General features: G+C 39.6%; 2 protein-coding genes and 1 long non-coding RNA gene across 5 annotated transcripts; 2 read left to right on the top strand and 1 right to left on the bottom strand.

Annotated features, from left to right (window-relative positions):
• Nucleotides 1-716: 716 nt before the first annotated feature.
• Nucleotides 717-39,040, top strand: LOC137186855 (cilia- and flagella-associated protein 337-like). Its single transcript, XM_067595889.1, has 19 exons — nt 717-1,023; nt 1,263-1,571; nt 3,215-3,388; nt 3,935-4,018; nt 4,128-4,220; nt 4,383-4,554; nt 7,146-7,406; nt 7,858-8,006; nt 8,701-8,934; nt 11,879-12,043; nt 15,120-15,235; nt 17,713-17,843; nt 22,813-22,914; nt 23,275-23,388; nt 25,418-25,608; nt 28,551-28,748; nt 29,713-29,936; nt 31,102-31,184; nt 38,937-39,040. Exons 1-19 carry the CDS (start codon nt 943-945, stop codon nt 38,957-38,959), a joined length of 2,904 nt encoding a protein of 967 aa, XP_067451990.1. The 5' UTR covers nt 717-942; the 3' UTR covers nt 38,960-39,040.
• An 11,934-nt stretch (nt 39,041-50,974) lies between these two features.
• zbbx (zinc finger, B-box domain containing) lies at nt 50,975-108,327 on the top strand. 3 transcript variants are annotated; one of them, XM_067594423.1, is made up of 21 exons: nt 51,139-51,381; nt 53,133-53,256; nt 53,744-53,857; nt 63,258-63,360; nt 64,003-64,054; nt 64,529-64,638; nt 67,493-67,588; nt 75,156-75,389; nt 77,294-77,519; nt 78,450-78,609; nt 82,288-82,391; nt 88,179-88,300; nt 88,488-88,546; nt 90,151-90,359; nt 91,697-92,590; nt 94,340-94,569; nt 96,709-96,868; nt 101,583-101,747; nt 103,760-104,056; nt 104,219-104,297; nt 107,960-108,327. In XM_067594423.1, the coding sequence occupies exons 2-21, from the start codon at nt 53,192-53,194 to the stop codon at nt 108,036-108,038; spliced, it is 3,558 nt and encodes a 1,185-aa protein (XP_067450524.1). In that variant the 5' UTR covers nt 51,139-51,381; nt 53,133-53,191; the 3' UTR covers nt 108,039-108,327. The 3 variants fall into 3 exon arrangements, with proteins under 3 accessions (XP_067450525.1, XP_067450526.1, XP_067450524.1); XM_067594424.1 differs by lacking the exons at nt 103,760-104,056; nt 104,219-104,297; nt 107,960-108,327 and adding an exon at nt 102,540-102,728 and having other exon boundaries at nt 50,975-51,381; XM_067594425.1 differs by lacking the exons at nt 104,219-104,297; nt 107,960-108,327 and having other exon boundaries at nt 50,976-51,381; nt 103,888-104,048.
• Nucleotides 108,328-129,425: 21,098 nt separating this feature from the next.
• Nucleotides 129,426-139,624, bottom strand: LOC137185905 (uncharacterized). The gene is made up of 3 exons (XR_010928929.1): nt 138,142-139,624; nt 137,554-137,653; nt 129,426-129,958 (listed from the first exon to the last, which is right to left on the bottom strand). It is a non-coding gene; the product is annotated as an uncharacterized lncRNA (long non-coding RNA).
• Nucleotides 139,625-144,179: the final 4,555 nt, after the last annotated feature.

Consider the following 144,179-nt stretch of genomic DNA (forward strand, 5'->3'; position numbering starts at 1 on the left):
ATTGTCCCCAAGGTTTCATCATTCTTTCCATTAATTAGTGTAGCATAAACATATCTGTTGCAATCTACTACTTGTTGCCAGTGGTGTAATTAAAAAAAGTGGATCAACTACCATTTCAAGATCATGCTGCAGTTTATCAGCACTGTAAAAGAAAAAAGACAACAGCTTCAGCAAAGCATTGATTTTTTTGGCTTTCATTACAGACCCTGTCATCTAAATCTCAGCTCAGTTTGATGCCACTTCCACTGAATTTGTCTCATGAACATTTATGTCAGGCTAAAAATGAAACAGAGACTGTTATTCTTTCCTCTGCTGCCCTTTGTACTGTTGTGGAGAAGACATTTTCATCATCTCACATGTCACACTTAGACCTCAAAAGTGCTTTTAATCATTACAAAGGCTAATTTAACAAATACTACCTCTTATTCTCACTATTATTCATGCTGCTCATCTGCCTTACTTCAGTATTTTATTTCACATTGCCTGACATTTCAGTGACTTGACATGCTTTGGAAACCTGCCGCTGCCTCAAACCATTTCTGAGACATGATTTGGGGACCCATTCACCCACCTTTGAAAACCCCTGAGCTGCGGGAAATTTCTACTGAAAATGAAAGACCTTTACACACTGTTCAACACAGACATGTTTGGCTAGAGTGAAAAGAGCCAACAAAAGAACTCCGCCGCTGCCTTGACTCCACCGTATGATTATGGTGACATGACAACCTGCTGTGAAACAGATATGGAAGGTTACTAAGGGATTACTCAAGCCGGGAACATCTCGTTTTTTTCTGTTTTTTTTTTTTGTCACGTAACACCTAGAAATGCGGGGGAATCTATTATTTGACTGTGAGTCTTTAGCAGAGACCCACATACACACTCTTTACCTTCCTGACCTTGTCTGGTATGATGGTGATTGATTGACAGGTCTGAGCTGTAACCATGGGAACGAGGATGGAGGTGGCACAGCTTGAGAGCAGGATGAACACTGAAGACTATAGAAAGCTACAGAGCCTTTTCCTGGTGAGTCTTTGTCTGTTTTTTCAACAGCTTATTAATAGTCTCACATTGCAACCCTTTTAATTCACGTGGGCAACAATTAAAGAAGTGTGTTATAATTCACACTGTACCTTCTCTCTTTACCAGTATCTCATAATAACACACCTCCAAGTCTCATGAGAAACGCTCCAGAAACCCAAGAACAGTCTGCAGTACATTGTGTTCATCAGTGTGTAGACATATTGTGTTGGATCTTGATACAGGACACCTCAGGCGAATCACGGTCCTTGTCTAGAACTGAATTCATTGATCTGGCTTGTACATCAGTTGGTCGTGGCTCCAAGGAGGAATATGGCCTCCTGTTTGACAGTGTGGTAGTCACTCAAGAGCACCGTGGCCTCCTTTTGGACAGCGATGCCGTGAAGGAAGAAGGACGTGTCGACTGGGGAGGGCTGTGCTCTTTCCTTTTACTGGAGCTTTCTGATAAAGTGAAGAACACCAGAACTAGTAGCGTGCCTTGCTGGAAGCCACCACGCACTTTGACCTGTCCACATCGAGACCCGATACAAAAGGTAAATGGTCACTGACCTCTGAGAGAGTTAAGAATCAGAGATCAGTTTAGTATGAGCGTTAAAACATGTTGTCCATTTTAAACATATGATCTGTTGCAGCGTGTTATCTGAAAAACATTTTGACATTGACTGTCTGGAGAATCCAAAACTCTGCTGACCGGATGAAATTCCACATTATTAAACATTGTGTTAGGAAACGTTGGAAAGTATTAGGCTCTTGCTCATCAAAATGACACACCTCTTTCGAGATAAATGCCTCTGGACTCCTTTAAGTTTAACATCTATCAATTAATATGTAAATGAAGCGGCCGGTATAAAGTGCCTACTGCTGTGGATAAAGTGATGGCTCACCATTTTAATCTTTCAATCCTGAGAATGTCAAAATGTCAGAGTGTTGTGTCAGTTGTTTTCCAAACGGCAGGTTGGTTCTGACCCCTACAGATCGGCCTTAAAGAGACAGTCACACTGCTGTCACTTTGACCAGTAGAGTCTAACCTCTGTCCGTAACACTTATTAAAGTGACAATTGACAATGCATCAAATGAATATGTATAACACAAAAGGCGTCATTCATAGTGACAAACCCACATACAATTACCACCCAACTGTGCAGTTCCTCTCAGCTCTATGGAGCTTTTTAGTGTCTTTCAGCTCATTGAGTTGGTTTCACTGTCTGCAACTTTACTGCTTTGGTTCAGTCTCTCTGCTCTCAATGTTTTTAGCTGCAGCCGTTTCAGTGAAAAGCTCTGACGCACCCACTGATGCTACCTGCCCAGCGTCAGACAACAGACAGGCATAATAGCAACCAGTTCGTGAACATATGAAACATTAAGAAGCTAAGCCAGATATTTTTCTCCGGAGTTGGTGGAGACTAAACCAGAGCTAAAAGGAGAGAGCCTATTGATTTATATTCACCAGCTCACCAGGAACATAACTCAAAATTAATGCTAACACTGCTTCATGTCTGCTGGATGTGTAAATAGGCTATCACATTCACCACAACTTGTGGTTATAACTTTTTCTGCAAGTGGCCGAAAAATTAATGCTGCTTTAAGTAATTAATTCAGAATGAAGTCCTAAAGTCCTGCCAGACCTCCAGTTAAGCTTAACTAGTTCCACTAGTGTTTGGTACACCATGTATTTTTCCAGAAAGAGTTTTTTTTTTAACATCAGTCTCACTGAAAAGTTGAAACATGATTCTGGGATTTCCATATTGAAATACAGGATATCTGAAATATTTTAAATTTATCTTAAAGGCTGTGACCTCAATTTTACTCATGAAGGTTACATTAAAATGTTACACATTGCCTATGAAAAGCACTGAAGCTGTCCTGAAGGTCAATTTTGCAATAGTGTGAGATCAGTAGAGGGGTTTCTGTTATTTTGCCAAGTCTCTATGCTTGTCTAGGTCAAAGTATGTTGCTGTTGGTGCCCTGGTAGCCTGCTGGTTAAGATGCATACCACGCAATCGCAACATCCACAGTTCAGTTCCAGCTGTGGACCTGCGTTGTGTGTCACACCCTTCTCTCTACTCACGTTTCTTGTCTTTCTACAATTTCGACTTTAAAATAAAGGAGAAAAATATCCCCCAAAATAATCTTAGATGGGATGTTGTTGTTTTGTAATGTCCTCTGATCTCCCCAGGTGTTGTACCTTCAGAGTTCAGGTCAGTACCTGACGGTGAGTAAAGGAGGAACTGTGGGGCTGTGGGCTGGAGAGGACGTGTCTCTTCTGCACACACATCGACTGCAAAACAGCACAGTCAGACCCAAAGACCTCTGGGTCACAGATGTGGTGCTGCTGCCCAACGTGCACAAGGTGATCACTTTTAGAAAGTCACATAATAATAGATCAGTCAGTCAAATAATTGATCGGTATCCTGGTTATGTGGACACATTCATAATGCACATCCTGTAGCATAGTTTACACACTTGAGAAAATATTATTCATGGAAATAAATATAGAACTAAATAATTGATAGGAAGTCTGAATTATTGGTACAGATATTGTACTGCACAGAGCACACAAGGTAAACAAGCACTCAATCAATTAATTATTGATCTGTAGTTTTGGTTAATGGCATTGCAGATACATGAAGCAGTTGCATAATGTTTAGAAAATAAACATTCATTTTTCAGTAATGATACCATCAATTATTGATCAATACTGTTAATTAGCATTCTTTAATCTTCAGATTAGTGGGTGACAGATGTGATACTGTTGTTGTATAACACACATGGAGATATTCCAGTCTTGCACCAATTGTCAGTCAAAAATATTGTTAAATCATTAATATATCATAATAGTGAGATTTCTGTCTGTACAGTATGTCTCTCTGTTTCATTCCTTTTTCCTTGTTCTCAGGTAGCTGTGTCATTCACAAGTAAGGAGGTGTGTTTTTATGACATACTGTCTAAACCAGACTTCAGCTGCAAGTATAAACTTCAGGTGAGAGCAAACAAATCATCTCCCGAAAAAGAATAACACTGTATCTAGTAATAATAGAAAAAGTAAATATTCTCTTAATGGAAGTGGAGTATATTTCTCTCCTCTCTAGGGTTTGAAGTTTACTCCGTGGTGTCTCGACTACTGGGTGGATCTCTCTCACCCAGACCAGGCTGTCCTCACTATAGGAGACACTGGAGGACAGGTGATACACAGATAGAAAAACAAAAGCAATAACATACAATATATAGAGTGGGGAGGAAGAGAATCAGGGGGGAGGCAGAACACAGTCAAGAGTGTGTTTATCCATGCCATTGCTCCATGACTGTGTGCTTGTGCATGTGTGTGTGTGTGTGCGTTTTCCCAGGTCAGTGCTTTATATTTCACCTCAGCCCAGATCTCTCTGTTTGAGAGACTCAGTCTGCGGACGAACTCGGAGTCAGCAGACATCATCCTATGGGATGATCTGGTTAAAGGAAAACATCGCTCCTGTTACACAGTGACACACCGGGCACATGAGCCAGCCTGGGTTAGAAAAGGTAGGAAATACAAGCACACACATGGACACATAAGATTTCCATGGTTCCAGTGTCTTGTCTCAGTCAGCATCCATCTACTGTTTCATATTGTATGTAAATGAAGGGGCCAGTAGAAAGACATCACAATAGTAACAACATGTCAAAATATGTTAAAGCTGGTATTACCCAGCTGTTAAATTAAATCATTGGACCAAAATCCTGCTGTTTTTCTGTCATGCTAAAAGTTAAATGCATTTACCCGGAGCCTCGTGTCTAAAATAGCAACAGCAACTTAAAAGCCAGGAAGCATGAAAATCTCCCGCTCACATGACAGAGAGAGAAAAAAATGAGAGAAAACACTCTGCGTGTCACACTTTCACCTTGACACCTGTGATGAGAGCACCTGTCTGTGCTTGCTTGCTCACTTTTTCAGTATCACTACAATGACGGCCTATGCAACACCGTGGAAAGGCTTGGGTGTGTCTCTGTCACTGATGCACACACACACACACGCACTGAGTCCTGAGTCATCCACTTTATAGTCTTACATAGCCAGGCCTTTGACTATTGGCGTAAAGTTTGAGCTTGAGGTCTGGCCTCCTGAGACTCCACTCTTCAGCTCAGCCTGTGTGACAAAGAGGTCGCTTAGTTGTATCTCGATTACATCATTCGGCTGGAGTCCCTCTGAAGAGTCATTGGGCTGTTTGATAATGATTCAGCAGAGGCAGCACTCTGAGACTAGCCTCGCTGAAAGGGGAGATCCTGATAAAGGGGCAAAAACAAGAATAAAGCACATATAAATAAGCACAACAAACGGGAAAACAAAGGGAAAACAAGAAAAGGGGAAACAGGGGAGACAATGCCAAAACATTAAAAAGCATCGGGTAATTGAAATTTTTCAGACAGTGTGTGTGTGTGTGCATGTGAAACACTAAGAGAAAATGTCTGTTAAGGCTTGCTGTGTGTGTGTGTATGTGTGTGCCTCTGTGGTGTTTTGAGAGTGTGAGAAAAGAAGGGAGGGAGCGAGCGCGAGTGTGTATGTGTGATTGCATACCTCTGGGGTGCTTGTGCTGTTCTTTTGAAGTTGCCCACCCTGCAGTGTGAGGGGGCTGTGTACCATTAGACATGGCTGGTTATCCAGACCTCCAAAACCTTCGAGCTCGTGAGCCACCACAAAGAGGGGAGGGAGGGTGTGAGGGGAACAGAAAGGAAAATTGAGAGGGAATTAGGAGGAAATTGGGATGGACACAGACCCGTAAGGACAAGAAAGGAGACTTGTAGGAAGTGTATGTTTTGTGAGTGAGAAGTGCATTAACATATCCTCACAATGCTGTGATCAAAGAAATGAAAAACAACATTAAGGATAAATGTGAAGGTAACGTAAAACATCCCCATATGTGCAACAATTTGTTGCAGAATGAAAAGGTTTGCTTTGATACAGATATACAGTGACTCCTGCTGTTCCTTTTTAAATTCTAAACTCCTCTGAGCAATAAAAGTAACATTACTGGCTACAACAGGCTAAGGCATTGATGTTACGTGTCTGGGTCTGCATCACAAATAGTTTGATTTATCATTTGTATGTGTCAGTGAAAGAGAGAAGGACTCATTAATCAATGATGAGTCATGCAACGCTGTCTGAAAATCCACTGATCTTTTCATTCGTGAAGCGGAGAAACGATTTGATGTATGAAACGTAATCAGATGTAATTATTTGCCCTAGCTATGCGGCTGATCTTTGACCTGAGACTGTCACATGCCATCTCCCAACCCGCACTTATTTGTGCAGTCTTTGAAAAGCTAAGCTGCCTCTAATAGAGACGTGTGGCATCCAATTTAGATGTTCTCAATCAAAGTTTTAATTGAGATAGATGGTGATGCAAGATCCATCCACTTTCTGTAATACCAGTGAGCAAATCAAACTGGCCTAATTCTATGCTGCGCTGAGCACCTGCGGATTGGTTGGTTTTAATATACAGCAGGGTTGCGGTCAATGCACATTTAGCACAGCACATTTCAGAAAGTGGATGTCCTTTAGAGTTCTGGTGGTGAAAACATTTTAGTATAAGCAGCAATGAGTATCTAATATGAAGAAATGAAATAAAATAAGAAGTGTTTCATCATCAAAATATGTTGCAATGTAGTTTTACACTGAATTTGTTGAAGTTAAACTGAATTCAGCCCATCTTCCAGTAACTTCTGCTGCACTATTAGCTGCTAGTGGGGCTGAAAATGGAATAGAAACTGCGCAGATAACATTTAACGGATGAAGCTTATTTGTTTTCTGTCATATCGAGATGTTTTCTCTACATCGTCACACATTCCCCCATGGTACGTGGAGACATACAGTTGTTTCTGGTGTGTCTCAAACCACAGGCACCACCATAAATTCACTGTAACAGGTGATATGTTTTTTTCAAAAATAGGTTTCAGTTCTACATTTGAAACCAGCTGTCTCACCAGTACCTGATGTAGTGTTCATATATTACAAGCAATAGATTTATGATTATGATATCTACCAGACAGTAGGAACTACATAAAAGAGAAAAAAAAAAAAAAAAAACAGAACCAGAGGTGTTAATTTAATTGCCTAATTGTCTATGTGTATCCTGTATTCTTCCAGTTTCAAATTGAACTGAGTACATTTACAGTCTCTGTCACACCTAATTTACTCTCGCTTTCTGATCCTCTCCTGCCTCCTGCAGTACGTCACCTGGGCTCACTGGAGGCCTTTGTGTCATGCAGCACCAGAGCGCAGAGCAGCATGGTAATTGGCTGGATGGAAAAGGAGAGCAGGAGTCTACGAGTCACTACTTTCTTTACAAAGAGGGGAGTGTGGGACATGGACTACCACCGTGTACTTAATCTGATAGGTGAGGACAATCGTGTGCTATGGGCCAAAGATTTATTTATGATGTAAAAATGAATAGCAAGTGTGTTTCATCCTTAACTTGTCATGTCCAGGACTTTACAATCTGTATAAAATATAACACCCTTTATCCTTCAACCCTCAATTTGAATATGAGAAGGGGATGTATTGTGTGTGTTATGTGCCTTTGTTGGTTGCTATGGTTAAAAAGACGCTTAAAAATATCAATACAGATGCAGAAGTTCTGTTCAACCAAACAAAATACCTAACAACACTATTCCATGCGCACACAATCAATGACAATTCATGCAACGCTGACTCGTCATTGATTGATTAGATGCATCAAAACCATCAAATGCCTCATTGAACACTCAATTGGTTGTAGAGGACTGAAAACAGTATGGTTTCCTTTAATTAATTGCAGTTCTAATTCGAGCCAATCTGATTGTTTGTAGCCACAGCAGGTGTGGACCATCAGGTCCTGCTGTGGAACCCTTATGTGACCTCAGAGCCAGTGTGCGTGCTCAGTGGGCATGCAAACCCCATCACCGCTGTTCGCTTTATGCAGACCAAGCAACAACTGCTCAGCTACTCCAAAGATAAGGTAGGAGTGTGTGTCTGTGTGTGTGCAGTGCTCTGCTAGAGAAGATAATGTAATGATAAAGAACCCTATCATTGTAGTATTAATTGTGATACCTTGCTATAATTACTGCCGAGGTAGGGGGCCCAATCAGATAATTGGTAGCCTGTTTCCCACTGTTGCCTTTATAAGAGCTGGTGTTTTTTTTTTTTTTTAAATCAGCATCATTCTTTCAACCCTGCTTTTCTCTGTTGCAAAGAGGATGTTGGTGCTTGTGCTGCCTTTCCTCTCCCTGTTGTAGCACGGTGCATGTTTGCCTTCTCTTTGGTTTTTCTGAAGAGAATGAATATTTTAGAAGTGATTTGTGTTCCATCTGCCTTCTGCTCAAACACCATCTGCCATCACAAGAAGCTCTGAAAGCTTTACCTCAGTTTCCTCTGGAAGAGCTCCTGCACCAGCGACAGTCATCTTGTTTTGTGCTGTAAAGCAATATGGAAAAGTTGTTGTGAATTCTGATTAAGAGGCACTCAGTGCAGAGGCTGCTAGAGCAGACAGTCTTCGTAGAAAAGGTCCTGTTTGTATAGTATTTATGATAATGTCCCAGAACCTGATGTAATAATGATTGCTCTTTATAGTAATAGTTTGTTTTTTGCGCATGTGATCATTCATGCACTCCTCTGCCTTTACAAACATACAAATTCCTCTGTTGTCGTTCCAGGTCCTGTGTCTATGGGATGTGTCCAGTCAGCTGTGCGTTCACCGTCTGGAGGGTGTCTTCCCAAAGACACAGGAGGACACACACACCCTCCTGTTCCTCCACGAGGAGCATCAACTGCTCCTGCTCTCCTTCAACAGCCTACTTCTCTTGCTGGAGACCATGAAGGAGGAGAAGAGGACCAACAGCCACGAGCACCCTGTTACTTGTGTGCTCTATAACAGTCGGTTCAGACAGGTGTGCTGTGACTTCATTTTCCAGAGACGGAGTGGGGGAGATGGACCTAATGACATATTACAGCAAAATACAGTATGATAGATGTGTAGTGCTATATGGGCTATGCTATTGTGGTGGTATTAAAAGGGACATATGCTTTTTGTAATTTTCTGTTATTTTTATACTTTTATGATGTCAGATGTCAATGTTAAACATGGTCAAAGTTCGAAAACTTGAGGTGAACAATGTATGTATGTAAAAATGCTCCCTGGAAGTCAAAAGCCAGGGCCTTGGCCTGCTCTGAACACTTTATTTCAATCAATCAATCAATCAATTTTTATTTATATAGTGCCAAATCACAACAAAAGTCATCTCAGGGCACTTCACACAGAGCAGGTCAAGACCGTACTCTTTAATTTACAGAGACCCAACAATTCCCCCATGAGCAAGCACTTGGCGACAGCGGTAAGGAAAAACTCCCCTTTACGAGTAGAAACCTCAAGCAGTACCTGGCTCTTGGTGGGCGGCTATCTGCTTTGACCAGTTGGGTTCAGAGAGAGAAAGAAAGAGGGAAAGGTGGATGGTGGGGCGGGGGGCAGAATAACAACAATCATAACAACAACGACAACAGCAGCAACCAGGGAAGGATGCCAACAGGACTGTGAAGGACCGCGAAGGCTCGGCCTGGAACCCAGGGTTTCCTGGGAGATGAGAAAGCACAAAAAAAACTCCGGGGAAGAAGCAAAGTTAGTGGCATGCATTGATGTTACATGAATGCATACAGATGGAGAGGAGGAGGAGGAGAGAGGAGCTCAGTGCATCATGAGAAGTCCCCCAGCAGTCTAGGCCTATAGCAGTATAACTAGGGGCTGATCCAAGGTGAGCCTGGTCGGCCCTAACCATACGCTTTATCAAAAAGGAAAGTTTTAAGCCTACTCTTAAACATAGAGAGGGTGTCTATTTGCAATGTTACCTCTACTTTCTCCTTGTGATGACTTCAGATTGTTTCCGTATGCCCACAAATGGCTGTCTGTTCCGTAGCCTTTGTTGCTAAAGTTTTTGCTAGGGTTGTCCACGTTAAACAACGTTAAACAATCAGAACAGAGTGGGCTCATCAGTAGGGGGGCCTTACAGAGACAGGAGCTAAAAGCCTGTTTCAAACAAAGGCTGAACTGAAGGTCTGCATAAAGAAGGAGTTTTATGAACTATAAATCACACAAAGATATATCACTAGAGCCTCAGAACATAAATATAGACCTGCAAATGTGCATGATATGTCCCCTTTAATACTGGTGATGCATGTAGTAACTGAACAGAAAACTCTGATGAACTCTGTACAGGTTTAATACAATGATTCAAAGATACATCTTAGGATGCGCTGGACACATCATCAGTGATGATTCCTGAGGTCATTGGGTGTTTTGGGTCTTTCAACATCATACACCCTCGCTCAGGTGACCCAGCCAGGGTTGATCAGACACTGGCTTGTGTCCTAGCAGCATTGGCCCATGGATCACACCTCCTGATCCAAAGCCATCTGGAGGCCCTCTCTGCAGCCTCTGTGGTGGAATTGGTGACTTTCCTTTTTTGCAGCCCCAGTGATGCCAACTGGAGTGTAGACCTTGCACAGTGAATTGCTAGAAAAGCCTCTACACCCCACTTTGATGGGATCACAGTGAGCCCTCCAGCCTCTTCTCTGGCACTGATCCACCAGCTCTTGGTAGTTGGACCACTTCCGCTCATTTGCCTCTTCAATACAGTCCTCTCAGGGAACTGTCAGCTCTATAGGGAGCACCTGCTTTGAAAAGGCTGATGATAGCACCACGTCTGGCCTCATTGAAGTTGTTGTAACATCGTCCGCGAACTTGAGCTTCCTCCTCAAGACAATCTGCAGCTCCCAGTCTGACACAGAGATAAGCAGACCGGTTGCTAATCTGGGCTGTGACTGAGGCTGCTTTCTAGCCCTGACAAAGGGGATGTTCCTCTGGCCATGGACATGTTTGTTGTTGGCCACAGCTTTGGAGATGGCCTCTACAACTGTCTTCAGCACCTGGTTGTGTCACCAGTGGTAGCAGCCCTCCCCCAGGGGCTGTTGGGAAGCTGCTTAGGATGTGCTCGAGTGAACCTTTTCCGGGGCACAGAGGACAATCACTCTTGCCCCAGATGTGGAGATTTGCTGGGCTAGATAGGAAATCATACATAGCTTGGACCATGAATCTGCTGGGGTTCTGCCTGCCAGATATCAGTCGAAGATATCTTCCTCTCCAGTGCACCCTCCAACCTCCCTGCTGCCACATGCCAACCTTCCTGCTGGTCCTCCTCAACACCTGCCTGCACCTCCTCCAGAACTAGATGGTGTCTGTCCTTGCCATGGCCTTATCATAGCTGGGTTGTGGGATGACTCCCAACCCTGCCTGTCCTGTTGCCACCATGCCCACCAAAGCCCTGTGTCCCCTCTGAGACAACGGAATTTAAAGAACTAAGTTTGACTAGAGGGGGAAAGTATCATGATTTGATACAGTTTGATATAACTGTGACAATACATGGTGAAATTCAGAACAGATTTTATAATGATTTACTCTTTTTGTGTCTACTTCTATGTCATTATTATGTTTTCTTCCCTTTACCCCACTGCTAACAAAGCTGACATTAGTTTCCCACACAGTGTAGGAAAACCGCACAAAACAAATAATAGCTAATGCATTCACCCATTGTTGAATACCTTATTTTGAGAAAAAAAATAAAAAATACAGTCCCTCTCTTTTATTCCCCTTTGACAGCAGCATCAGTTGTACATTTCTTCAGTGGTGGCTTGGCACTAAAATAAAGTGAAACAAAGCATGGAAAATGGTTCAGCTTTGTCATTAAAGAATACATCAGTGGAACCTGCATTTTCTCGCCACATAAAATAGATCAAACTCCTTTTGATGATTGATATCCTCTCTCTCGCTCTCTCTTTGCGCAGGTAGTCAGCAGTGACTCTGCCTCCACTGTGATCTGCTGGCTGGCTGACACGGGCCAAAAGGTCAAGCAAATCCGCGGTTGCCACGGCAACGCTGAGATCTCTGCCATGGCCCTAGATGGCACGCAGACCCGGCTGTTTACTGCAGGCACTGACGGAGAGGTCAAAGTATGTGGACAGGCACGCACACACACACACACACACACACACACACACACACACACACACAAACTTCAGCTGTGAAGCATACAGCCACAGGTCAATCCTCATATAGATGCAAAAATATGAAATGCACTGACTGAAATGCAAAGGCTGGGACTACACCTAAAAAAATTAATGCTTCATTACCTTTAGTCATAATTTATGAAAAGGACAAAAGACCCACTGTGTTTCAGCACACAGTGTGCACACAGTTCTTGCCCAATATAAAAGTTTTAGTGGGCAAAAAGAGCAGAGACTAGGGCTTTTCACACTGCATATTCTTAGCCCTGGGCTATGAGTTGACCCTGGGATGACTTAGCCCCTTTTCACACACACATTGTTAACCCCGGGTTAACCTAAGCCCAGGGCTATATGATTCACACTGCACTTCTACTAGTTCTGGGTTAACACACACGACAAATGTTTACATTCTAGGATGATGTGTGACTACTCCACTGTTTACTTTAGCCCCGTTTCACACTGGCACCTTTTAGCTCCGTGTTTAGTCCATTTTCAGGGGATAACCCCTCAAACTCAGGGCTAACCTTGCTCCGGGAGCAGGGCCAGAAAGCTCTGGGCTAAAGTCGTGGTTAGCCCACTTTGGGATGTGCCAGTGTGAAAGCTTTCTTAGCCTGTAGCTAAAAAGGCTCTAAGATTGATTTTAGCCCTGAGCTAAGTGCAGTGTGAAAAGCTGGTCAGAGAGACAGCATGCTCTATTTGAAAATACATGAAACTTGTTTTATTTAATTTTCAGTGGTTGCACTCTCTGTCTTGCCTTTTGTTTTTAGAGATATACTTATGCATCAGTGGGATAGTGTGTGTTTGTTTTTGTATGTAGAAAGTTAATTTTCTACCTTTCTCTGTCTGTATACCCTCTTTCTGGGGATCCAATACAATATAAGAAATGTAGGTGCAACAGGGTTATTCAGATCAATTTTGGGCTATCAGAAATAATCAATAATTACATTGAGTAATAGAATTTAATTTACATTAAATTCACCTTGGGGCACCACCCAGAGAAGGGAAAACAATATCCAGTTAAGTCATTCAGTCTCATAAATGGTTCATCATAAATTTTGGTATCTTAATTAATAATTAAAATGATCAAAATAAAGGGGGAATCCTGGTTAAATGATTAGGGCCTAAATCCAGTTATAACCTTCTTACAACAACGTTTATAACAATGAAATAACAATACACTGCAGAAAATTGGGAGTACTTTGTATGGCAGAGGATGGCTTTAACAAATATCCAGGCAAAAACCATCAATGACAACTTCTTGTTATAATAAAACAGGGTTTATTACACTTAAACAGCAATAACTATGCAGCCAATACTATTTAAATATAACAAATACAAGCCACAAATTGTAAATCTTGGCTAGTGGTGTAACTATACAAGTATGTGTGTGTGTGCATGTGCACGGGTGTGTGTGATAAGGGGAGACAAAAGGAAAATGGCGGGCTTAGATTTGGACCCAAAATGGCAGGAGTGAGATCACGTGTGTGTGTGTGGAAGGAAATAAACAAAAGGGAAGATAACAGATTTGGACCCAAAATGGTAGCTTGGACCCAAAATGGCGGGATTGAGACCACATGTGTGGAAGTGTGGAGAAAAAAGGAAATGGCGACTAGGCAGGAGAATTTGAAATCGGCCTGAGTCTAGAATGAAACCTTTTGAGCTACTCACTCACTCTTAATGCTAGTGTTGGAATACCAAGGTGGGGAAGTGTGTGTATGTTAGTAAAGAAAGAGAGACAGGGAAACGTACAAGGGCTAATCTGAGTGAAAACCGCTACAGTGACTAGAAAGTGTTGATGCCGATTCCAATTATATATTGATATCTGTGTCAATACTCACATTATTAAACAGGTCAGGTATCAGAGGTGACAGATCCATATTAAATACAGTTTTCTATCACTGTTATTGTAATTCAATGTTTCCACCAGCAGTGAGATTCATAAAGTCACTGCAGGGCTGCAGAACAGTTTTTTGTAACACTGCATGGCCTCATGTTACCTTTAAATAAAAATGATTCCACTGAGCTCCATGCAGTGAAGTATAGAGATTTTAAATTTGGGAAAAATAGAGCACAGATCAATATCAGCAGATAGCCTGAGTCAAGGTAAAAAGCTTTCCTTCCACAGAGATGTGTGTCTTTTGTGCACAGGGTCATTTCTTGCACAGGATTTCATTTTTTCACAATCTAATTATATTTCAAACGTGCTGTTGGCACTCTGTGGCTGTAGTGTCACTCCAGAATCAAGCACTGCATAATGACTCCAAGCTTTAGTGCAATTGTTCTCAACAGATAAATGAGATAATTATGCATATCGTAATCAATATAATCAACCACATCAGCTCTCTAACCCCCATGAACCCTTGTGAGAATGAAGCCATGTGTATCCTGCACATGTGCAAGTGCAGACCCATTAAGTATACACTCACAGTGCACGAGTCATCCTCAGCAGAAGAAGGAGGCACCCCATGGGCCAATTAGTAACAAGATGCATCATCTCTCCAATTTTCATCAACATTGAACCCATGGTGTAGCAGTTAGGGCCATTCAGAATTTGAAATTTTGACCTTTTAATTACAGAGTTCCCCATTGGGCCAATCAGTGGTCCTTTGTTAAATGCCAGAACACAGGTCCAAACTGTGTCAGTGTGTAAAGTTGGACAGACAGTGTGAGATGTTACCTGAGCTACCATGTTTGATGGATGTACAGTAGGATAGTAGCTCAACTGCTTGAGGGGGACCAAAACTTTTTTTTCAGTTTTGTCGTCACTTCTCGAAGATGCGGTAAGCTACACTTTTTTCAAAAGTAACAACAATAAAGATGATGCTATCTCTATTTATTTTTCGTAACACCAAACTGTAATAGAGTGATGGCAAGACCAAAGACAGTAACACAAGTGTTTTTTTGCAACAAATCTTACTGCTAAATATCCAAAGAAACATGACATTCTCTGTTGGCATTGAAATCAGGCACATTTAGTGTTGTGATTTCGTTTTGAGTGTCATTTGTGTTCTGTCTTTTGCAGGTTTGGAACCTCAACGGCCGCTGCCTCCACAGAATGAATGCCGGCCTGGGTCATGCTGTGGAGATCTCACAGGTCTTGCTGCTGAAGAGGAGCATACTGGTGATGGGCTGGGAAAGGTACATGTGTAGATTTAATGATGATCATTTTTTGTTTAAGTACCCTACATGCATTTGTGATAGCTTATTGTGAGGGAAAACATCATATTGCAAGTTTGCATCTCATGTTCATTTCATTCAACTGCTGAATATAAAACAAAATGTTGTTAGCCAAAAAATGACAATGTGTCATTCTTTTTTTGCAAGGAGTAAAAGTTTCCAAGATACAGATTCTTAGGTGTTTTAATGCAATAACACCTTCATAGACAGTGTAAGTTTGCATGTTGTGTGTGAAAGAGACTGCACCTGTCAAATATTCAGGATGAGTATGTGTGTATGTGAGAAATACTGTGTGTGTGTGTGTGTTTCTATCTGTCCTCTGCTGCTCCCTCTGCCTGCCAACGACTCAGAGCAAACCAGACATCTGGACTCTAACGAGTCAGAACGCTCCAGGGTGCTCCCATTCACTTTAGTATCACTACCTCATTTGTGTGTGTGTGTGTGTGTGTATGTGTGTATGTGTGTGTCCTTGTATACCCACATCACATCTGCTCTTCATCTTCATCATCATCATTTTCACACCCAGTGAGCTGAACTCAGCAGTGTGCTATCATCAAGTTATACAACTCCCTGTCTTTCTCTTCCTTCTACACACCACACACACACACACACTCTCTCTCTCTTTCTCTCCCTCTCTCTCTTGCTCTCTCTCTCTCTCTCTCTCTCTGGGTGTCACAGTGGTAAAGAGAACATAGACGACAGATCAGCAGCAGTAAAAGAAAATACTGCCGTTATGACTTTCATCATTCATATCCTGTCCTGTTTCTTCACGTCCACCTAGACCACAGTCTAATCCATACAATGCTGTGCTGCCTTCTGCTGCACACTGGATCTCATGCAGATTGAAATATACACATCATTGATAGACATACATATTCTTCAGGTTGAAACCACAGTGCATCATTTTTTCCATTTCATGTGCAGTACCTTGTCTTCACTTCAAAGACCTTTTAACCGAGCTAAACAACATGATTAAAGATGCGAGGGCTTCTTATTTTTCCAATCTCATCTCCACCAGTAAACGCAACCCCAAAGTCCTGTTTGACACTATTAACAACATCGTAACTCTGGCATCTCTGGACGTGCCTATTTGGTCAAATAAGGACTGCAGCAATTTTCTCTCCTTCTTTGTCGGTAAGATTATAGATGTCAGAGCTAGCATTATCCCCTCATTTATTCCCCTCTCCACTTATGCTTTTGGGCCGTCAATTTTGGACTGTTTTTCTCCAATTTCCATTAAAGACCTCACTGTTCTGGTGGGTAGTATGAGATCCTCCCCCTCTCCTTATGACATTTTACCCACTTCCGTGCTTAAAAATGCACCTGAGTGTATTGGTCCATGCCTGGTTTCTATTATACACAGCTCCCTGCAATCTGGTTGTGTCCTAGCTTACTTTAAACATGCAGTTGTTCAGCCCTTCCTGAAAAAAACAAACCTTGATCCATACAGTTCCAATAACTACAGGCCTATATCCAAGCTGCCTTTTAGTTCTAAAATTTTAGACAAAATAAGTTGTTGCAAAATAGCTCACTGCTGTCTTGACTGCACACAACATTTTTGATAAATTTCAATCAGGTTTCCATCAGAAGCATTCCACCAAAACTGCTCTTCTCAGAGTTTCCAATGACATAATGATGTCTTCTGATGTGGGTGAGTGCTCCATTTTAGTGCTGCTGGATCTTAGTGCAGCTTTTGACATTGTGGATCACAGAATAAAGATTGAAAGGCGTAGGCAGTGTGTGGGTGTCTCAAGGAGTGCCTTGGTCTGGTTCTCCTCTTACCTTTCAGATAAGAGTTTTTCTGTGTCTCTTGGTCCTCACATGTCCGAAACAGCTGCTCTTTCCTGTGGTGTGTCTCAAGGTTCCGTTTTGGGTCCTATTCTGTTTGCTTTATTTATGCTCCCCCTAGGTCAGGTTATCAGCAAATTTAGTGATATTTACTAGCATTGTTATGCTGACGATATTCAACTCTATGTCTCTCAAAGTGTTTGTGTTGCACAACTGTCTGACTGCCATTAAGGACTGAATGTCAAACAACTTCTTACAGCTTAATACTGACATGACAGAGCTTCTTATCGTGGCTTCTGACAGTATTGCTCCCAAGATTGAAGAATATTGGGTCCCTTTCCCCAGCTGTTCGGTCTAACTTTTTTAGACTTTTCCATCTACAAAACATCACAAACTCAAGTCTGTCATATCACTACTACTGTATTATTACTGCTACCATTACTGCTACTGATATTACTGCCAAGTTACTACTACTACTAATAATGCATAACATGAACACATATTGCCCATTACTGATAAAGAAAATCTACTGTGATTGGAAAGAGTGAGTGTTGATGGACCAGGTTGTACTTGAAATTTGAATATGTGGCACATTCTTACACTCCTAACTCACTTCTCACTTCCTTCTCTCTCTCTCTGTCTCTCTGTAGGATGTTAACAGTATTCCGTCTGCATTCCTTCTCGCAGTCTTTTGTTGAACCATCAGAGTGGAAGGGGGGTGTTCAGCATCGTGGTGATGTGCTCTGTGCTGCATTCCAGCCTCCGCAGACTCTGGTCACAGGTATGTGTGTGTGTACACATGTCAAGTGTTTTTGATATTGATTACTTAGAAAGTTACAAGAATGTTGCAGGAAAATAACAAGAAAACTAAAATCATGCAAATTTGATGACATCAATCCCTGCCCACAAATACAATTTAATAACTAACTCACGTATTGTGTGTACAAAGTCAACTTTCATATGAACAGAAGTGTGCTCAATGTTGCAAAAGTGCATATGCCCTCCTGTAATTTTGCGTGTTCTATTTCCTTTTTAAATTACACTTTCATGATGTAAGTTAAGAACGAGGGCTCATGCAGAGGAGAAAGAGTTCAAAAGAGGTGAAAAAGGGCTTGGAAATGAAAATGATTCTGTGAAAAAATAACTTAAGTGAAATGAAAAATAACTGGGAGCAGTTATCTGCTAATTAAAGTAAGTGGTGTTGTTATCAAGGATCTCATGCTCCACACACATTTCTTTCTGCTGGAAATAGCAGCATTTTTATGTGGTTATGTGCATTTGTGTGGGCAGACACATCATTTTTTCAGATTTCACAATTAAAAGTACTATGTACTATGCGTGTGTGTGCGCTTGTGCAGCCTTGTACACCTACGAATGCATACTACAACTCAAAAGTTTCTGAACACCCTACACTTTTAAATTGCGGTGAAGGTAAGTTAATTGAAAAATGTTCAAATTAGAAACTGTGTTGTTTAAACATAATGTAGATTTGCTTTAAAGTCAGAGTTCCTCCCTCTTGCCCTTTGTGATTGTAAGCCACACTGCTGAAAGAAACTCATAATTCAGTTCTTTATTCCTCAGAGGAACAACAGCTTCTATTTTCTCTATTGTGAGCTGACATTTGCCATTTCCACCACAGACTGAAACCTCCACATATAGCCTATTAATTGGCAAGTCCTGTCTTCATTAAACTCTTAATTAGGCCTTTATTAAAGGCAAGTGAACTGGAAATGTCATGAAATATATACTTACATATATATATTTAAATACACATATAGCCCAGTACTCAGTGAGTCATCTAGTTAGTGTGATCAAGATCTATTTCCAATAATGTACAAAGTTGAAAACATTTCTCACTTTGCTTACTTCTATTTTCTAATATTATCTATATATTTACAATAACCCATTCTGCATTGAGACTGAGTAATAATCTTTCTCTCCCAGTTTGTGTGTGTGTGTGTTTGCATGCGTGTGTGTGTGTGTGTGGTAATATAACCATAACTACGCACTGCCCACAGAAAGCTTGGAGGGATAATTACTCCAACAGATTTCCTCTTTTGCTTTTGTTTTGTTCTTTTTTCTGAAGGTTTGTCTGCACAAACAGGTAGTGGGTCGGACTACGGCTTGAGTGGCAATTCTTGTATCTGTATTTATCATTTCCTTTTTTATTCCTTTTGTTGTAGTATTGTTCCACAAAACATTTGAAAAAGCAGATATACATTACAGAGATATATCCAGAATTACAATCAGAATGATCAGGCAGCTTATCAGTGCATGGATTCAGTGGCAGGAAGTGGAAATGACACACTCACATAAACATATGAAGTCAGGGTACAGTCCTAAAATCACACCAGGACTTATTAAAATTCAGACACACTGGCCGCCTCTGGCTAATGGAAGAGCAGACGAAGAAGTTTCCTCTTTTCTTTTCAATCACTCCATTTTTTATTACACTTCTGCGAGTTCTTGCAGACTTTGGAACTCTTCTCCAAAGTTTATGCTCATGATTTTAAAGTATTTTTGTTTTTTATGATTTTGTGTTCCCTGGAAGCGGAACTTAATCCCATTACGAAGCTGTCACATCAAACAATTCAAGACTGACAACTACCATTAAACAAAATAACAAAGAATGTGTCCACATTCAAAATGTCTAACAAGTTAAAATGCTAACCAAAGAAAACTAGAATTACCTGGTCTCTTGAGGTCTTTAATATGTGAAACATACAACACACTTTGAATTACCAGCAACAACTCAGCACTCATCACTTTCTTAGATTTTTTTCTGCCTGGGGGATTGAACTGGCAATCCTCCAGTCACTAGTCCACTTCTGTAACCATCAAACTACAAACACTCTGCTCACAATTCGCCCCAGTATGCTCCTCAGTTTTCAGTTTTATCACTTTGGCTCACGTAGTGAAAGTTCAGTTTCAGTTTACCAGTCTGTGCGAGCAGAGCGCAGGCATAAACTGTAGACCCGTTCTGTCCTTCAGAGACACATCTACCCCAGAGATAGAATATAGAGCGAGAAAAAGTGAGGGATGGAGGTAGAAAGGTAGATAAGAGTGGGTGCTCTTGAAGCTGGGGGGAGAGATGGTTTGGAAGGAATTGAAAAGTTGATGCTAGAACAAAAGCACAATTCAGGAGCGACTTAACTCTACTTGGAATTTGGAAGCTTCTTCAAAGTTCGCTCCCCAATTTCTTTGTCGGCGTGTTCAGCTCCTCTCTCTGCTTGCTTCCTCTCTTCTTCCCAGTCTCTAACTTGACATCCCCTGTTCACTTCTGTTTATTTTTTACCTCATCTCCCTAGTTAGCCTGCTGCATTTCTTCCCCCGCCCACGTACACACACACACACACACACACACACAGCCCCACACTGCTCCCTCCACCTCCAATTTAATCCAAATGCCCAATTTAAATTATGTTTATTAGAGCTCTCTCAGTGGGCGTGAGGGGAAATGAGACAGAGTACTTTCTGTCTTTCAAGCGTGTGTGAGCGGGTAAGGTGGGGGTGGTATATGCTAGAAAGTGAGGAGGAAATTATATAATGTGGTTGTGTTTGAAGGTGTGTTTCTTTTTATATTAAAATATGACCATGTGGTTTGCAAAAAAAAAAAAAAAAATAACAAAAGTGAATGAATATTTTGCTTTTGCTTTGTGTACAAGAAATCCCCCTTTATCTGTGATTTCTCTTTGTTCATAACCTGCTGTCACTCAGCCAATAGTGTCACAATATCGATGCCTCTCAAGGCCTTGGAAACCTGTCAGATGAATGCAAATGATCTACCTCATAAGTAGTATTTTCTACAGTCTAAAATACATTTCAGCTCTCTACCTGATAATATCTTTGGCATGAAGCTGAAGGTTTCCACCGGATTGAAAACTGAACTTGTGTTTTGTTCACTTTTGTTTGGCTCAAACCTGTGACCTGGAATAGTTTTCTGTCGTCAGAAGCGCTGGTCTATCTAGATCAACCAATGTCTTGCCCAGAAAAATCATAAAATTATGTAATTCATTCACATAATCCAACTTTGCTTTAACATCATGTGCATTGCTCTCTCTTTCCCCCGGCCTTTAGGCAAGTATGAAAAAGCATAAATCACATTCATATCTTAATCTCCTACATTTCCATACTTCTTTCCATACTAAAGCAAAAAGTGGATGTGAACTATCTCTGTTATTTTCTAAATGAACTATTTTTGCAAATTATTTCTTTTCCAAATCCGCCAAGCACAAAGACGTCTAAAAGCGATGACGCATTAGTTTCAGTTGGCAGCATATTTCTTCAGGGTTGCAGTGAGTAATCACACACTTTCACATCAAAGCGTGTTGCTGCCAAATTATGTGTTAGAGCCGCCAAGTGAAAGCAGTGGTGGCATCATGGCCACCAGTGACAAAAGTCAATTTAAAGTTCTGTTGGACTGTGAGTGTGTGTGTGTATGTACTTTTATGTGAGTGTATACGAGCATCTGTTTGTTTGTGTCTAAAGTTGAATCAAGTTGCAGCAGGAACATTTGGCTGATGTGGGACTGAAGCCTCCTCATCCATATTCAAAGTCTAGGCGAGGTTCTGCTTGGCTTCTCACACACAGACACTGTCAAACACACATGCACAGACACACACACACACTTACACACACACACAGCAGGGTGCATGTAGACAGGGGTCCTGTGTACCTCTTTCCGTCACAACCCCCCTATTCATTCTTCCGTCTCTCTTCAGATCCCTTAATCCTCCATGGCTGAACACCTTCCAAGTGACCCAGCACTGACTCATTAAAGATGGCCGACCAAAATGTGTTATAAACGGAAATGCAAGCTTAGGAATCAGAAAAATGATTGACAGTAATGACATCTTTTCCAAGCAGAGGATGCTCTGAATATTTTAAAATGTCTTTGTTGGAGTTAGTCAATCAGTGAATAAGCAGGTATGTTTGTTTGTTAGTTCCAAGTATTTCTCTTCCACTGAATTAACATATATCCCTGTTTAAGCCGTGTATGTGTGTGTGTGTGTGTGTGTGTGTGTTGTCAGAAATGACCAGGATTTGGTGCATTAGAGTGCTTTTGAAAGTTAATGAAGGCAAAAGTGAATCCAGCTGCATCTTAAAGCTCAATATTGTGTAGATGCCTCAGATATCTGCACTCTTTCAACACCTCTGTCCCTTTCTGTCTCTCTCATACACACACACACACACATGCACGCACACACACACACATGCACACACACACACACACACACACACACACACACACACACACACACACACACACAGAAGTTGGCCCTAGGCTGCATAAATAATGCCACACTCTCATAAACTTTATATCTCCTATTTCTCACACAAACACACCTTCCATAGTTAATACACTCTTCACACATCTCATCAAATCCTGCTGTTCGACTATTGAACCACCTGATGAGATTCCTGCCTTATATGATAAACACAAAGAGAAACACACACACACACACAGCTGGGGACAGATGTTGAGCTTTAAGATTTTAAAGTGGTTTTTAGTGGCTGGCTTGCATGATTCAGCAGCACAAACAAACCAAAAGTGCGTGAGTTCACAGAAAGTTCTTGAGTTGATATTTCTTTTGAAATGCATGACTTTTTCTTTCTGTTGGCTCAGTTGAAAGCCTGTCAGCTTTTGAAGTGTCTTTGTCAATATAAAAAATATCAAAAAGAAAAGTGTGATTTTTAAGTTTCCACTAAGTTCTTGCATTTTGTTTTCATCCCACGTCTGATGTGTACAGGAAGCTATGATGGAGAGATTATAGTGTGGAACAACAGCACGGAAAAAGCTTTGAGGAAACTGCGGCCACATGCTGAACGTGAAGGAGACAATAAACAGCTAGGTTCTCACCTACACACACACACAAATGCAAAGAAATTTAATAAACACCTTTATTGCAATTGTACAGTTTGGGAGCCAATCATTTACTCAATTATACATTTTCAAATGAAGATAAAAAACAGTGTTAAAAACAGTGTTAGTGTACTTTGTGTTTAGTGCTAGATTGAAAATGTTACCATGATAACATGCCAAACTAAGATGGTCAACATTATGCATACTAAGCATCAACATGCTTATAGGACCACGAAGCCTTGCTGTGCCTGGAGCCTCACACGGCTGCCAGCATGACTGTTGGTTGTTAGTCTCATTCTACTGCTTGTGATCTTCCTTTCTTTCCTTATTTTTTTCTTTAATTTTTTAGGTCATTTCCCTGATTCTCATCTTGGTGTCAGTGGCAAAGAGAACTCGGAGAACTGCATTGCTGTCACCAGGTTGTTCTTTTTACCAGGACGCACGTCTGTGGCTGCAGCAACAGGTGAAACATGGATAACTAAATAGCAACTTTATAATTCTTATCAGCCTTAGTGTGGCTTATTTGTTGCAGTAGTTTTTGAAAGATATGGGACACTGCATAATGTTTTAGTAACAATGTTGGGCAGCAAATAACAGCAGTGAATACAAAGTGAGTTCATTTTACCCAAATAAATTGTGTATTCTGTATTTTGACCTAAATCACACTGTTGCCAAAATTATCATGTCATCATGCATAAAAATGTTGTCAGTTTTATCAGTCATTAAACTCTCTCAGCTCAGTGACTAGATTTGGGATTTTCCTTCTGTTTTAAGGACAAAGCCTATTTAAACAAATGCAGTATTTTGCCTTTACACATACTTTAGACATCACATGGGAGTCTGCAAACACAGTGATGTTACTTGAAGGTTGAGAGAGCTCTACAGTCAAAAGCCCTTTTTCTCACCAAATATACTGCATATATGGCCTTGCTGTTTTTAATACTGAAATAGACAGTTGCACGCATGCACATTATTCTATGTATTATGTTCACACAAAGGCTCTGAGTATCTCTTATCTGCTAATGTAAAGTAGCTACACATCAATGATTGTTTGATGTGGTGAGCTTGCCTCAAGTTTTCCAGCTTTTCACTTCTTCGCATTCACAGCATCTCAAGCTCCAAAGTTTCTGTTGTTTATTTATTTATTTGAACAATATTTAAGTTTGATTTTGTTATTCCTAGTTGCTACTTCATTTACTACCTGTTCAGCCTTGGTAAAAAAAAACAAAAACATTATCAGCCTCTGGGCCCTGGACTAGATACCTACTGTTCATAACAGACTTCGACAGCAATGTGTACGTCTGTTGTTGAGGTTGAGCCCTTGTCTAAATGTACAGAGCTGTAGTCAGCTCTGCATGTAAGACTACCAGACGCTAGTCGTCTTCTAGCATACCTTTTTCATGGTCAGTTTCAGTGATGAGAGAACCAAAGCAGCATCAGCTAGTCTATGCAAATGGGCGTTCTCTGTTATTGTCAAAAACTTTTGGTGCAAGATAGTATGACATAATTTTGGCTAAAGCACCCACTTTTCATTACTATTTAAAATATACCTCTGGCTGGAAGATTGGCGGTTTGATGGTGTGTGGGCAGTCCCTGTTTCTTCTGTTGATACCTTATCTACTCCTTGCTCCAATTTTTGTAGTTCATTTATCATGGAATCTCCTGTGATATTTGGTTTTACTGGATTTTCTCTGATTCAACAGAAAAGACGTGCAAAGGTGCTGCTGCTTTGCCTAGCATGTTCTTGGGTAGTATGTTGTTAGCTTAGGTGTTTGCTTTGTTGCTTGCTAAGGAGGTCTGCTCCAAGCTGCAGGTCTTTTAAATCAAGGCTGAAGACTTTTTGGTTTGCGACTGACTTTTATAAAATTAAATTTGGGACTATTTATTCTTATCTCACACTGCACTGTAGCTGCTGTCATTTTAACCCCTTGTTTTATCTGTCTTATATCATATTTTTATTTTTTTATTTTACTCTTTTAAATCCTATATATGTGTCTTTTTTATGATGTGTTTGTGTCACATCTTGTCTTAATGACTTTTATATTTTATGCAAAGGACTTTGAACGCCCTTGTAGTTGCTATACACTAATGATTATAGACAGAAGTGTATACTGTGTTACTTGCTGAGGTGAGGTAGCTGAGGGTGATTGTAAGGCTGTTGGAGGGTAATTGAGCAGCATGCTGCCAGTGATGGCAGCTGGGGTCAGCTAATGTAGTTTAGTCCAAGTAAATACAATGAAGATACAATATTGGATCAAGCTGCAGAGTAACTGCTCTTAACTTGGGTGAGGGCTTGATCCAAAGGCAGTTTGTCAGTGGGTAGATAGTAGACAGTAGATATATGATGGCACAGCCTGATACCCACTGCAGGGTCAAAACATCATTTAGCATTAATACTGGGCTTCCACAGCACCCAATTTTTTGCACATTTTGTTATATGTAGCTTTCTTGCAATGATTATTCCAGATGTCTTAATTTCTGTATTCCCCCAGGTGGTGCAGATTTGGTGTCATGTGGTGGTTCAGGTGTAGTCAGGTTCTGGAACAGCCTCCGCAGCCGTCTGGTGGGACAATTCACAGCTCACAACCGAGACCTGGGGTCTATTATTATGACTGTCAGCCCCTGTGGAAAACATTTAGTCACAGCTGACAGAGAGGGAACACTCAAGACATGGGACATACAGGTAGGTTTACTCATGTACTGTACATATACCAGCTGCAGTGGCCCACACTAATTCACAATGAACTCCGTCTTCATATCACCATGATATTTGTGTATAAGAAGAACAGTAGATAATATGAGAGAAAGCGATGTAGACTGGAGATCAAGGAGGGAGGGACAGAGATCAAGAGACAGTAATATTCATGATTTTTCCATTAGATCAGGCTTGTTGCTCCCTCTGAAAATGGCAGCTCTTTCTGTCATTGTAAAGTTAGTCAATCATTTCAAAAACTCTCCACTGATATATTAGCAGGAGGAAGTAATGCCCCCTCCTTTCTGCTGTTTCATTTGAAATTTGAGAGGCAGGTTAAATAAATAAGAGCAGAAAGCACTGTTTGCATTTTGCATCCCCTTGTCAACAGATATACAAATACACTGAAATGTGTGAGAAAATAATCATTTACTATTCCATTTTTTGGCAAATCAGTCCCACTTGATGAGAGTAAAATCATTCAATATTGAAGTAAAATTATAAGTAGTTTCAGCCAAGTCATCTGATCAAAGATTGGCTCCAGTACTCCAGCATATGAACACTTTGTATACATCACAAGAGTTTGTGTTTGATACCTCAGAGAGACACTTTTGACTTTTTGACTCTGATTCTGGAGACTTGGATCATGCCATCGGTATGAGGCGTAGCTGCATGACTGTCATGCTCATAATTGCAGTAAAAGAACACCCTCTCGGGTATTATTGCCACAATATTCAGAGCTCTACTCTCTGTCACAGTTTATAAGAGGGGATGAATTCAGATGGGTGCATCTCATTTGGCTTCCAGTATAATTTATGGAAATATATGTATATATGTAGCAGAGTTGAAGAAGTTGGGCATGATCAGTGCTCTGGTAGAAATCCTGTCCTTCGGCAAGTTAGGAGTACGCTTTGGAATCAGCTGGGTGACTAACATGATTGCACAGAATAGAGTGTTGATGCAGGATTTCTCAGTTAGCACCAGATCTCACCCTAACATGATGTAGTAGTTTTTGGTATTTCTTTTACATATTACATAACATGCAATATAAGATAAGTATTTGTGTTAATGACAATAAATGCACCTTAGGTTTTTGAAAAGTATGTTCCTTGTGCTGCAAAACAAATATATATAAATATATATAACAAATATAAGTATTTTTTGAAGTACAATTAAGATTCTTCAACGTTTGAGTGTCAATATTTTAGCCATAATTGCAGCATGGCTGTAGTGATGGCAATGTTCAAAACTTTGGTCCAGACTGAAATATCTCAACAATGATTTGGATTGCCATCAAATTTTGTACAAACATGCACGGTCCCTAGATGATGAATCCTACTGTCTTTGGTGATCCTCTGACTTCTCCTCTAGCACCACTAGCAGGTTGACATTTGTAGTTTTGACTGAAATGTCTCAACCACTATTGGATGGATTGCCACAAAATTTAGTTCAGACATCCATATCCCCCTAAGGATGAATTGTGATAACTTTCGTGATCCATCAGCCTGAACTGTACTGTGCGATTAGTGCTAATAAGCAAATAATAGCATGTTAGATTCTGACACATAGCTGTGGGTGGGCCTGGGCCCAATCACTTGGCAGCCCACCCAATCAGAAGGCTTCCTTTTTGCTGGATCATCCAGTGAATAGCAGTCAATGAATACAGTTTCAATTATCTGACTACACAACCAATAAAAATGAAGCAAAAGTTGTTTATTGCTTCTTGTTTAATATAAGATGAAGTTGATAGGTCAGATTTTTTGAGTGGCAGTGCATTTCGCCAATACCAGATTTTGAGCAGCTCCTGCTCTTTCACTCAGTGTACAACCTGCACATTGCACAGAAGAACAGAAGCCTACTTTCTGCTAGTTAGCTGCTTTTAATGTAGGTTAAGATAAAAACCATGATGGCACAAAGCAGTCACAAAAAGACGTTGCAAGGAGTAGAAGGAAGAGAATTCAGATCAAGTTCAGCCATCATTGTCAACCCAGACACCTACTCCTGCACCAGATTCTCTTCAACAAGTGTCAAGTAGTAACGGCATGTACGTGGCTGTTAATTCAACCCTTTCACCATCAGCATCAGCAACAAGCTGAAGTGTTGAAAGACTCTTTTCAACTGTCAGTCGGATAAAAACTGGCATCAGGGCATCAATGATGACATACAGACTGAACTCTCTGTCCTTGCTCTCCTTTGAAAGAGAACTGACTGAAGCATTGGACTATAATGAAATAATTTCAGTGTTCAACACCAAACCCCATCGTCTCCTGTAATCATCAAAAGTAGGCTAATTTACAATTTCGGACTGTAGTAGCCTATTGCCTATTTCAGTATTATTGTTTATTGGGTATAGTTTTGTTGGGTGTACAATTGGATTTTATGCTGATGTTGCTGCCATCTGTGTGTGTGAAGTGTGTGCGTTCATACATACATGTGTGTGGTATGTGGCTGTCGTGCCAGGCTATGTGATGCTGTTAGTGTTTGTGTTGGTGCCTATAACATTACCTCTGATGATGTATAAGGCTTATATGATTAAACTGTGGTGAATCCTATTTTGCTTAATATATGCGTTTCAGAACCTATTAAGTATGATTGGTCTTGGACAGGCTTGGCCCACCTGATTTTTTCTGTGCCCACCCACACTGTGATTTCTGCCTACGGTACTTTTTAGCATCCTGATGTTGCATGATGATGCATTTTGCTCAAAGCATAGCTGTGCTTGTTTCTTGTTTTTTTATATTTCCAATCTGATTCTATGTTTAGATAAAAATACTTCATATGCATCAATTGCTATGATTTAGCATTGATGATAAAAATATCCAGTTTTTATGATGCTGTATTGCACAATCATAAATTAAATGCATGTTTTCGTACATCCACTGAGGGAAAGTCCATCCATGATACACAATAAACTTCGCTTGTCTGTCTTTCAGCATTATTGCCTCAAACCAGCTGATGGAGTAACCAAAGAACTTCCAAAACTGCTGAATAGTTTCCGCCCACACCTTGATCGTGTGACTCACCTGGAGACATGTATCCATGGGGATAGGCTCCTCCTTCTGTCGGCATCATCAGACTGCAGTGTGGCTCTCAGCTACCTGCCTGGGGACACCATTGGTTTGTTTGGACAGGTACACAAACACACACAAACACAGGTAATGTACAGAACACTGCAGTAGCATACATTACATAACACAATCCGCATTCAGTATTTGAAATAAATTGTTTTGGATGGCAGAGATATTGTTCAGCACCACACTGTCAAAGTAACAGCCTTAGACCCTCCCGGTTCAAATGTACAGCAATGCAGGCTGGCTCCGATAAAGCCTAACCTCCCACTCGGCAGCATGCTGGTGGGTGGTAGTATCCAGTTGATGAAATGGCAGTGAAACACAGCGTCAAGCCATGGTTAGGCGGGTGTGTGTGTGTTTTTGTGTCAAAGGAGACCCATATTAAGTTAGCCTGGGGCAGTGTCTGCTGACTGTTGCTTTATTTCAGTTTGCCTCAGGCCCACACACACACACACACAAATATAGCCACACAAATACACATAAACACTCACCACAACCCACAAAAGAACATGCATGAATAGAAACAAACATGCATGTACACCTTCATACTTTATTGTACTGTATACAGTGCACTACAGTGTAGATGCCTGCTCACATGTGTAGACACAAATGCACACAACTGAGCTGGTCAACAAAAAAGCTGCCTGTTTGAATTTAGTTTGTGTTTTTTGTAAGATTTTAATGTTTAAAGAAGTATTATGCTTATTTCTATTTTATTAGACACTGTTGGATTCATGAGTTGTCTGTGTAGTGTTTAATGAAGGTGAATCTTGCAATTAAAAGACCATCTATATTCAGCATATCAGGTTTTCAAAGGATACAATGTTAATTATTGATATGTTTCAGAACAAGAAGCTACACGCATTAAAGAGCTTCAAAATACAGTTTGAATTGTCCCAGTTTAACTGTTCATTCATTCAAGGTAGTAATCTCTTGGTCACAAGGTCATCTTGCAAACCAGCATGCTCAAGCTGATCCCAAATATTCTTGCTGTTTTGTCTCCACTGCTGTCCATCATCTGTAGGAGGAGCTGTGGTGCTTAGAGAGACCTGGACGTCTTCACCCACAGCAGGAGACAGAGCAGCAGCAGAGAGACCATAAAGGGCAAGGAGACCCCAAACAGGGAGGGGAGAGGTCACCTCCAGCTCCCAGTGAGACTTATGCTGACCCAGACCCCGACACCTCAGCAGAGAGTGAAGAAGTGAGGATGAAAGACAAGGAGGCGGGCAGAAAAGAGCCTTTGTCCAGGTGAATAGTTAAGTCTGTCTCAGTTGTATTGTGCTGTAGTTGTACGACTTCAGCTTCATTTCTCTGTTTTACTGCCTGGTAAAGCTGCACAGTGTTTTTGAGTTATTCTGTGGGCTTGTCTGCTATGGTTTTCAGTGGCTTGTCTGAGGTACAAATGAAACATTTTATCTTTTATTGTAATTAAAACAGTATTTGCCAGGTTTTTCTACTTTCCCGTAAATAATTAAAAACATACATTGTTCTGTTGTTGTAAAAACGTCATAATAGTTGCACTAAGAGAACTAGGCCAGCATCTGTCATGTAGTCAGCCAGTAGTAAGCCATTTAAAAAAAAAAAAAAAAAATTCTACGCCTCAGGATACTGTTTTGAGAGACAGTCATGACTGTTTCTCATAGCCACAAAGAGTGAAATGGCATTTGTGATGCTCCCAATTCTATGAATTTTACTCTGATGCTTAGAGAACCGAAAAACATCATTTTTCAGAGAATTAGAGTGTGCCTTATGGTTTGAAACTGATTGCACTGTTGTAATACAAGAGTCAGTAAAAGTTGATAGTCTTTACTGGAGTTTTCAAAGTCAGTCTCACATCCAATGCCAATAGAGGAGCTTCAGGCTGTACATAGATCTGACACGACACATTAGAGGTTTTGATTCTCTGGTTTTCTAGATTAGTGGGATAGATTTTCCGGTCATAAATACTGATGGGACTGTCCTGGGGTGAATGCATGATATGTGATCTCAGAAAATGCAAAAATAAAATCCCTTTTATGGACATATATAACCATTAAACTAAGCCTTCAAGATGTGTTTGAGTGGAGATGTTTTTGGTTCATTTTACTGTGTGCATCACTGTATTTATTGATCTTGTTTTTTTGTGTAAACTCATTCACCTGGGTGTCTTTTCTGGCCATCTTCACTCAATTATGCTGCAAAAAAATGACCTCTTTCACAGTCACTTTAATGTTATTTGATGTTGTCCAGACAGGATGAGGTGGGGTTATTCAAAGCATAATTTTCCTGTTTTTTAGGGAGGAAAAGTATTCAGACTCCAAATTTTTTTATTGCACACTGCAAGTAATAAAAGAGGAAAAAAGCCACTTTTGAGTCTTAAAGTTTTGATGAGGTAAACTGTACCTATTATCATAACCAAGTGTTTATTTACTAGCTTTTTTCCCTGCATAACACCTGAGCAAACTCCATCTGCTGATGAAGATGGTGAGATATGGTTGAAAGCTCCAGAAAAAAAATGTAAGTGTATCTTAATTATTTGTCAAATTATTACAGCTCCCTGAGCTTGGTAATTGTATGTAAGGAAATAACAAATTTGGTAATTTTATTGTACAAAGGTTTGAAAAGGTGTGTGGAAAATTAGCAAAAAAGCTCAAAATAGGTGCTTTTTCATTGAGAATTTTGTCTTTAAAGTATTGCCCTTCTCTGTCTATGAATAAAAGGGCAGCATTACTGCTGGGACTCAAGCATTGTTCCTGGGACTCAAATGACAATAGACAGCGAAGTGATCCCAGCTCTATCTGCCATCTATGCAACTGCTGACACATAAGAAACCAGGTTTTGAAGCGTTAAGGCTTGCGCTAAGACATTTGTACACCAACAACATAAAGGTACAGAAGGAGAGCTGCAAAACCTCACAGAAGCTACCCTTAAGAATCTAAAAAATCATGTCAAAATGAAAAATATCGCTGTAGTCCACTAAGGATAGACATTTGTTTGGCACTTAAAGTGAATGATGGCTTCTTTAAGTCAAACATGCCCTCAAAGCTGTTTCACTAGCTGAGGTGTAATATTTAGCTCTAATGAGATGTAAAATCGAAACTACGTCACGGAGGTATGCTAGTGTAGTACAGAAAAAAAAATTCTTAGGGTTTTAACCTAAGCTCACAAATTATCTCTGCATGACTTTAAAAATGTAAGCAATCAAAAGAATAATGTAATATTAATCTACACTGTAATAGTTTTAGAAGGGTAATGAAAATGGTAGATATGGAGAAGAGAGAAAATTTAAGTGTTTAAATTAGCCCAAGGGCAAATCAAATGACAAAGAAGTCGACAATTGAAAAGAATAACCAAGTTTTGAAACACCTGAAAAGTGTGAACTGGAGGGAATATTCCCACTGACTCTCTGCGGAGGAATTAATCCTGACTATGTGGATCTATGTGTGTGTGTGTGTGTGTGTGTGTGTGTGTGAGTGTGAGTGTGAGTACTGTACTGAGCTCATCAGAAGTTTGTGTGGTTGATTTGGTGGAAGTCTATACTGGGCTGCCAGCCAGCCTCTGGGCGTGAGGTGAGGAGAGGGAATGGCCTCACTCCATCACCAGCTGAGTGTGTGTGCATGTGTATGTGTATGTGTGTGTGTGTGTCAAGACCCAGTGCATCACAGCATTCACCGGTGAGTGCGAGCATCAGGTCTATTCCGTTCACTCCATCACCGCATATGTGTGTGTGTGTGTGTGTTTGTGAGCAATACAGTCTAATCTCTGTGGCAACACAAAACACTCAGGTATCCACAGGAGAAATAAGACACACAACCCTGTGATACACACACTGTCACAGACACAGGAGTGTGCCGGATTTAATCTTTGTATTTTTACGCAGCTATAAAGATCACTTGAAACATATATAACAAACTAGTTTAAAAGAGGGAACATTGGGAACGTCTCTAATAACCAAACAAGTCTGTAAAATTTAGATGTCGTTAGATTTAGTACTGACTTCACACACACACACACGCAATATGAAGGCGGAAAAGCAATTACAAGCAGGCAGGTTGATTTTGATTTTAATTGGAGCCCTTGCTGTGAGCTCCACCTGTTATCATCCACAGCCAACAAACATAAATGTGGAGTTGTCAGTCCCACAAAACTCTTTCACCCAGTTTGATCGAAATTCCTGTGGCCTTATCACCAGTTCCTCTTTGAGTACCTTGTTATAAATTGGTTGAACTAGTTTTAGTATCAGTCGGTGATTGGTAGTATTTAGTGAAATTATGATTATTATGATTTTTGCGGAAGTAATGGCAATACTGACTCTCAGGATGCAATTTGTGAAAAAATCAGAGGGGGGGGGGGGGGTTGAAACGTTTTGTCATGACCTGGCTCAACTGGCCACAACAAACGAGGAGACACATCATGTTGAATTTTAACGAAAGAGAAGTTTGTTAAACTAATTAAGCTATTTAAAGCCAAATTAAAGGATTTAATGACTTTTGTCTTTCCCTTCTGACAGTGAGAGTAAAGGGGGGGGCGTGGCTGTGTGGACATTCAACTGGCCCACCGGATTTGTCCCAAAACAGTATGCCAATAACCAGTACACTACTGGCCACAACCTACTGTTGCGGCTGTAAAACGGTGGATAAATTGTTTTTAGCGTCACACAACACCCTGTGAAATGATTCGTTTCACTATCAGAATTTGGAAAGTCTAGAAGAGCTGCACGATTAACAGCCAAATGGCCAGCGTGGGAATGTCGCCCCCACATGAGATTTAAAAACTCCATTTATCTCATGGTGATAGGCTTAATCAGCATTGTGTGAACTCGTTTGGCAAAGGCTTGAATGTTCGTTTATATGTAAAAGTTCCACACTGCAGGTTTAAAGTGGAGTGTGGATATCAGTGGAGTCAGTGGTGTGTGATGTGCATGACTGGAGAATGTGTGTGTGAGTGTTGTAGGGTGCAAAACAAAACATAAGACTAAACTAAAACAGCATATCTAAACGAGAAGGAGCAGAGAGCTGCAGTTAGCAGCTGCAGCAGCATCAGAGTGGTGGAGAGTCAGCAAGAGAGCGAACTATGCTGCAGTCAGGACGTAAATAATCTGGGTACACTGGAAACACACCGGGGCCCTCAGGTGTACCAGGTTAGCTAACAAGCAACTGCAGAGAGCAGACACACAGGTGACTCACACAGCAACCACAAGATGACAGGGGTCATCACAGTTTTTATTCATGAAAATAAATCAGAACCACAGTGGGCTTATATAGACTATAGAGTTTATTAAGCTATTTCTTGTAGCTGTTAAAGTAACATTTATAAAATAAATATGGACTTTAACAAAACAATAATGAATCTTGCACCTGACCACTGCATTTGAGATGCCACAAGAATCAATACATGGATACCATAGACACCAAAATCAAAACCAGCATTTTTAGTTATCAGTAGTATCAACGCCTCACTCTATAACACAGTTATTATTCTAATATAGCCAGAGTGTTTTTGGTTTAAATGCTGAAACACTTAAAGTTTCAGTCATACTTAAAAGATTGCAAACTGAAATGAGAACACATAACCACACAGCTGTATTTGTTGTTACAGCATCACATTTCATACAGTTCCTCTTATTTGAAATTACTATTTCTTGGGCTGTTTTGCTTTTTTACCTGAAGGCTACAGACCAATATTTAATTTGTTACTCTAATTCTAATGCAGCCTGTGTGCTTAAATAATGAAGCACACAAAGTTTCTGTTCAATTGTTATTGTTTATGAAAAGCTTTTAAATAAAAGAGTGTGTGCTGAATGAGATTTCTGGTTTCTCCCTGGTATCAAATTAGGTTTTAGGAGTAGTGGAACTTCAGTGGTACATCTAGTATGGTGACATCACTAGTATGTACTGTGAGTGTCATACAATTTACTGATGACTTATTTTGATACATTTTCTATTGCGCTTCTGATTTGGCTGTGAGATTCGGTGGTTTTAGATATGTAAGATGTGCTGAATATGAATGAATGCGATGGCGTTTTCAGTCAAAAATGGCGGCATCACTACCACCTACCCATGCACGGTTGTCCAAAAAGTACCAGAATTCCGTCTCTTGTGCTTCTATACTCTTTTGTGAAAGTCCATTTCTAATTTTTTTTTTCTGATTCTGATTTTATCGTTGTTTGCACTATAGACTGTTCTCACGTTGCGGCACTTTATTTAGTGTTTTAAAAAGCCTATTTTTATTCTAGATATTTTATATGTTTTATGGGTGAAGCAGCATAAATTATTATGAGGGGGATACATTTTTGTTCCCACCGGAGATAAAAAATAATTCAGCAGAGGCAGGGAAATCCCCACCATCCCCCCCCGGGCAAATCACACCCTGCTTTCTCTGTAAAGAAACTTAACATACTTTGCTTCAGCACCAGTGATCATGGAGGCTGTTTTCCGTTCAGATACAACCTCTGTGTTTTGATTTCTCTCAGCACAGACAGTGTCTCGCTTCCCTCTGTCGCTATCTCTTGCTCCTTTTCATAGTTTCTGTGCCAGCTTCTGGGCTCATCTTATACTTACTTTCATAGAAATCGTCTTGAGCATTTGTCAGCAAGGTTTCATTCCCCAAAAGCCACCAGATTCATACTCCTTTTAGATCGCGAGGTTTCAAGGTTCATTGTATCTACTTCAATGGTTTTGATTTTAAATTCCTTCCACATATTTTATACATGTTTTAATGGTTTTTGGCTGTGAGCAGTTATTCTGAGATGTATCTGTTCATTTCTTTCCATTTTCGTCTCCTTTATACTGAAGATGTGACAATTGTGACATTACAGCTAGATTTACACCCTAAGCAATGCAGGAGCAGAATTTCGTCTTTTCTCCTTTCTCTCTGAATTCCTACTGTATATGCAATATGTGTTCCTTCACACATATCTGCCTGCATTTAAAAATATCCTTGCATTACATAGTGTTTTTCTGCTGTTAAAGAGGAACCTGCTTGCTTCATTTTATGTGTAATGTGCGTATTTACATACATGATCAATTTAATCATGAGTTTCTTCTCCCTTATCCTTGTCATTATCACCCTTCCTTGCGAACCCCACAGATCTCTGACTGGTAATGGATTCTAATGATGAAGCTATGGGTCATTATCATTAATGTAAGCTTTGCAGCACATGCACACACACACACACACATCTCGGATAGTCAGAAATCGACACAACACACCAAAACACGCTCACGCACTTAAATATGCTGTGCTACATTACAACCGGCTCCCCCCTCCTCTTCTTCATCTACAATTCAAAGCAGGTCCAGCGTGCAAATGATGTGTGCCCCAAAAATTCCCAATTAATTTTATTCACTGTGTGTAAAATATGGGGCCACTGCACAAGTGTTCTGTGTTGAAAGAGCAAAGTTAAATTGCTAGGAAGTGGGCTGATGATGCTAGCCCGCCGCTGCATGCCCCTGAGCCTATGGCAGTGTTAGCATTTCAAATTGAGTTACACGCTAAACAAGCAAAGCGGTGCACGAGCGCTAACTCATCTGTTTATAGAAGGGCCTGCTTTGTTTGTTCTCTTTATATGTGTGTTTGGGTGTATATGCGTGTGTGTGGATTTGCCTCTGATTCTTTGTCTTAGTAATATGAAAACAAATTACATTCCTTTATGCATGCATGTGTGTGTGTGTGTGTGTGTGTGTGTGTTTGTGTGTATTAGAAAGAGCACACGAAGATTTCTGTGTGTACTTGTATTTTCTCTTGTGCCCTTTCCCAGGAGTTTGTATATGGGGCTAAACACTCATCATGTAAATCAGTGAGCTATTAGGAGCTGGCTCCTCTTCCTCTGCTTTCTTATGAAGATGAATAAGAACCAAGCCAGTGATAAAGGAGAGAGGAGAGGAAATGAAATGAACTCTGTGATTAAAGTGCACTGCTATATAGGCCTCTCCATAGAGTATACCTATCTTGTGTGTGTGCATGTGTGTGCTCACGTAATATGTGTGCCTTCCATCTTCAGTTTATTTTAATTTAGCAGTCTCAGTCATTTTGTAAGTTTTCAAGTTGTGGATATCTCATCTCGCATGCATACACACTCATTCCTGCAGTAATGCATGAGTCTTCATGATCATGTGTGTCTGAATATAATACAGAAGTTCATATAATTTGTGATACCATTAAATTGCAATTTCACAGTACGAGTTTCTGCACATATTGCCTGCAGAGAACTAAGTTCTCTTATTGGTGATTTTAACTCATAATTGAGGTTATGGTTATTGCCAATATGCAACATATCATATGTGCATGCATATATGTGCTTGCATGTTCTACACATTAATTGGCCTGAAACACCCAGGCTTGTAATATTGCCTTATCTTTTTGAACGGTGCATAAATCTCTGTTCATATACTCTATTTTTAAGATAGCTTCATTTGTATGTATGAGTTTGGTGGCAGTTGAATTAGTCTGAGTCTGCATGCACATTGCAGCTCAGGCTGCCTGATTGCGACATAATTACCATAAATCAAATTTACATTTGTCATGTAATTTAGTTGTCTTCTTGGTATTGCCTGGTTAATTTTAGCGTCCACCGCAAATAAGATTTATTGTCATACAGATTAATAACTGGAACGCACACACATGTACACACACACTTGTACCTCCCACGCATGTCTCAAGGGAGCTATCATAATAGCATGACTGTGTGTGAACATTTGACACTTCAGATACAGTATTTCATCCCTCAGCTTTCGCTCTCACAACCCAACACTCCTTTACTCATTCTCTCTAGTGTGATTACCAGCCAATTTATTGGGAGCGGGTGTTTATGACGCAGACACGTAGATGGTTGGGATGCACTGCAAGAACTCATCAGATGTCACAACACAACCTCCAAACTGAACGTTTGTGTCACGTTTGTGTTTGTGTGTGAAATGTTTCAGAATGCCTCTAATCCACTATGTACTATACATTCAGCATGGACTGAACATGGGCTTCTATGTATCTAAATCCTCCTGTCCTGTAATTCTAATTATCTGATATCCAGGATTTTTGGGTTTAACATGCACCTGCTGTAGAAACAGTATAAAGAAGAGAACACAGTAAACAACAAGAAGTGGTCTATCAGCTGCTCTTGGAGCCAAACTAGCACTGGAACTGAAGCCAAAAATAGAGTCAATGTGACTGTGAGCCAGGTGGATAAATCCATGAATAAACATAATCTTTAAATAACCATGATTTTTTTTTTCAAATAAATATGACAACAAATAAAAGGAAGACATAACATGTTTTCTGATCATTTTATTTTCTGATCACTGCTTTGTTAGGTATCTAAATATATAATAGGTATCTCGGTATCTAAAGAGTACAGACAGGTTTGTGGTAAGTGTGGCCCATCAGTGACAAAAAACAAACACTTCATGTTGTTTTTGTAGTGCAGAGACCAAGGAAGTGAACTGTTCAATCAAACTGTTGGAGCTAAAGTTAGGTAGGCTATTTCTCAAACTGAAACTTAATTTCAACAAGCAAAAGTCCCTTACATTACGTTTAAACAACTCATTGTACATATTGTATTATATATATATATATATATACGTATATGTATATATATATATATATATCCTTTATTCAACCAGGTAAAAGTTTAATTGAGATTAAAATCTCTTTTTCAAAGAGTGCCCTGGCCAAAAGAACAGCATAAACATTGTTACATCAATAACCAGAAACAATACAAACAGACAAATGCAACTGTCAAACACTACACAATATCCAGTTAATATACAATACAAGTTATAATGCATAAACAGGTACAATTTTCTAAAACATTTTCAATGAAAATTTACATTGACCAAGAGTACTACTTTGTCAATCCTTTAAAATTGACTTAAATTCCCCCACAGTAATCAACATTACATTACATTATTCCAGGAAGAAGGGACAGCGTATTTAAAAGCTTTTTTGCCTAATTCTGTTCTAACTCTGGAGACCAACATCTGTAGAATATTGCGGGAGTGTAAGCCATATTGATTGATTGGTTTTTATACATGTATGTACACTGACAAAGAGGAACCAGCTGAAGGAGAGATTTATATATAAAGCCAACCAATGAGAAAGTCTGTTGACATACAGAGATGGTCACTTATCAGCAGCATACAGAGTACAGTGGTATACAGGATTGCTACATACAGTAATAAAACGTAGAGCACAATGATATATAGTATCTAACTTCTTTAGGCACTGTGATGAATGAAAACCAAGAAAGACATATTTATTTTTATTTTTCCACAGTTGCTGACACTACAGGATTGTAAGGGAAATAATCCATCTGTGCACATCATGCATTTGATGCACTGGGAGAAAACAACTCCATTCTTTCCCTAATTTGTACATTAGTTTTAATTTCTACCAATAAACCTGTGTTGATGTCCGCCCAGTTGTCTTTCTGTCCACAATGTTTTTTGTGTGTCTGCCACAACATGGGATTCAACAGGAGGATGTTGCCTGAATTTGTTTTAAATTGCATTGTGATTACTGCTGCACTTGTAAGATGGAAATGATGGGATGTTACATTTTTTATGACAGGAAGGTAGAGAAGGGAATAGTGAGAGAGTGTAAATTTCACCATGTTACAGGCTATATTCAACCTATTCTAGCATGTTATGTACAACTACAGCATAATGAATGATGATCATTAAAATCAGGCTTGTGTGCAGCGTTATTGCCCCCTCGGGAGATGGAGAGGGAGTGTGTCCATTCATGCACCTGCTCTAGTACAGTAAATTAGAGCAGATCTGTGTTCAAAAGACAGGAAGCCAAAACACAAGTTTTAGATGAAAACCATCCATCAGTACGCCGGCCTTCAACTTTTAATTCTCAGCAGATAGAGGCTGAGAAAGAAACCCCCTAAGAAAGAACACAGTGTACAGTATAGACCTATGAATGGACAGCAGGAATACTGTGTATTATTAAAAGACAACTTTTAGTCTCTGAGGTTGACAAATGTGGGATGTTCTGTGATGAATATGATTGTATGTACAAATACAATCACTGAACTTCATACAGTGTTTCTCAACCCTACAAGCTTGGAGACCCATTTCCAAATGATTGAATATTGCAATAAACTCTCAAAAGACAATTCTCTCTGTGTCCATCTCTAATACAGAGAATTTCCACGACACATGCTATCAGAATGCTAAGCAGCATTTTTAAACAGTCTTAATATTGAGAAGGTGTAGCGCCATAAATTCACTTTGACACTGTTCTGCTTCCCTGGGCTACAGGCTGCTGCTGATCAGCAGGTACACGCACACTTTAGTTGTAAATACTGATGCCCTCACTTTTCAAAAAAGGTTTCTTTTCCACTTTATCTACCCTTGTCTGTCCAACTGTGCAGAGAGAGGGGGAGAGGTGAGGGGAAAGGAATATATGTAAGATGCAAGGCAAGTGTGGAGAGGATGAATGTAGACTGAGAAAAAGGGTGAAATAGGAAAAGAAATGGAGGGAAACAAGTGAAGGAATCGCCGATGAGGAAGGAAACAAGGGGGTGAGATGAGTGGAGCAGATGAAAAGAGGAAAGAGGACAGAATAAGTAGATGGAAAGAGGCAGAGGACGGGAGGTGAGTAGCGGAGAGAAATGGAGGAAATAGAAAGGTAAAGGAGAGTGTAGAGGTTAGACAGAGAGGGGTGGAAAGAGAATTTGTAGATAAATAACAGGGAAGATAAAGGGATTGAGGCGAGGAAAGGATGAAGAGAGGGGCACTGAGATGAATAGACAACAGAGGATAAGAATAGACTCAAGAGTAAAGATGATCAAGAGAGATGCTTTATGTCCGACTGACCGCTGACACACGTTTCAACTCTCTGTGTGTTTTTGTTATAGGAGTCTGGATCAGTGTTTCATGAGACACACCAGCTGTCATGTGATTTCCCTGCCTTAATGAAGAAGATATGTGTGTGTGTGTGTGTTACTCCACATCTTGTCATTTCTTATTTCATATTTCTAATATCATCTACATAAACTAATGACCTCCACACCGATCTGTGCATGTCAGTTAGTTTTTTTTTTTAAACCATATTCCACTTGTCGTGTGGTATTTTAGTCTTATTTTCCTCTTATTTTCTGTCTCCACTTTGCTATGTTGAGTTTATCTAACATGCAGGAACATCATTCCATTCGGTTCAATCACCAAATTGGTCCCAACAGTTGGAGATGATCAAAAATATAAAAGAGTTCAGAGTTACAAAAACGCAACGGTTAGATAGCCTGGAAACTGTGGCGATTGATGTCAGTTGAAGACACCTGTGAATGTCTATTTCAGATCACTAAAGCATGTAATATTACTTCTGTCGACTCTGAAGAATGTAAAGGTAAGGTGTAGCGTGCATGTATAGAAGCTCTAATATCCATATTCTGTCCACACACATAAGTAGTTGACACTCAAACATCCAGCAGTAAAGGTCCTGTGCTATCTATAGGCAGTTGAGATTGGAGAATTTAGCATTAATATTCATATATTATTACTATTCTGGTACCATAACCACTGCACAGTTCTCCTTAAGGCCACAGTGAGCTCTTCAAAGCAAATGGATTTCTGAGTACTTTAACATATATTATAAAGCCCTGCATTTAAAAAAAATCCCATTATATATATGTGTGTGTGTGTGCGTGTGCGTGCACAGTCCACATTGTCTTTTCTGTATGCTAAAAACCCTTTGACTGAACCACTTTAGTGTGGAAATCTATTGCATGGAGAAATGCACCGCGAAATACACACACAAGCACTTAAATCTCTCCAGGCTGGTGGCTTAACTCCTTTCATTTGCTATAGGCTCTCCCCACACACCCGCTCACTTGTGTGTTGGCTCAGAACATGGTGTGACAGTTTGGCCCCGTGGTCACATCCCCATGGTTGATATCCCTAATAATCTCCCTCCCCTTTTTCATTCAACCGCTAACTGGAAGCATGTGTGTGTGTCGTGAACGCATTATAGGGAGCGTGCATGTGTGTAGAGAGATAAGAGGCATGTTGTGTGACGGCACGTAAGACAAATCACAAATACGCAGAATTCACAGATTTTAGCTGGGATTTAAATTTTTTATATGACTGAAATATTGAAGCCCTTAACCTGCCTGCAGCGTATATCTTTTCCAACTTCTCCTCACCTCCTGTTCAAGGTTTTTTTTAAATTCTGATCTCTCTCTGACAGATCTCTCTCTTTATATCTCTCTCACTTTCTTTCTGTCTTATCTCCTTCCTCCTGTGCCCTTACACTCCTCCATGTTCTCTTTCTCTCCCCCGTAACCCGTCTATCATTGCTGCCTTCCTCTGCTTAATTAATCTCCCTCTTTACTGTCTCTCTCGTTCTCTCTCATCTTCCATCCGTCCTTTCAATCTACTCTCTGACTGCTGCTTGTTTCATTCCCTGTGTTGCTATCAGTCCTCCACCCTCCCTCTTTTTCTTTCTCCCCCTGTCTGTGCATCTGTAGCCTCCCCCTCCCTCCCTCTCTCTCTCTCTCTCTCTCTCACACCTTCTTTTTCTCTCCATCGCTCCCTCTCTCGCTGTCTGTTCTTCCATGAAATTAAAGCGCTCTAAGCTGCTGTTTAATCAGAGCCTGTTTGGGAAAGTGCTGCGATGACAGAAACTGTCCATCCCAAGTGCTGTGTCTGTGTATGCATGTATGTACTGTGTATATATATGTGTGTGTGTGTTCATGAGTGTAATTGTATATGATAAATATAGAGAAAAGGCAGCGAAATGCATGTTCCTGAAATGAATGCCTGAATGCATATGTTCATTTCTGTGTGTCTCGATGGTGATAATCCATAAATAATCAGTATTAGCAGGTGGTGTGGCTTGATACAGGGGTGATTAACTAAAATTCAGGATTGTTTACTGTTGGAGGCTGGATAAATGCACTCTGATCAACAAAGCTAATTAAATACCACTTGCCACTACAAAACAGCAGTTAATGCCTCAGTGTTTGGACATGGCGGAGGTGGGAAAGGAAAGCAATGCATTTTCTCTTCATAAGGCTCTCCCTAATGACAACTGGTTTGTTAGTCCTTTAATGAATAGTTTTAGGAATCATGCTCATTTGCTATCTTGCCAAAAGTTAGATGAGAAGATTGATGCCACTCTCATGTTTGTGCATTTTGTATGCAGCTGGAGCCAGGAGAAGATTAGCTCAGCTTAGCATAGAGAATGTAAGCTAAGGGGAAACAGCTAGCCTGGGTCTAAGCAAAGTTAAAAAGAAATCCACCAAGCAGCACCTCTAAAGCTCACTCATTAAGATGTTATATCTTGTTTGTTTAATCCATAGACAAACAGAAATGTAAATATGCAGTTTTACGGTGAGTTAGCGGAAATGTCAAACTATTACTTTGAATCATAGTATTGTCTTGCATGGAAATTCAGATGGATTTGACACAGACAGACTGAGCTAATGCTAATGCTAATGCTGGCCTAGTGCTGGTTTAAAATGTAACGTTTTTTGGTTAGTTGCAATGCTGTCGGTTCAGATTTGAATTATGAGCTTTGTGTTCAGTAGCCTACAGCTAAGGGTATTTTCCTCTGAATATTCCTTGTCTTCAATACATACTGTTGCATATTTACAAGGTTCCCTAAATACAAAATCCTCACTTTTTCAAGTTCTTATCATATCTGCAAGAGGTACAGAGGCGAACAGTGCAAACTGTTTCATCCACATAAAAAACAAACTGACAAGTAGAAACCTTCATATCAATATACAAATAAACACTGGAATAAGTCACACACTGTTGTTATGTACATAGATTATATAGATCTCACAGTTTCATACAGACTCACAAAGATGTTGCACCCAAGTATGCACACACACACACACACACACACACACACACACACACACACACACACACACACAGTCATTGAGGCATAGTCATGATTGATTTGAACTTGTTTTCTGCTTCTCATACGCACATTTTGTGATTTGTAAAAAAAAAAAACCATTCTAGACGGGCTCGTCACGCTGCTGCACTTTTGCAATAAGTATGTTTGTGACAAACGAGCGGGAGACAAATGACATGTCATTTGTGATATATTGTGTAGATCACATTCCCAGAAGTGTCTGAGCATTTTTTCTGAGCATGATGACCAGTCCCCTCCCCAACTGGTATGTCCATGTAGACAATCTAAATGATAGCTTTACAGGCAACAGTCATTCCTCAGGCTATAGCTCTCATCGATCCAGAAAACGCTACCACACTCAACCTCTAGATGGCAGTAGAAGTACAGCTCACTGTCACTGACTATTGTGCTTGTGTGCAGGTGTGTGCGAGTACCTGCAAAAATCTGTTTGTGTTTGTGCGAGTGAATGAGAAAGAGAGAGTGATCAAGCAGAAGAAGAAGAAGAAGAAGAAGAAAAAAAACTGAAAGGTATTGGAGTTTTATTTTACCTGTGCTCCCACGCACATTGTTTTACAGACATTGGAGGGAAAATTGTCTATTCTAAATCTTGTTCATGCCACCATTTGTCTCTATAATCCATGACAGAACAATAGGCTGATGTGATCAAACAGTATCAGCTTGTTCCCTGGTTATTAAATGTCATGTCTGACCCAGATTCCTACACAGCAGTTACTGTCACACACTCTACCTTTCCTAGAGTTGAATATAATAGAATTGGGTAAAATAAAAAAGGAATGACACATAATTTTATTTTGACGCTGCTTTAACAAGGCAGTCAGTGCTGCTGTCAAACCTTCCACCTGAGCCAAAATTAGTAATTCATCATTGTCTAATGGAGAATTGTGCTTCACTGTATCCTCCTTCTGAACAATACATTTATTTTCTGCTCTTTCTATGCACTTGCCTGACTGTTTTCATCCAAATACTTATGACCTGTCTTTAACAGTCATTATCTGTCTCTCTTGCTTTTTCATCGAGATTGACACACCCTTAAAGCTCCCACATCCCCAGTCAATCAGTTTTCTGCTTTTTTTGGGTTTGGGACAGGTTTCTTTCTTTCTCTCTCTCTCTCTTTCTTTCTTCTATCTTTCATTTTTCTAAGTGATATATGTGTCATCAGTACAGTCGCTGTCTGTCATAAGCCAGTCTTCAGCCCCACTAACTGTCAGATACTCATCACGGCTTTGACTGATGTGTGTTCTGCGTGTACTCTATGCAGTACGTGTGAGTGGCAGTGGGTGTGACGCAGAGCGTGTGGGCCATCAGCTTAAGCTACTACACATGATGAAGAGCCACTCACGTGTGTTCATCGGTGCTCCTCCCCCTCTTTCCACCTTCATCTCTCACACTCATCCATCTCTCCCTCTCCTCTTACCTGCCATCCTCAACCTCTCAATTTCCCACTTGGCCTTTTCGTCCAGCCCTCTGGCCTTTCTCCCCTCCGCAACAGAGCTCTCATTACCTCTGTGTCTCTCTCCCAGTGACATCCAGTGACTGGCTGGCCATCCGTTCCTGACACCTTGATGTCCTCCACATTCTATTGCTCTCTTTTTTCTTTCACTCATGCCGCAACTCTCTTTGTCGCTTACTCCCTCTCACTCCACTTTTGTTCTTCCTGTCTAATTTCCTATCTACCTTTCAATCCATACAGTCACCTATAGGTCAGGCTCTCTGTCAAATAGTCACTCTTCTTCCCCCTCCATCTCCACTGCTGCATAGTCACCGGATAGTGCTTCATCTGTGTTTTATTCTTGTCTTTCATATATCCAATGTCAAAACATGTCAACAGTGGTGTAGGTAGAAAGTGTGCGACCTTGTGCATATATAGGCTCATTGGACCTCTTCCTTTCTCTTAATACTTATATTCTTGTGCATGTATAAATAACTGAATAACTAAACAAATACATCTGTAATGTATATTAGGGTAATCAGCTATGAACATTTTAATATCACATATAAGCAAATATATCTAAAAATAATCTGATAATCTCACTATAAGGTTTGCTTGAGGAGAGATTAAGGTTATAGGCATAAAACAAAGGTAGAAAAAAGGACCTTTTTTGTCAGACAGTTACATGCAACTTCACTGGCGTCATCTTCTACAGTGCTAGCTAGTTGTGTTCACTCATGATGATGGTGCAAAGCTCATTTCAATGTAAACTGCTCCAATGGTTGCTTGATAGCCACATTATGAGCTCACCTTGTCTAACATCTTCACTAACATGAGAAGATAGAGGGAAGGAGATGATACTTAATCTATCAGCACGCTTACAATTGTAATGTTAGCAATGGTTCAATCTACTTACCAATGTTAAACTACTGTAAAATATGTACTAGCAATTTTTTTTTAGTTATTTGTCTTTGGAAAGAATTTCTCAAGAGATGTTTTCCCTAAATTAGCTACTTTCTCTCTTGTTCCTGTCTTTCTTCTCTTCTCTATTGGTCGTTTGAATGGAGTTTTTTTAAAAAGACATCATTGCCTGGAGGATCTTTTGGATTACACTGCTTATGCATCAGTGCAATCACTGTTATTTTTAATCAAATTTGTGTCTGATGTTATAAGAAGAATGGAGAGGGGCCAAGAGGCTCCAATATTGTTTAACACAAAGAGTCATCTGTCCAATAGTTTATTCAGCTACCAGTAATAATGTAATTATGAAGCTAAAGATGTCCCTCCCTCCCCATATTTGGGCCTTGGGTGGGCACCTCACGTGTTAATCATGGCTTTTAGATATATACAGCATATACTACAGCAAATGTCATTGATATTTTCACATATTCACATCTCTAAAAGTCAACCATCTCTTTTGTTTCTTTATTCCTCTATCTATTTGTTCCTCTTGTTTCCTGTTTCCTTCATAGTAAGGCAGAAAAATGCACAATAACTTCCACATGTATGCAGACACATACAGTATTTCAACCTATACACACCAGCTAATCACACACCTTGTTGGACCTTTAGTGTAAAGTCAGAGGAGAATGAAGCCATCATTAGGAGAGTCAGAATACCAGACTCTCTTCTTGATGTCAAGAACTCAGACAAGTATTCCTGTCTATGTCCTTACTGTGGCTTATAGTGATGCTACTGATCCTCATTGTCTGCTCTGGCCTCTCTAACTCCTCATCGTCTAGCTCACATCCTTTAGACTGGCATGTCCAGCGAGTACTTCTCCTTACAGACAGTCATGGTCTGAGAGGGTTTTTCAGTGATGAGAACTCCAGCAAGGAGGAATCTCATTATTTTCAGTCGATGGGACCTGCTGTTGGATGTTCCACACAGCAGTGAGAGTAAATTATGGTTGCAGCTCTTGAAACATCTATTACCAGAAGTTAACAATAATTCTGAATTTAACGAAGGAGCACTGCAATGGCAGCAACAATACAAGCCAAGATCACAATTTGGTTATAAAACAGATGCTTCTGCCATAAATTCTGTGTTCCTGATATTTTGTCCAACCCATGACAGGGGCAAAAGTAGAATTTATGGCAGAGTTGTTGTATTGGATTGCATTTAATTGCACAGGTGTTCCTAATAAAGTGCTCGTGAGTGTAAACATTAAAGTAATGTAGTACTAAAACAAAGTTTTGTTTGATTGAAAATGAAATACAACCTAAAAAAGAGGTGACAACTGAACTTACAGGTTGACAGCACACATTTTATTTTACAACCCAAAAAAGAACACATATTTCAGAAAATTATCGGCAAAGATTTTTACAACACCTAGAGCTTCACATCCTCCAATCCTCAACATGGAGAGGAGAAAAAGGCGACGTTTTACCCACACAGGTGTTGGACAATTAGACCTCTATACATAAACTGTATAGACTGTGCTTGATTGACATCTTCCTCACTTGCCTACTGCACCTTGATCAACTTACACATCGCTTTTATTGGTATGTTGAGATTGGTGACCTCACATAACTCCCAGTATAGCCTCACCCGACTTCTACCTGAGGTGTAATTCATCAGAATAACTGAAAACAGCTGCATAGGTTTTGTTTAGCTGTATTGTCCAAAAGACAACTCGACAGCACCATCTCTCCAGAGTCATTGTCCCAATATTACTCTGAATAATCCATCGACCTTGCTGTCAACAGTTTTCTTAGGTACTGTGTCTTCAGTAGAAAGTAGTTACAATGAAAGCTGCTCAGAATGAGAGTATAACATTAAACATTGTTGCTGCTGTTAAATATAAATCTTTGCTGTGAGCAGCTCCATAAGGCTTTTTCACAGTAGACATTTTGATGTGTCATGCCAGGAAAAGCACAGGAACGGTTTGGAACTGACTGAATTCAGCTATTCATTAAATGTTATTAGTTACACCCGTGTCTTTCCTGCTATGACATGTCAAAATGTGTGAAGGCACATTTTGTGGGGTTGAGGCAGACATCTCATATGTGGATATTTCAAAACTTGGCAAATTAAATCAAATGGAGGCTATGTTGGGTGTGTGTTGCTGTCTTTCTCTCTCTTTGTTTTGGTATAATAATTTCATTTGCCAGCATGACTGATTTCTGTTACTGTCTCACTTCACTGGAGGTTAGCTGAGCTGATTTCAGTTGACTTTAATTAATACATATCATACATAATCATACATTCTTTTCAATTCAGAGCAATTTAGTTTGATTTGGTTAGATAATTTCAGGTCAGGATCCAATTTGTATAAGGCTTTATTATTTCTCCATCATAATTTTCAATGATGAGCTGCATTGGGACTTAGTGGTTAGCGCTTGTGCCTTACAGTTACAACAAGTAGGTCCTGGTCTGAATCAGGGGCCAGGAGCTCTCTGTGTGAATGTTCTCACGGTCTCTCTATTGCCTTCCTCCACATGCTTTGGTTTCCCCTCACAATCCAAAGACATGGAGGTCAGGTGAAGTTGAAGATTAAATGTGACAATTTGAATGTGTTTGTCTGCTATCAATCCTGTGATAGACTGGCAACCTGCTTCCCTGCCTTTTGTGCATGCAGGGATAGTCTTCAGCCCCTTGCGACTCTGACAAGTAGGTATAGAAGATGGATGGATGAAAGCTCCCGACCACCTCTTTCAAGGTTATTTAACAATTTCTCCATTATTTCGTCAATATACTCACAGTGTAATCTACAACCCTCCTGTGCATAATAGGAGTCACAAAAAATGGTGTTGATTCTGGCTGGCTGACTACTTTCTCTCTTCTGTCTTTCTCTTTGTCCCTGTTGCTGCCACTCTGTCATTGCTAAGAGGTTTCTAACCATTGCCAAACAGTCAATATATATCCTGCATGAGGCCGCAGAGGAAGGTTTAACCCAGCAGATGACATTCAGTACAGCGCCATCATCATTGCCTCCTAATGAATTAAATAGCCCTGACATTTCACAGTGCAACGCTTGTCCTTTTCCTGCAACAGCTCTGCTGTTGTACCCCTCCTTTCATGCATTCTGTCGCTCTCTTGTTCTTGTTCTTTCTCTCGCATTGCTTTTCCATGTGCCTTTTGGCCTCTTACGATGCCCCCCCTCCTTACCTCCATCCTTCATTTCTATATGCCTCCTCCTCCCTCTCTTACTCTTCTTTCCCCAAGCTCTCTTTCCCTCTCTCTCGTCTGCTCATCGGTATGCTAGTGCACGGCCAGCTGTCTATGCAGGCAGGGCTGAGAGAGAGAGAGAGCAAGAGAGGGAGAGAGTCACTGTTTAGCAGCGGAGACAGAATCCAGCTGGAGGGTCACAACCCTAAATGACCATCTACACTCACACACATGCAGGCACGCTCAATAAGTCACACACCCACACTTCCCTGATGGCAGGAGCAATAGGTCATACGCCAACAATATAGGAAGTGTGAGGTAGAGAGATAGACAAAAGGACAGAGAGAGAGAGAGAATGAGAAAGACAGAGAAAGCAGGATTTAGGAATGAGGTGGATGTGTGCTCAGTGCTTGCCGAGCCATAATTGTCCTGTGGTTTGAACGGAGGATGGCAGGGAAGGATGAGAAAGAAAATGTAGCAGTGGAAGGGGCATGGCCTTCAATAGAAGAGAGCTTTTGCAATAGCGTCAGAAAGTTTCTTTTGTCCTGGAATACAGATGAGGGTTGGATAGATGACTGCCTGGCTGCACAGTTATAGGACACACAGACAGAAAACCAAACATATGCACACATACACACACAACCACTGGCTCCTCTAGTTTCCTCTGTTAGGCACACAGGAATGTATGCAAGCACAAAGAAATGTAAAACCACACATGCAGTGATACATGAATGGATGTATGTTGTCTAATTATCACATCAGAATAGATATTTATTATTACTAGAAGATTTTATTCACCCAATTTTCAAATACATGTTAAACCAAATATGCTACTGATGCAGTTTCCATGGTTTTTATTGCTTTTAAGAAATTATGGTAGGCCTTCTGTTATGGATTGATTCAATCATTAAACATTTCTCATAAGTATGTTATTTAGGAAAATTAAAATTGCAAAAGAAAAATGTAATAATATACTTAATATACTCAAAAATATATTTTTTTCATCATCAAAGTAGTTTTGGTCTGCTCTTGTCAGCATCAGAGCTTGGAAAATTTATGACAAGGTCAAGTAGGTTTAATATAAGATACCATATAGAATTGATCATGTGAAAGACCTTGAATATGGATTACATTTTCTGTGGACTAGTCAACAAAAACATCTCCCTGGACACTTTATAATGCTGGAAGGGTACCCTCCCCATTCTTTTACAATATTGAACACAATAAGAAGAGGACTAAAAACATTATTTTTCAATTTGATTGTTTACTTTATTTGAAAAAATATCATATTCATAAAGAAAACTGGTTAAATTCCAAGTCAAATTCAAACTCAATCAATGCTGTATAAAAAATTAAAGATTAAACCATAAATTAGACCTCCTAAATTTTAGTTGATAAGACCATTGTATTGTAAGGCTCCCCGCAATATAAATAGTTAATTAACAGAGAACATGGCAGCTGTCTTTAATTTTTATCTTTAAATTTTATTCTTTTTTATGGCCTTGCCTATTGATGAGCTGATTCTTCCTTGATAGTACATACATGTGATAAAAAAAAAAGATACATTGTGGAGACACAGAGAGACACAAGCCGTGTTGCGGACACACATACACACTGTTTCCTTCACTTTGGTTTTTATCAGATACACATTTTTCTTAAGGGGCTAATGGGAAATTATTTTGCGTCAGATCTCTAATGCTTGTCAACATGAAAGATCTAAACAACATCATCTTGGACGCCTAAAGACAACTCTAAAGTCTGCTGGAAGAAAAAAAAAGAACGAGGGTTCAAAGCTCTAATCAGAGCAATAAAATTAATCTTGATGCTGCGAGGATTTTAATTAGATGGGAATTCCCGCTGCCCGTGATTACTGAGGCAATAGGGGACTTGATGTCTTTGAATCTGATCTGTTTATTCCCTGCGCAAACAAAGCCACGCTATAATAATTCTTTTTAAGAAGTTGAAGGTTTGTCAACAAATTCAGCCTGGAAAGTTCATATCAGCAAACACATGGTAACGCAAAACAACTCGACAGATGCAGAGCTATCGCGAGAAAGAGAGCGAAATCGCGAGAGAGAACGACGCCTTGGTTGCCATGGAAACGGTAGCTCAACACAAACGCTCGAAGCAGAGAAACTGGAGTGAAACCGTGAAGTAGATACAAAGCGTGAATTATTGGAATATTCGTTTTAACTAAACGTTTTAATAACAATAACGCATGCTTTAATTGAAGAGTGAATTCCATCCCGAGCTGGTAATCGAGTTAGAGTCAAGCAGGCCTCTGAGGTAAGTGAAGTATTCTCAGCAGTGTGTAACGAATAAAGTGCTGTAACGTTACGGTAAGTTACTTTACTATCTATTGGTTACATTCGTGTGTTTGTAATCTTTACGAGGTTATACAGTTGGCCTTTTAGATGAGTCACCAGTGGCCTACTCAACATTAAATTAGTGAAATACCTCTTTTAACAGCAATAACTCCTATCTGTAGCTGTGTAGAAAACCGACTGTTTGTATTAACGTTTAGTCTGCAGTCTGATCTATTTTTCATGGAAGCTATATTTTAAATTTAGCCAAACATATGTTTTCCTATTTGACACATAGTCATGGACAATTAAAAACATTAGCATAAGTTATAGCCTATCCTACTGGGCTAGACATGTAAAAAATGTATTGTTTCCTGCTTTAATCAACTGAGCGAACAGATGTGAACAAGCCCTTAGGCTCAGTGATTCTCAGCTATAAGCCTGCTAGTTGCCAACAACACTGTGAACGACCACTGTGGTTGCCAGATGAATCTGAGGGCTGGTGAGATGATTAATGGGAGAGGAAAGAAGAAAGAACAAAGTTTTGATACACAGATTTGTTTTCAGTTTTTGGACTATTTTCTTAAATCTTTGATTTTTGGTGAAATATTGGATCCTTTGAACATTTATTGAAATGAAACCATGGGAGAAGTTTAGAGGGAAAAATCACTATTTATTGGAGCTGTTAACAACTCATAGACATCTGAAATGTGAGCCTGACTACACACTGCTTTTTGTAAGACATCAAAAGCCAAAAAGGTTGGAAACCACCCTTTAATAATGTGTTGTATTTTAAAAGTTTGTTATATTATATTTTGTGAATTATATAATCTCCATCTGAAAAGTAACTAAGGCTGTCAAATAAATATAGTGGAGTAGAAAGTACAATATTTCCCTCTGAAATGTAGCGGAGTATAAAATAGCATCAAACAGAAATAGTCAAATAAAGTACAAGTACCTCAAAATTGTACCTAAGTGCAGTATACTTGAATAAATGTACTTAGTTACTTTCCACCACTGCTGGAATGTCTAGAATCAACATTTTTACACACAGCCAATGTGATGTCATGGCAGGAAAAGCACAGGTATGATTAATAACAACATTGTGCATGATGGCTTACTGGTATGACTTACTGGGACACTTAAATGGAACTGAGCTATTGTTAATGTTATTAGTTCCAGTTGTTTTTCCTGCAGTGAGAAAGTCAAAACATCTGTCATGGACAGGGTCTATACTGTACATTAGGTATCATGCCAGCTGACTTTTCATAATGTTCTGAATTTAGTCAGCTATACTGTACTGTTCCACACCCTGAGGGACAAAAGGTTTCATATAAAATACTGGTTTATAATTGCATGTGAAATATCAGGGTTTTTGTTAAGAGGTTACCCATCTTGTAGAAAGGAGTAAGAAGTAATCACCTCCAACTAAATCCACTTTACTATAAGCTGAGTTGCTAGCAGGTGTGGCTGCCTTGCTATATTAATATATTATATCTGCTTCATTTTGATAATTCCCTTAATAGGCTTTCACTGCCTAAAAGTTGCCAGCCATTTGTCAAGCATATACGTGAGTCTGCCAGATACAATTTAAACATTTATACATTTGAGAAAAACTGTCCCTGTTATTTTGCTCATTGTATTGCAGCAGCATTCATTTATGGCAGCGTGTGATTTAGCCTGAGCTCAGCGTTATAGCCAGTTTTATACCATTACTGTTGTTCTTTATTGCAGAGGAGACTCTTTGTAAAAAGCACAGTGAAAGGCGCGAGAGGAATACCTGAAGACGAGACATGAATTTAAACGACTTTGTGGTGCTTCCTAACAACAAGGCCAAATCCGTCAAGCTTAATGCCAGGTAAGTTGAGATAAGATCGATGATGTGATTTAAGGCATTTGGTAGGAGCTCATCAGGGTCATTTGGCTGCCATACTATTTCCATCAATTTCCATTCAAAATCTGTACAGATAAGGGGTATTTCACAAAATTGAGTTACCCATAAGATAAACTTTCTGACCTGGATTGTGACAGTTTTCAGTTCAGTGTTCAGTGTATTTGTTTTTTTCATAACACCCAATGCAAAATTTAGTACAATCCTCTACTGTAGTTTCTCATTTGCCAACAGGTAATTGACTGAATTGATGTCTGGCTTGGTGGTACCCTGATCCAGTGACTAATTGATTAAAGTATTGATCAGTCATGGCAACAGGGATCTGCTAGTGCAGCAGATGAATTGAACGTATTGACGAAAGCCTGGCTGTCCAATCTGACGGAGTAGGTCATTTGTATGATTGATTGTCGTTGATTGATTGCATAGATGTGAGTGTGCGTGCATGTTGCCATAGGAACCTGCAAGAACTGCAGATGAAGACGGTGACTCTGGCCCAGGAGAGCAAAGAGATGGAAGAGAAACTGCAACAGCTTAAAGAAAGCATGAGTAAAGAGAAGGAGGAGAGAGGGTGAGTATCCGTGTTGCAGTCAATGTGGTAGTGAAAGAGGAGAAAGGAGAGGGAGAGTTGGCGAGGAGGAGAGAGGGGCAGACTGAAGGGGGGGAGGTGGAAGAAGAAGTAGATGATGTGAATGAAAGAGGGAGCGAGGGAGGAGAGAGAAAGAGAGGACAGGGAATAAATACGTTCATGATGGGCTGTAGCAGGTGTAAAAGAAAACTATAGAGAGAGGAGATTCATATTCCTGAATCACGTTTCAATTTACTGCACATATAATTTTACTGCTTCCTTTGTAGTCTGCACTTCATTGAATGAAAATTTTCTTTGTTATTACTGTGATGTGGTGTGAGCTTTTATGCTGAAAACCCTAATAGCTACAAGGCTCTGAGGATGGAGCTGTTCATCTGTTACTCTGTCTGACTGTCCAACATTTTGACCTCAACAACTCAGCAACTACATGCCTGATTGCCATTAAATTTAGTCCAGGAATATACAGTATTAGATTAGGCATGTGTAGATATTAAATTGTACCTGTATCTTGGCCACAGTAACTGCCAGTGCGATCTTAGATATTACTGAAATAAGATCAACATCCTTACATAAAATTAAAACGTCTTTTACTTCATTAAAAAAATTATTGCACAATCAATGACATTGATTGACAATGACAAAACAAAAAGCTGTGTTGTTAGCATTTCTGTATTTTCTATTGAAACATTGATTTCTCTGCTTTAAACCATAACAAAATAGATACTCAATAGAGCTTTTCACACTGCATATTCTTAGCCCAGGGCTTTCCTTAGCCTTGGGCTAAGAGTTGACCTTGGGATAACTTAGCCCCTTTTCACACACACACTTAATCCAGGGTTTGTCATAATTAAATGTGAATAATTCTGGACCCAAGAGCAGAGCTCAGACACAGAGGCGTTGTAAAAGTTCAAACAAAGGCAGTTTATTATAAAGTTGTAGATGCAGCTGATTCTGATCGGTGAAGCGGGGCAGGCAGTGGTAACAGCAGCTGAGCCAGGGCAGGTAGTGGAATACTGCAGGCTGTGAACAGAGTCCTCGGCAGACACAGGAGACAAGCGAGACACCGAGCTGAACAGGCAGACTGGAAGGGCTGGAGGCGATGAACCACGTAGTACACAGAACAATCTGGTGAGGAGTGGAGTGCAGGACTCGGGGTTTAAATACTGCAGGCTTCTGATGAGTGGATGAGCGACTGGTTTAAGCTGGGAAACATGGCATGTGGGATGTATTCTCATGGTACTGGATAGTTTTAACTTAACTGCTAAGGGGCTCACAATGCTCTCCACAACAAACAGTCGAACAAAGCGAAGTGAGCGTTTCTTGGAAACTGTCTTAAGTGGGATGTTCTTAGAGGAAAGCCAAACTTTCTGACCTGGTTGATATGTTGGTGCAGGAGTCCGGTAACGGTCAGCAATATGCTTTTTTGTGTCAGCTGATGGGAGCAGCTGATCCAGAGCTTACGGCAATGGCGGAGGTGTGTCTGGACAGAGGGGACTGCAGTCCCTCCTTCTTGGGAAGAAAACAGAGGAGGCAAATAACCCAGAGTGGACACAAAAGGAGAAAGACCTGTAGCTGCACTAGTAAGGGAATTTTGGGCATACTAGATCCAGGCTAAATGGGAGCTCCAGGAGGTGGGGTTAGTGGCAGTGACACATTGTAGAGCGGCTTCCAGGTCCTGGTTTGCTCGCTCTGCTTGAACATTAGTCTGTGGATGAAAACCAGAGGATAAACTGACAAGAGGCCAAGAATTACAGCGGGTAAGGAGATGGACTATCAGTTAAACACACAGGGAACAGGGCAGGTGACTAATGGAGAGACACGAGTCAGTGAGAGAGGTAAAGAAGATAGGAAAAAGACTGCAACTGCTGTAAAAGAGCAAGCAACAAAGAAAGTAGAGGCACAGAATAACAGAGATAGATATAGGAAGAGACTAAACAAGAGAGAGGGGGAGGTCAGTGACTTCTCTACCTATAAAGGTCAAGAAAAAGGTTGCTATGGAAGGAAAAAAAGAAAGGCTCATGACCGTATGGCGAGCTATTCTAAAGGTCAGTGGAACCCTACATAAACTTGTACACAACTTTACTGGGAACTGTTGAAATTTACAGTAAAATAAAATGATATTATTAGGACATGACTTGTGTGTCTTTAGTTCTCTACTACTCCCAACCATAATCAAAACTGCAGGTCTTGATTGTAGCTGTCTGCAATGTATTCTGCTTCACATGCTTCTGGTTGGTTCCATAATTGCCGCTATATTTTCAGTAAGGCTTAAGTTTGTTTGCAACAGTGCCATATATAACTGTCACAACTCTTTAGAGTAATTGCAGGGAAATAACCGAGACTCACATATTTTCTGGTGCAACATGTGCAGTGTTGCCCAGCAAATGCTTGTATTTATTTCTTTAAATACTTCTCATATATTTATTTAACTTTGGGATGCTAAGTTATGACAAAGGTAGGAATTATACAAGCCAGTGGTAGAAGTAAGAAGTGTGCTGTTCCAGAGACTTGTAAAAATCACACTTCAAAACAGATGAACCATATGTTATTCCCATGATACAGTTCAGTGAGCATTCAGAACACAAGCAGCTGCCCTTCAGTTAGAAACTGGGTTGTTAGTCATCTAAAAAAAACAAAACAAACAAGAGCTACTCTTATGACAAAGAATGCAATGTTAATTTCATAGATTAGGATGTTTCTTTGAAGTTTTGCACCAATGTAGATAAACATTTCAAGCAAACCATAACTGATATTTTTTCCAAAATCCCAAGTTCATCTCTCATTTGACAAATTCTGAGATTTGTTTCCACATTTAACAGAGACCTTTTCATATTCACATAAGTGTAGACTGGACTGAGATCATACTGGAGCAAGGCTTACAGGTAATGAAACTGCCTGAGTCACTGTGCAACTTGATCATTAACAACTGAAACAAACGTTTCTGCTTGTCCTCAACATTTCATCCCAACATTTTTACGTTTGACATTTTTAGTGATTTATGTTGGTGACATATCGGCTGTCATCTTGGGCCACATCTGGTGTAACTGATTCATTGGAAACAAGCATGGATGAATTATTTAGAAAAGCTATCAAACTAAAAGCTGGCGTCATCACACTCTGACATATACACACTCAGCAGTACATCTCTGATTCTGTCTAGTGCAATGCCTTTTCAAAACGTGCCTGTTCGGAACGGGCCTCCAGTATTGCTGCTTGCAGCTTTTTCAAGAACTACTCATTCAAACAACTTCACACTCAACACCGCGCTTCCTTGGGTCTCAGGAATACACCCGCCAAGTGTGAAGTCGATCGGATGAATGGTTGTCAAGAAAATCGAAAGACAGACATACAGTATACAGACAGACAGAGACCACTTCCATTTTAGTTAGATGCTTGGTAATAAAAGAAAAATCAGTGGGTTTTAATTAGGATGGTTCACAGCATTTTCAAATATAATTGGACATCATGTGCATTGTTAACAGGCACATACACATAGAGACACATAAACGCAAGCTACCACAAAATGATATTGGTCCATTCCTATTTTGTGTGAGTGTCTGTGTGTATAAGTTGATTAAACATGTAAAATCCTTACGTGCACATCTTCATATTAATTTACAGTATTAATGTACTGGATAGCTCACACAAAATAGCATTTATTTCTCCTCACCATTTCATTATAGAGTATCTACCTGGCCCATTACTATGTCTATTATCCAACAAATCCAGATTGAGGGGCATTCTAGCCTGTGTGAGCAGGAAATTAATTTGCAGAATGAAAACAAACATGGGTTATTAATGTGATTGTTTTATTCCCCATTCCCAGTTCACCTCATTTCATCTCATTTCATTAATAACTCTGAAATGTGTTACCCAATGTGAAGTTATGGAGAACAGTGTAATAGGGATGTATATCACGATATATGAGCACATAACTCAGGGACAACTTTAGGGAGATGCAGAGTATGTATATTATACACAGACTCCTTTCCACAGATTGCTGGAGACTTATATTAACTCTTAACCATAACCACTATTTGCCTAACTCTAACCCTTACACAAACCTTAATATAACCCTAAACTTACCTCAACTTTAAACTAAGTCTTCACCCTAAAGTTAATGATTTAAGTTAAAGGGACTTGCTTTTTGTCCCTATAAGGCACACACACACACACGCACACACACACACACACATACACACACACACACATTCACAGCCAAACAGCTAATAGCAATATCAGAGATTTAGAGCTGAGGTATGATGAGAGGTAGTCTTCCCACATGATGTATTCCTATTGGTTCAAATTCATATATCATCACAAACAAGGCAATGAATGCTTTAGATTGTAGGTTAATGTATTTATTGTTTTGGGGGATGTGTTGTGTCTATGTATGTCATTATATGTGAGTACTACTTTGTTTCTCAGTGGAGGACCAGCCCTAATTAAGAAGCCATACATCAGTATGGGGAGAGGGCCATCTTGTCCAGGCTGCACGAATGATAAACACAGTGTTTCCTGTCTTACTGAAATACTGCAACATTTACCGCTTCACCAGCCCCAAGGTGTGTTTGCGGTTGCCAGTGTATGATTTTGATACTAGCCCTCCATAAATAATGACATTTATGTTTGTGTGTGTGTATGTGTGTTTTTTTTATGACTTTGCCGAGGTATTACACTTTTTTGGTTCTGTCTGTCTTGTTTTCTTTAATCAGTAAAGACACACTCAACTCTGCTACAGGACAGGAATCCAGCTTATGCCCTATTTCTTTGAGATATTACAGTATACTCCTTTACTATCTGGATAAATATTTTATATCTGTGTGTGAGCCAGCTTGAAAGAGGTGGAAAGATGTAGCGAGAGTTTGTGTATGTATGAGAAGGAGTTTGTGAAGGTAGGAAGAAGACTCAGCTGACTCAACTATAGCGTGTGCTCTGAAAATAATGTGGCAGTGAGGTGACTGGTAACTGAAATTTTTTTTTTAGAATTATTATTTTTTCTAATTTTTAGAAAAGAAAGTTAGTCAACATTTTCCTTCATACAGGCCATCGTTGATTTGTTTTCATGTGCAGTGGTGTCACTAATCAGTGTGGACTGTGCAGAACTGTTGTCAAGAAGAGCATTGGAGAACATTTTAACACCTTTTTCATTTTTAGTGCTACTTCTGGGCAGAGATGAAGAGGGGAAGCTGGGACCCTGTCACTAACAGCAATTGTGTCACTTGGAATGCATCAGCAGATTAGTTGTGCTACCTGGATATTTAACTACTGCTTTTTGAGTTCAACATACTCTCATACCATAAGCAGTTTTTCCAAACTCAGTCTGTGTTGTATATTTGCTGTCTTGCTGGTTGACATTCTTGCCAAGCGGTCGGCACACTGGGAAAAAAGAGGATACAGGGAGTTAGAACGATTTGTGTGAAATGTCATGTGAATCTTCACTAAGCTGTAAACACATGAACTCGGATTGAAGAGGAGCAGTCATGGAGTAAATTGGATTATTAGGTACCAAAATAAAACAGATGCGAATGTCCTGTCAGACTTTTACAATAGAACCCAACATTACTGTTGCTGCAATCCCTTCCTACCTTTTGTCTGAAAGCTGTGGGTAGCACAATAAATTGGTTCACTCCCAATTGAAAAAAGAGGAAGTAGTTTCTCCTCAGTTCGTCTCTGATTGATGTAGGATATAAGGATGGTTGGAGAGCTGTTAATCAGGTGTTCTGGTGTATGATGTGCTAGTTACCTGGATTTTCTCTAAGCTTCTTCCCTTACATGTCTAGTCCTCTCAGAACATGCAAATGTATCTTTGACAAGTCTTTATTGTAGATCCTCAAGCTGTGATTTATGCTCAAGCTGTGCAGTGTACTGTGTATCTGTGTTATGCACCACTCTGTTTTTCTCTCTCTGCTTGTCTCTCAGATCGTATAGCTCCCGGAGTAGATGAATTGTTCATCTTTGTCTTAGAGTCGGGCTTCACACACAAACACTCTCACGTACCAAAGAATAGGCGGACAAATTCAGTTTGCTGAGAGGAGGTGTTGTATAATCACTTTGTGAAGACTACACAGGCGATAATAAAGCCAGGCCGGCGGCTTGGGGCAAACGCAGTACATCATTCTCTGTTTTGGCCTGCCCAAGTCGCAGATTTAATGTAGCTTTGTCTTTAGGCCTACAAGGCTTACAGACACTAGCACTCGCCTTATCTAAAAGTACAGTTGAGGTTCCCTTTTTTCTTGCTTCCTTTGCTGTGCTTCTTCTGTCTATTGGCTTTTTTTCCTCCCTTTCTTCCTCCTTTTTCCAGCCTTCCTTTTTTCTTTTTGAGTAGTTCTTTGATTTGCTGCAGCTCTTCTTTGTGCCTGTTTCATTCTGCACTTGCATACATGTGTGTTGACCCTGTGACCTGACACTGCTCATTCTGGACTAAAATGTGTCGACCTTTGTGTCTATTGGAATGAATTTTTCTTGCCTTTGGTAAGTTTCTCTCATGTCTCAACTCTTTCTGTTTTTGCCCTCACCGCTCATCTCACACTGGGAGGGAGGGAATTGAGAGATGACACACTTCCTTTGGCATTAGACTTCAAAGTGTGTGCGCATTTGCATGTGTGTGTGTGGTAGGGGGACGCAGATGTTGTCAGTTCTCCCTTTGGGCGAGATAGGCCAGTTAAGGTTGATATAGCCATGTGTCTGTTTGTGTGTATGTCCTTGTGTAAGTCAGGCTCGAGTGTGTCCAGGTACAACAGGTGGTGTTCGCCTCGGGTAACATTGAATCATTTGGCATTTTTCCTCCTCCCATTGCAATATATCTGTATATCGTTTGGAAATATGAGCTTGATCTAAGCCAAAGTGAAACTGCACTCCTCGCTGTGTTTCTTCCACTTTGACTTTGCTAAGAAAATGTTTTTTGACTAGGTGGTATTTGGTGTCGCATTTGATGTTTGTTTCCAATATGAAAGCTGTGAGTCAGAGGTTGTCATCTGCTATCCGTTCACTGGGCAGCGAAAGGTGCACAGCGACATGTGATAGTAGTGTGTGAATGTGTGTAAGTGTGGTCAGGCCACTGAATGTCACTCTCACTGTGTTGCTGGCTTTGCAGACTGAAGTCAACAAAATCACTTTTTATCTCTGTCTCTCCTTTACACACACACACACACACACACACACACACACACACACACACACGCCCGCACACACACATGCAGATACACACAGACACACGCAAATATAAAAACACACACAAATGCTGTTATTGTTAGTTTAAAGTTTTGGAAAAGAACTTTGGTTGTTCTGATTAAACTTTGCAGTTTGGAGCGGTCTAGAAATGTGTGTGTGCATATTTGTGTGTTCATAAGACAGATAAACATTGACTGTATGAATGTGTCTGTATCTGTATGTCTCTAAAAACAACTTCATTATTATTTTGAAGTGTTTGTACTGTATACTCAAGTACGTATGTGTGTGTGAATGTAACTAAGTGTGTCTCTGTGTGGATAAGATAATGAGATCTTTGTTACATAATGCCAAGTCCACAGAGATACACAAACAAACACACACACTTTATCTCTCCAGGTCGCATGTCCTGAAGGGACACCCTGTCATCCTACACCGACAGGGGCGTGCTTCAGCTGTCTCCCTTAGCGACAGTCCAGTTGCCAAGGTGATGTCGCCAGGGTGATTACCTGACGCCCACCCTCAGTGTCAGCACAGCACAGCAATGGTGTCAGGGGTGTTGGCAACTCTTGCCATCACATTTACACACACACACACACACACACAGACACAGAGAGACACTCTCTCTCTCACACACACAAATAGAATCTGACTTCTCGTGCCTTGACTGGCTGCCAGCTCAATCCAAAATAAACTTCTTTCAAAGACAGCCAGACATCACAATAGCACAAATAGCATAAATAATTCAACAACATGGGCATGAATAACTCACGTCTAAATGAGTATCCATCCATTTCTTCACTTATTATCATATCTGTCGTATCTGTCTTATTCTATTTTAGCTTATTTTCTATTGTCTTTACTCTTTAATAACTATTTTAATTGTATTTAAATGTCCTTTCATAATGTGTTACTTCTGCACTTTGTCTTGATGCTTTTGTTTTCGTAAAAGCACTTTGAATTGCCTTGTTGTTGAAATGTGCTATACAAATGGACTTGCCTTGCCTTCACTTTCTGCAACTGACAGGAGCGTCCTGCGTGTGTGTGCATATATGTGCGTGCATGTGTTTGTGCACCTGCATTCATGTTCATGTATTTGCGTCTACATCTATCTGTGTGTGTTTATGTTTGGATAGGTATAATTCCTGTAACTTGTAGTGTTCTGTTTTTACGTGTGAGATTCAGTTTACCTCCACTCGGACGAGATGGGAAAACGTGAAATTTTATGCTCATATGACACTGTATATGTGCATAATTTATAATGGCAAATCCAAATTCTCCTCTGTATGTAAGGGCGTGTGGCAAAGTGCTTTCCCTTGTTCCAAGTCCTCTTTACAACACAAGGGCCATGTTGTGATAAATTAAACACTCTTTTCTGTTAATGGAACAAAGTGATTTTCTAAATTTCTTTTGTATTTTTTTTTTTTTTGTACAGATTTAGCCTTAGGGACTTAGGATTTAGTTACATGGTGCTGCTACACTTTTTCATGCTAATATTATTATCTTTTTTCTTGACATTAGTTCCTTCTCCTCCACTTAAAGCCTGGCACTGTTATTAAAAAGCTTCAGTCTCTTTGGGTACTTCAGTGGATTAAAATGCATTAATTCTGAGTTTTGTTACATGTATCCTGACTTCACTTTCACCCCAATGGAAATACAGGAATAGGAAGGTGTTTGCACTGCAGTTTTTGCTAAGTCTAATACTGTTTGAAAAATCATTTTGTTCTGGTTTGTGCAGTTAATGTGGAGCTCTACTCCGCACTCACTATGCTTTATTGGTATATACTGTATGCTACCAAAGCCCTAAAGTATAATATGAATTTATCTGAGAAAATTGGGAAAAAAGTCTTCTTTTGATTCTTTTGATCTTTTGATGTGTGTGTCTGTGCTGGTGTTGCATTTTATGGTTAATGAAAGATTTTGACTACTATTTTTACAGCTCCCATACCCAAATATTCTAATGTAGATCAAATATAAGAATGTCTTTAACATTTTGAGGATATGGAAAATACATCTTCATGAAAAAAGAAGCATAAACAAATAAAATCAAGAACTGAAACAGATGTAATCACTGTCCCTCTTCTCATTTTGTAGAAATGGCGTAGTTATGATAGATGATCTTTGCCTATCAAATTCAAATGGAATGTATTTCATGATTGTTGATTTACAATTTCCAAAAAAATAGTCTGTCCTCGTCTCTCTGTCTATGTAGACATTCAGGAGGATTTAGATGGAAGTCTGGACAATGTGGTTCCTTAAACAGCAGTTCTCTGACAAATAGCACCAAGAAGAACAAGGAGAACACACTCCAAAAGGTAAGAGAAATCTATCTATCTATATGTGTGGTTATTATTTTTATGGTAAATGGACTGCATTTATATAGCACTTTACTAGTCTACCAACCAATCAAAGTGCTTTACAACACATACCAACATTCACCGATTCATACACATAAATTGTGGATGGCCCAGCCCCTGTTGTTAATTGTCCCGGTGTAAAAGGTGGTGGTAGAATAGTTGTCAAAAAAGACTGATTCCATATCAATAGGCAATAACAACAGTGTAGACTGTTGTAATTTGATACAAAATCTAAATACAAACATGAAAACATCTAATTTCTATATTCTAAATTTAATGGGACACCTTCAAAGAGGTGTCGAGTTGATGATTTGGTCAACGTACTAAAGAGCAATCAAGAATAAATTAACTAATTTCATAACATTGACACAGAAAGTATATTAAAGAACATCATGTATAGCAGATTATTAATTCGTCATGTTCTTGTTTGCTTATAAAAAATGCTGTGATGTAAAAGATATAAAATAAAATATACACAAAGATGTTTACATACATATATCCAATCATAAAAAAGCCTGTGCAGGAGAGTGAGGAAGCTGAGAGCCTAAACAAGACAAAACACTGTCGCCACTGATTTGTGTCTTCCTGTCTTCTCAACAGCTGTCAGCAAGCAAGGTGAAGATCCGACTGCTGAAGGATGAACCACTGACAGGTGAGTACCGGGGCTTCAGCTGTGCATTACCTGCACCAGGTAGACTTGACATGGATGTGCACTCAAAAATATTTGGTCCATTGATACACTACCCTGTAGTAAAATTCTTTCTGCTCTCTACATGGAGGTTAGCATTCAAGATTAGCTACAGAGCTGCACCCTGGGAACTGGTTTAAAATTGTGTTTTGCTCACGGTTACTTCAGTAAGGTGGACAGGGGCCTGACTGTGGAGTTATCTTGTTAAAGATGGATCTTTCTAACCAGCCAATCTTGGCAGAATTATTAATGTTTTGATCATGCCTGAGGCAGAAATTTTGCAATATATACTGCACTGTATTTTTGATGGTGCCTCTCTTTCTGTCTCTTCTTTATTGTTGGACTTGCAGGTAGTTACATAAATATCATTTAAATGTCAATAATATTAAATGAAATCCCCTTGCCAAGTTTTAACGACAATGCACTCGCTCTTTTTAGTCCCACCTCAGCCGCCGCCTCTGCCTCCTACCAACGGTCATCGGACAACAAGAAAAAACAGGCTGAAGGGAACAATATGTGGACAGTGTGAAGTCAGAAGTGCCGGACTAGTATGCACACAAATAAACACACACAGACACAAAGAAAAGACATTGTATGACTAAAAATCTTCTAACTCCAATGTTGGAGAATTTAAGAATTTCCTGATAACTTAGTAACACTCATCAAACTGATACACATACACACACACAGACAAGTGGTTAAAAACACCAGGAGTCAAATAACCTTACTTATTCTCATAGCTAAAATGCTGAATTTCTCACTTTCTGTCTTTCTTTCCCTTTCTCCCTTTTTTCTGTATTCGTCAATCTCAGTCTGTCTGTTCATTTCTTTCTTCTGCTATACTGTCACCTCTTCTGCCCTCTGTCTCTTTCGATATTTCTGTTCTTTCTCTACCTCCTGCATCAACTGTTATCTCCCTCTGTCATCCAGATGCCCGCTATCTCCCACCCTGCTTTTACTTTTTTCTCCTTGCTTTATGTGTTTACTCGCCTTTCTGTCTCACACATTAACACCTTTTCTCCTCTTTCCCCCTTCCCCCTTTTCCTCTCTGCCATATCCTTGCCCATGTGTCTCTTTCTTTCTCCGCTCCCTCCATCATGTTTATCTCTCTTTTTCTCTCCTCTCTTTGCCTCTCTCTTGCTGTGCCTCCACTGTCCTATCTGCTGGTCTATCTGTGTGCTTGTGTTTGCACTGATAACAGTTTAGCTGGATCTATTTATCGATACTTGAGACCTCTGAGGGCACCATTGTTTATTCTTTCTCATTCTTCAGCCGCTACTGCTCAGGTACTGCCATACTGTGTGTGTGTATGCGTATAATGGACTGTGGCAAAGTAAGCTGAGTAATACATTCTTGATGACCAGTTGCTCCCACATCCCCGCCCTCTAGATCCTCAGCTACTCATGTAATTCCTATCCTACTGTATGTCTGACCATGACGCTGAGGAGTTAAGCATCGAATAACTGATGCTTCAGACAGACAGTGAGAGAGAGAATGAGAGCAATCGGGGCGAGAAAGAGATTGATAGAGGGAATGAATGAGAGGGAGGGGTTAAACTGATTGAGCTGACAGCCACCGTTTTCTGCCCCTTCTGTCATGGAAGTTATTTTAAGTGCAGCACACACATTACGTTAAAATATAATGCGGTAATTTGCTTGATTGTGCATTTGATGATGATGGAACTGAATTGTCCAATGAAGGGCTTGATGCCCCCAGTGGCCCATAGTGATGGGCTTAATGGCAATGCTCATAGTAGTCTGGGTAAGCATATAGGCTAAACACACACACGAATACACACAATACACACGTGCACACACACACACACACATTTTCAATAGCCCTTATGCCCTATAATGATGGCAATAATGGCAAGCGTTATGACTGTCTCTGCCATTCTGTCTGGAACTGCACTTAAGTGCACAAGTGCACACACGTGCATAGATACGAGCACATAGTCACATACACATCTGGGCTTGTTTTAAACTATGACTCACACATAATGACACTGGGTTTACCAAAATCAGATGTGCACACACGCACACACTCCATGTCTAGCCCTGTGCTGTATTTCAGAGTCATCCAGGGTAAAAAAAAAAAAAAAAGGAACTCATTTCCTTCAGCAGAGCACAGGAGAGCGCAGTGATATGCCGCTCGCAGCCTGATAGGGATGCCTAGTCCCTCGGGAGTGGCTGTAATTTGTCCTTAGGCCTGAGAGGGGAAATGAGGCCTTGCTTTATGGGACCATTAAAGGGCAATGTCACAGCTGTAAGCTTGCATGTACACACACACACACACATACACACAGATATGGCTAAGAAAGGAAGTATTGGTGATGGTAGAAGAAAGTATGGCTGAGAAAGGAAATATAGGGTGAAGAAGAAGGAAAGATAAATAAATAAACATAAATAAATGTATACATGCATTAATGAATACATAATAAAGAACTAAAAGGGGGAGAAGGAGAGATAAAAAAGTAAAAAGAAAGGAGCGGGATTAATTGGTGAATCTTCTGGTATAAATTTTCACTGTACTGTATGACCTTTGTTGATCCATAATGAATTTGTATGGAAAAGTGAGTTTTTTTGTTTGCCTTGTTTTGCTTGGTTATCAGTTACAGTAAGCAATGAATAAACTGGTGAAAAAGTAGCAGTTATGCTGGTGAGCAAGACAGAGGCTATGAGGGAAGATCCCAAATATGTCACACTGTTACAAAAGAACATTCAAATTCCCACTACGGATAAGTAGAGTTTGTGCTGCTTCTACAGAAAGGACACAAAACTGTACTACATGAATTTGACATGTGCGCCCCCCCCTTTCCCTCCCCTGTATCTTCCCCTCTCATTCGGTATCTTCTCTCCTCCTGGACTTGCCTGTATGCTCCGTCCACCCGGTCTTGGCCTATCTCTCCAACCTGCTGATGCAAGGACTTTTCCCCACTAATAAGAACAGATTCTCACAGATAGAAATAATAATGACCTCCCTTAAGATGCATTCACTCACACAGTCTCACACACACAATGCACGTGCACACACATGCACACACACACACACACACACACACACACACACACAGCATCCTGCCAGAGAGTCCATCTCAATATTCATCCCTGCTGTCAAAGTTTGTTTGGCAAGATTGAGGTTAGAGGAAAGGAAAAGATATCTGGCTTTAGGTTTAAATGCTTAAGAAATATTACTATTACTTGCTTACTTACCAGTTTCACACATGCACACATGCTCATAATGTAAATACATATACATAATCACTCCTTTTATGATCTGCTTAACCTCTTAAGACACATAAACTCATAAACATAAACACACAGATCTCTTTTCTCTTTCAGATATTCACACACACACGCATGCGCGCACGCATTAAAAGCACTGTGTGTCTCTGTATTGTAGATGTGTGCCGAATGCACAGAGTCCTACTGCGTTGGCTGCTTTGCCAAATTTCACCAGAAGGGGGCACTGAAGCTCCACAGAATGATCCCCATTCAGGTGAGCTTGGTCTTACTTCCATCAAGTCTATCTCCTCTTCTGTCTGTATCTGTGTCTCTCTATTTCTCTCTGTCTCTCTTTCACAGATATTTTCAATAATATCTCTTCTGATCCCATTCTCCTTCTGCTTCACTCACTGTTTCTCTTGCATTTCTTGCATTCCTAAGTCTACTTATCTCATCCTCTCATCTTTTCCCTCTTTCGCTGCTTCTGCACCCCATCTCACTTTCACACACACACACAAACACACACAACCACACACACACACACACACACACGATTAAGTGGAAGAAAAAAGGCTGCACTATCTATGTATGTATGTGTCAGTGTGTATGTTTTGCTGTTGCAGTTTTATTATGTTTGGGAACCCGATAACAAAATGGATGTCCCTCATTAGTAAAGGCCTTGACCACAAGAGCTCAGTCTGGTCGCTGGCATGCACACATTCACACACACACACACTCACACTGGAGACAGAGAACAAGCCTTAGGCAGCAGCCAACCAAAGACCAGGAACAGCAGTCTTCAGTCAAAGAAAAGACAGAGAGACAAGACAGCAGGTCAGTTCTCAGAGAGTTTGATTACGCCCACACACTTGTGTTTTTATCAAGTAATTGAACGTATCCGAGTGATTTCTGTGTATATTGCCATAGAAAACATGTCTGAATATTGTGACAGATCTATAGACGCAAATCCATACAAAAGCTACATTTCTCAAAGCTCTACAGTATGTATGTATGGATATAGCGAACACGTGTACATGAACAATGTGCTACTACCAGAATTCAGGACACAAACAAGTGGTACTACACCAGCACACACACTCACACACACATGCTTAAACAATGGACTGAATTTATAAAGCAATGGCCTATAAAAAAATTGTATGGAAAGCATTTTTAGGGAACCTCATTTATTCATAGCTTTACCAAGTGAGGTAGAACATGCTGCGTTGTCAAAACACCTATTAATTATATGGATTTTTAAGATTTCCCTTGTTGATAAATTAAAATCATGTCAGATTCAAATGAGACAGTATGGGTTGTTCAGCACATATTACTCATGTTGTATTATTGTTCAGGTTTCTAGAGATGGGAATATATAACCAACTAGTAAATATTTATGTTGTCTAGCTGACATCAAAAACACTAAATTGTCACCTTTGGTGGGTTTTGCTTAAAACAACTACTTCATAAATAAACTCTCTCTTCAAATTGTCAGTGATGTTTTTGTGGGGTTGAAGAAGCGAGTCCACTAATGTCCTTTTTTTTTTGGTGAAATATTTTATGTTGCATGCGGACCTGTTATCTGGTTCACTGCGGCCCCACTACAGCAGATAACTGCGCTGGCCCATGATATTATGGTCCTATTTCATGGCAAGACCTAGCCGTTATGTTCGCTTCACATTCAACTGAGCTAAATTGACTGGCTGTGTTCATGCAGGTGACTAGAGAGAATGTGCTTTGCCATATTCAGCTCTGGTGCTTTAGTAGTTGGATAGATGTCTTTGTGGTATGGAGGTTTGTTCCGCTTCAATGTTTCTATTCTTACTGGGTTCATATTATGTTTGGAATGAATGTTTTCATCATGGCCACTGACTTGTGTGTGTGTTTGTGTGCTTGTATCTATGTTTTATGCAATTATGTACTCTTGGCTTATATGCGTCTTCTGTTTTCTGCTATGTGTACTGTTTTTCCCTCCCAGGATGTGTTTGATTTTGCCAACTTCCTATGTTATTGTTTTCTTGGGTGCTATTATTTTCATATAGAAGTACTCACAAAGAGATGGACTATGCTATGATGTGCACTTTGTTTGTGAGTGCATGGAAATGGCTTTGTGAATATACATCCTGTGGTTTATCTTTCGAAATTGGTTTCTTTATGTGTACCCCTGTGTGCATTCTGTGTGCATGTCTGTATGACTGTGTATGTGCCTGTAAATGTATTTGTCTCCCTACAGAAGCTTTTTAGTGTGTTTATGTACAGAGCAGCACACTATTAACTAGTGCTTGTGCAGTATAGCTCATCTCTTGTAGATAGCTCTCAGTTCATGTGCTACCTAACTGCAGGTTGGGTCAACACACTGTAGTTACTGGGTAGCCACCATGTTGGAATAAAGTCATACACACTGACAGAAACAAAAAAACACAGAGGTTTGTATATATATATATATATATATATATATATATATATATGTCTTTTCAGTGTCCATCTCTGTTTCTCTCCTCTCTTTACTCACTAGGTGATGCATGAGTGGAAGCTCACTCACAGTTTCAAACACATACACATGCATAGTCTTATTCAATCACAAACGCAAAACTGTGTATTTTGGCAGGACATAAAGACCGGGGATTATACACATGCAGCTGACGCAGGCATCTCTCTCCTCTGCTAATCCTGTTTCATTTGCGTTGGAAAGAATGACAGAGGGAGAGACACAGAATGAGAGACAGAAAGACAAAAACAATATTAATTTCATCAGTATGCTGTGTTGGGGCTTTCATCAGTGCCTCATCAGCTTGTGTTCTCAGGCTCACACTTACACAGACCTGGTTCAGTTAATGTTTGCAAAGCATTCTTAGTATTTGATTTAGCCTAACCTGTGGAGTAAACGGATGGATGTGGTACGCTGTATCAAAGCAATTTTTAATAATGCCAGTAATTTTTTAATCATACAGCAATATTTAAAATTTCTATTAGCAGTCGTAATTAAGCAAAATTATTTTAATGCATTGTCTCTTGTTGTTAACCCCACCCATCTCTCTCTGTCAATTCAATTCAATGATATATATGTATATATATATATATATATATATATATATAAATATGTATGCGTGTGTGTGTGTGTGTGTGTGTGTGTGTGTGTGTGTGAAACTCCAACAGCAGAATTAACCTCTTTTCTTTATGAGGAAACTAAGGTGTTTTTTTTCTTTTATACATGAACAAACAATAGCAACAAAAATCAATCTCTCTCTCTTGCTTACTTGTGTACCCATCTCATTTTAAATACCTGGAACCACACGAGCTCCAGCATGGTTAAATAATAGACACAGATTTGTGGCTGCAAGCATTTACTTTGTACTGCTGTACATGGGAGACACAAAGCCTGATCACATGAAAATCACAAAGCCTGCCCTGCATCACTTGCATGCTGTGGCCCCTTAAAGAGAAATTTTAGTTTCCTTGCCCACTAAAAAGGAAGTCAAATGTGATGATTCAACTGCAGAAAAGTAACTATACCGTACCATGTAAGCAGTGGTAGTGGTAGCTCCACTTAGATGTTGGGGAAACGTTGCGATGTGGAACCCTTGATTCTCTGACTGACAGATGAACTTCCTGTGCACAATTCAAAGTTGATATAAATGTGGGCAGTGGGGATTTCTTTATCCACTAGCATGATTAGGGTAACCTCGGATGTGTGATGTTGTCCAGTATGTCGAGTCTGAGGTCTATATCATAGATAATTCATTCAAATTAAATTAATTTAAACATTAAGATGGCTTTGTGTCCACAACATCTGATAAAATAATGTTTGCCTGTATATATACCTATTATTAACTTAATGATAACCCATTTGCCTTTTGTTAAATTTGTCTGGTTGACAATCACCCCCAGTCAAAAACAGATTAAGCCAAACCAAACTCGATTTAGTAAAAGCTACAGAGCAAACAGCACTTCAGTCAGTGTTCTTACAGTATGTTGCTTGAAGAAACTGTACTGTAGGCCTACCAAATAATATTTCTAACACTCCCCTGCTGCTGTTACCAATGGACATGAGTTAGTGGTCAAATCTGTTGGTCATGGTAGGTTGAACAGATTCTTCACTTATCTCTAGCTCGAAAAAAGGATAAACTCAATAACTGCATCCAGCACTGCTTTACACAGACAGATTAAGATTGTGAATGGCACATTTTTCAGAGCTTTAAAACATGTTATTTATGCTGCTTTATTGTCAGAAGCAAGCTAATAACTTTGTCCAAAATGAATGACAAATGGACAAATCTTGAGAGGTTTGTAACTCTGAAAAAACTGTCTGTGACAAGTGCATTGTCAACAAATTCTTTACGATGCATAATGAATCAGACAAATAGGGATAATGACACAAACTTTCTGACAGTGTCACCGCAAAGGCATTCATCTTGTTGAACTTGTTCATACACAGGAAACGTGACAAAAGTCTTCTTAATAATGACAAATAGAGCTTGAGAGAGAAGTTCAAAGCTATGCCTACTTAAACAATCTGATAAGCTCTTAGTTTTAAGCATACAGATGCCTCGTGTCCATTGATGTGCACCTGTAAGCACAGTTAGCTGGTGACCAGAAAGAGAAACAGAGCAGGAAGAATGGCTTCAACAGTTGTATTGTTTAATACTTCTGGTGACGCAAAGATTTGCCATCACAGGGTGTGAAGATGAGGAAAGTAATGTCCCCAGGCTTGTAGGATTATTTGTAAAGATTTGATTCTTAAAGACTTCATGGCCATGGGCAAGTTCCCTCTTTCAAGATGCTGAATGAACCAATTCAGTAGAGTCACCTCAAAGAGCGCTCTCTGCTTTCATATTTCAGACCAAGAACATGTCTATTTTCCAGATTGGATGAATACATATATATCCATCTATAATCACAATATTACCTTGTGCAACTGTTCAAGACCAGATGCAGAAGCCATCACAGGCATAGTTTAGTTTATTAAATGTATTTATATCAGGGACCATGTACAAAATACATTAATCTCAAACAAAGAGAAAATATGCTTTGTACCAAATTTAGCTACCAGCTAATTTCCATCTGTAGTCCCTGGGCAGGTAAACAGAAACAATAAAACACAGAGCAAAACCTATCATCTCCACTACAAATGGACAAACAACCTATTGACATCCATGCAGGCACACACACACACACAAACTTCATAGCTACAAAGCAGAAAACACAACAAGCTCCTGGCCAGGAGATGTCAAATGCATGATGGTGTTTCTATCCTGCAGGGGAAAATGTCTGGTGTTGCCAAAAGTAGTGATCTTGTGCTGCAAGAGGCCTCCTTTAAATGTGACACAATGAATGCATATTTGTTTGACAAGTATTGAGCTCACTTATTTATTCAATTTCAAGGGCAAACAGAGAAATCATTATAACCCATATATACTTACCATTACAACACAGAGTTAATCCAGGCCCCATGCTGTAAAAGATGATTCCATGCTGCCTAGGTGACAGTCAAGCTCCACACAAATGGGAAAATCATCTCATCATCTCATGGATGCAGATTTATCAGGTGGTTGATCATATCACAGGCCAGCTAAGCTGCTGGTTTGAACAGCCAACTATGAGCCTTTAAAGTGTACTGCTTAATGCCCTCAACGATCCATCAAATCCTTCCACCATCATCAGCATGGATACAATGAAAATGTGGACATGGGATCATTGTCAACCCAGCTCTCTATGATGCCAGGGGTTCTGTCAAAGCACAGCTGTGCACATACTTGCATCACATAAGTGGCAAAATTTCCACATTCATGTAGAAGTGTTGTCAGAAAATGCAAAAGCTTGCTTCTTGATCAATATGGTAACCCCAACATCAAATGATTTAAGATAAGATACAGAAAGTACAGGATCAAAAATAAGATAGCCTACAGATATGTTGTCTATCATATGGTCTGACATATTGTTTTGTGTCTGGATCTAATAGTCACTATGTCACATCCCAGCAGAGTAAAACATGAAAACATGGTGGGTTTTTGAATTTTACTTTAGTATTGAGAGACGAAAACAGTACTCAAGAAAAGTAAGCCTTTTATTTTTCCCATTGACACAGCCTTTGTTGGTGCCTAAATGGCATAAACCAGTTTCCACTTGTTACTCACGTTGTTCACTGACAAAGATGCTGATAGGCTTTGTTTGCCAAGGGCTTTGCATATCTTCAGCTGCCCACCACCTTTTCTGCATGGCAACATGTCAATATGAAGCAAAACCACAACTCAGTCTCCCCATGAATTATATATAATGACCACGGTTGTCATCTGTGGTTAGATGTCAGTGAAATAAATTGGTGGCTAAAAAAATGACAACAGTGCAAGTGAGAAAGAGATAAAAAGTCAGAAGGAATAAAACAGAAAACACAAGAGAAACAATCTTTCTTATTGAACTTCTGCAAAAGCTCTATTATAGTGACAGTAATTGTCAGTGACCTGCAGCAAAGGTGACAAGAATTGAAAAAAGGCAATAAAATGTCCTGTATTATAAAATGACCAAAATGATGCTTCCTTGCTGAGCCTAAACTCTGTGTAATTGTTTTCAAGCTTTCTGTGTATGTTCCCCCCTGTTTCCATGAATCCACATTTGTTTGTGTGGTTCTGTTGGACACTTTCAAGGGCAGGATAACAGTCTACAGACCGGTTAACTTCAGCAGCCCTACTGGTCATTGGTGATTAATGGAAAAGAATAATGAATTCACCCTGTGGTATAGAGAAAATCAATCTGCACTCTTGCAGTGTGCTTCCCATTTTCTCTTGTCCATAAGGATGGAGATATCTGAGCAGACTATATGTAAATGAAAAAGGAGGACTGGTGCATGTGTGATGCATGATTGGGCAGAGTTTGTCAATAGATCTGTATTGTTTTGTGTATAAAATAGGGTGGATGTAATGTAAAGGCAATAGACATAAAGTGTGATGCCAGCTTGGTCATGTGATCTGAGCATTGAGCACAGTGTCTCTCTGAACCATCTCAGTGTGGTTTCATTTACATAAAATAAAGGTGCATACATTAACTCTATAAAGTGGAATTCATCATTATGACTTTCAAGGTTAAGCTAGATAGAAGTATAAGCACTTAAAATGATTAGGTTGTAACCTCTGGGGTTCATGGCAGCTGTCTACAGTGACCTCATCTTATCATCTTCATGTTGTTAGTGAGCATGAAGTAGAACTTGCTTGGTAAGATATTTTTTTATCTTAATCTGTGAAAATTCTGTGACAGATTTAACACTTCTACAGTTTGACAAGTCAGATGCTTTGTTGTTGTTGTTGTTGATCACAGTTGTGGGCAGTGGTGACAAGAGCAGCACTGCTGATGAAACATCTACCTATTCACTCTTGTTCCTTCTCTTTCTCTAACAGGTATCAGAGAGTATCAGATTGGACAGAATCGGTTCATTTGTGTGTGTTTGTGTGTGTGTGTGTTGTGTGTGTGTGTTTGTGTGTTTGTGTGTGTGTGTGTGTGTAAACATATGACAGGGGACTGAGCATTCCTGTAAGGGCCTAATGTATGTTATGAAAAAATATAACATTTGTGGTTTGATTGAATCCCTTCAGTCTTTCAAAACCTAAAACACATTTTTATAACCTTGCATTGTGCTGCACTTTCTAGTCTTTGCAGTTAGTTTGCTTTTTATGCAACGTATTATTTTTCTTTTTCTCATTTACTCCTGATTCCTTAAATTTCCCATGCTATTTTATTTTGTGTATTTTACATAAAATGTATCACGTCTGTCACAAAGTGCAAGGTACAGCCATTTTGTTCAGTAACAACAAGGTTGATCTAATTTCATGTACTATGGCTTTCTTTTACAGACAGACATACAGACTCATGTGAGCACGCGGGATGTTGTCAGCTGCTTCCAGAAACAGATGAACCCTAGTTCCTATCCCAGTACCTTTACAAGTCAAAAATCCAGTCCCAATTCTGAACCCAATCACAATCATCCCTTTTTGTGTAATACCACCCAAAGACAAGGAGATCAAAAACCAGAAATTGGAACAGAGGCTATAGCAAAACATACACAATTGCACTCTGATCCCAGCCAGGTAGGTGGCAACATCCACTGTTACTGTCACACACATACTTGCACTTAATCTAGCACATGCAGCAGTCATACACACATTTCATCTCAAACATTAAAGCACATTTAACATTCATGCACTCCTAACATACCACATTACACAACACTGTAGGACCCACTTTGGTGTCCTGTGAACAGATTTTTGCTCTCCTGCCACTTGACAAAAAAAGGCACACTGTATTGAGTTTGTGGGGAAACAAAAGAGGAAAATGCCTCTTAGAAAATGTTGAAATAACAGTTAAATATTAATAAGATGAGCTATGACTTTATTAATTCCATCTTGGTATGTGGCTTTTCTTCTGCCTCCTCATGTTGTTAGCTTTTTACAACTCAAGGGATATTTGTCTAAGTGTTAAATCTGGACAAGAAGCTTTGAATGCAAAATGTTACAAGTCAACCCATCACAAGACAATAATATATTTATGCATTTCAGTCTTTTTTTTTCTTTACAACGTCAGGTTCTTTACACCAGAACTTGTATCTTCCAAATCTGCTATTTGGGCTTCAGTCAAATTCAAATGCTTGTTCATCTTTTATTAGGTAACTATAGAATCTTTGAGCACAAATGTTACTGTATAGCAACATTATGCAATATATAGTTTGATAGTTTGCATCCACATTTTCTTTTTACAATTTTCACAACTTTGAGAAATGAAAATTGTGCTTTGTTTATACCAACAATACTTTTTTTTACAAATAGGTATAATTTTCATCTCTATTTATAGTTCACTTGCTGTGACAACACAGCAGAAACATGTCAAACAAACCTCTGCACTGTGTGAGTTTTACCTCTGCACCCTGTGAGTCAATTGAAAAGACTTCAAACAAACCCTAATTGACGCTATATCCACAGGCTGTATCTACAGGCAGGCTTGTGAACTGCATGTACCTTTGGACTAAAAAATCCCCCCCAACAGTCTAGGTCTGGCAAAAACAGTTAGATTGACATTTCAGACTCTTTACACCACAGAGCTCAGTTGACCTTATTCACACAGCAGTCATTTCAAACAGTTAGGGTCAGACGGTACTGAGAAGATAGGTGTACATATATCAACGTAATATGTTCAGTCCTCAAATAGAGCTAAGGCCTATCAAATAACCTAGCAACCTGAGGACCAACAACTACAACAACTGCTTGACTTAACAGTGACATGAATGTGCTGTAAATCCTTGTAACTAGCAATAATAGACTGAATATGTTAACATATGAACCCGCTGTACACAGCTGCATATTCTTGAGACTCATTTTTTAAAAATAAATAGGTGTAATCCATTTTCAGAAATTGCAGTATTTTTAATGGTGTGTAGAATGAGTAGACTGGTAGCATAGATCCCCTAATTTTAGTATTTCATTTGAAGATCCAAGAACACATGTAATATATTATGAGGGTTCCTTTAAGGACAAATGTTACTGTAATGTATGTTGTGTTTCAAGCAGATTGTGTTTACTTACGACACTTGACACTTAGAGTACAGTATGTATGATAAATAAGGCCATTGAGCCATTTAACTCAGCATTGTTTTCTTGACAATGTGATTACGAACTACTGCAATGAGCACCTTTTGAATTGGAATTTTTGTCTACATTTACTCCCACAGAGCTACTATTTTGAAGTCTAATTTTATATAAATCACATTTTTCTTGTCCTTGTCTCCAGAATTGGCTGACAATTACGTGCATGTTGCCTTGAAAAATCTCATTAACTGTCTGTTCCATTATTTTGCACTTATTAATAAATTAATAGTGCAAAGGTAAAGTACACAGGCATACAGATTTAATTTTTGTGTTAGGCCAGTATTCGAAGGGAAGCTTCTTAGCCTTACCTCACATTTTTCCATCCATTTCAGTAGATATTGTTTTTGTTACAGGTGTTGGTTGTGAATCATGGAGAAGAGAAAGAGGTGGAAATGACTGAAGATGGGCAGAAAAAGGAGGACGAGAAGGGTTTTTCCACTTCTCTACTTGGAGGAGAGTACGATGAGGAGGATTCTGCAAGATCTTTCCAGGAGGCTCTCAGACAGTGGAGAGGAGAGTTGAGCAATGGAGAAGGAGAACCCATGATACAGGACGCAATGTGGAAACCTGTTCGACCAGGTGTAGTGTATGGTGCCTGCTACATCCTTCTCTTCTCTCTCTGCTCTTCTTCTCTCCCACACTCCTCCCTCTCCCCCATTTTCACCAACTCTTCAGCTTTCCTGCTCCCCCTCTCCCTGTCTGTGCTCTGATCTGTTAAGGCCTTATAGAAAGTGCTTACCAATGCAGTAGGAGGGTAATCCATGGCTGTTGCATATTGAGATAATTAGAGGAGTGTTAGGGGTGGCCCTACTCCACACCACAGCACTAATCGCCTCAGCTGTGTGTGTGTGCGTATTTGTACAAGCTCCACTGCATCAGGCCATTTCTATGCCTTTTCACACATGCTGTTTCTACATGTGCGCATGTGCAACAGTGTTTGTGTGTCTGGGTTTATGTGGGTGTGTATTATTAGTGCTATTATTCCAGGTTCTGTGTGTATGTGTCTAGGTGTTTGTGCTTTTCATTAGGCCTCCTATTTTCTCTGCTTTACTGCTTGGACAGACTCTGCTCCTCTCTCCCTTCGCTCTGCTCTGCAAATTGCTGCTAGCCCCTCCAGCCCTAATTATTTCTGTCAGGCCAGTGGCACCCAGGCCCAATTTAAAGCTGCCACTGCGGACTGCCAAAGTGTCTGGAGTACAATCATAACATTTCTCTTTCTTACCTCTATCTTTCTATTCCTCTCATATGCTTGCTGTGTTCCTTTTGTATTGTGTACGTCTTTTTCTTATTCCCATTGGGCTCTCTCCTGTTTGTTTATGTTCTGGCACTCTTGGTGTGGTGACAAGGTGTTTTCTCACTTCTTGAGGGGAGGTGTTTTGAGGAAGGTGTTGAGAAGCTGGCGAATGATGTTTCCTTTTCTACCTTTGTCTGACTTTTTCTTTACTTTCGGCTATGTTTTCCTCCTCTTCTCTCGTTTACCTTAACTTTATTTTTTGTATATTTCTCCAGTATCGGTGTCAGCTATGGCGACCCAAGCTGACCTCTCTCCAGACAGAGGAGCTGAAGGACGAGAAAGAGGAGGTGGAGAAGGGAGGGTACCTATCAGGGTGGAGTTCATGGAAAACAGCCTTACCTACATGGACAGATTGATCCTCAAGAAGCACCGCAGGTACACAGAAAGACAATGCACATGCTAACTGATGATTCCAAGCTGATGCAACTGTTACTTCACAAAACGGGAAGGTTTTCAAGTCATAGTATGTATCATAGTATGTTCAGCTATTTCTTAGTGCGTGCTGAATAAACTTCATGCATTAGTCAAACAAAGTTGATGGGGAACTATAGAGAATGGTGAGTTAAGATTGCAATGTAGTGTTGAGTGGCACAATGGATATTGAAAAAGAAGTCTATATGACTGGATTTTTTTCAATAAAAAATTCAAGCAACTTAATTTAGGTGACAATAGAAAGGATATGTACATGTTGTGCCCATTTCAGCTAGAAGCCAGAGTTTTGAATGGACTTAGTAAATTCAATCATTTCTTGGAAGAAAAGGTGTCCCCAAACAAGATACAAACTTTATGTTGCCTTGAAACTTTGAGTGTCTACACAATACGGACTTGGTCATGCCATTCATTTATTGATGTGTTGAATGTGTTTAGTGTAGTAATGTAAGGCTTATAATGTTCACACTATCCTACCCTCTAACTTTTTTTTAGAGCAAACAGATGATACTATGGTGATTTTATTTGAACTGTTCTGTCAATTTTTCTAATTCTAAGGATGCAGCAGTACTAGAGTTCACACATTTTTTATCTTACTTTTTTATTTTTTATCTTTTTCTTCTTCATTTTTTAGATGTTACACTGCATATTATTTTCACTTTTATTGAATCATGCCTACATGTCAACATCAGACAATTGTAGTGTGTATGCCAACATTTTAATAGACACAAAGAGAGGTCACTTAGTAACAACTTATTTATTCTATTACTATATACCACATACACACAGGCATGCACACACACTTGCGCACACACACACACACACACACACCACCTTCTTTTGCCACTGCACATGCCTGTCCTGCCTCTCTGTAGTCAGTTTACATAAGCCACCAGTGTACAAAGCAGTTTCTCAGCACTTATTGCGCAGTAGACTGCCTGAGGGCTTGGCTTCAGCAGGTCCCATTATTATAGCCCTTTATTTAAGCGGTTCCTTTTGGGCAGAGTAGCCCACTGGAGAGCAGGCCGGAGGAGAGGAGAGCAGAGTGCAGTTTAAGGCTTGCTGACTGCCTGAGCTTGGAATGCTGTAAGTCCCCAGCTGTAGCAGCCTTTAACTGTGGGATAGACTAGAGAGCCAATCTAGAGTGCAATAAGCCTGCAGCGGTGATGGTGGCAGAGCTTAATGGAGAGACAGAGAGACTGGCTGACTGGAAAAGAAAAAAGAGTGAGAGGTTGAATTTTAACAAGCTTCTATAATAGTGGGAAGGAGAGTGAAGGAAGGAGGGAATGTTGGGTGTTTTAAAGAATTTGCTAAAAGTGGCGAGCTTTATTAGAGTCGTAAACTCCACCACCTCGTTAGATTCATGGTGGACCTGCAGGTTACAGAATGCAAGCTGGTGAATAAAGGGAGCATCAGTCTGATTTTCTGAGCTTGCTTGGCAGTCTGGGTGGGGTAAGTGAATGCTCGCCCTTCCATCAACTGCCAGAGTCAAAGTATCTGTGATCAAGGCACTGAACCCTGAAATAAAAGTCTGCACAGGAATGGAACTGAGATTCAGAACTGACCCCTACCTGCGTCTGTACGACTTGACCTAACTGTGCTCGACTTATACTGCCAAATTTAAAACTATTTTAGTTATTTCTTATCCAGAGAAAAAGATATTTGGTTAATTAATTTAAATACTTTCTCTCCTAGTGTAGCACAGGTAATCTATAAGGCCTTTATGCTTACTTTAGATACATAAATCTTTCTCAAAATTAAAAAAATAACTATCTCTGAGTCACCATATTAGGCCTGTACACAATAAGGAACAGTCGCCTACTTACACAAAACACAAGTAGCTTATTATGACCACAGAGCCATCCTTGGCCTGTCTCCAATGGGGTGATAATGTTGCTCCAAGTTTGTGTGAGAAAATAATAAGAAGTTAGTTTGAAAAAGATAAAAACTCAAAATATTCAGAGGAAATGTTATGCCTAAGGATACACACAGTAGATTCTAGCAGGGATTTAAACAACTCTATCTACAAAAAATGTTAAGTCCATGGATTGTTTCCTTCTTGTGTCAGCCATCCCCTGTATTTTTACATCATTCCTCTAGCGAACCTCACATTTCTTTGTGAGCTGTTTATTTTTTCTGACTTCCAGCTGTCAGTTGTATTCTGAGTACGGTGTGACTAGTCTGAAGCAGTTAGTTTGACCTGTACCATGACAAGTTACTTTGAGCCAAAGTTTTAGCTTTGAGTACAGAAATCAAAGCTTGAATAGTTTGATCCATGGTGGAAAAATATCACCTCTGATAGATGAAGTGACTTCCTTAAAGCACTTCTGGCACAAATGTCTGATTTGATTGAGCTAACCTCTGTCCACAGGGAAAATATAGCAGCAATAATGGTCCTATTGGAGAACTCATCTCTGTCAGATCCCGCTCGCTTTTTTTGCTTTATAGCAAAGGGCATCAAACATGGGTATTTCCATTAGTCTAAGGCGTGTTTAAAAAAATGCTTAAACCTAAATTAAGTCTTGTTTTTGTATCATAAATACGAGCTGACAAAGCGTGTCGAGTTGACAGAGCATGTCTTATAGATCACTTAACAGTGCATCACCTATTCATTCATTACTGCAGTTCCATAATTTGTCTCCAAATAGCATCTACTGTAGGTATAGTCATATTATCTCACTTTATCCCTTTAGAGATACTTGGAAATAATTGAATTGAATTGAAATTTTACACTGTATTGATTACTGTAAGGAAACAGTCTTTTCAGGCTCTTCCTTACAGGGCAAAAGGTATTTTGTTAAGGATTCAAAATCCTTCCTCAAGGACATTTCTCCAGGGGTCCTATCAGTTGAAGGTCTCTTGATCCACTTGCTCCATCGTGTGCCTTTTTCCAAAATCATTCAATATTATATATAATATGGAATCTCTATCAGAATGGTTTCAAACATGTCTCCAAAAGAAGGTAAAAATGCAAGACATGCCTCTTTTCCCTGCTCTCTAGCAAAACCTTAAATGCAAACTGCCTAAAGCTAGTGAAGCTACTGCATGTAAAGTACTGTATATATGGAGAAAAAGAGAGGGATGGAGCAAAGGGATAACAAAAGAAATATGAGGGACAGGATTAAATATAACCCTCTGAGTACATTAAATAGGGGGGAAAAAGATAAATATTGCCAGGATTGAGTATGAGGACTGAGCAAGAGGAAAGGATGTAAAGTGCAAGTAACTTCCCCAGTCACCCCTTATGGGCAGCTTGAGGGCTTGAAGGTGCTCATAAAGGCCCTCTCACTGGTCTTGCACTTTGGCCAGATTAGACTGAAAAGAAGTAAAAAGGGGTAACAGGGGAAATAAAGAGGAATAGTGTGAAGGACACTGGTCTGTGTTGTTTAGAGGGGCAGATCTGAAAAGAAAACTAAACCTGGACGCATGAATGTATGCATGCATGTTTTCATCAATCCACCCATCCAGGCTCCAGGGTAAGGGAGTGACTGACTGAAAAGAGGAAAATAATTTGTTATTCAATCCATATTATCTTTTTGTCTGTGGTCCCCGGGTTTACAGGTTTTGCTTTTTTAATTTACTTATTTTGTATTTATTGTATTTATCAATTAATTTTGCTTCCAGAACACCAATCGAAATTGATCATCCATCCTTGGTCTTTGGTAGAGATTTAAAATCACTGTCGCCTAACACAAACACTGAGGAGGAGACTGCAAGTAGCCTAACAGGTAATACACACACACACACACACACACACACACGTCTGTTTAAGTACCCTTTGACACAAAAATGGGATGTTGACATACAGCTTTGACAGTCGTGTGTTTTTGGTATACGGACCCCGTTTCTGATACACATACCCAAACAGTCTCTCAAACCAAACAAAGAAACGGTTAAGGACAGAATGGTTTGACAGATGACCTGCAAATGCACACACACACACACACACACACACACACACACACACATATATATACAAGCACATGGTAGCAAAAGTAAAAAACCTCTCCCTCTCAGCGGGTCAGACGTATCAGTGCCTGCCCATCCATCCATGGCGGTGTGACGGGTAATCACTGGCTGTGATTGTGTGGGCAGAGGGCCGTTAGAGGCGGCTCATGCCTGACAGGTTGCACTCTGCCTGGGTAAGGAATGGGGCAGGGAGAGGGGGGTGGGGGTCGGCCTGCAGTCTGAAGCTCATGGCCTGGAGCTCATCAGTCAGGGGAGTGTCCTGGCTGTCTGGCCCCCAGCCGAGGCTGTCAGGAGACGGGTAGACCAGGGTTATCTCTTCCCTTCCAAACCTCTGGACCCTGGGGCTGTCAACTGCCTCTCATCACATCAATCGAGATTCACTCCAATCCTGGCCTCGTTAGGATCTGCAAGTCCTTGTCTGCTCCCTTCCCCATCGCTGTCTATCTCAAATAGTTGTTTATTTCAAAATCTTCAAGGCCATAATAGTTCCCTGTGCTCCCCAAAAATAATATTTAATATGTGGCAAGGCAACTGGACAAATTTGATACGGTAAATTAGAATTATGACTAACATTTCTAAGTAACTAGAGTGTCCTCTAGTTACTATGTTATAAATTAACATTATCTCTTGGAGTTCTCCACAGTGTCAACAAAGCAGAGATGCCTTAACAACAGTCCAAAAAGTAACACTACACTTGAAATAGCTCTTGTCTCCTAAGTATTGCAACTTTCATACGCAGATAGGCAGCTTTAAACTTTTCTTACTTCTTGCTCTGCCTGCCCCAGTATCTTTAATAATGCCTGTCATTCAACCATGAGTTGCACTTTTATAAATCCAATCCAAAATCACTCTCTCTCTTCCTGCACTCTGGTTGATTTATCTACTAAAGGAAGGAATCTCTGTCTGTATGTCTGTGTGTCTGTATGTCCTTCATGAATCTCTTGAACTGTTCACCTGATCAACTCCACACTTGGTGGATGTATGGCTGGGGAACAAAGGGAGTGCCATGTCGAATTTGGTGCAATTTGGTATCTGCAGCAGCAGGGTGGGGCTTCTGGGCTCTGCTACTGCATCTCATGATCTTAGCTGTGCAACCCTGCCATGAGAGAGAGGAGGGGACGACATCTCTCTATGTATGATAACATTAAAAACTAGGCATTGTTGTTGGTTTCCTGACTCATTTTAAAAAACTGAGCACATGAGTGAGTGACAGAGAGACAGCACTGGAAAGTTTTCTCTGAGAGAGAGAAAGCCCATGAATGAGAGAAATACCACGTTATTTTCTGATTGTTTCATAGTGGTTACATTCTAAAGCATAAAAAACCAACCATCAAACACTTATCAGGTGATTTACTGAGGAGACAGACACTCTTTTGTGCAATGGTGCAATTTGGACATGTGACACATTTTATATGAATAAACTTAGCATAAACAAGCGAACAGCGAGCTGCTCAGCTCCGTGTCTGATTGCAGCGGGGACTGTTTGATATACATTACACATTACAGCAGGCCAGGGCTTCTGGGCTCTGACTCAACTCCATACTTGACGGGTGTACTGCTGAGGACCTAAGGAAGTGCAGTGTCGAGTTTGGACACACAACACATTTAATAAACTTTGAAAAAACAAGTGAACAGCGAGCTGCTCAGCTCCGTGTCTGATAGCAGCGGAGGCTGTTTGATATAAACACTATAAAATCACAGCGAGGTGGGGATTCTGAGCTCTGACTTGCTGAGCGCTACAAAGGCACGCCTCCCAGCACAGTTAAACTGCTTGAGAGAGAAGAACGTGCACACACGAAAAAATAGAAGAAAAAAATAGAGACAAAGGCAGTAAAACTAGCTAATAGGAGCACAGACACATTTGATTGGCAGAAGAATCAACCAATGGAAAGCCATAAACTGTTTCTACGGTTCAACCTCTGTTTAGTCTCACTGGTGAAGTTCTGTCTGGATTAAAACTATTTAATTTATTAAATCTTTATTGTTCTAACTGATACGTTCATCAATTGATACGTACATATGTGGTTCTCTGCAAATAATAACCACTTGGCCCGTTCTGAACAGGCATGGTTTGAACAGGCACTGCGCTAGTTCTTCAAACAAGCTTATTTCTCCCAGTGTTGCCTAGAACAAGATTTCTTTTGGAAAAAGACCTGATAACACAACAGTAATCTCTGGGAGGATTCCTTGTTTACTGCTGGGCACACAAAAACACAAACATGAAATAGAAGGAATAACCTCTAGATACATTATAATGGTGAGGGCACCAGACTGTTTGGGTCAGATGGTCTTTAAGCGTCTGAAAGTTGAGTCAGTCATTTACTTTAATTAATTACACTACTTGTTGCAAGTGGTTACACAGTTATATTTAGTGGAAAATGCTCTGCTGAGGGAGCTCCTCAAGGCAGGATTTCTCAGGCTTGTCTGGCCCATGACCCAGTTTTTGGTTCCAAAATTCTCATTAACCCAAGAATTAAAAAATTGTGTGTTATGAGAGTCTGAGCATGGCACACTTTTGTATTTATAACATTTTCTATTAAAAATGTATCAGAAATATTGCCCTAAGGCATGTTAAGATTCTGCTTAGAGCATTAAATTAAAGAAATATATTTTATTTGACATGTAAAGATCTATAGCATAAAAGATTCAGATGACTGCATGAAGTAGCAGTATAAACAATGCAATTTCAAATTGAAGGCAAGTTAAAAAGTTACACAGGTCCCTGACATCTCAAACCATTCATGAGATGGTTATTTGACTCTTAAGAAAGCTCTTAAATATACCCTTCAATGGGCCTCATGCAAGAACCACTTGTACAAGCAGATTCATTCTTAAGATGCACTTACAAGTGAATTAAAAGAACATTTGTAGCATTCATCATTTTTCTTGTACATAATATTTTCTCGTAGGTGTGAACGAGTGGTCCAGACCTGTCGTACGTGTTATGAATAGATCATCTCTGCCTTTCTTCACACGGGAGAAACACTTACAATTATAATGCCATAATCTGAATTAATTGGCACAGCAACTTCTGCATTTCAGTGGTTGCTGGGAAACTTCTCTCACTCCGACAGCTGCCTCTGTGTCTCTCTGCAGGTCTCTGTCCAGTATCATCTTCTGTTGCAGCTGACAGTGTAACATCGCCTGTAGACAATATTATTCTCTCATCTGATATTTCTGTGACTCTCACATACTTTGACTGCCTCCCATCATGGACCACTTTGCTTTAGAAATACATTTTTTAGCATCTAACTTCATGTCAAAGTATTCCCTCGTTATTTCTGTCACAGTTCTTTTTTCTGCACTATTGTTTTTGATGACATGTCAGCTGGATTCATATTTTCTAATTGTTTTCGATCTCCTACTACTAACAATCCTAATTTTGTTATGTTTTTGTCCACTGATTTCTGAAAGCACAACTTGAAGCTGCATAGTGTTCTTACTCTTTGGGAACATTTTTGTAAATGAAACTCGCCTACAAATAGAGCAGAACATGGAGCCTTAAATGGCAATTTTAGGGCTGTGGATTATGCAAATGATCACATCTCACAAACGTTTACCCTCTCATGAACAGGTGACATTTACCAGGCTGAAATGAAGGACAAGTTCGGGCAGTTGAATCCGACATAGAACACTCATACGAGCAAACCTCAAAGAAAAAAGTAAGAGTTTCAGGATAAAAATACAAAAATATTCTTGCATAAGGCCCATTGTCTACTAAAAACAGTTATTCAAATCATGAATTTCATGAATCTCTCTGCTCACAATTTAATAATAGATATTCCATTGTTTCAGTGATATGCAGATGCGAGGAAGACAGAAGTGTCTTTGGGAAATGTGGAGCTGTTCAGCAGCTGATAAACTATTCCTTCCACCTGCTTCAAACTTTTCTAATGCATGCCAATTACAACAGGTTGCAGAGTTTCTCCTCCTCTCCTCTCTTTGATTATGAAAGGGTGGGTTATGCGTGTGTCCATGAATAATAAAAGCTGTTTTCTCGCATCATGTGGGGAGCACTCCCTTGTTTTTAATTCTCATTTTCCTGAGCTGTCAGACCCATGTGGTGATGTGACAGAAGGATTGTTAGTATGAAAGACAATAGGGGGGTGGCACAGATAGGTAACCTGCAGTGGTAGAACAACGATAGAAAGTCATGTGCTGAAAAAATTACAAATCCAGCAAAAGAAAAGGAAATTTCAACATACAGTGTGTGATGAACTGTAAAGTATTGTAAATAATATTTTGAATATGTGTTCATGAGCAATGACTTATTTGGTGGTACCTTTTATTCACAGATGTATTGCTGCGTAAATAACCATATGAATAGAAACAACGTGTCAATGTTTGCTCAATATAAACACATATTCACAGGTAATCGCATGAACATACAGGTGTCTGTTTTCCTTTAAGCAGCAGGATGGTGTGATCAGAGGGGACCGCTGTTCAGCCCCTGCGCTGACAGCAACATCTTTCAACTGAAACATGATAATAAATTAATACCACCCAAGTGTGCTGCTCTGCATGACCCTGACCTCTGATCCCTGGTGGAATAGGGTGTAAGAACAGAACATTTCCCTGTTGGTATCATGTATCCATGTCCACTTGGGATCTTTTAACAGGCAGAGAAATGATGAGAGATACTGGTAACAAGTACCTGAAAAAAAAAATACAGAGCACGCATCACTCATGAAATGCCTTTTTTTCTACTATGCTAGCTTTGGGATTATATCAATATAAATCCATACTGAAAGAGAATATGAAGATTCTGTGTCCACTTTACTGTCTGTGGTGCCATAAAACAGTATCTTATATTATGTTGTGATACTTTCTTATGTTCAAATGAAGTGATTTTTATCCTTTCATCAAATCTGTTTTAGCATTTATATTTTGTGGATTAAAAAATAAGTGCTAAAACAGATTTGATGAAAGGATAATTGACCTGATACATTTTCTCATAAATGATTTGCTTCATTTAATAAAAAAAACAAAAAATAAGTTTGATTTGCTTCCCATTTATCTTCCATCACAGCAGTGTCCATCACTTGTCATTCAAGTTTGCACTTGGTCACCCTCAGTGCTGCCAAAGCATAGCAAAAATTCAATAGACAAAGCTGGCTAGAGGCCAGAAGTTGAGAGTTGAACTGAGAGTTGAGCAGAAGACTTAGGGGTCTTGGGATTGGCCTGTGATTGATACATCGGCCAGTATACATATTTAATAATAAATGGTTCTGTCAATACGAATGTTGAATGATAAATGCCTGATGAATTGGGAGTTCTTGCATCAACTACAATTTCATCATCAAAGAGCAAATTCATGTATTTAACTGTAGACTGCTTTATTTATGAAATAATTTAATTTCTGTGACTCTATGTCCATCTGACAGTATCTTAACAAATAATAAAAATTTAATTCTGGAAAAAAATGGCAGCAACCACAAAAACAAAATAAAATAACAAATGCCCTCAGACCCTCACATTGCAACATATTACATGTCTCTCTTTCCCTCTCACCCTGTCTTGATTTTTTTGTGCGTGTGCGTTTATAGCCCAGGAGGAAGATTTTCATCGCTACTGTGCATCATTGTTTGCTGTCCCTGTCAGCAGCAGCAGGACTGAGCCTCAGATTACTACAACTGAATCGTGCCTCATCATAGAAGTCCTGGATGAGGTAAGAAGGACAAATGCATTGTATTTTAACAAAAATCTTTTATCTACGTGAACACACAGTGAATCTAGACAGGGCACATGGGTGAGTAGACACACGAAGATTTATACCTGCACACAAGGCTTCACAGACTCTCTCTCTCTCTCTCTCATTCACATGTGAACACACTGTTTTCTTTTGTTTTCTACAGACAGACAGAGACACAAACGGAGTCTTTGTTGCTGAACAGAGGACAGACAACAACATAAAGTAAGCCTCAATCTAAATAAAAAGTTTCAGTTGTGCCCTTGCAGATGCCTACAAAACCACATTCACACTGGCCTATGTGAAGAAGCACAAGTTCAACTGGATACGTCTGTCTTCTATGCAGACTGTACAAGTGAACAAGGTCTTTATAGACGAAAGAATTCTACATCAAATGTTGAAATCTTATTATTATCGATTAATAAATCTCTCAGCATGTAGTCAACAGCAATAACCTATGCTTCTCAGAAATAGGTGTGTTTCAACAGTATATCAGTGGTGCAAGTTCAAGGTCTTGCTTATTCATTACCAATATAATAATATAATATAAGATCATTGAGGAGGCTTTTCAGTGCAGTACATGTGGTGCAACAATAAGTCTTATAGACTATGTACAGTATGTCTTATAGAAACATACAAAAACTAACTTTCTTGGTTTTTTGGTGTCTAAAAAGATGGAACACTGATATTTTTCAAGTTCAAACATGCTGATTCAATTGTGGATGTCTATTGGGCAAGTAATTTGTCAGTGCAATCATGTTATCCATTTAATTGTACAAGAGCCTATGTAGAAATTTAGTAAAAGATGAGACTCATAAGGTGACAAACACATTTTTGAGAGTCACAAGAATAATTTTTATACAATTTCAATCAGATAAATGTGTTTTGTTCTTTTTTGACAACAAAGACGGCAATTATTTTCACATTCAGTCATCTTACGTGATGCATTTTTGACAATCTTGACTAAATAGTGTTGGGACGGGCAGTAGTGTGTTTAGTTATTAGCAATAATTCATAATTATCATAGATAATTAAACTGGGACCAATAACCAAACAAGGTAGTCTCATAAAAGGAGTTCACCTAGAATGTTAATATCTGAGAGATATCAACATTCAAGGGTGAACAAAGAAGGGTTGAATTTGAGCTCTGACTCCTTCAATCAGCCACTTTTCACAATATGTTACACACAATAATGACAAAAGAACTTCTCTTTAAAGATATAACAGTGTTTATTAAACTTAGCAAAATTAACAAAGTTAACAAATGCTTCATTCAATAAAAACTATTCTAAAATCTAATTCTACCAAACAAAACACAAACAGCTATGTACAGGGTTGTACCGCCTTTAGTCAGGCTGACTTACAGAGGAACAGAAGTTACCCCTAGCTCAGCGACATGGGAAAGGCGTGTGTTTCAGGGCGAGCTCAGTTTTTAAAGGGGCAGTGATGTCATGGCTGTGTCATCAGGACGCTCCGCCGTGCAGGAGCGTCTCCGCCAATCAGAGACTGTATGTTGACTGTTCCCTGCTGAGGTGTAAAATTGCAAAGCATCCTGGGAAATGGAGTTTGCAATGGACTTCCATTGTCTGTAAAGAGCATTTTGGCGATATTCCTTTGTCTCGGGGGAAACAAAGGAAAAAGCACCTCGTGGTCAGGCCTCACAGGTTACATGTAGGCCTTCCCTGTGTGACCTTGTGGTTTGAGGCCCAACAATAGAAAGAACATTGTTGTGCAGGTTGGTGTCAATGCGTTGGTGGATAAACATTACACCATTACTAGCATGTGTTAACATCCTGTCTGTACTTATTAAATTGTTATTTCCTGCACAGGGTCCCCTCTGTTCAGGAGGTCTCCAGCAAAGGAAGAGAGCTACTGCCCCAAACACTCTTAACCGGTGGTGGGTTCTCAAGAGTCAGCCTCTCTCCTCCCAGTCGAACACAACCATCTAGGCAGTCTAGAGCATCAACACAAAGCAAAGCACCTCAGAAGCTTCATCCATCAAAGCCTCAGGCTTCACCAGCAGAACACTCAATGAAATGTAAGCTGTGAAAGAAATACATTCTCTATAGTTTTCTGTAGAAATGGTGAACTGATGCATTGTTGGTTTGAATGGAACCTGTTTGAAGATCAGTTTTAAGGGCACTGCACCAAAACATAAAGTTGATTTGTTATATGCCTAAATTAACCCTATTTCTTGCACAAACACGTGTGTGAGACTTACTCAGTTAATTGATGATTTTAAGTCACTGGGTTTGAATACATCTCCCAGGTGATCTGGAGAGAAATTGTTTCATTTAGTGTGAAGTGCTTATGAAATTATGGAAATGGTGGAATAACAAAAGTGGGAAACATTTTCTTACTTTGAGAATGCACACAGAGTGAGGTGCAGACCAGTTCAAGCTTCAATGCAAGTCCATCAAAATAAAAACACATTGCACAACTCTTTTCCAATGTGTCATGCTTTATTCAGCAAACATTTTCTGCTATGTTGCCTTCATCAGGCATCACAGTCACTTAAAGCTTGACAGAGGTATTTTGGGGGATATTGAACTAATGTGAGCAGGTATTTTGTTTTTTGGGGTCTTTGGAGTTCAGATCCAGATAAAGAATTTCAGTCACTATCTAATCAACCAAGATAACCTTTTCCTCCACAAACAGTCAGTTACACTAATAAATGGGGTAAAATGGAGGTCAGTTATTATTGGAGAAATACTCCTTCAATTATGATTCTAGAGTGAAAAGAACTCATTCCTCTCAGTTAAAGTCTGAGAAAATACTTTTATTCAAAAGACAATATGCAATATTAATGCATCATAAATAATATCAAATTACACTAAAACTGACCTTTCTTTTTTATATATAATCTTGTATTAGTTTTCATAATTTTCCCAAGCCTGATTTGTGGCAATGTCAGTCATCACATATTTTTTTGTAATGTCACTTCAGTGTAAGCAAAATTCAAAATAATGTAACTACTGCTGCTGTTAAAAAACATGAAAAATGGCTGAAAGGGGCCACAGGAGAATGTAGCTGTAAATTCTACCTTTAAAGAAGCTGAAGACTCAGATAAAAGAAGTGGCTGTGACTGTAGTGCCCGTCCATTTTACAATAGGCTAGATTGCATTTTATACAATAAGCACACAATGACTTTTCATGAGCATCACAGATATTGAATATTGGCCACTCTAAAAATATAATGAAAAATGTCTAGTAAATCAGTATTGAGCAGTAAATGGTTGTAGTGCAGCCTTTGTTAAGGACAAACCTCATAATCCTTATATATGAAAAACATTTCAGCTGTTCTTATGAAGCATTGTGACTGTACGCCCACAAAAGCAACTAATGTTCTTATTATTTGTATTCTCTTTTGCACAGTACCGTCCTCTAAAAGTAAACCATCAGCATACCCAACTGCTGGGACTCCAAGGATTTCAAAGACATCAATCAAGACATCAACAAAATCACAAAATCCCAGTTGCTCTCCCACAGTCTACAAATCAAAACCTGACCATGGATCACCACAAATTTTGTCCTCTCCCTCATCACTACATTCCCAAACTGAGATCCTTAAATCCTCCTACTCCTCTCTCTCATTTCCTCCTGATGTTTCTCCTTTGGCTCGTGCCATATCACCAACCCCAGAAGAGCATCTCCGCCCCTCTCCATTTACATCCCTCTCTCTTAGGTCTACTTTCACAGTCTCACCATCAAGTTCTACAGAGTTAATCTTATTGCCCAAAGTTTACAAATCAACCCCATTACAAAAAGGCTCACCCTCACCTCTGCTACCAGAACAGTCGCAATCATCCCAGTTATTCTCAGAAACAATCTCATCACTGAAGCTTTCCCAATCACCGACAAGCAATCTGAAGTCCCCAAAGCAATCCCAACATTCCTTGTGTGACCCAGAGTCTCTTCTATCAGATAATCAACTCCAGTCACCTCTGTCACCTGTGTCTTCCACTCCACACCCACCACCAAAATTGCTGGAACCAAGTCTACCACAAACAAACCCTGTGCCATACAGAGCACCTGAAAAAACCCCATCCACCTTATCTCCACTTAAGCAGTCCCCTCTGGATGTATATTCTAGCTATAGGTCAATCCCAACATATAAGGAAGTACCATCTTTTATGTCCCCTACTCCTCTGACTTGTGACCATGAATCATCTCCGTCCTGTCAGTATACACAGTGTCCATCACATCTATTAAATGCCATCCACAGTCCTTCAGCTGACAAGATGAAGGAGGAAGAGGAGCTATCAATAGGTATGTGAACTGTTTACGTGAGAGCATGTTTATGCAATGCATGTGTCTGCATGCAAATCTGAATGACCTCTCTTTGTCTTTGTGTGAACATGTATGACTGTATTTGATTTCCTGATGGTGAATCGGTGACAATAATTAGACTTCTTTAAAAAAAAAAATGCTTGTCAGTAGTTCACTGTTTACGGGAGATGAGCCTGATTTGAACTATACATATTAAAAATTGGCAGTAATTAATATTTTTCATGATAACAATGTATCAAATGACAATGTATTACATCAAAGATGTTCTTTGTAGTGATGAACCTACAGCAAATTATGACCCGACCCTCCGGCTAGCAAGTTTCAGTTCATTGTTTAACTGTCCGCTCCACAACTTTACTGTTTTGGTTCATTCTCACTGCTTTCATAGCATCATTTTTGGCTGCAGCAGGCAGCTGATTTCAGAGTAAAAGCTTTTAGTATGTGTACATACAGTATGACTCCGTTGTACAGATGTTACCACTAATAGTATCTCATACATTTTTTTGATAATTTTTGCATTTCAATATTATTTGGTGAGATTTCCAGACACCAAACAATAATTTCTGGGGACCAAAATTTGGCTTACAAAAAAAAAAGAAAGAGAAGGAAAAGAAATATAATCGTGTTTATAGATGTGGAAGCATGGGTCTTTTCAGTAAAGCGACTCCTGATAGAACACTTTGTCATGCTACATTTTGCCTGAACACAATTCTCAATGGCCAGGCAGTTTATATGAATAAAACGCTGCTTGTGGATCTCAGCAGTAATGGCTTCCTTTTATTCCACTGGGCTGTCAAAGCCAATTTAGATTCAACAATAAAAAGTGTTCTTTATTTTTTTTAATATCGATTAGGGTTTTAAGTAAATACCTGACAAAACGCTACAACACGCAGGAAGGTAATTACACCATAAAGAATGTCCCTGAAGTAGTATACAACACACACACACACACACACACACATACTTCTTCTGGGATTCACTGTTGCAAATACACACATTGTTCTTATATATGCAGGTGTGCACACACACATTAATACAGGCAAGCATGTAGTCACACAAGAATACATTAGAAACACACGTAAAGTGTTTTTGCTGACTCTCATGTGTGCGTACACATTCAGGAGTTTTGTGTATATGGTTATGGTGTGCTGAGGGCAATTTTTTTTTCAAAAAAACATCTGGGAATGTATTCATGAATTAAAAATGAAGTTAAAATCTGTGTGAAAACATGACTTTAAATAGAGGACCTTGTTTCCTATAAACTGTGATGACAAACAGGCCCATCACTTCCACACTTTTCCTCCTCTTGCTTTTACTTCTCTCAGTCCCACTTCTTGACATTACCCTTAATTTTCTTCCTCTATTCATCCATCATCGCTGTGCCGTCCTTCTCATCCTCCATTTCCTACAGCTCTTTGGCCGGTCTTACACCATATGCCCGCTTTGCCAGCTTATTAGAGCTTGATGTGTGTATGGCAGTGTCAAGGACACTTACATCACATTTTAGATTTTCCTTGGATGTTAGAGATGAAAATGTTGCGTCAGTGGTTCAAAGCTTGATATATCAAGGACAGTCAGTGTGTTCTAACCACTCACCTTGAAAGTCCAGAATTGTCTTAACCATATTAGTATAATGGATTTTTGGCTAATACCTGTATGCTTAATGACATGTTTGTACATCTTAATTCATAATTCAAAGAAAAACTGTCTGTATTTTTCATGATGAAGACAGTGGAGATGAACTGTCCAGTGATAGCCTGGGTCTGGCTCCACATGAGGAAGACTCTTCAGATGACGAACCAAAGATGCATGGATGTTTGGCAAGAGGGAGATCCAGACAAGAAGACCAAGGGAATTCTGCCATATCTCATCTAGAAGATCCCTTTGTTCCTGCAGATGCAGAAAGAGAAAATGAACTGCAGACTGATGAACCAGAACAGCTGTCAGAACCATCCATGGTAACATGTTTCCATATTCCCACATCCTTTTCACTTTCTGGAGGGGGAACGTTAGGCTGGAAATCTGTAATGGCACTACTTTCTGGGGAGCCTATCCCTTGTTAGATCAGTCATATTAAGCATTCACAGGGCGCAACAGTAAGTGGTTTTATGAGTGGTTGCCAAAGTGACAATCAGGCATCAATATGAAATAGATTTCACTGCAAACTAGTGTAATTACCATTAGCCTACTAAATTCAATCCATAATTTTGTCCGTTTGCAGGGTAATTTAGGGCACATTTACAGTTACGGTGCGAGTGTAGCTGTCTGTCCCACAACACGACCACAGGTAACCATTGGCAACCATTTTCGAAATCAAATGTCCACAGAAAATGTTACACAGATAAAATATTAGAAAATATTAGCATGAAATCATTGTTCCAGTGTTACATGTTCAAAGTAATTTGGCATGAAATTATTATTCTATATATTTATTAGACGTTTTTCACCTGATGGAAGCCAGTGCAGCCCTTGTTTTTACATTGCTAATACAACAAACTGGTTAGCCACATACATTATTAATTGCACAGGCTGCAGCAAGCTCATTGACTTGATAAAACTGATATTTTTAAAATGCTGAAAAATAGTTCATTGTTATCAACTGAATGAATAGTCTATATCAGTTTTTCACTAAAGTTTGTCTTTGAACTATCACAAAGCTGGGCCATAAAGGGAATAAATGGGCAAGTTTTAAGAAGTTATAGAGAACCGCATAATTACACTGGATACAATCACTCCATAGAATGAGAAGACTTCAGCGACATACAGTTAGAGATTTTTATTGTAGTTGACTTGATCTATTAGATTACATTTGTATCGTACTAATTACTTTACATTATACATCTATAGCTCAAAGACACCTAAAGCAGTGGTGTTAAAGGTGCACACCATTGAGAGAATAAAAGAGAAACAGAGTGGATTAAAAAGACACCGCTTGAATGGTCCCAAATGACCTATCAGCCATTTAATGGTATGAATCCTTTATACTATGATAGAGGAATGAAAAAAAATAAGAGGGGCTAGTGCTTTATTAAAAAGCTGGAGCGAAATGAGGTCCATGATTGTGATGATGGTGGTTATCTGTGGCCTCTGGATCTGAATCAGACTGCTCCTAAAATTGGATAGTAATTTTTTTTTTCCAGCTCGCTTTCTCTTTGGACTCTTTTCCTATCTTGTCCCTCTCCATATATTTCTTATATTGTCTCTCTTTCTTCCTCTCTTTCCTTTGGTCCATTTTTGGTCTCTCTTTTGCACTTTCTCTGTCTTTTTTATGCTTCCCTTCCCTCTGCCCTTGTTCCTTTTTGTTTTACTTTGACCTTATAGTTCACACAACTAGTCAACTGCTGCATCGTTTTTACTGTGAAGAAACATTGGTCCGTACAAAGACAACTCCAATTTTTCCTGCTACACAGTATCATTGTGTTTGGTCTCTTGCCATTTCAATGTTATGCATCTCTCCTTTCTTTCACCCTGCCTTCCTTTTGTCATTTTCTTTGCTCCTTCCTCGCTCTAAGGCAACACTATTTCTACATGCCTTCCTATTTTCTCCCAGCCCTTCTGCAGTGTCTTGCAATGCTACGGCTAGCATGCTAATGCACCAGATCTAATCTTAACTAAACAGAGCTTCCTCATTTTACCCCAGTCTCATAGGAGGACACTTGCTCGGGAAGAACAGCGAACCCACCACACCGTCGTGAGATGCTCTCACCAGCTCCAGGGGTTAATTAAAAATCAATTCATCAAGTGGAAACAAAGGAAACAGGGAGAAAGGGGAATAATCTCCAGTGAAATACACTAGCTTTTTAATATGCAGTCGAAAAATGGAAAAATACAAATTTTAACACACTTACCTGTCTTAATAAAAGTTAAATTGATATTGAATTTCAGTTTGTCCTTCGAACTGATTGGGTTAGAATAGAAAATGAAACTCAAGCCGTGAGACTAAACAATTAATTCCTTATTCCCCTGTACTCTCTTCCTCTCTATTTCCATGTCCCCCTCGTCACAACTCCACACTCCCTTTTTTCCTATACCCCCCACAACTCCCTCTACAATCTATTTCTTCCTTCCATCCCTGTGTCTCTTTCCATTGCCCCCAGGTGATGCACAGGCATAGAGCTAGGTCTGGATCAGAGCAGTCCTGTGATCTGGAGGAGTTTTCGCCTCTGGGTTTGGACATGAATTGTGGTCACTCAGACACACCAAAACACACACACTGTGGCCCATGCCAAGCTTCATCGCATGATGCAGACCAAACAGGTAGGTTAAAGAAGGGAAGTCTTTTTACGTGTAATTGTGTGTGCGACTGAATGTTATGCCTCTTATTTTATTGAGATTTTTTTTTTTTTTTAAACTGGCTCATGTTTTCTTATAAACTACATCAGAAAGTTGCTGTTTTTGTGCTTCACAAGATTAGATTGTGAAGATTACCTCTGTGTCCAACTTTTGCCTGGAGATTCTTTCCAATTTGCAAGCGTTATTCATATCACAAAGGCCTCATAATAGGATTTAGAACAAATATGTAAAAACGTAGAGCTTACAAGAGAGATGAAAATGAGTTTTAAACCCAAAGGAGTGCTGGCTGCTTGGTGGAAAACGAGAGACGGGGGACAACACCGATAATTTACTACTGTTGGGTCCAAGGAGAGCCTCCCTGACATGCCTTTTTTAAAATTTTGTGTGTGTGTGTGTGTGTGTGTGTGTGTGTATGTGTGCATCTTTGCCTGCACATACATCTAATCCTGTGTGCTTTTGTTAATAGATATTTGAACTTCCAGTATGATTCGTGTCTCCATTTTCTTAAACTTTAGGTGAACACACGCACACACAGACCCCCTAAAAACGTATTTCTTCACAAAGACACATACATACAGAAAAGCCTTTTCTTCTTCTTATTCCTTCCTCAAATGAACAGCGGAGGTAATAGTGTCCTTCACATGGCACTCAAAGTTTACTTTGACTTTACCTTTGAGAGGAATGTGGAAAGGCATATATTGTCAGTGCAATGTAGGGCTGGCCAATATGGCAAGAGATATGATCACAATAATTTTTTCCACATTGCTCAATATCATATTTGTCATGATATATAATTTGATAATGCTGCCAGTTTGAAGAGTATCCTGATAAGGACTAAATCCTGAAGAAACCAGAGGGTTCATTAGTTAAACTTTAGAATAGTTTAACATAAAAAATAGAATAACATAATGTAAACATTTAACTTTGCAAACATGCTTTATCTGCCTAACAAAATAATACGAGTTAGCTTGCCTTGTAACTTATTAAACTAATGTAAATAAAACTAAAAGCTGTGACCACTATCACATCAAATATCTTTGGCCATCTCTCAGTTTTAGAGGTAGAAATCTGAGTAAAAAGTGCAAAATTGTAAGCCAGCCATTATGCTACATCTTTATTCATATTTATACCATGGTCTGGGTGAATACTCTTTTCTGATTGGCCGGCAGGTGTGCGTTAAAACCGTTTATTGCATATGTAGTTTGGCTCAAGTTTAATCACTGTTCTAAATTCATGCTACCCAACTTGTAACCATAGCAACATTAAAGAGCACAGCTGTCAAAGCTTTCTCGTTATGAAGTTTTGAAGAATGGGAAGCAGCAGAGGAAAAGAAATGAAGAAAAGAAAGAAACCAAGCAGAAAACCGCACAAGGAACTGGCACCTGGAGAACTTAAAATGATAGAGGAAGAGAAGTATGAGATTAATACAAAAAAGCAACAAAATGGGCAGTTAATATACTGAGAGACTTTCTTTTGAAAGAACACTGATTTTCCCATTCAAGTGAATGGGAAAGTGGTCTCAGACTTTTGGACCCTACTGTATATATCTGCAAACCTCTTCATTTATCTTGACTGACTACATCATTTTCTGGGCTTAGTTCAGATATCACTAGATTTGCTAGTTATCTTTATCTCTCTCTTTATGAAACAACACTACTGTTAGTGGGTAACTGGCCTTTCGTTGCTGCTCTGTTTACTTAGCTTTGAGGTTAGCCTCGCTTAGCAGTTAGCATTGTCACAAAGCTTTGTGACAAAGCTAACTGTCAAGTCAAAGCAGCCTCGTTAAAACAATGATGTGCGATTACTGTCCCGCAATTGCAGACAGAATGTCTCTATTAGAGAGAAGTGTCTGTGAGTTAGAGCAGCTTTTTTGGCTAGCGTTACTTTAGATGTGACAGTCACTCCAGCTGTAGCTCTGCTAATGTTAGCACTAGCCTAGCCTTGTTGGCAGATGTGCTGGAGTTTGTCCCATTTCACCAGCCTGGGTTCACTGTTTACCCGGGAACAGCTAGACTCTGACATAGAGGCTAATCTGAGGGTGCTGAAGCAATATATCGTTTTCGTGCCTCTTGGTTCCATTCATTTTTTTCCTCCTCTTTTCAGAGGACATCCACTTTCATCACCAGTCGCTCAAACAATGCTCTGTGGTAGGAAATGGGCATGTACTTTGATGTGCAAGTCAAAAACTGCAGATTGACTTGCTGTTGTTGGATTTATTTCTGCTGTGTGATAGGCTGTTAGATCTATCCATATAGAGTTAAAAATGTCCAAAGTTTATCATTGTAATCAACGTAACTTTTATTGCGATCCCATATTGAGATCGTTTTATCGCCCAGCCCTGAGACAATGCCATCTTTCTTTTACACCACCTCTGTAAACCATTTGTCTTATCAGCCATTACTGTCCTGAAAAGCCATACTTCACAATAAACACATAGCCTAGTGCAGCACAAAGCTGTGAGGTTTAATTTCAAACTACACCAAACAAACAAGATGGTTTTAAAATATCTGACATTCCCCTGTGTCTGCTAGAGCATGCTGTAGCCTTTGAGGAAAGTGTCCCTAAGTTTTATGATAAATTTTATATTTGTGACCAAAGTGAGGGCACAAAATTGTTCAAAATTACTTTTCAACACTAATGATGTATAAACTCACCATGTCTGTGAGGTGCTCAGACTGCCCAATAAGGCTGGTGAAAGTCTAGCCTGCATCTCCAAATTGCATCACAGTTAAAGTAATAATATTGGGATCGAATCAGACACTATAATTTATTGAGCCACATGGTGCTTATTACATCTTGTACTCTTGTCCCAGGCTGTTGAATAACATGCATTTCAAACAGCAGTTACTGTTTTGATTCAGCAACGATTTCTAATTCATACTTTGTTTGCTTAAGTAAATTGCTTTGGCCCAAAATGATCCCATCAACCTTTTCCTTCATCAACTCTTAAAACCCAGCTTTTCAATGTTTCATTGTCATGCCTGCGTTAAACGAATGAGGTTGACAGTGAGAGACTCCCACAAGGGCACCCTCCTTGCACCATGCAGTCAGCCGCTCGTCAAACCCTGCACTGTCTCTGCCACCATCGTTAAAGCTCCAAAGTTAATGAGAGAGAAAGGTTAGAGAGGAGGAATATCACCTTGACAACATTCTGCACCCATTTATGTCCCTCTATCCCTCCATCTGTCTCTATTTTTCTCTTTTTTTCCAGGCAGGGCTGAGATCCAACAGGTTTTATATGTCTCCTGCTCTACCTTTCCACCTCTCTCTCCTTGCTCTTACTCCCTGTCACCCGGTCAGTCAGAAAATGAGGTTGTTAGTGTGCAGTTTCTGTCAGGTGTGCATCCAGTTAAACAGAGAGAGAAACAGACAGACAAACCTGTATAAAGAGAGAGAGAGAAGATACAGGCAGCTGTATGAAGTCACTGCAGTAAGATGTGCAGAAAGACAGGTAGATGGATAGACAGTCACCCATGTACAAAGACAGACAGACCAACAGACTGACAGAATTTTAGTAGTACCTTTATGTGCATTTTGCAAATCTTTTTCTTTTTTCCCAACGCTGTCCACTTCTCAGTGTGAATTATTTTCTTCTCAGTGAGTTTAAAAGCTGACTGGTTGATTCCTCACCTCCTTTCCGCTTTTCATTTGCAGCTGATTTAGACTAGTTGGTAGATTCTCCATCCAGTCAATAGTATAATTGAATGAGTAACCACTGGAGAGAAAGAATAAAACTGCAGTAATTGTATTTCTGCAGTCAGGATTGAATAGGCAGGCTTGGTTTAGTCCAGATGCTGCTGCTGGATGGACAAATGGAATATTCCATCACATTTAACTTAATTGATTAAACTCACTTCTCTTCATTTATATATTTATAGGCATTAATGGGTCAATAATTTATATGTAAGCCAGTTTTTTACTCATTGCTCCTATATTAGTAGTAAATAAACTTTATTTATAAAGTGCCTTTCAGAACCAGAGTTACAAGGTGCTGTACGATGCAAACAATTGAGAGAAAAATAAAATAGAATAAAATAAAATAAAAGGTTTAAAAACACGAAATATCAAAAAAACAAATCAATAAAACCATAAAACTACACAGAGGGGAGACACAGAAGTCAGATACAACAATAAAAACTGAAAACAACACAGAGAGCAATCACACATTACTATTATTAAAGGATAGGTTGTGATTCCCTAAAAGCCTCTATATATAGGATTTGCAAATGTTTGACTCCAACACTGACAGTGTTGAAAAAAGACTCTGGTAGCAGTGCACATCACTTACCCCTTAAAGTCATTCCATGCGTTGGATCTATACAAAATCCCACTCTGTTAGAGTTAGATAGCATAGCAAATGCATTGCTGCTTCCATTTGCTAGCTATAAGTCCAACTGATAGCAGCGTGACATTATATGATCTGTGATTTTGGATTTCATTTATCTTGTATCCCCATATTCTAAATGTTTTTCAGAGCATGTAAAAGGCAATAATAGGGTGATGGGTTGCTTTAAAATCAGGGGACACAATGAACACAGGCCTTTATGGGATATAAAACTGCTGTATGTTTGTTTTTTTATCTTTTTTTTTTGTTTCTTTGGTATTTTTATCAATGGCTATTAATTGTGAAGGTTTTTCAACTCTTCCTTTTTCTATTTTTTCTCTCTCACTGTTTTAGGGTCATTGGGTTACAGGCCAAGCAGCAGCCTCAGTACCAACATTGAAGAACACCTGCTTTTCAGAATGATGAAGGACAACCACACGCAGCAAACTGGATTCCAGATTCACTCAACCACACCCTCTGGGAGAGGAAAATTTACAGCAAATGAACTAGGAACATCTGGTAAGTGTATGCGTCTGTGCATGTGTGCTCACTGGCACGCTTGTGTGTATTTTGTCCGTGTGAATACTATCAAGCACGCAGAGCTTTGCCTCTTATTTATTTACTCTCATACACACAGAACTCCATTTCATAAACAATACACTTCATATAGCCACACTTTCTTGGCACTGAGTATGCAGGTTTCTTAAAGAGATTATACCATATCACTCTCAAACACATCCCTGCACATACTGTACAGTCGGTCCAGGAATGTGTCCTCTCATCACTTCCCTCGCTCAGATCCCAGAAACCTTGCAGTAATCTGTTTAGGCTGACACACACACTCATACACTTGTGTATATACACACACATACACACAAACCTGAGAAACAAGAAGATAATCTGTTTTACTCTGTGATATATCTAATACTGCTAATCAATTCACAGGATTCTCTTCTTCTCTCCTCCTCATTCATTTTAAACAACTTATCCCATTCCATCCCTTTCCACACTGTTAAGCCACTTAGCCCTACAGTTTGTTTTCTCCATTAATCTTGCCCATTCTTCCCTGCCACGCCCTCAAATATTTACCCATTCATGGTGTTTGATACCATTTTTATGTTGACTTAATTCCTACCGTTTTAGCTGCAAAGCAATCATTTTCAGCACTAAGACCTACACTGTGCACACCTGACTTAAACTGTAGTTAAGTTTGATACTCTGAAAAGAAGTCCACACTTGAGGAGCTCAAAACCTTTAATAATAATAGCTAACTTGAGAACTCAACATTTTTAATATTTTTAATTCCTCCAGGGAGCGCAGACGTTTCGGCAAGTTGCCTTACTCAGTCTGCCTCAATGTGCCGTCTTGTCAGTGTGCCGCTCCAGTGTGCTGTCTGACAGCACACCGAAGAAGGCTCCTCACCGAAACATCTGTGCTTTGGATCCCTTGTGCCACTAATAAATGTGTTGAAATAGCTTTGTGCTCTTGAGCATCTTTGTGAGTGAGGGAACGGCTTTTCAAGTTCACAGCATTTGGTTTACCACTTTTTTTTTTCAGGCTTCATTTTAGTAATCAAGGCCCAAAGTGTTTGTTAGGTTCATTGACCTCAGTTATACCTGACATTATAATACATCACATTAAAAAGAATCATTAGTGATATGACTTTCAGCTATTTATTTACTGTATGCATATATATAGCTTCAAGTAATATTATGATATTGAAATCTGACCTTCGTAAGGACCTTTGATGGAGGCAATTTAGAAAGATCAAATTTTAATCTCCCTCTCATTTAACACTGAATACATTTTAAATCAGGCACACATATTTATCAGTAAACAACATCTACATCTACGCACTATCTACTTGAAAATGGAAGTAAATTGAGTCTATATGTATATGTGAATGCACATGTGTTAGCAGCACTGTACTGCATACATCATTCCTCCCATGCTGCTTAGTTTGACAGCGCAGGTGGTTGCGAAGCACTAAGTGGAGGTTGTGTGCCAGTTGAAAGACAGAGCCAGCCACTGAGAGGGGGGTAGGTGGAGGTAAGGAGACAATGCAAGATTGAAAGAATGAAAGACTTAACACTGGAGCTGAAACTGGTAAGACAGCACGCAGCATGAGGAATCAGTGTGCCGCACAACATACCCACATACACACATACACGCTCACACCATCATAGCTTCTCAATGGGGGCCTCGATGTAATTTACAGTGAGCAGGTGGGGATGGATGTTCAATCTGATTCAATTTGATGTGGCTCGCAGTGGAGAGGGATGAGACACCACTCATTCCAGTGACTGTTGTGATCGTTTCTCTGTCTCTCACTCTCTTTCCCTGAATCCTGCGCTGCATAACCCCTCCCTCCTCCTCTCCCTCTTTCTTACACTCACACTTTCTGTAGCTGTTCTCATAAAATGCCCTTTACTGTATATTCTCATACCCATAGTTAAATCCATTTATCTGTCCTTCCTTGCACTGATATATTTATCCCCCCATACCTTTCTATCTTTCTCTCTCTTATGCAGGGTCATGGTCCAACCTTTCTGGCAAGTCCACACCAACTCCAAACACTAGTCCTCTTCCTGCCTCTGTCCCACCCTCCCTCTCTCATTACTCCTCTCCTCCTTTCTCTGCCTGCCTGTCCCCTCCCAAGTTGGGCTCAGAGTTGGGTCCAGTGTTTCGTCCGTTGTCCCGGGCAGCTCAGGAGATTATGGAGATCTGTGATGTGGATCAGGCAGGCTGTGAGGACCCTGACCTGGACATTGAAACAACTGCACACACCCTCCATGATCTAGAACAGGAATTCAGACTCATGGCCAAAGGTACACACACACACACACACGATAAAGATGATAATGACTGATGCACTGATGTTAATCACAATGATATTTGATGATTTATTAGTTTTAATAGTGATAATGACAAAGTATGACATACAATAAGACCATGGATATTGTTTAAACCTTTTTTAATGTCTGCATCAGAAACAGGGGCACAGACCTTAGTAGTTGCTATGGGAAACGGAAGAAGTCAAGCTCAGCATGGGAATTGGCGTTCCACACGGTGGGTAATGCACACACTAACTAAACCTACTTCCAAATAATAACTGTGGTTGCTTCAAGCACACATACATGTACATGAACCCATCCTTAATGGTGCGGCTGGACACTATATTGATTTAATTCAGTTAATTAGAGTTTTTGATTTTGCACGATGTATTATGACAATTTGCACAAACAAGTTATTTTTTGTCAGACATAGATGACAGCTGGCTATATTAGCTGCCTTGAGTGAGGACAGTCCCTCAAACTTCAACATGAATAGTTTCATGATATGCTCACCTACCACAGTTTATGGGACTGTTTTGACTCTGGAATAGATAAAGAGAGAGAAAAAAAGACCATACTCTGGGTTTGTGTTTGGTGAGGTATCATCTCTGGTGAAGCCGCAGGTGTTGACTGAACAATGTGCAGATTCCACTTTGTTCAGTCTGTCCATGTAGGATGTCTGCACTCTGTGTAGTTGAAGCATCTGGTACAGATAGTCCATAGCGTGGGATAATCTGTATTATCAAATTGTTAACAGTAACACCTTGTAAATGGTGCAGCTTTTTATCATTATGCACAGGAAGACCTAAAAATGATGATATTTCAATCATGATTAAATCCTCCTGCATTTTGTTGTAATAAAAAAGAAAAAGGTAAATTGTGCCCAAGGTTGAAAAACATCAAGATTTAGTTATTTGGCCATATTGCCCAGCCCTAATTAAGGGCCTAATTAAAACTCAAGTTAATATATCAAATTCCATCTATTCAGGACATTTCATGCCACCCAGAGTTGAGAAGTACTAGCTGCTGCTTTGTTGACCAAATTTTCATTTCAAATATGTTTTTTACTTGTGAGAATTTGAATGTATCCCTTTGACTTCCTGTTTTCAGACTTATCTGTGTCTTCTCACCATGATCGACATGTAATCCACTGCTTTCTCGCCCCCTACACTTCCCTACACTCTTCTGCCATTCCAATGGTCACGATGGGGGGTAATCCCTCTTTTTTTGTGCTCCGTCAATCCCTCTCTCTGTCGGATATGCGGAGTGTGTGATGGATCGTTAGCCAGCAGAACGACTTTAGCTTTGACAGCATGTTGGGTATCGGGCTTTAATGTGCTGCTTAATGTGTGTATGCATGTGAGACAGAGAGGGAGCGTGTCAGTGTATTTTTCTTGTATATTTCAGAAACTGAGCATGTGGGTGTGTGTGTCTTTGTGTTATTGATGTTTTGTGTGTATGCGTGTAGCCGGCATAATCTGCGCTAGAGGCCTTGTGCTGAGCAGAGCACTGTGAATATCACATTGAGACGTGTAATAACCGGATTAACACATACTACACAGAGGGCTCCCAAAACAGCTCCTTACATCCTTCAAACACACGCGCACACACACACACACACACACACACACACACACATACACACATATAATGACACTACTTTGACATAGCTGTACAGATCTCATCCTTTGTTTTTGAATAACCAATTCGAATTCTTCACCTTAATCATTATTTGTTAGTGTGACAATATTCAGTTCACAGAACGGTCAAAATATAGGATTCTAGGAACTTTCCATGCTTCACAGATTTATCATGGTTTCAAAAGACTCATTAAAATAGGGAAATATAACTCTATTTTTAAAATGGATCTACTATTCTGTACCATAGATGAAATGTTTTAATATTCCAGATGAAGCCAAACACAGTAGTCTAACTTGTATGAACATGTAACAAAAGTTTCACTCAAACAGCTCCCTCTTTTTAACGTTGTCTTAGGACACTTCAAATGAATCCTCTTGAATCCTCTTCTCAGCCACCAGGTCCTCACAGAAGCACAATTGTTATTTTACAAGATTGCTGTTCTTGTAGACTAAGTTTAGTGGAGGCCACACAGGGGCAGAGTAAATGCATGATAATGGGTTTCTAATGTACAGGGTCTCTGCTGCCCACCATCATTTAGAATAATAGTATAATCAGAAAAAAACAAAAAAAACCCAAACTTGAGTGAGTTATAATTCAGTCCTGTATAAAACCCATAAAATATACATTTATTTCAGTGAATATTTCAGTAATAGAACATGTACTCTCAAGAGTACACACATACAACACGCACAAGTGAACACAGTATATATAATATATAAGTGTAGTAACGTGTGTGTATGCACTGATGTGTGTTTCGTATGACCTGTTTACCTCATATTCAGACTACTGTTTGTCATTAAGCTTTGCACTGACTGAACTGCTTCCAGCTGCCAAGGCTGTGATACATGTGATGTTGCTTCAGTCTGTTGTCTGTCTTTCATCTCACCTTCAGTCGTACTTCCACATTAACCTTTGGTGAATGTTATGTATTCTGAATGTTTTCATGTACAGTTTATACACTGTAGTATTTACATAAATATTTTAATTGCTTATGAAGACATCTGAGATTAAACATTATTAGCTGAGACTGAGGCATATTTACACTTTAAATGCTTTTTAAAGGTGTTTATTGTTTGATATTGAAATATTCTGTTATCTAATAAATAATATGTTATCTAAATGCATGTGTGTATTAGCATTTGGTAATGGAATCAGACCTTGACTGGACTATAATTTTACTTTTGATACATTATAAAATATGAAAAACATGCACTGTAATTGGCCACTGACTCTTTACTTCGTCCTGTAAAATCCAAATGTCAGCTTCCTCTTGTTTGTTGTTGGTTACAACCAGTCTGTGTGTGTTAGTGGGTACAAGTTTTGTATGAAGGTGACATCTTGTTTATAATGACTGTAGATTGTGACACAATCAGTAAGCAGGACTGATGGAGCCACCAACATGGACAGGAAAGAAATATGTAGTGATGCTAAAATCAAAATACCAAAACCAAAAAGATATGAAAACTTTTCACAAAGCAGCATTTTAAATCTAACTACTTGGACATCTAACTTAAATTAAATGATAAAATAGATGACACGCCAAAAAAAAATGGAAATAAGGAAAAGGTTACATGTAATACAACCCACGCCACCATATCTGTTCAAGGATCACTGCAGTAGGAGGTTACACCGATAGAGCAACTCCTCCTCTTGACACCAGTGTCATAGCAGGTGGGAGATGTGGATGGCATTGACATGCTTACTGTCTTTATAGAGTCCCAAGTTAATTTGGCCTTGTCATAGTTAAATGCAAACTGGGAGAGGCTTCTCTTAAATGTCTCAATAAAAGTGCGCAGGCCCCATTGGTGCAGTTAATTGTACCTCATATACCACCTCTATGTGAGTGTTTTAAAACAGCCAGTGCCTTTTTTCCTTTTCTTTTTGCAAGATTTTTCCTTTAGTCTTCCTCTTCTTCTTACTATCCCTAACATAACACAAGCTAACAACAGCTCTGTTTTACGGTAACAGGCCTCTATGATTTTACCCCAGTTCTTTAGGCACAGAGAAAATTCACACAAAAAATATGTAAACAATTATAAAAATCTGAAAGGATTTAAATTAAATAGGTAAATTTGATGATTGATTTAGATCAAATATTCTGGTGATGTAGATGGCACACAAACCGCACTCTCTGCCAGTGTATCCATGTGATGCATGTCACAAATGTTTCTGAAGCAGTATCTTGGATGTCTTCTGATCTTAGCCTTATGTGTATGTTGGCTGTTCTGGCTTTGATTCTTTGATTTGGTCTTTCAGGGGCAGAGTCAGCGAAGAACAAAAGGAAGAGGACGAAGCTGCACACAGCGACCGACAGAGCGTCCTCTTGCTACAATGAGACACGCACACGCACACACACTCACACTAATATTGCTGCTTGTTCACTAATATGCACACATATACACACAGATACATGTGTCAGATCGACTAAAGCAAGCAAACACACAGTCAGAAGTATGCATACAATGCAATTAAAATTGTGCTCATGTGGTGTGAAGGCTGGTGCAGATGAACTTTGATCCCTACAACTGAATCTGGGAGGGGGGCGGGGGACTCTTGTGTGCAAATATAAATATAATACTGTGAAAAATATTGCCAGAAATTGAATAAATGCTTTTTTGATTGGAGTTATGATTTCTCTCTTGCACTTTTTGTGTTCATGTTTTCTGTGTACTGTCCTTTTATGTTACTGTTACATACTGTATGAAAAGGATGTGAGATACATGCTTTCAGATGGATTAGCTGAAGGTATAAAACAAACGATGAGACAGACAAAGGACAGAAGTGGGGATGAGGGGAAGATAAATAGTGAGTTAGATTTAATTCTCAGCAGGAGCCTGCTTAGATCCCTTTGATTGTGTGCTTTTGAGTGTGTGTGTATGTGTGTGCGCATCTGGATGTGTACTGCATGGGATGTGCATTGAGAGACAGCTGACTGCGATGCCAGTGTTACCTACAGGGGTTGAACGCACAACACTTTTCTCTTTTGTCATCAGTTTGTTCTTTAATAAGGTCAGGGTGGCACTGGATCAGGTCAGACTGTCTACTCACGCATACACCCACACACACACCGAGGATGCTCCTGCAGGTGATAAATTATGTTTGTAAGGGAGGGAATAAGGAACCTGTGCCAATGGACGCTGCTGCCATCACTGTGTGTGTGCATGCAGAAGTGAAGGAAGATAAAAACCAGGCACTGGAACTAGTTTGTCGTCTCTGTGGTGAATGTGCACATGTCCTACTGTGTGTGTGTGTGTGTGTGTGATTGTATGATTGTGTGTGTCTGTGTCTCTTCTCAGTTCTGCTGTTTTGCATTACTCCCCCAGCAGCCAGTCCTAATCTATCATAGCTGCCACTGTCCTCAGCTGAGTCCACAACCACCATCCACTTCTTCATCTCCTGCCGAGGCTCAAACAGGTAGACACACAGAAAAATCAAGTCTGTATGAAGACACACACACACACACACACACACACTCAGAGGCAGAGTGAATGTCAAAGATGCCAACTCTGCGATTGAATTTAAGATTAAGGCGAATCTGTGCACTGCATGTGATTGTGTGTGAGTACGAGCACAAGTGTATATGTGGCCCTGCTCTTTACTTCAGTCACTATGGAGGGATATAAGAGTATTTTATTTGTGCCGACGTTAATCGCTAGAAGCTGACAGCAAAAGCCCTGTAATCCAGCAGCAGTCACCACAAGACTGATTGATAGCACGGGGACAGAGAGAAAAAGGCCCGAGATACCAAGAGATAGGCAAAGAGAGAGAGAGGTGAAAAGGTAGATCTTTGTTATTGTGTCCTTCACTGAGTTTATCACTTACTGTTTAGGAGAGGAAAATAACAGAGACATAAATCTGATGGATATCGAACCACTAGACTGGGTTTAAACAACTCTGAGATCTGCGCAATCTCTCCCTCTCCCTTGTTCTTTCTTCCCCTCTCTCACATCCACACACACATGCATACAAACAGGGAGGGAGAATAGAAAAAAAAGAGAGAGCTGACCTTTGTTAGATTTGGAGTTGTCTGTGATGTTGTTGATGCTGTCAGAAAGACAGTGAAACTGGAGGAGTTGACATTTAACTCCACTATATTAACTGACCCTTCTCCAGAACTGAAGTTCAGGTTGGGTGTGTTGCAAAAAAAAGCACACAGACAAATATGTTGGGTTATGAAACTAACTACTTTGATTTTAGGGGACTTTCAGTTAACTTTTTTTTTTAAACGTCACATCTTTCACTTGTAGCAAATCTTATAGAAGAAGGCGGCTCCTTTGTTGCTTCACTCTGTGTCATTTTTTAGTTATTTTAGTGTTTTTTTGGGAGGAGGTGGGGTTGGCATTTGATTCAACAGCAGGTTGCACAGTGGAAACATTTTGTTCTGCTTCTGGGTGCATGTTGTTTCTTGATGAGACTCATTCAATTTCTCTCACCCAGAATGCCCTGAAAGGACTCCCTTCCTTTCACAGAGTCTCACAAGTCACCTACAGTAAGCCACAAGGGACGGCAGCTGCATCCATGTGTGACAATTTGAGTCCAAAAATAAACTGTGAAATGTGTCAAACGGAAGAAAGGTTTGCCCACTTTTTCTTCACTTTTTATGAACTCTCTAGGGAATCCTCTGTTAATTTTTCATTGCGCACACTTCTGGCCTTTGTCTGTAGCAACGCTGTCTTCTAGAAACTGTGTTTATATAGCCTACAACTAATTGGCAACAGCAGATATGTTTAGGAGGAAATGAAAAGCTGGATAGATTATGTTTTCTAGTTACATAATGAGAAAATGTTGTTATTTAACATGTCTAGTAAGTCACAAAAATGTTTATACTGAATGAGTCAGTAAAATGTTCACTGACAATGTGGTGCATAAGGAGTTTGTAGTTTTATAACAATGTGAAGATTGAGTTAGAAAACACCGAAGGCCCCCTTCCAATTTCAAAACTGATAGATTATTTTGTGAGTTGACTGTATTAATTGTGGGTTTACTGTGTTATTCGTGTCAGTGACAGTACCAGAGACTGTTAGATGTGTGTCTGTGCTAGGATGGTAAAAGGTGCCAGCAGGGGGCACTCTGAGTTGAGCTGTGTCAGTGCGCATCGCTGTGGTGGGAATTACAGTTAGTTAAAGTTAAAGTTCAGTTAAGAGATAGTAGAGCTGATGCAAACTGAGCTAACCCCATGATGATATGAAAAGCATTGCTGACTACTGTCATAAATATGTTTTGCACAGGTAAGAAGACAATAATGGGACTGTTATGGTGACAAAATCTAGTAAACTCCTGTAAATAGCGTAGACATTGGTTTGAGGTTGCACATAATACTGTGAATATGTAAGGCTGGGATATGTGTATGCACTGGAAGCCTTGGCGTACTTCACAGGCTATTGTGCACTAACTGGTAACATTAACAGCCATTTCTAGTGAGTAAAGCCTGTGAAATGTCTAGTTTATGTACACCAACCCCGGTAGTTTGTTCAGTTTTGTTTAATAGCATTAATATGACATGTAGATAATGTTTTCTATGTTCAGAGTGTGCAAGAATATTGCTGGAATAGAGACAGTTAGCCAGCTAAGAAAACCTGTGAGCCTGGTAGACTGGAAAGCTGTTGTATTTACCATCCAGCAGATATAAGAGGTAACAGGGCTAGTTAGACTACTGTAGGTTTATCAGTAAATTTAGTTTAATGTGTAATGTGATGTTTCCAATTAGTTAAACTGGGTAAGAGATGTGTCTGGAACATAAGAGAGCTACTCATGCAGATGAGAAAATATGTTTATTGTTGCATCAATGTTGTTTCTGTATGATTAAGGTGTATCTTACATGCGTAAAGGTTTCTAGCATTGTGTACTGAAGGTTTAAAGTAAGTAAAATCCACTGAGAAGTTTAAAGCAAGACTGTAAGCTAAACTTATTACAGTGAAGTTCACAGTTCAGAGATAGTACTGCTGATGCATGCTGAGCTGAACAACACAATGATATGAAAAGTGTTGCTGACTACTGTCAGAAATGTGTTCTGCGAAGGTAACACCTGAAAATAAATCTGTTGCACCAGTTTGGACCCAGAGCTTCACTCTGAGCCTGTAACAACAAGGTATTTATTTCCATTCTTGCAGTATAATATCTGCTGTACTGGCAGCACTTGGTTAAGTTTAGGGAAAGATCATGGTCTTGGTTTAACACAGAAATTCTAGGAAACATATCACAAGTAGATATTTTAGGGGGGAAAAAAACAATTAAATGCATTGACAGAGTGTTCTGCATATACGGTCAGTGTAAACGTTTTGCTATCTTATAGATACAATCAGTAAAAGTGTTTCCTCATCATGTTAACAAAAGACACAATTTGGGTGGTTTCTTTAAAAATGTATTAATGTAACAATGTAAATGCATTATTTTTAGGAAGCTGTTATATGTGGGTTGTCTTGGTTGATATTGACAAAATTGGAAACAGCTGATGCCAATCTGCCAATATGAGCGTGACTTCAGTTTCCTTTCTGAACTAACATTATGCTTCATAATACTCAAAATGGCACACAAGTCTCACACCAAAGTGTTATTGTATCCATGTAACTCCCAATTCTAGTACTCTATCTGTGTATATGTGATGGAAATGCACTCCTCAGCTTGGCACGCTTGTCTCTGCTGCTCAACCACAACATGATTACCCTTGACCCCGAGAACACAGCAGGAGTGAAACATATACCATCAGTGTTTTTATATTTTACCTGCATGCCTCTTCTAGTACACTATCTACATCACTGCTGTGTGAATGACTGGCTTCTTTCCTTCGCTGGTTGTCAAGTTGGAGGCATATTTGCTATCTAATCATGTTCCATGTTGTCTATTGGAGCCCTCATTACAGGAGAAGGAGAATATGTGTTGTCTGTCATCTGTGAAACATAAAAGCCTCGTAGCTACTTAGTTTTTGTGGGCGGCTGTATGTGTCTACCCTATTATTCCCAAGCTCTGAATAGACATAGCGGTGAAGTGTAACACAGGTGTGGGATGACTTAGCTGGCAAATTGCGAAAAATAATAATGGAATATCTTGTTTGTGCACATATGAACACCACATATATGCTCATAAAAGTACAACCCTGCACCACTGAAAGCATCTTAGAGGATAGATAGATAGATAGATAGATAGATAGATAGTGTTCTTACTATACCTGTTTTGTGGACTTATTATTATGTGTTCCTGACTATGTCACTGTGGTGTCCACGCATGTTGCAGCCTACCTAGTTTTAACGTAGCTGTGACTCACTATTACTTTCAAGGTTACAGCCCCGTCTACACTTAAATGACCCCATACACTGGGGATGGAAGTACAGAATGCCCAGGATGGAAAGTTCAAGCGGGGAAAGTTATAATGGAAGGGAGGAGAGAGGGAGATGAAGTGAGAAAATATGAAGAACAGAGAGGCTGAGGAGGTAGAGGATAGAAATTAAAGAAAGGTGAATAGAGGACATGAAAGAAATGGGGCGGCACTAGGAGTGAGAGGCTATCTAGTTTGATAAGGAAATGTATTTTCCTCTCTCTCTCTCCCTTTATGGACATTCCTCTTCCTCCATCTGTCTGTCAATTTTCTCCACCTTGCCCTCACTCATTTCTTCAACCCATACTTTCCTAACACCACCCCTTAAGTCCTCCCCTGATTTCCGTCTTCTTGTCTTCTTCTTCTCGCCAACACATCTTCCTCTATTGCTCTCTTTTTCTCTTCCCGCCTCTCCACTCCTTTCTCCTTTAATCCTTCCATTTGTCCCCTCTCCCTCCTGTTCGGCGGCAGGTCCCAATGCCCTGGCTGAGCGACTGGGACCCACTGACAAATCGATACATCACTATAATTGATTCTGTCGGGGTTCAAAGTGTTTAATGAGAGCCCCCCTCCCTCCCCCCTCCTCCTCCTCCTCTTTTTGCACGTGGGCTTTGGCGCAGTCCAGTTTAATGGTTAATGAAGCGAAGGCATTCATGTGCAGTGAAGTGGGTGAGGGAGGTGGGGCTGCAGGGTGAGGTAGGTGAGGAAGGTGAGGGGGTGTGGGGAGAGGGACGGCAGGGTCGGGGTGTTGAGGGTTAATAAGAGCAGCTCCCTAGGTGATGGACTGGTCTGGCTGGTTAATTAGAACAGGTAAAGGCTCGATGTAAAAATGTCTGGCTTTGGAAGAAAAGAACCATGTGCCAGGTAGAAAGTAAGTGTGTGTGTGTGTGTGTGTGTGTGTGTGTGTGTCTGTGTGTGTGTGTGTCTGTGTGTGTGTACACTCAGCTTTTAGTTGCTCACAGTTTCTCTTTGACAACATCATTCTTGTAATCTGTCGGTTGCAGTTTGATCAATTACAGTCCGTTCCATCTCTGACTCACTCCTTCAGTGGATAAGGCACACAAACTCACACACATACAGATGGCAGGGATAACATTAAGCAGAGTGAACCATAAAAGAAAGACGGCAGCAGAGTAATAATTAAAAAAAAAAAGGAATATCAGCGAAAACAAAAAGCAGAAGCAGCCAAAGATTAAAAGATGCATTTGTTTTTCAGCTGAAAGAGTGCAAAGGGCCAAAGAGTGGAAAAGAAAAGAGGGAGAGACAGAGGTGATGTAGTGTGTTTGTGATCTTGTTTTTGTACTGAATGTGTGTGTGTGTGTATAGTAGGGATGGGGACTCTTATGGACAGTGAATCATTAATACCAGCAGCCTGTAAGACACTAATGAATAACATGGGAATATATCTGATCATCGTTTGCTTCTCTCCTCTCCCCTTAACTCTTCACACTCTGTTCTCTCCCTCTCTCCTTTCTCTGCACTAGATTCAGTTCTTCCGACTTTAATGAGAAACACCTGTTAGAGCTCCTCGTTAGGCATCCCTTCTTCAAGCCCCATTACACTTCTAGTTATGGGGCTTTTTTCCTATCTTTATTCAGGAGCGTGGTCTTTCAATTTGAGAGCATGATTTATTGATTTCACGTTCAGATTTTGTAATTTTTTCCCTCAAAACCCTGCCCTCGCACTCTATATAGCCCCTGCTTGCGTTTAGCTTTGCTCTGCTTCTGCTCAAACTGTATGCTTGCACTCAGATATAATGTTGCTTGAACAAATTTCCTGCTCCAGCTTCAGCCCTTCTTCTCGCACTCAGGCTGCTTCTGTGCGCTTGTGAAACATCTGCTCTCAGATTTCTGCTCTGCTCTCGGATTGTTTGTGCAACAACCTCAAAATCCCAAACCATTAGAAAGCCAGGTGAAGTGTTGACCAATGAAATGATCCCTGCCCCCATGTGGGGACATTTGCTTTGCTTCTATGAGTGTCCCATACGGGCAGTTACTCTTTAATCGGGTTCATCCACTCCCGCCCTCCAAGGCTTCATTAAATGTACTTTCCTTGCTTCTTCACAACTTTTGGAATAAAGGGACAGTTAATGAATAAACCAGCGCCCATACGTTTTGCTATACTATAATAGCTACATATAATAGTAGCCGTATAGCACACCGGCCTCCCGTCGGTGTGCTACAGGAGAAAATGACATCACCTTCATGACTCAGGAGCAGGAGCCTAGAGGATCGCCAAATCAAGGACCTTTTTTGTTTTAATGGTGCTATTACTTCCTTCAAAATGAATTGGTTAAGTCATATTTGCAGCACGACAATACATCCTTGATAATATGCTTGGCTTACATGAACACTGTTGCTAGGCAACAAACAACAAAATGGACGCAGCTGTAGGAGGACAACTGTTTGTTCAATTCTGTTAACTAATCTTTGATTCTTAAGGAAAATAAGAGACAGACTCCCTGGATTCCTAAGTTTGTAAGAGCAGACCCTTGGCCTGCAGAACTGACCTTTGTAACCCTCCAAGTGGGGATTTGATCAGTGATGCTCAATAGACTCAGAAAGACCTCCTAGAAACCATTTTGATAAGGTGAATTACGACACGTACTAAAAGCATGAAATGACCCTAAAGGCCACTTGGACCGGAGGAAAACAACTCCCACCTTATAGCTGGAAGACAGGCTCTTATCACCAAAGCCATAAACTAATCCACATTCCTGAGGACTTCGTGAAGCCCCTTTCAAATCTGAGACAAACCTGAAATTCATGTAAATTAAATGTCTAATCACCATGTAACTTATATCATGTTATTTGTCATGTAAATACAAGGAGAATGGTATAACTTTCATAGGTGTATGACTATCTACTAAAGAGATATAAGACTTAGATTGTATTATCCTTTTATACTAACAGGTAACGATACTGCTCCTCTATTGACAAGAGTTAAATTCCCTTATGTGAAGAGTTAATGAATGTTTAATAACCATGTATTTGTATTTAAAGTGTTTAACTTGTGATCTATTAACCTCATAGACAATCATATTTTAGTAGTTAAATTAGACAAGTAGTTTGGTTGAAAGAATGAAGTTTCTAAAATAATAGGAATGTAAAGATAATATTTGAAGGATGTGAGTTTAAAGTTTCTTTTATTGTTAAACAATAGTCACATTGAATGCTTTTATATTATGAAGTAAGTTATGTCAACTTATATATAATATGTTTCTGAAAGTAATCTAATCACATAAATGTTGCCTGACTTTATTTTCTTTCACTATAGTATTAAACTTTATTTCAGTAAATGGTTTTAGTTGTGTAAATAGTTTGAGAAAGTTGAATCAATGAAGGTTGTATGCTTAGACATCATGAAGTGTTAATATGAAGGTTAATGTTTGTTATTAGAAGAACTGACTTATCATGAATCATGTGAATTTCTTAACTGTTTTTGAATGGTTTTACAAATATGATACAAGCTGAAAGGACCGTTATTAATCAGAAATATCATGAATGCTTGGACACTATGAAAAGAATGTGTTTACAGCTTTAATGTGAAATAATAGGCAACAGTGACTTGAAGTGTGAGTTTTTGCATGTAAAAATTCAGAATTGAATTTCACCAAATTCCTTTACTTCAGGAGACACAGGCTGCAAACCACAAGCCACACCTAAAGCTCCTAGAACAAAGAAAATGAATATTCATCAATAATTTGGCGCGAAACCCTTTTGAACACCCAAATTCCTCCTGTTTTATTCTAACTTATAAAAACAGCCTCAAAGAGATTCCTCTTTTGTATCCCAGCTAGCACTCACACTTTGGTTTCTTTTACATTTGTAGTGCATTTTTTCCTCAGTTAGCTATTTTTAATTACATTTCACATTACATACAAATAAATAACAACACTGGATTTTGTTTCATACATCATACTCATTTTATTTTACAGTTTGGCAGTACATTAGTTTCTATTTGTAGCACGCACATTTGGTTAACTTTTGTACAGTCATTAGTTTAAGTTGTTCTAATTTTCATTTTTTGAGTTACCAGTGTTGGGGTGCTGCTCCTGGAGGACATCTGGCCAGGTCTGGGCAAAGGATGTGCACCAGGACATTACAAGGAAGTGGCCAATTGGGTCATACCAAGTCCTGCCACCTCATAGGGAGGAACTGTTTATTTCAAGTTTAGTCATATTGTTTGTTTCTCTATATTGAATGTTTAGTTGGGTATTTTTGGTTTAGTTGATTTAGTTGAGTTAACCTGTTTTGGGGGGGAATTCTGTTGTTTATTGCTTAGTTGGTCGCGTTTGTCATTTGTCAGTTACCCCTCTTGTGTTATGGTCTGATCAGCCAGTATATATGTTCCCCCTTGTGTTCATTTTGAAAGGTCTGTTAGTAGGGTTAAGTTCACTTTAGTTGAGTTCTGTTTATTTAACCTCTTTTATGGGCCCTGAACTTTATTTACATATTTTGTCATTTGTGCCTTTTTTTTTGGTGCATTTTTTGGGTAAAATAAAACCCCCCTTTTTTGAAACCACCTGAGTCTCCTTTGTCTGCCAGCTCGGTCCCTTACAATCAGCAATGTATGTAAACTTGACAATGAAGGCACTCAGATGGATGCTGGGATTAAAACCGTTTAGTTATCATGTTTCTGCAGCTGTTACCGAGGTGCATTATGGGGAATTGGTGGTTTCCACCCTTGGACGTTCAGCTATCGTTGTTGACTCAACCCGTTTTCAAGGTGAGTAAAATTCATTATAAAATGAGTGCAGTTGCAAAGGTGTGAACACGTTTTTAATATTTAGACACAAGACTTTGTTCTTCCTGGACTGTAATGTTCACTAAAACAAACTTTTCGCTTTAGCTTAAGTAATGTTAGCCAGCAAGCTAAATTTACTGCTTTGTCATACCCAAATGTTAGCCAATGAGCTGATATATACCTCCATGATAACTTTGTGGACTTCATGTCACACAGACCAGCAAAAAGTAGATTAAGAGTTGTAATATCCCGCTAGCATTAATCTAGGTGAGTTACACCTCTGACCTCGGTTGCTCAGTTGCTGTCAATCATACCTCTGTTACTCACAAGCTAACGTTAGCTAGCCCTCCCACCTCCTGCTCTTTCCTTCTCTCCTTATTTTTTGGTAGGCACACAAGAAAACTTGTGCATGTGAAATGTGCTTGTAGAGTTTTTCTCACCTTTGTCTAATTAATACACTTAGCTTCTAATTTCTGTAGTTATGTAGGTGTAATTTCAGTTTGTGAGCTGGACACATACAGTTTATTCCAGCAAATTTGCTGGTATAGGAGCAATTTTATGGCATGTCTGCGGTGCTTGTTGACGGCTCTTTTTTCCTTCATCCGCCTGGGCAAATGCTTACTGCTGCTATCAGCTGTAGAGCTGGTGGACACAGTGAAGTGTGAGTGGGTGAGGAGGTTAGGTTAATGCATGCAGCGGTCAAGCGACATGGTCATCTTTACACAATGCGCACCAAGTTACAGCAGCACATGAAAAAAAAAATCCTCCAATGTCTGACTGTATAGTACTTTCTCACTGTAATAGTATCATGGAACATTTCTCCCAGAAAGATTTCCGAAATACTAGTTAAAAAAGACAGCTCTATTCTGACTGTGCAGTCAGTATGATGAACTTTTAACTAGATGTGAGGGTTTCCATTATTAAATCAACTGTTGTGAAAATGGAATTATGCTGTACAAATACTGATGCTGGCATGGCGATATTGCAGCAGCCCCCGGAGTATTCCCACTGATATGCTGCATAACTTGGCTAACTGCCCTTTGCTGTAATCAAAATAACATCTTGTTGGAATACATGACTAATATTAAGGAGAGAAACTATGTGCAAAAATTACTGTATGGTGAAAACAATGTAATTATGACTCATATCTTCCTTCTTGTTTTAGGTCTGTGTAGCCAAATGAACTCGTAACTTTCTCACATTGTTAAATTTATCATTATTACAATTGTCCTGTAGACTAATCATATACAGACTGTTGTGTCAAGGTAAATCTTAAGTAATAATATAGAGATCTTGAGACTCACATGCAGGTGTTATCAATAAAAGTTCAGCTATACCACCAACAAGTCATATCAATGCATTATACCAGTGGTTTCCGACCTGGGGGTAGCAACCCCATGGGGTGTTACGAGGGGGTGTCAGCGGGTTGCGGGGAAGGTGCTAAAATAAATTAATATGATTTAAAAGAACACAATTTTTTTAGGAAAGAACAAAGTTGGTGCAGAAATGTGGTTGTAATAGCATTCACAACTGAGTCTGTTTTTTTTTTTATTACATTTTTCCCCAGGTCTAAGTGATCACAACTGCAGCGTTCTTTTCTTTTTCGTTGTTGTTGAATGAGGTGGACTTTTAACTTTTTTCTGTGAAAATCGCAAGAGAATCATTGAACATTACAAAAGTAGCCACAGACATTACGGAACAAACTGTCCACTACCCTGCATATACACAGACTTTGCACAATATTTCACATCAAAAATATCCTTGCAGGTCCATCTGCAAGATCATGGGGTCATAGAAAGTGGATCTACTGGACTTGTTGGCTTCAAACTAAAATGCTCCCCATGTGACTTTAAAGAGGCAATGGCGTAAAGCAATATATTAGCCCTCCTGGTAAACATCTGAGGAATAGGGAAACTGTTACCTGTCCTTTAACCAGTGTCCTTTCAAATCAAACAAATTCTCCAGTTTGCTGTTGTCACCCACATTCTACCTTAAAAGACTTTAAGACAGCTTATTGTACAAGAAAATGAAATTGACGACTTGACAGAATGTGAAATAGCTGTTGAATTGCAGTCAGATGTTACTGACAGTGATATTCTTGTACCATTTGAGGATAATTCTGATAATGGAACAGAGCACCATGATACTGCTGAAAAATTCAGGAAAGGCTTGCATCTTTACTTCTGCGACCGCAAGCTGTCTTTGCATGTTTCCAAATTAGCTACTCAGGAAATAGTCAGTGAATTTTTTGAAATTGGTGTTTTGGTTGGTGACCTAAACACGTATACAGTTAAAAATGTACTCAGAAAGCTCTGTTGTGACATTGATGAAAACTCAGTAGCTTTAACAGATGTCTTACACAGCCTCAGTCCACTCAACTCCATTTCAGAAAGTGGGTGTCTGGGATCGGAACAAAAAATGTTATCCTATTTCAAAGTAAAATTGTGTCATACACTCAATTGAATATGTTTTAGATTTGCCATAAAAAAACATTTCTTTAGGCTATGTCCCAGTTCTAAAAACTCTGCAACTATTGTTAAATAAGGGTGATATGATTGACAAAGTTTTAGAAGTAAGTACAAAACAAGGCCATTACAAGACCTCATTTGATGGATTATATTTCAAGGAGAATCCACTTCTGTCAGGGGAAGATCAATATATTACTTTAGCTCTCTATATTGATGATGTTGATGTCTGTAACCCTTTAGAAACCTCAAGAAAAAAACATAAACTGTGTGCAACATACTGGGTAATAGCAAATTTACCTGTTAAATACAGATCGTCATTGTCAGCATATGCTTTGATCTCTTATGCAGTGTTGCAAGTGTTGATGCTGAGACATTTGGATATGAGAAGATTGTAGAACCACTTATAAAAGATCTTCAACTGCTTGAAAACAAAGGGATTTATATCAGTAGGTTGGGAACCAGTGTTAGGGGCACAGTTTTGTATATATCATCTGATCATTTAAGAGCACATTCCTATGCTGGTTTCCAGGAGTCCCTTAATGTTGATAAGTTTTTCTTTGGCCAGTCGTAGTGATATTCAAAGTTGTTCTGTACAGAGTGGGTTATTTTTGTAGCTATTATAGTAAAATTAAACATATCGGTGCTGATATATACATTAACTGTCCTTTTCTTCCAAAATTCATAAAGAAAGCAAGGGAAGTACATTTAATGAAGCCCTGGAGGGCGGGAGTGGATGGACCTGGTTAAAGAGTAACCGCCCGTATGGGACATTTAAAGAAGTAAAAAAAGAAGGAAATGTGCCCGCAAGGAGGCAGGGATCATTTCATTGGTCAACACTTGGCCTTCTTTTGGTTGGGGATTTTGACAGGGCTGTTGCTCAAATAATCTGAGAGCAGACATTTCACAAGCATATAGGAGCAGCCTGAGTGCGAGGAGAAGGGCTGAAGCTGGAGCAGGAAATCTGTGCAAGCAGCATTATATCTGAGCACAAGCATACAGTTTGAGCAGTAGCAGAGCAAAGCTAAACACAAGCAGGGGCTATTGAAGTACGAGGGCAGAGTTTTGAGGGTATGAATTACAAAATCTGAACATGAAATCAATAAATCATGCTCTCAGATTGAAAGACCACGCTCCTGAATAAAGATAAGAAAAAAGCCTGAAAACTAGCCCCTCTCCTCTGTACAGCATGTGTGTGTGTGTGTGTGTGCGTGTGTCTGTACACTTTCTATCTTTGGTTCAATTATCAAAATATTCACTTGTGAAGATGGCATTTTCCAAATTTTCAGAATATAGAAGGTGAGGTTATTATTATTATTAGAGTTAAAAATTATGTGGTAGGAAAAGGGAAAAAAAAATCATGTATGTGGATGCTCCTGTTTTTGCAGTGCATGAATTTTATATACATTGTTGTTTATTTACATACAAAAAAGGAAATGCAGACTTTTGTTAATGCAGCTTGCTTAAGTATGTGTTCATTACTTTCCTATATGTGTATATGCATTAAAGGAAGTCTAGTAATGTTCTCTAGATGAATCTGGCGGCTGATTAATGTATTGCACTCTCAAGTGCCGCTGCCATTACTGCATCTGCAGAGTGGAACTGAACACATTTACACTGACATTGGAAGCACTGATATTTGGGTTAATCACGGTCTGCAGTTAAACCTCACCATCACAGATGAAGGAAGTCTGTGTGAATGTGGAAATGCTAGTCTGAAAATTAGTTTATGACACGTACGTACTGCTTCTGTCTGACCTCCACAGTCTGGACGAACTGCTGTGTGGAGTAGCTAATTAAACCCAGCAGGAATTACTTGCTTATGATTTAAATCATCAAACTCCATGATTTCTTGCATTGTAATCTACGATGGAGTACTACGGTAACTCTAAAGGGGAAAATATATCTGGTATTTTAAGGAAACAGTTGCAAATTTATGAAACAAAAAAGTTGAGAGAATTAAGAGATTTAACTAACTGTAGGCTAGTAGTCTATGGACTTTTAGGAAATGCTAAAACATGCACATATACTTCAGCCAACCTAATCTAAGCATAACATGGCTCTCATACCCTCTTAGAAACCTACTTTAATCTGACTTTTTTCCTCAAAATAATGACTTTTTTCCTAAAAAATAAAAATAAAAACAAAAAAACAGCTTTATTCTTGAAACAATAACACTTTCTTTGCATAATATTTTGATCATTCTCAAATTCTCAGACTGTTTTTTTTTGTTTGTTTTTACCTACAGCGGCCCTAGCACAGCCTGCATATCGAAAGCAGCACATTAACAGAGCAGCAGCTTCAGTGCTCCTTCTGTTTCTACACAGGATCCTTTCAGGTACAGTACTGAGTGTATGTTGTGTTTTGGAAGTGTTCAGAGCCTCACACGCAAAAACTGTAGTGTATGCGGGTAAAACAGAAAAAAATAGACTTGAAGTTTAAAAATACGCTACAGGTCACGGTTAAGTGAAACGCAAGCTGATAAATGGCCTGTGTAGACAGCTGTATTGATTAAAATAGAAGCGTCTGTTCTGTGAGACACAAGACTGAAAAATGCGGCTGAAACACTTTCTGTGTAGCACAAGCTAATGGCTTTTACTTTCTGTCCGTCCCCCCCAAAGTCTCAGTTTGTTGTTGATGCAGCTTATAACAGCACAGCCCACAAAAGACCACTAGCTGTTTGTTAAAACATGTTGTTGAAAAATAGAAGTTTTGTATACTTTATTTTAATATCTGTTAATGACTATGTTTTCAACATATAACCAGTTCTGCAGGATCTCCTGAATTCTCCAGATTTCTTGGCAAAAGCAGTTAAAAATTGAGATCCTTTACATACGTTTCAGTGTTAAATGCCACTGCAGTAATGGCAGATTGTCTATTTCTGCTTGCAACCTGGATTCGTCTACATTGTCAACAGAAAATACTAAAACCAACAGTGAATTTATCCTACTGACAAGTATTGTCTGTGTATCCAAAGTCTGGGTACTAAAGTTTATTTTGAGTCAGTTATACTGTACATACCATACTAATGCACCAAATGTGTATTAATCCACAACTGAAAATAGTCACCAACAAATGCCCTGTTTACTAAAGTTGAGTTACATTTTGCTAAAAAAATACAAAATACAGTGCTCAGCTGTTTTAGTAAATTATTTATCTTTTTTTTTTTAAATGAAAGTATATATTTGTGATTTTTAAAGATTTACATCTTCAGTAGGAACAAATGGGCTTGGGGCAAAGTGCCACACACAGGGTAGGGATGTTGGAAAGTATTAAGAGACGGACCAATTCCCTGCTGATTCGGTGACAATGACAAAAATATAGAATGTCGCCAGCCTTATTCTTTAAAGTGTATCTCATCATGAGTTTGTGTGTGTGTGTGTGTGTGTGTGTGTAACAGAGAGATGTGTGAGTGAGTGAGTGATATATCGAGTATAATGTTCCATTTATATAGATAGGGATCCTGCTCCTAAGCCAGTGGGGTTCATTAACTTCTTCATGATGATGATAAATGTTGTGCTATATAACATATGAACAAATGCAGCAGCGTAATACCAAACTGGATTCACTTTTATTTTTTCATGTCTTCCATTAAGCCACTTTTCACTTCTTCCCTCTTTTGCTCATTCTTTTACCCATCCTCCCTCTTATCGTCTTTTTCTGCCTCTCTGTTTGTCATGCTAACACTCAGCCTATGTTCTTGTGTCTTTAACTCTCTGGGCCCCATTTTAACGATCTAAAGCGCACAGTCTGAAGCACATGGCGCAATTGCATTTAGGGTGTGTCCAAATCCACTTTTGCTATTTTAACGGTGGAAAAATGGTCACTGGGGCAGGCGCGTGGTTCAAAGGGGTTGTCCTTTGTCTCCTAATTAATCATGGGTGTGTTTTTGGTGTAACATGCTATAAACCAATCACAGTGTCATCTCCCATTCCCTAAAGAGCTAGGTGTGCTTGCACCTTGGCAGATTGCTATTATGATTGCGCATTTGCCAAGTAGTAAGAAGGAATGCTTCTCTGCAGAGGAAACGGATCTGCTCGTGCGCAAACAAGCACACTTGCCTCTGCAGCTCCTGGACTCTCCTGTGGTCAGCCACAGACCACCAGTTTAAGATCCTGTTCATTAATTTGCTGCAAATTTATCTTTGTTTGGTTTTTGAAAAGGTTTATTTTTTTAATGACAGCTTTGGTTTCTTTAAAATCGTTTTGTTCAGTCATGGAGTAACAGATCAAATCAGCAGGGTTTTAATTGCTGAAAGTATGGAAACCTGATCACTGTACTCTCAAAAATGTTAAAGAATATTTGTTAAATATTGTTCAAAAATTAAATCATTAATTTTAATCATGTAAAGAATCATCAACACAGTTATCAGGACTTGATCAGCTCTCCAAGGTTCTGATCCGGCTGCTGGCAGCAGCTAGAAGCTGTGCAGATTTATTTCCTTCTTTAGTTTAATAATTGTTTCCACCTCATTTATTTCCTCGTGTTCCTCGTGTCATCATGTATTGATGCAGCAAGAAAGTCGATCTGTGTCTGATCTGTTGTTGTCTGTCTGCTTAAATACCTACATGTGTTGCCACGATTTGGTCAAATAATTAAAAAATTTAATCCATCATTACTGCAATTAGTTAATTCTGATAAACATTATGCCCAAGCATTATGACATGTATTTTTTAAAATGTGTTAATATACACAATAATAATCTTTCACACTGTAATCCTTTTATTTGTTACCTTTTGCATGTTTGTGCGCTGCTGCGTGTCCTGTGTGTGTAACAAACGGCGTGTATGTTGTTCACCCGCCTGTATAGGTGCACATTACTGTCTTGAAAACACGCCCTTAAAATAACAGTGAAACACTGCACCATTGACTTCAGACCAGGTTTTTGTTGGTCAATAGCGCAATCACTCTCTGCTGCCTCAAGATAGCAATGCGCCGACAATGCGCCTGACCACACCTTACTTTTAGACCAATACATCCATGGGCGCACTGATGGGTGCAAGTGCCTTCGCTATTTTAACAACGTGGGCGCTGGGCGGGAAAATGACAACTGCGTCAGTCTTAAAATAACAAAGACACTTGCGCTGCGCTTGGCGCCGCTTTGCGTCGGGCGTAAGATAGGGCTCTCTGTGTTCATAGCCTCGTTAAATGTGTTCATTTTCTATCATTTTACTGTCTTTATCAACATTTCTCTCACATTTCTCCCTCTGACTCTTGCTCTCACTTTCTGTCTCTGTCCTCGACAGCACAGACACAACTAGTCTGCCCCTCAGAAATATGTGTGTATGAGACTGCCAATGAGGTGATTAATGGCTTGTTTGTTTGTCTGTGTGACTATACCCATTCCCGTCTTCCTAATTAAAGATATTTGCTGATTTCGCTGGGCCCCACCCGTGTAGCGCTGTTTATACAGCTGATTCTTACAATACAGTTCTTGCTGAGGGCTGTTAAGCCGTTGCTCTACAGTGGTTTAATGAATGTCTCTGAACTTACTTTTTGAAGGGGGTGGGATGATTATTTTTGTCAAGTGTAGACATGCCCAGCGTATTAAGAAAGCTCCCTGTGAATGTGTGTGTAGTGTCTGGGTTTGTGTGTCTAAAAATGCAAGCGTTTGCTAGTTCACGTGAGTGTTTCTATATGTTTGTTGTCCTAATTATCTTTCCCAGGAATGCTTGCAGTTTTTTTTTTTTTAGGGGGAGATAGTTGGATAATGATGTTCTTTTCTTCTTTACTTAGATTGGGGAAACTTTCCAGAAACTCAACAGAAATTATGACAGTTGACCAATGTGCTACACACCAGAGCAAGTGTTGACTTATCTGTATGTGTACACCGAAGGATATGAGTATTATATAACGTTTTTTTAGTAGTATATTTGCCTCATTCTCAATACCTCTCAGGCACATTGCACAGCACCTGTAGTGCTGCATTTTAAAAAGCATAGAAAGCTTCTTTTACCATATCAAATCCACAGCTGAGTTCACCAGATACTTATAGTGATCGGGGTCAAAAGAGAGCCAGGCTTTTGAGACAAGCTGTTATTAGAGAGTGAGCTTTTTTTTTTTAAATATCCTATTCATGCTTTATTATCATGTTTGGCATGTTTTATCATTTTTTAGTAAAAAGCCTTGCTGTTTTCTCATCTGCTCCCATTGCTGTGTAACTCTTATTGTTGTTAATGTACACACTCTCCTTCATGTTGTCATGGTACATAATGCACTATTCTACATTCCTATTTCATCCACTGACTGTGGTGATTCTATTAAATTGTACTGTTGGGCCTCAAACCACGAGGTCACACAGAGAAGGCCTACATGTACCTGCTGAGGCTTGACCACGAGGTGCTCTTTCCTTTGTCCCCCTGAGACAAAGGAACAGCACCAAAAACGCTGCTTACAGAAAATGGGTCCATTGCAAACTCCATTTCCAGTGATGCTTTGCAATTTTCACACCTCAGCAGGGAACAGTCAACATACAGTCTCTCATTGGTGGAGACGCTCCTGCACAGCGGAGCGTCCTGATGACACAGCCAAGACATCACCACCCCTTTTAAATCAGAGCACGCCCTGAAAAATACGCCATTCCATGTTGAACTGAACTCGGGGGAAGTTACTGCCGTCCGTACGTGCACTCTCTGTGGACAAAGGAACCGCTTCTCTCCCTCTCACGATCGCTTTCTCTCCTTCTTCCCTCTCTTGCGACTAACATGCACACACATATACACGCACCGACACCCTTTAACACATCTGATGGTCAGATAACGTCGGATAAAGCGCTGCTCTATTTGCTGTTATCCACCATCAGACATGTGTGTTACACAGAATTTGATGAGTGCAAGACGCCGACCACCAGGTGATGCCATCTTGCTATTGTGTAACCCAGACACCGCCATACTTCCGCCATTCGGTTCTGGCGTGACGTGACTTCCTCCCATAGTCACGTCCACGTCGCAGACTGACGACGTCATCACGTCAGGCCCCGTTGCCATCTTGTCACACACACACAAACACTCACACACACACACACATGTATTCCCCTGCATGTGCTCAACCCTGTATATAGCTGTTTGTGTTTGCTTAGGTAGAATTAGATTTTAGGATAGTTGTTTGTTGAATGAAACATTTGTTAACATTGTTAATCTTGCTAAGTTTAATAAATACTGTTACATCTTTAAAGAGAAGTTCTTCTGTCATTATTGTGTTTATTGTGAAAAGTGGCTGATATATCTCTCAGATATTAACATTCTAGGTGAACTCCTTTTATGAGACTACCTTGTTCGGTTCCTGGTTTCTGGGTGTTGCCCCGTATTTGTTTATTCATATTAATAATTCTATTAATTGTTACAATTAATTAATTATCATTGATAATTGATAATTATTGCAAATAATCAACAGCTCCTTACAGATCCAACAGCTGGTGCCCAAATTATTGATTGATATTAATAGTATTTTGATTTCATAATTGATAATTATTTATGATAATTATGACTTATTAATAATAACCAAACGCATTCCTATCCGTCCCAACAGTACTCAATGCCAAATTTTTCAGGCATACCTGCTGGTGTAACCCAGACCAGTATCAATACTGGATAATTCTACACCTCACGATTTCCATCCAGTGCCGGCAGACAGTGCCAGTGTAGGAAGTAGTGTGCCCATGATCTATGTGTTTTAGTTTCTGTTGTATAACCATACCCGTACCTTAACCAAGTTTTAGTTGCTGAACCATAACCATACTGTAGTATCCATGCACAGATATTGCACAAAGTGAGAATTTAGAAATTATATTGGCATTGGACATGAAAAAACAAAACAAACAAAAACTTAATTGAACGTTTTCTGGAGTTTTGTAGCATAGGTCAATATTTATTCATGTTTTTGTATGCTGATGAGGCTTTTGTAACCAGGCCCACTAACATATAAACATTCACACCTCTGGGTGTTCAAAAACATACTTAACGTGTGTTTCTGTACTGTGGAAGGAAATACATTCATACACTGGGAGGACATGCAAATTCCACACAGAAAAGCCCCGGCCTGTCTATTTGAACTCAAGTCCTCCGTGCTGTGAGGCAACAGTGCTAACCACTGCCCCACCACGCCGACAACTTCAAAACACAACAGTGAGATTGCATCCAAAGGCTGTGATGCAGCGACTCTGTGCTGCTCCCTAACTGAATTTTATGAAGTTAAACATAAAAAGAGTCTTTGTGTGAAGGCGTGTATCCAAGTCGCTGTGTGCCTGTTTGCGACAAACACGATGTGAAATACAGTATGTGTGTCTGAGAGAGCGCATATACAACTGTGTTTGGTGCAGCGCTGTGTTAAGGCTAAACACACTTAAGGCTAAGCAATCAGCGAGTAAAGTTTCCTCGCCGCTGTCATTAAAGCTCCACATAAAAGCTTAAGCTGCTTTTATCCTTCTAAGGAAGAAAGGGAGAATGTCAGCACATAATTAAATTAGATGAAAGGAGGGGAATTAGAGGCTTCCTCCTCTTTAAACACAAACGACTTAATCAGAACCTTGGGCTAAATGAGAGACAGACGGCTACATGATCATGGGGAGGATAAACATCCCTCTCCTTGCCTCCATCATTTTTGCTGTCTCACTTTCCTCCATGTCTTTATTATCTCTTTTACCTGCTGTACATCTCTTACTGTCTGTCTGTCCGCCCCTCTGGATTTTGCTCTCTCGTACTCTTGTGTCTATCCCCCATCCATATGTTTGCACAACCTGTGAACATTATCACTTTTGCACCCTTTCCACCTACTGTCTCCTCTCCTCCATCTCCCTCCAATTCCTCCAACGTCTTTAACTGCATTTCAAATTTCACCTCTCACTCACACCACTTCCCCTCTCGCCTCACCTGCCCCCTGTGCTCTCCCTCTGAAAATCCGAAGTCGGGACCTTGAATGCACCACTTGCAGCAAACAGGGCCCAGATGTATAAACCCGTATTGATCATGAATATGAATTCCGTCATACCTGACATTGATCTGTTTCATCACACACGTCCTCAGAGAATGGCAGTTTATTATTATATGATCCTTATAAACAGTGGCTTTGAAGGAGGGCATGATGCAAGGGAGCGCATCAGAGGAAAAAGCTTCAGAGATCTTGTTTGCTAGATTGAGCTCTGCCTTTAATGTCTGGGAAGGGTTTCATTCGGAAATGAGATCCCCCACTGCATCAAACTGACACTAATAGATGCTAATGAAGCTATTAGTTATCAGAAAAAAGTCTTACATTCTGAAGGGTGTGACTGCCTGTATGGACCATTTAACAGACACTGGAATTCATATATTGTATATGTGTAGATGTATATTTATGTTAGTCGAATTGAAAATGACAGTTTTTCATTTTTCCTACATATTTATTCCGTTCCCCACCATCCAAGCATCACATCAAGTGTGTGTATGGATTATAAACCTTTGCCTCAGTAAAACATTCACACATGGCTACATCCTACAGATACATTCCAGTGCTTACTGATGTTACCTGCATAGACAGCAGAGTTTGCTGCCACTAGTGTACTGTAACTATATCACTGGAAACACTAGCCACGTTTAATTTAGCCCACAGTAGCAGGAAAGGTGAGCAAAAGAAATTCCAGGGTTAATGATATTCACCTTTCAGTCCTCAGGTGGATTCAGAGGAGGATGGAAGCAGAGTGCAGGAGGGGCAGAGAAGAAGAAGGTGAGGAGGGAGTTGTAGAAAAGGAGGTACAGGTTTCTGTGGGATATACAGTCAAAAATCAGGGGAAAGTAACAAGTGACTGTTTTATTTTCCAGGATTTTTGTGACATGTTTGCATTCGTTTGCAACGAGAGATGGCTGCCTTCCTGCTGTCTTTCTGTTTTTTGTTGTTTCCCCTGTTTATATCCCTAAGTGAGGCAGAAGGGGTGTTGGGGTGGGGGGTGGAAGTGGCGACACACAAAGGGAGAAAAACACTGCACATAAACTACAGAGAGAAAGTGCAAGACAGTTGTGTTCAAGTTGAACTTGCATGATAAAAGCACAAAAGTGCAGTTGTCCTGTTGCCTACACCACAGTGGAGAACAGCATGTGTTCAGTGTGTGTGTGTGTGTGTGTGTGTGTGTGAAAACGCATTTGTGCGTATGTGTTTCTGCGTGCATGCCTTGTTTCCGCATGTGTCAGTATGAAAGCCTGTTGTCCCACCAACTTCACTACAGACCTGAGGGAAGCAATGAGACTGCTAATTAGCAGCGCAGAGGGAAGCAGCCCCAGCGGCCAATCAAATCTGCTTTTGAAACCGGTTCCCCCTGAGACGCCATGGAAACGGGGCGGCTAAGTAACCAAGGCAATGAGATATGATGTCACCTATTTAGTTGTACAACACAACTGTAATTCTAATCTAAAATGAACGGCAATTTTAGATGTCCTCTCTTGTGTCACTCACTGTTTTCCTGACAGTTGTTGGCTGTTCCTGGCCCTGCGGTCGTCTCATTTGCCCATTTAGTGATTTCAAAGGAGAAATGTTGAGGAAGGAGTTCAGAGAGAGATGAGTTCATCTAGAGTGCATGTAGTAGATGTCTTGCTTTTTTTTCCCACAGATATGTTTTCAGTTACCCAGCCTAGATAGCAGGAAACAAATTCATGCAATGGTGTGTGTATTTGAAGTATATGTACATACCAGCCCGTCCTCGCAAAAAAGACGACAATATAGGTCTAAAATTCAGTCCGGCAAAAACGACCTATAGTTACATTTACACCATCTAACGGCCGTAATAATGACCAGATGAAGTGACATCAATATAAAATGACTTAATAAGTTGGCTGGATGGCTAGATAGATAGTTAGATGGCACAAAGGGGACTTTGCTGCAGGAGACCACTGCTCGCTTCCCTTTTCCAACTGTGAGTGTCATGTTTCCAACCGCGAATTGGGGCATTTAAAAAAAAAAAAAGTAACGTCATAGTGTTTACTGTTCCCATGATGATGAAGGTTGCATAACTCTAAGGAAATATGAACCACATTCAAGTGTTTTTTTGTGCCTAAACCTAACCAGACCTTAACCACAGCATTGTCACACCTTAAAACATCATTATTATTATTATTTTTTAAATTTTTAACAGTGATTTGTAACAGTTTTGGAAAGCGGCATATCACGGTGTGCCTGTTAAAAATGTACCTGTTCAGAATGGTTGCATGGCCTCTGGTATTGCTACTTCAATGCATAGAAAAATGAATACTGTTGATGTAAGGTGTGAAAGAGTACCAACAACATGAAGGAAACTATCATTCTATCATATATTCACAGATGTTAGTAATAGTGAATCTATTCTCATTTCAAGTATAATGAGGGCTGCATTTAAAAATAAAATTCGTAACAGAGAGCTTTTGAAGAAATGTGCATCCTAAAATATAATAGAACGATCATATTGGTTTATTAGATTGTTTACTTTCTGTGGCTTCAGTTCAAATCATTTGAGTGGGTGTATTTGCTCAAAAGATTTGTGCTTATATGAGACATACTGGTTTGAACTGCCCGTGGGAAGTAGCCTTAAATATCCATCCATTCTTGATTAAAAGCTCTGTTTTCACTGTCTACTTTTCATTTTTTAGTGCATGCCATGTGAAAAAACTTTCCTTGAGCTGAGCTGATACTAAAAGGTGATGTGAAAACACTGCAGACCACTGCCTGGTCAGTCATTTATCTCATTCATGGGCTTTATGTTTTAGAGAAAGCTTTCCACCACTCCCTCTCCTCGCTTTCGAGAACAATGTTAACATTTATATTAATTATATATAGGCTATACAGTATATCTTATGCGTGCATGTGTGTGTGTGTGAAAATTAGCCGTGAGGAGTCAGGGAATAGATCATTTCTGAACATGATATTGGCCTCTTCGATCTGCTCTCTATCTATTATTCATCTTCTCGTCCATCTATCTCCCACCCCACACCATTACAAAGGTCAAACTGTCCTCATATGTACTGTATGCACACTTACACAGGCACACACATCCACACAGTCTCATCAATTAGCATTAACGCATTTGACTGTGTGTGTTCAAAATTATGTCCTCCTCACCCCTGTCCATTAATACGGACTCAAACACTAAACGAACAACAGGCTTCCATTTATTGTGAATGGAAATTCTGAATAGCATCCCAGTGCCTCCTCCAGTCATTCAAGACTGAAAGGACTTACTGTGGCACAGCCTGTAGAGGTTAAGGACTTTATGCAGATTTCTTTTAACATACAGGAGCAACAACTAGAGACAATCAATTGTACTTGTTTTGACTCTTTTGGGAAACAGATGCACAGCTGAGCTTTAAGTGCCGATACAACTATGTAAAAGCTAAACAAATGTGGGAGAAGTCAGTCGCTGTGGTACAAGGATTCATCATTCAATATGATGTACCTTTACACTCCTAGGACTTGAAAACAATGCATGGGAACATGCACCACCAAATAAACTACAGGTACTCCATATAGTGGCAAAGAGAGAAAATAACTGTCCAATCAGAGCTGAGTATGTAAATTACAAGCCTATAAGCGTTAGTCTTTCCGAAAGGCAAGCTGGAGCCTGCTACTTTGAGTTCATATGTGAACAGAGCAACAGGCTTCACGGTCACTGGCCAAATTAGCAAGGCAAAATTTACGAAAAAAGAGGCAGAACAGGAAAGTAAGTCGGGAGGGTTGTAAGTGTAAACTGAAGGAACTAACATGGCATTTCACAAGTTGAGATTTTATACACCTTATTATCAAACACTTTATTGTTATCACCCTCACTGCTGCCCCCATGCTGCTGGTTGTAATATCTGGCAACACTTTTTCATTCGAGTCCCATATCTCTGTAAAATTGTCTGAACATAGGTAAGTTACAATTTCATGGGTCAGAGTTCAATTAGCTTGAATCAGATCAGCTCTTTTTCCATGGGACTACAATGATTTGGCAATCTCATGAGATTTACTGTCACTTACAGTCATCTGTGCTCTTAATCCGATGCAAATCTGTTACATTCGTCATCTGTCAAAATTACAGTTCCACCACGAAAGAGGTCACCTGATAACATCTGTCCGATCTCAGTGAGGATTCCTTGTTTTTTCATATTTTTCATCATCTTCTGTGTTGAGAATTATGGAGGGCAGCAGTGGAAATAATTAAAAAGAGCTTTGATAGCATTTTAAGAGCAAATTCACGAGGCTCATCCACCTACTCAGCGTGGAGACCATTTAGAGAAAGAGCAAACTCAAATCCATGGGAAATGCTAACGATAATGAGATGGATGACATGCATGGCAGCATGTGATAAGGAACATTTATTCTTTGAACAGGCTCAAGCCAGATTTCTTGGGGATACTACTAAATTACACAACATTTCAATCATACATGGATAAACACAGACTTCTTTTATCCGGTGTGAATGCACTGCATAAAGCACAGACATGGAGGGTACATTCTGACATCAAATGAGGTCACTAGCCAATACTAGTTATATGCGAATTGAGCTTATTTTTTCTTGCACCGGCCCCCAGTGAGGCAGTGTTGCAGTGAAAGACTTTAGCCCTATTCATCACAAACAGACTGTATAACTTTGGCCCTGGCAGTTTCTCATTCATCCGCATTAAATACGAGGATGTTGGAGGAAGGATGTCATTTAGCAGCAAGAGAGAAGAAATGAGAAGGAAAGAGATTCAAGTTGTTGAGGAAATCTCAGTAACCATCAGTCTGCTCAGGACAGAGGAGGAAAACTATGTATGTACCTATTGGATGAGATAATGCTGCAGAATTCAGTAATCAGACTGATTCAATTAAATTCAACAGTTGATTGAACAACATTAGCAAACTGATTTAACACACAGATAATGTGTTGCCAAAACTACATGAATGTCCCAAAAGCATCAGAGACTTTCTACATGTGTAACAACCTGGACAGAGTCAGCAACTCTTAAAAGTTCAATCTGTCATCTAATTGTGAACTAAATTATGGCCCCACCACTAAAAAGATTGGGACTGCTGTCACTCTCACGCTGATTTACTGCTCTTTCAATACACTACCCAACATCTAAATCTGTGTTAATACCCGTGTTAGCAGAGTGGAAGGCAATGTCCATCTGTCAGACAGTCAATGTCTTTGGTACAGACTGAATAATCTCAATGATTATTAGATAAACTGTAATGAAATTTTGTACAGACATACATGTTTCCCAGAGGGTGCATCCTGAAGAAGTAGGTGATCCTCTGACTTTTCATCTAGCGCCACCATCAGGTCGAAGATTTCATTTGTGCAATACTTTGGTTTATGTTAAAATGCTTGCAAAACTAATGACATTCCCATCAGCCTCAGCTGTACTTTGTGCTTAGTGTTAATTAGCAATTGTTAGCATGCTAACATGCAATGTAAACATGGTAAACACTATACCTAAAGATAAGCATGTTTGCATGCTGGCATTAGCATTTAGCTAAAATGCTGCTGTGGCTAAGGACAGCCTCACAGAGCAGCTAGCATGGATGCAGACTCATAGTCTTGTTTTATACATTAATGTTGTTAGATTGTGAGGTTTGTTTACATCATAATGTTAGCAAAACAAAGGTGCAAAGTGGGCATATGTTTTCAATTACAATCATATTAGACAAACAAAACAGATTTTACATCTTTAAGTCAAACTGTTAAGTTGAACATGAATATACCTGTAATTTGGTCCAAAAATACTGACTGATTCTTTAAGGTAAAAGAGATAAGAGTAAAAATTGTGTGTTAATTTTTGCAAGATAGATAGATACTATATGCTGTAAAGTTTAAACACACACTTTTTATTTTGTTCTGTTTTCAGTTAAGAGGCCACAATAATTGGTAACTTGCTGGCTGATACACAGGTTGCACTCAGGCCTGAGCAGTTTTAAAGTGTAGTGACTGCTGCCATTGTAATGCTGGCTAAATGCCCAGATGGGAGACTTAATCTTGATGTGCAAAATTTTTGGAAGCCTTTCCCTAATACTGACTTGTGCATAATCCATGTCTTTGTTGCCTTAATCCTTATTTATCCCGTCTTTTCTACTTTACCCACAAATCCCCTTGATTATCAAAGTGGACTCAAGGTAAAAGCAAAAGGGGATTCATCTGATTTCACCTGGTCACCTGTTCTATACTAAGAACTCATGCGTTTTATATTTGGCGCTGTCAGTGTGTAAGCAAGGCAAGCTGTAGGGATGAACCCTGGGCAAATGGTTTGTAAAGAGGTTGTTGTCCAACAAATCTGGAGGGTTTGGATATTATAGATAGAGAGAGACACTTTCATTTTTACATTAAAGTCCCCAGTCATATTGTGCACCTATTTAACAATATATGCCAAAAACAAAAATACTACAAAAAAAATTTTTCTTTGTATTATTATATTAAAAATCCAATCATGTTTTCTTCCTGTAAAACAAAATATGACGTGTGCTTATGTGGGTTTGAAACAACCAATTTCAACCAATAACATCATGACATCCACCCATCAATCAATCTTCAACTTTTAGCAGCACAGAGCTAAGATTCATTATGATTCAATGTTCAAATCAAATTCCTCCCAACATTATGTCCCGCCTGTCTATCCTGTTTCACTTGGAAATACGTAACAATATGGAAGTTGGATACTCTCAAAATGCCGCTTCATCTGGACTTTAAAGATTTCTGTTGTGCTTCACATGGACCAATCTTTTTTTTTTGTGGTTTCAAGTTCAAGCGTTTTGGTTCAAGGCATTAGTTCTTTTTATAACTTCCAAGGTTATGTTGAGTTTTACTCTATCCCTCTATGCTTGTATGTGAAGTGGTGGTGGTGTGCATTTTTAATATATTTTTGTTTGTGCACATACAAGCACATGTGTAGCCTGTTTACATTACATTACTCACATGTTCAAGTGGCTGAGTGTCAAACTGCTGTGTTAATTATCTCAAAACTAATTGCGCAAAATGTTCAAGACTTCACTGCTTCTTGCTAGGAGTTAATATTTGTTGTCCTTGAGTCTGACTGTGGAAGTTTTTCAAAAACAGGCAGAAAGACTACAAAGAGATACACTGCAGAAACATGGGAACGTCACTGTGTATTTTCTTACAAACACCTCCGATCTTTGCCTGTTTCCAACCCTCTTATCATTAACTACATTAACCACATCCACTTTTTTTAACAGCATAATCACAATGAATTGTCTGTGTAGTTACTTTTAACATACCATCAGTATCGAGATGGCTACCTGAGAGGAATTCAAATGATAATTAAATGCTGGTGTGATAGTGTCACAACAATCAATTCAGCAAAGCGCGCTAACCTGAAAGCACGTCTTGACACTGACTCAAGTAAAGCGTGAACACAGCGCCGTGTCAGTATAACAGCATTACTGTCACTATATGCATCAGTCATATTTAATGTAACCTGATCATCATCCACATCGATAGCATATGCTGCTACAAGACGACTCATGCTGTAACATCTGCCGCTGCCACAATCTACTTATTGTTTAATAGCCATGATTCAGGGCTTCTGAACAAAAGTCACTGTTGCGCACTGAAAATATTGTCCTCTTGACTAAGCTTCAGTTCCATTTAACTGAGCCTGGTTTTTGATGAGGTGTATGAGGGGAGACATTGCCCTAACAATAGTGATGGTAATCTTCATGTAGTAGTGGTGCTCATTTGCTTATCTTTATCTATTTCTTTTTAATAAATGACTCAGCATGATGCCACATTCATGAAACTGGTTGTAGAGAATTATACCGATGTTTATGACTTGTGGGCTTTTCACACAAATGTCTTGGGAGCACCTGAATCCCAAGACGTTTCTGTGATTGCAGAATTGGCCATGTGAGGGTTAAAAATAGCTACTAATTTGACAATATAGCACAATATTGACTTAATTTAGGTTTGATTACGTTGAACTCTGGACCGTGGCTGATGCGATGTGTATACCTTTTTAAGTTGTCTGGTTCCAGACCTCTGAATCACCACCCACACCTCTGGTTAAGTTATTCAAATAGGTCTGATGTTGTACCTGGCTGTGTGATGGCTTTTTTATTGGTTCAACCAGTCAACCAGTAAAAAACCAAGAGCTTAGCTGGTGGGTTTAAGAACAATGCTGTTTGTGAATGGACCAAATTGGTTCAGAATTTACGTAACCAAGATTGGTAAATCAAGCCAATGTCTCGGGATGCTATGAGGTAATTGTTTATATCATCTTGTCTGCAGCCAGGTTGTCTTGGTAGCGTTTTCAATAAAGACAAAGACTTTAATCATTTGCCTCATAGCATTCCCATTAAACAACCAATCTCTGAATTGACTTGGGTTCTGTCTAATCACAAACAAAAATTGTTTTCCTTACCTTTTCCATTTTGTGAGATGTGTTTTCAATTTCCTTGTTGTTTTTTCTAGTTTGCTGTTGTGCTTTTTCCAATGTTGATGTATTTTGCACCTCAGAGCCACTGTAAAAAAATAATTCTTAAATCAGCACATTTCTTTGATCAATATGAAAAACATCAAATGGTCATCATGACATTTCATGACGATTAAAAATTAAGTAAAATGAAGTTACCTAGTCCTAATTATGACTGAACATGAGTAATTACAATTTGGATTCTGAATAGTATGTAGAAGCCGGAAACTGGTAATTATGGTTACCCCCATATGATATAAACATGGCATAATTGTCACTTAAATTGTTGAATAGAGTTATTTTATTGATGTGACATTTAATATTACTACAAATATATTTTTAATTAGTCTAATTGATATTACTTGCTGTTTTCACTTCACATTTTTCTATTCATCTTTGAAAGCAGGGTAGAATAATCAATTTATATGTCAGCTACAAGGCAATATATATTAAACTGATGACTGATGAGAACAGTTCTGAATTTGAGAGCAGACACCGGTGAGAGAGAATCACTCCTTGACACAGAAAACTACTTACCATTATATTATGTCCAAGCCACTGAACATAATTTCTGTCATTATTCGTCCTTCCTGTTGTAAAATTTCTAGCCTGGAAAATGTCTGATCTTTCTGCCTGAATTCATTTCCGTTCCTGTTTGTCCCTGACCGGAGCTGATTGTCTCTTGCTAACACTCTGTTCTGGAATGCTCTTTAATGTTCCGCTTGCATTCTTCCATTCCGTTCGTCTGAATCTCCCCCAATCTGTTTTTATTTTCTACATCCAGCCACAGCCATGAACGCTCCACTGAGTTTCCAAGTGCCGGGGAATGGCACCCCTCTTGCTAATGAATACGCCTTTGTGGGTGCATGTTGTGCCGGAGACCGGTTGAGTGGTTAGATGCGTATGTCTCAGACAACAACCCTGTGATACACACACACACACATACACACACACGCAGACAAATATGCACAGTTGGTATCCTTTTAGGAGGGACATCCTAACTAATGAAGGCTCTTTGTTTTAATGGTAAGTCAATGAGCCAGCAAGCCTAAGTCGGTGAGAGATCCATGAGTGTGTGTGAGTATATGTGTTTGCCGTCAGTGAAAGTTATGGTAACAGACAGTAGCCCAGCACTTAGTGTAAGTACTATGAATGAAATGATCATTGTGATTAACATACAGTACAGAACAACAAGGTCACAGTCCATCTAGTGCACTAACCAAGCATCACGTCTTATATTAGATCCAAACAATGACAGGTTAGCATATACCTCACCAATAGATTACTGTAGCTTGTGAAATAACATTGTCACACGATAACATTTATAAACACAGAAAAACACAGAATACTGCCAAAATGAATCTTGGACTGAGGATATTGTCGGACAGTGGAAGGAATACGACTGACAAGTCTTTCATAGAGGAGGCAGAGCTAGAGGCGCAGGGTAAGCCCCTCTCATTTCTATAGGAACCAGGGGTGAGTGAGATTCACCCTGAGATGCTAAAGGCTCTGGACATTGCAGGGCTGTTTTGTTTGACATGTCTCTTCAATGTCACATGGAGGTCGGGGACAGTGCCTGTGGACTGGCAGGCTGGGGTTCTCATTTTTAAGAAAGGGCACCGGGGGGTGTGCTCCAACTGTTGGTATATCACTTTGGGAAAGTGCAGGGGTGCTGGAAGGAGACTCCTCAAAGTACAGAGAAACCTCATGCAGCAGTGGACTAGCTGTTTACATGTACAAGCATATCACCATGTCCACTGGGATGTCTTTTTGGCAGGGTAGTGTGGATGTATGGGGTACAGGGCCCATTACTACAAGCCATTTGGCCTTGTGAAACAAGAACAAGAGCTGTGTCTGTATTTTTGGAAGGTCAAGCATGTTTTCAGTGGGCTTTGGGCTCCTCCAGGAATTTACCTTGTCTCTTATTGTGTTTGTGATTGTGAAGGACAGAATCTCTAGCTGCGGCCGAGGTGTGGAAAGTGTCTGGTATATGCAATCTGTACAGAATAAAAGATGGGTATGGGACAGGAATGAATTCATTGGTTTTGCTTGAGAAATCAGTTTTTAGAAAAAAAATAGTGCCACTCATGGTGGATGAACATGGTGGCTCATTGTAAGCACTATCACCTCACAGCAAGAAGAAAGAAGAAAGTCTTGGGTTTAGCCAAAAGAAGGCTTTGAAAAACTTATCTAGTGATTGTCAGATAATACAAGCCCCTTGTTCTTTAAGGTATGCTGACCACAAGCTTTTTTCAGGACTGAAATGAACCCCATCCACACGGAGATACTAAATAGGGCTGAGCTTGTTCTCTACCTCAGTGGGCATCACGCGCCGCTGCAGTGTTGGACAAACGTAATGATTCAAAAATATAGACCCATTCCTCAACTTGTCTTTTAGCCAAATCACACAAGGTATTGAAGAATTGCAGTCAGAGGCATGAGAATGCAACTGAAAGGACTGCTGCACAACACTGAGCAACACTGATCTGCTTGGAAAAACATTGCATACCAGTCTGTGAATCCAGATAATGCAAGTCTCTGTTGCAACAACAGCTGTCCTCTCATAACCCCCTACCTAAATTGAACCCTGCCTGTCACCCTTAATGTGCGCTGTAACCTACTGTGCCATTATCAGTCTGGATCACAGCTTACAACCTCATCTACTGCCATGACACACAATTACAACCCATTCAATTTATCCTATAAATAGGAAAAGACTGAGAGAGCACTAATGATATCCCTGGACACTCTAATTGACACTTTCAACTTTAATACGGAAATCAAAACCACTGAATTGGCAAACTGTACAACAGACATCGCAGCCCTGAGTACTGTAGGCCTATAGGTTTTTTTTTTCCTGCAAAACCTTCAGACAGCTCATCCCTGTCAGCTCAAATAAACAAGCCCCAAGTGTTTATGTTCACTGAGTTGGCAGATAGGTTGCACTCTTAGATGAAGTTAGCTGGGTGGACTGTGGAGTCATTCTGACTTATTAAAAAAGAAAGCCTGATGCCATGATGCCTCATCCATCATGAAAAAGCCATAAGTTACATTGAAAAAAAAGTTTCTTCTTCTACTGTAGCAAATGTTTTGAAAGAGAAATTTCAATTAAACTGTCGACAAGGCTCGTAGCTAAACCAACTGTAAAACAGAGAGCTGAGACTTGAGCACAGGTCATAGTAACTTATTTGGAGAAAACAACAATGAAACAACTGTTCCTAAGGGAGTTCCCTGATGTATATAAGGCAAGGCAAGGCAAGTTTATTTGTATAGCATGTTTCAACAACAAGGCAATCCAAAGTGCTTTACATAAAGTTTAAAAGGCATCAAGACAGAATGTAAAAGCAACATGAGGCAATATAAAAAGACATTTAAATGCAATTAAAAAGAATTAAATAGAACATAAAAATAAGGTAAAATAGAATAAGACAGATTGAACAGGAGAATAAATGTTACAGTGCAGTGTAAGATAATCAAAAGCCTCAAATTTAATATAACCTTCACTTGTGAACATAGCAGATTTGACCGTTTTTCTGGCCTTACCCCTGTAAGTACAATTAGAGACTATATAAGCTCTTTCAGAAAATACGTTTTCAACCACTTCTCTTCACTTGTCAAGGTTAGAGTTATTATATTTATTCTGAAATGCAGGTAAACTTATTTTAGATTCAGATGGTTTTCTGTATAAATTTGGCCACTGGGTTTGTCCTAAAAGGTTATAGCCTTGGTGACAAAAGGCACAATAATGTAACTATTTTAGAGCTGTTGATGTTCAGTTGTTGATTGCTCAGCAGTGCCATCTGGTCAATTGACTGCCAAACAAAACTTAATGGCAATACAGTTTGTAGCCACAGAGGAACGTGTCATAAAAAGACAGACATCCTGGCTATCACTTCACAGAGAATTAGCCACAATAGCTTACAACAAACACAATAACCTGGTCACTGTATAAAGGAAACTAACAGCAAGAGTCGGTGGTCAATCTTGAGCCTGTTTCAATCAGCGATGTGTCACAGCTAAATAAAGGGGATGGTAATAAATAGCCGCTGTATTGTGAATCTTCTCAAAAAAAGTATTTTAATTGTATGTCAAATTTCATAATCAAAGTCATCTCAAGACTACTGCAATCAAAACAGCTAATTAACATGCTGTAATATGGTGTGAGAGTGTGTATGTGTGTGTGATGAATATTTGATGTTTAGAGTCTCACTACATTCCCCTCTCTCAGATCATGACATCATGTTGGGACCAGAGATAATTTCTGCATAATACATGAGGTCACTCACTCACTCATCAAATCAAACTACCACTGATTCAAACTCTTGTCCTTGCTCCTTTTTCTTCTGCTTCTACACCCGCTCACCCCCCTCTTCTTTCTGTTGTTTTTTTTTTTAAATTTACTGTGGGCCTTGTATCGAATATTGAGGGATTTAAATAAGTTGGAGACTTCTGGGGTGCACTGGAGGAGAAACAGTAGGCCTCAAGACTGTATAAATGCCCCTTATAAAACATCTTCACCAGAACTTCATAATTTTGTGACAAATAGAATCTAAGAAGTTCTTGATCCAATATGTAGCCTAATTCATAACAGCTTTTCACACTGTATATTCTGGGATAATTTAGCCCCCCTTCACACACACAGAGTAGGTTAACCCCGGGTTAACCTAAGCCCTGGGCTAAACAATTTACACTGCACTTCTATTAGCTCTGGGTTAAATGTACATTGGAACACACAACTAATGTTTACATTCAAGAATGACATGTGACTACTCCATTGTTTACTTTAGCCCTGTTTCACACTGGGACCTTTTAGCCCTGTGTTTAGTTGATTTTCAGGGGATAACTCCTCTAACTTGGGGCTAACCCTGCTGCAGCCAGCAAGCCCTGGGCAAAACTCAGGGTTAGCCCACTTTAGAATGTGCCAGGATTGTCCAGTGTGAAAGCTTTCTTAGCTTGGGGCTAACAGCTCCCTGAGCCTGTGGCTAAGAAGGTTTTAAGAATGTTTTTAGCCCTGGGCTAAGTGCAGTGTGAAAAGCCCTAAAGACTAGCCATCTTCAACATTGAAGATGTGTGTCATCACTCATTTTATTAGAAAAGATATTGCCTGGATATCTCATTTAAGAAGAAGACGTCAATAGCAATTAGCTCCTTGTCAGTTTACACAAGAATTTGATTTCTCTATCTTCTGATCATCTAGACTGGTAATGTGAATCCCAAAGGGAGCATCCTGCATAACATACTTCATTAACAGCTAACAGTCACTTGCATTAATTCACCCATTTTTAACATTGCTTGGTTAATTAGGATGAGTCACACATCACAGCGTCTCTGAAAACCTCCTAATTTTTAACTTCAGCCATTAAAATTTTGGGAAATTAAAAATAATGTCCTCCTTTGTGTGTTTAAACAAGTTTTATGACCCTGGGCCCATGAAACACTTTGAAAGTGGTCTGTGTAATTTAAAAAACATTTATAAATGTCAATGAGAAAAGGACCCTTTTTTCCCTGGAGGATGGAGTTTTTGGAAATTAAAGAAGCGTACTTGACATGAGTCATGTTGGGGGTTCAAGTCCAGTTCGTCAGTCCTTCTACCCTCTATCTATCACACCTTTCTCAACTCTGAACTGCCAAAAAAAGCAGCGAAACGAAAGGTAAAACTGCCAACTGCATGGAGCCAATTTGAACCAAGACACCTAAATGAAAAGTAGACAAACGCAGGGAATAGTAATTATGTGTTTTTGTCTGTGTGTGTGCATACGTGTGTGGGATGCAGACTGGTTGCACAGACCCCCAACAGAGAGCCAGAGAGGAGTTTGCAAAGTCTTCCTCCCTCTTTCCTCTCCACATTTCACTCTCAACAACATGCAGGAATCTAGCTGTGCAACAGTGTGAGAAAGAGGGAGGAAAAAAAATAAAGAGAGGAGAGAGAGAAAAAGAGCGAGAGACAGAAAGAGAGAGAGAGCATCAAACACTCTGTAATAACTGGCCCTAATTAAGACCGGAGGGAATAGGGGAGTTATTAGCTGTCATAAGCAAGTTTATCAGACCCAGAGAGAGCAGATACAAGTGTGTGTACGTGTATATGTGCATGTGTGTGTGTGTGTGTGTGAGAGACAGAGAGAGAGAGCGTACTTGCCTGGCTGTGTTACTGCATCCTTATCCTTTTGTGGTTGCATGTGTAAGAGAGACACATGGAGATAAAAAAAAGAAAGAAACACTCATGTCTGTGTTAGCCGTGTGTGTGTGTGTGTGTGTGTGTGTGCACGTGTGTGTGTGCGTATGAGTGCTTGTGTGTGTGCGTTCATGCATCCGAGCTGTAATAGTCTAGCAGTAGTATTCCCTCCAAACACCCCAAACACTCGCAAATGCATTATTATCAATCCCCATTAAACTGCCACTCTGAACACACACACACACACACACACGCATGCACACACACACTATCTATCAGCAAACAAATAATAAGTGCTGAATGCAGTCTGAGACACTTTAGTTCATTTCCATAAAGGGAAAGCAGTCAAACAGTCAGACATAAAACAACACTACTATAAGTCACCAAAGTTGTACTTATATTT

This window comes from Thunnus thynnus, chromosome 7 (genome assembly GCF_963924715.1).
Source record: "Thunnus thynnus chromosome 7, fThuThy2.1, whole genome shotgun sequence".
NCBI lineage: Eukaryota > Metazoa > Chordata > Actinopteri > Scombriformes > Scombridae > Thunnus > Thunnus thynnus.

Excerpts from the sequence above, each read along its gene's own strand:
- zbbx (XM_067594423.1), top strand. The coding sequence starts at position 53,192 with ATGAATTTAAACGACTTTGTGGTGCTTCCTAACAACAAGGCCAAATCC. Across the intron at positions 53,858-63,257 it reads AAAGAGAAGGAGGAGAGAGG|ACATTCAGGAGGATTTAGAT; the intron begins GTGAGTATCCGT and ends CTGTCTATGTAG. Across the intron at positions 104,057-104,218 it reads ATTCAGACTCATGGCCAAAG|AAACAGGGGCACAGACCTTA; the intron begins GTACACACACAC and ends TGTCTGCATCAG.
- LOC137186855 (XM_067595889.1), top strand. The coding sequence starts at position 943 with ATGGGAACGAGGATGGAGGTGGCACAGCTTGAGAGCAGGATGAACACT. Across the intron at positions 8,007-8,700 it reads TCAGCTACTCCAAAGATAAG|GTCCTGTGTCTATGGGATGT; the intron begins GTAGGAGTGTGT and ends TTGTCGTTCCAG. Across the intron at positions 29,937-31,101 it reads AGAAAAGAGCCTTTGTCCAG|CTTTTTTCCCTGCATAACAC; the intron begins GTGAATAGTTAA and ends TTTATTTACTAG.